This window comes from Chlamydotis macqueenii, chromosome 6, assembly GCF_036417535.1.
Source record: "Chlamydotis macqueenii isolate bChlMac1 chromosome 6, bChlMac1.mat, whole genome shotgun sequence".
NCBI lineage: Eukaryota > Metazoa > Chordata > Aves > Otidiformes > Otididae > Chlamydotis > Chlamydotis macqueenii.
Window position 1 is genome coordinate 40,014,983 of NC_141561.1, and position 131,619 is coordinate 40,146,601.

The following is a 131,619-nucleotide window of genomic DNA, read 5'->3' on the forward strand; positions in this document are numbered from 1 at the left end:
CATCGCTGAAGATCAGTGTCTGTGCAGGTTCTCTGCCATCTCCTGCAGATCTAAAAAACATTCTTTTCCAAGCTCTGCCACTGAAGAGAGGTACAAGACAGAGGGCCGTGTTCCAGAACGTCCCGTGGCTCCCAGATTTTGGACAAAGCGGTCACAAAACCATAGCAGTATCCCTCAGCTGGTTCTCCTTTGCCTGGCCAGCAAGCCCTTGCCAGCCCCGATCGTAATGTAACGGGAACAGTCCTTCGCGGGTTTCCTGCCTCGGGCTGCCCGTACTTTCCGAACCGGAGTTGCGATGAGATTTTTCTGGTTAAGGTCAGCTCCAGAGGAACCACCTGCAGTCCTTGGTCAGCTAAAGGAGAACCTCTGCCCTCGTATGACTCACCTTCCCATGGCAGAAGAGCCTGAGAAGCGTTTAGGGGAAAAGCATTTTGCAGGATGAGGAGCACACCCGTACGCAGACGGACAGGGAACTTCCTGACACACACCCTGTAACTGTCTGTTAGTCACGACGGCCGCCGAGCCCTGACCTCCCTCCAGCCAGCGTGACGCAAAACAAAGCTCCACTTACCGATTTCAACGCTAGCAGCAAATGTCACGCCGCGACGGAAAAATAAGGGTTGGAAAAGACCTTGGGAGGCCACCTAGTCCAGCTCTGCGCCCCGTGGAAGAGTCAGCGCTGTATTATCCCCATCAGGCATGCGTTTAACCTGTTCTGAAAGGCCTCTGGTGATAAAAGGAGCAGATTCAAGGCTTTTGCTGTTTCTATCATGATTTTGAGCACTCCTTGAAGAATGGAGGGCACAGAGGGGAATAGCTGCATAATAGCTGAACGCTGCATTGCAGAAATGTTGCAGGACCTGGGGGGAAGCTGCTGAATAGATAAGCGTATCTCAGCCACGTATCAGCAAAAAATGTTAGGATGGGACCACCAGGAAGATAACAAGGGACAGGAGAGCGGAGTGGCCCAACCGATCCGGCCAGGCCACCTTGCAGGGTTGTGACATCTGGCAGAGGGCGGTGGGGACCGACCCTGCTTCACCGTGAAGCATGAAGGTACAGACCTTGGCGCTGCCTGGGGTCCCGACACCGCTGCCTCCCACAGAAGCTGGTCTGACATCCTTCTCAGGGATTAAAAAAAAACCAGATAAATAAAAAATAAAGCCGTGTTTGCAGCTGCGCAGGAGAGGGTATCTCAGCAAGACGAGGGTCTGGGCATATTTACACAAACACTCAAGAGTGTTGAAAGGAACAGTGGAAACGCTTTGCACAAAATCCCATTAGCAAATAACGGGATTTCTGGGAGCACCATCTGTGCACCACATTGAACACTCGCCCTAGAGCAGGGAGACTAAAGCACGTTGCGTATGGAAACCCAGACAAAAGAATACACAATAACACACAAAGGCGAGGAGAGCACACACAGGAACAGGGAAGAAGCCAGAAGAGACGTTTTCCTCCCTATCCTCACAATTCCCAAGATCCCATTCCCTTCACAGCCTCCCCACAGCGGTTCCTGAGGCATCTCACGACCTTTCTGTACCCACTGTGAGGCCCTGAGATGTTGGCACAGAAGGAGAACAAAAGCTTTGTCATGAATGAGAATCAGCTGGCAAATCAAAACCATTCAACATAAGATGGTGGGAATACTTTTTTTTTTATTTCCTCAGGTGTTTTCCAAGGAGGTCTCCCAGATTTCTAAGCCAAGAGGTTACCTGGAAAAGGCTCTGTCTGCCTTCTTCAGCTCCACCGCAGCAGAAAGGGCCCTGGGAAAAGTCCAGGAGTGGCCACACTGGAGTAACTCTGAAACAAAACAAGAGAGGATTTGGTGTGAGTGGGTTTTGGAGAGCAAAACAAACCCAACTTTACAAATCAGCAGCTTGAATGAGCCATCTCCAGTGACTCCTGAGCACCCCTTCTCCTCCACGCTTCCAAATGTCTCCCTCTTCATCCACCCTCCCAAGGGCTCTTCAACAGCATCCTCCAAAACAGCTATTACAGCAATTACTGCAATTAATTGATTTGCATATCCCCAAAGGCCCATCATTAGTGCAACACAGCCAAGCGTGTTAGTGTTTAATAATATCAATCAAACAATTATTCATAACATCCCGCCCCAGCAGGCCTAAATATAGAGACAAGCATTCATGTGAAAACAAAAAGGAGGCAAAAAAAAAAAAAAAAACCAACAAAAAAAAACCCCAGCAGCTAAACAAAAGAATTAATTTAGAACAGAAATAGGATCATAGAAGCAAGGCAGAGAGGAGAGAAGGTCAGATGTCTCGCTTGCCATTTCTTGTGGCCCCCTCTCCTCTTGTTATGGGATCTCCAGTGCACGGATGAGACAGTCCACAGCCTGTCCACATGCGACACGCGCCCAGGAGCGAGGTACGCTACTGTGGAAGGGTGAAGACCTGGACAAGGAGCCTTGCCAGAAGGTACGCTTCCCAGCTGCAGCCATGCAAGGTGATGCGAGGCCAGTGTGAGGCCACCACCGCTGACGTGACTCCGCACGGATGCCAGGACATCGGAGAGCTGACAGATCTTCACCACATCCCAACCATCAGGCAGCGACCCGGGCCGTGGCTTCAAAGCCATCTTAACCTTCCTTCATCCACACTCGGCGCATGCCCAGGTCCCGCGGACAGCTCTGCCTGCACGACCGCAGGGCAGCAAATGGTCCAGAAAGAGCAGAAGGCAGCAGAAAGGAGGACCTGGCCATCGAGATGAACATCCCGGCGAGTTTGGGCAAGGAGCAGCTCACCCTCCGGCACTGAGACAAGCTCTCCAGCACGCGTTTCCCTCTGCTTTGGCTCCGTCGATCCCAGAGCTGTATCCCAACGCCATGCATCACACCAGCTTGAGAAGGAGGACATCCCACTTCCCACCTTGACATCTCCTATTCCCGTTTCTCTCACACCCCTCCTCTCCCTACACTCATGCCGATGCTGGTGGAGATACTGACCTTGATGGTAGGAAGGAACAAAATGCAGTATCTCATTAGCAGCATTCTAATTAGAAAAAGAAATAAATAAAGGTTTTTAAGCCCCATTGCCTCTTGTTGGCCTTTCAACTTCCCCCGCTGCCTCTGACCACACAAAACACGCCAGGAGGTGCGCTCAAGAAAGCAGAAGCAGGAAGCGAGGCCAACTACAACTGCAAACCACTTCAAAAAGGCTTCAGTTTAGCTCAGAATCGCTTAAAAGGAAACTTGCTGCTCATGGACGTTCACCTTTCATCTCGTACTCATTTTAAAAGAAACACTCATCTCCGTTTTTCTTGGGGAAACGGAGTTTCTGGAAGGCAGGGTCTGAAAGCAAGACAGAAATAGGAAATAGAAACGCTTCCTTAAAACCATATTTGGTTTCTCTGTGGAAATACCTAGCAGCTTTCACTGCCTCCCAACAGCAACCGGTAGGTTTTCGGGGAAAAATAAGGCATTAGCGGCCAAAACGCTGTTTTGCGGAATAACGTGGAAGGGGAAATCCAAACCAACTCTTTAAGTGCACAGTGCTGAAGACCTAAGGAGAGGTTTGCCCCAGGCAAAGCTCTCCTAACCGCTGTAATTACTGCGAAAGGTCGTCAAGGACACCTCCCCGTGCAAGCCAGAAAAATTTCATGTAAGCGTTTCGTGCGGTTAGCACAGCTTTTTGTGTAAACGTAGCAGCGCTCTGACATTGAGCCCCACGAGATGGTATCAGCAGAAGCATTTTTCTCAGAAACCACGTGCCTAAAAGCTGAGGACATCAAGCCCGTGGTGCCTACGGGGTGGCACCCTCCAGAAGCCGGATAGCGACAGGCGCGCTACGTGTCGCTGGCTCCGCAGTCCAGGGACAGCCCGTGCTCTTCTCACACGCTGACGCGCCAACACGCCTCTCCGCGTTCTTTGCGTGTGGCTTAATTAAAGGCAGACGCAAAGGGCGGCTCGCATGAATGTTTACAGAAGTGTTGAGGTTGGAAAAGACCTTTAAGATCATCGAGTCCAATCTTTAACCTAACGCTGCCAAGTCCACCATTAAACCATGTCCCCAAGCACCACATCTACACATCTTTTAAATACCTCCAGGGATGGTGACTCCACCACTTCCCTTGGCAGCCTGTTCCAATGCTTGACAACCCATTCGGTGAAGAAATTTTTCCTAATATCCAATCTAAACGTCCCCTGGTGCAACTTGAGAATGTATTCTCTTGTTCTGTCTTACTTGGGAGAAGAGACCAACACCCACCTCACTACACCCTTCTTTGAGACTGTTGTAGGGATCAACGAGGTCTCCCCTCAGCCTCCTCTTCTCCAGCCTAAACAATCCCAGTTCTCTCAGCCGCGCCTCACAGGACTTGTGCTTCAGACCCCTCACCAGCTTCATTGCCCTTCTCTGGACACGCTCCAGCAACTCAACGTCCTTCTTGTAGTGAGGGGCCCAACACTGCACACAGTATTCAAGGTGTGGCCTCACCAGTGGGCCACGTACAGGGCCACAATCACTGCCCTAATCCTGCTGGCCACGCTGTTCCTGACGCGAGCCAGGATGCTGTTGGCCTTCTTGGCCACCTGGGCACACTGCTGGCTCAGCTGGCTGTCGACCAGCACCCCCAGGTCCCTTTCCACCAGGCAGCTTTCCAGCCACTTTGCCCCATTGGGTTGTTGTGACCCAAGTGCACGATCTGGCACTTGGCCTTGTTAAACCTCACACAACTGACCTCGGCCCATCGCTCCAGCCTGTCCAGGTCCCTCTGCAGAGCCTTCCTGCCCTCCAGTACATCGACACTGCCACCCAGTTTGGTGTCATCTGCAAACTTACTACGGGAGCACTCAATCCCCTCGTCCAGATCATTGATACAGATGTTAAACAAGACTGGTCCCAGTACTGAGTCCTGGGGAACATCACTTGTGACCGGCCGCCAACTGGATTTAAATCCACGCTTTGGGCCTGGCCATACATCCAGTGAAGATGCTGCTCATCCAAGCCATGAGCAGCCAGTTTCTCCAGGAGAACGCTGTGGGAAATCGTGTCAAAGGCTTTACTAAAGTCCAGGTAGACCTCATCCACTAGGTCACCTTGTCATAGAAGAAGATCAGGTCAGCCAAGCAGGACTTGCCTTTCATAAACACGTGCTGACTGGGCCTGATCACCAGGTTGTCCAGTATGTGCGACATGGTTGGCGCTCAGGATGATCTGCTCCATAACCTTCGCCGGCACCAAGGTCAGCCTGACAGGCCTGTAGTTCCCTGGACCCTCCTTCCAGCCCTTCGTGTTGATGGGGATCACAGTTGCTAAACTCCAGGCAACTGGGACCTCCCCAGTTAGCCAGGACTGCTGATAAACAACGGAAAGGGGCTCAGTGAGCACTTCCACCAGCTCCCACAGTACCCTTGGGTGAATCCCATCCAGCCCCATGGAGCTGTGTGTGTCTAAAGTGGTGTAGCTTCATTCTGCTCCTGTCCTAATTCCTACATGACCATTCTCAGGCGCTTCCACGGTTTCTAACACATCAATAACCCTCACATCTTTGCTGCCACATGGATCTCCATCCCCTACCTCCACTGAGACACGGATCTCCATCCCCCATCTCCACTGCTTCCCTCTCTGGGACCCTACTCACCCCAACAGCTTATGGGTCCTTCCAAGGCTTCATCCCACAGGTAGAGCAATGTCCTTTCGCCTAGGACACCCTTAACAGCCCAGAGAGTGCCAGAGGACACGCGGGATGCTCTGAGCAAGGTGTCCTTCAAACCCTGCCCTCCACTCTGGACAACATCTGGGGCTGCCAAGGTGCTGGCCACATCTGTTCAGCAGGATGAAGCCATGGCACATGCAGGTCTGGCCACCTGATATCACCCGTCTGAGACAAAATTATTATTTTGGAGCTGGACTGCTTCGTTTACAGTCCCAGATCTCTTTTTCAGAGGTGGGGGGAGAAAGCCTTTGACCCATTAAGTGCCTTTGTAAAGGACTCGCTGTTGGCATCCAACTCTCAGCAGCAATTTAGGTTGGAAGGGACCTTTGGAGGCCATCTGGTCCTGCTCAAAGCAGCAGTAAATAAATCGCAGCACGGCTCCTCTGCTCGTGCAGCCAAAGGCACAGGTGGGGGACGTATGAGGAGCAGGGAAGGATGCAAGAGACGTCAACACAAGAAAAAAAATCTCTCCTGCTCTGAACAACACCGTGGAAAACAAGTCTCCTGTCCGAGAAGAGGCTGCTAAACCACACGTTGCCCTGAATGCCCACCTCAACTCTGAGGTTTTCACCCTCAGGTCCCAACCAAAGTAACGTTCAGGTGCGTGGAAGGTGCACAACTGACCTGCACCTGCAGCCAGCAGTGTAACTGGTGCCTCTGGTCCAACTTTTACCTCTTTCTTCCAAGGACTGGTGGCGTTATTGTGCACCTTGTAGGGCAGTCCTGTCCCGGCGAGGGCCCACCTGACTCCATCTGCCCAACGTGGGCAACCTGGGAAGAGCTGTAACTGCAGCCTCAAAGGTCTTACACCACCGTGTGCTCGTGTCAGATTAAAAAACACTGCCAAGCCTCGTTTTAACTGAGCAAATTCACCTGTTTGATGCTTTGATCTTGATGCAGGAAGCAGAAGAACCCTGTGTCACCCTTCTCCCACTCAAAACCTTTCCCTGCGCTCGCTCCCAGCTATAGTTACGAGCTCCACTGCAATAGTTACAAGCTGTTGTGTCTCTCTGGCCTCTTTATTTCACCTCATGATACCAAAAGCAGAGCCAGGCCTGGCAACTACATCGCAGCCACCGGTTTCATTCATAAATTTGGTTGTGTCCTCGGCACAGCGAACTCTTGTTATTTCTCACCGTTGACCACCTCCAAGCCAGCAAGCATTGTTTTTATTGCTATTGTGAGAACAAGAGCAGGGGAAAAAAATAATTTTGAGCTTCCCTTCCCTTCTCAATCAAATATAATGGCAGGGAAAAAAAAAAAAAAAACAAACCCAGGGAGGATGTTGGATCCTCAAGGATTTTTTTTTTTTTTTTTTTTTAGCTATCTATGGGAGCTCAGCCTGGCGCTGCAGATTTCTGAGTCTGAATTTTATCAATGGGCTGCACTGGGTCCAATTGAAAGGCTACAGCAGGTGTTTGAACAATGAACCCAGGCTGCCTCTACATCTGGTCTACAAAAGCCATCGCTGTGTTTACAAGAAACAGGATAAGCAAGAAAACATCCTGCCACAGGCACCTAAAAAACTACAGCCCCTTGTTATTCATTTTTTTCTCTCACACTGCGCCGTGTATTTATAGCGCAAGAAGTTGAACCGGGAGGGGAAAAAAAAAAAAAAAAAAAAAGAAGTTTCACACTCATTTCCACGCAGAAGTGACGCACGTGCAACGTGGAAGGGGCTGAGGGCCAGCGTTTGGCTTGCATTGTTCCTTCAGCTCTAGGTGGAACATCATTAACCCTTCAGCTCTTGCTGGAACTTATTAATAAGCGAGGCCTAAGTTGTTAGTTTTGCTTCATTTGTGCAAGCACATCAGTGGAACCTACCTCATCCTGGGACGCTCCAGGTGGAAACTGAGCCCTCACCTACTGGATATAACGTCCCCAGAGCCTAAACGCAAAGAGATGGACAATTATGGGGGAGGGATCACGGATATTGCTCTTCCACCTTAACCTTCAACATTTAAGGTTGGATCCTGATGGGCAGCAGAGTAAGAGAGGCTTTTCCAGAGCTCAGAGAGGACACAGAGGGTCTCCACCTAAGATACACTCTGGAGGAACCTCCTTCCCTCCACAGGCAGCACTGGTTGCTCAGCCTTCAGGGTCAGAAGACTGAATACGAAATGCATCTAGCATGTCTGCAGAGCCAAAGGTTGCCACCAAATTTCAGCTGCTGATGCTCCCTACAAAATCACTGCATTTTGGAGCTACTTTCTCCTGATGTTTTGCTCTGCTTTCTTCTAACTTTTCAGCACTAATGAAGCAGGATGCATCCAATTCAGTAAGAGGTTTTGTTTTGTTTTTTTTAAATCTAATTCGTTTTCACTGAAGATGCACCAAAATGGAACCTCTAGAACATTTCTCATCATCCTCAAGAACAACTTGGGAAGCTCCACGGTATCTCCCCCTTCCAGACTAATGTTTCATGACTCAGGTCCAGCAAAATTAAATATTCCCTCTCCTTGTTATCCTCCCTTCCCTGCTTTAATAGTTTCACTTCTGGAAGCCTTCAAAACACACCAGCCAGAGCCCCCGCGCAGAAATCAGGGGAAATGAGAGCTGAGCTGCCCAGCCTCTCAAGGAGTTTGACTTCCTTGCTTTCGAGTTGAATCAAAGAGGATTAACTCAGCAATGCTTTACTGGAGAGTGGGAGGGAAAACAAAACAGAACACAATGAAAGAACAGCCTACGTGCAAGAACAGCAGATGAATTCTTCCTCTTCTGGGCGATGAACTGCTTAAGCAGATGGCTAACATCCCCTTCTCCTTTAGACCCAAGTCATCCTCAGCTGCTGGCTTTGAAGACATCAAGTCCCAGAGTTTAAAGGGATCTTGCTGAGCCAGACTCAATCCCTGAAGGGTTGAGCTGCCTCCCCTGCCCCTTAAGCCCTGGTCTTCTCATCCTGGACATCATCAGAAATACCAGCTGGAGAGCAAAGGACTTTCCAACAGCCTCTCCATCTCGTGGTTCTCACCAACCCACAGCTCCCCGGCGGGCTGGTCCCACCAAACCTCCTGCATGAGACACGGGGCCTCAGGTGGGCTGAATTCCCACTCCAATCGAACGGAGCAGGTAGCAGCTTGCGTTGTGTAGCGCTTCCTCCTCGTTTGCTCAAAAACATGAGAATTGTTGAAGTTTTCAGTGATTAACGTGCACGTACAGCCAGCATCAACAAACTTTTTTGTCATTTTTCCATCAAAGTCATAAAAGAGAAATCCACACAACATTTTAAATCGCTGAGCCTGTGAAGTGACTAAAGGGTTAGAGGATCTGCGTATCCAAAAAGAACGGAAACGGGTCTGTCCAGAAGTGCGATTCCACACGCGATATCGAATACATCTTCGCATTACACAGCCCAGAGAAATGCTACTCATTTCCAATATTTGTTTCGCCGAATAATATAGAAGCGACCTTCGCCCTCCTAAGCGACTAAAGCTTGACACAGTGTTTGTGTTAATTGCTTAAAAATTTTCCAGCTACAGCCAAATGTCCAAGCCAACCAGTCTGCTAAAACCTCCGCTAACAAATCACTTGGGTAACTGCCAGAATCCCGAGCCCTATCCCTTTTTCTCTTTCTTTCTCACCAAAAAACCCACATCTGGTGTGCGTTAATTGTCAATCTGTATCGATGCCGGTAGGCATCTTTAAGAAGAATATCCTAGGTAATTAAATAGCCGAACGCTGACAAACAATTGTCAACAAAGAATAAAACCAACGCGCTCCCCGATGTTTCCTAATGAAATCACTGACGGGATTTGAATCGGCTCCTTTTTAAAGCTTTAATATTATCGGACAACATCATTTCAGGAGAGATGATTTGGGGTTTTGCTTTTTAACAAAGAGAGAAGTGGAGCGTGGCATGGCGTTTAATACCTGGCTGAGATTTAAAACGCAGGCTCCTTATGAAGTATGACATTTTATACCTGAAACCGCAGGAACGTTTCCCACATTTAAGTGACAGAGGGAAGATTCTTCAAATTAGATTTGAACTTTATACCTTCTAATTCTGCTCCAATCCTCCTCCTCCATGTTCCGCGCTCGGGCCTGATGAACATGCTGGTGCTGTATCAAAGTCTAACAGACCTGACTGCCGACAAATCCCCTTCGCTTAAGCCTTGAAGTAAGCAGCAAAGCTCCTGTCGATCCGGTAGTTAACGTTAACTGGCAAAATAGCTCAGCAACCGATCGCAAGGCTAAACGAACCGGTCAGCGCAGCCCAGCTGGCAAAGCCATCCCTCCCGGGTGTCAGCGTGAGCTGGAAGCCGGCACCAAAGCCACAAGGCAGACCTAAGTCCGCAAGCTTGCAGCAAAAAGCCACCCCGAGCTCCTTTACACACTTTAATCCAAGCTTAAAGGAAAACCAAACGCCCATCTGCAAGCAAGCCCTGAGCAACATCTCCCCAAGCTTGCCCATCCTACTTCTCACTTCCCTGGACTCACAGATCTGCTGTGCAACTCAGCTGCAACCAGGTCCCCGTTTGGGAAGAGCTGCTCTGCTCTAAGTGCTGTCACAGCCACTGTCCCTTGCAGGAGAGCTCCTCCGTCACTCTCTCCAGGATGAGAGGGACACCAACACTCTGGGGTCAGGCTACAGAGCAAGGTGGTCTTTCAGTGTGAGACATCCAGCAAAACCCACCCTCCTGGCACTTTGTACAACCCCAGCTTCCTCCAGCTCATTAGCAGCATGCAAACAGACCCCTTAAACGACCCCCCACGTCAGCAAGAGATGCCAGGTAGAGCACATCACATCCCACAGCCCAGAGAGGTGCAGCACAGGGATCTCACGCCTGACCCCAAACAAGCAACAGGATCCTTGACTTCCAAGCGGTGGCCCAAAGCCTCAGCTCATCCATCCCGCGTGACGGAGAAAGCTCTGACCTACAGCCTCTCCCTCTGCACGCTCTTCGGGCCAGCAACACGCCAAAAAAAAAAACCCACTCCACTTTCCATCCCGGGCCTTGAGGGGCAATCCAGACCTTTAAGTGCTTTGAAATACGAGTTGCAAAGGCAGAACATTTTTCCTATTATGTTCCTCGCCTCACTTAAGCCCCTACTCAATAAGAGACAGGTGCAGCAAGCTCTTTGCCAAGGACCTGCATTTAGAGGAACAAGGCCCTCCAGTTTTATACGTTATCCTCTCGTAAGCTTACTAGTTGCCTCTTTAGCTCATAATAAAAGACTTTTTTTGAAAAATGATGGCACCTAGTTTCCAAGGCAGCAGAAGTTTTGGAAGAGCCTAAGGAATTACAGACGCCAAAAGGAACACGTTGTATAAAACCCATCACCTATTCCTGCTGGATAGATTAAATAACACCGTATTATTTCTTAACGCAACGTGAGCTGGATGAGGAAGTCACTAATCGATGCTATACAAAAAAATATACAAGGTGTGCGATAACAGCTACAAATCCCTTTAATCTCTGGTGGTACCGAGAGATCTCAGATGGTTTGGTGCCTGTAGGGATTATCGGAGACGTGTGACTGAGATACTTCTGCAGCATTGACTGACCATCAACGTTCCGCTGGACCTCGGTTGCTATTCAGGCTGTGGTGCTCCACGGGAAGAGACGAGAAGGAAGATAAAGGAAAGAAAAGGAGAAAAAAGCTGGAAACGAGGATAGAGAGCAGGTGTGACGAACCCACAGCATAGATGCAGCCGCAGCGGAAAATATATCACAGGGCAGTCCTCTGAGGATAGTGCTGTCTGAACAGCCCGGGCAAACCTGCATCCTCTCACTTCAAAATACCTGAAAGCTCAAGGATTCAACTGGAGACCTGCAGCAAACCAGAACATCTCACACTCCCCAGATTCTGTTCATAAATGTCTATTTTCTTAGGCTAAATCAATTACTTATTCTCAGTTGTACGCTACTCCCATTTCAGCTACAATAGGCCCCTTTCCCACGAAAAAAAAAAAAAAACCCCAAACCAAAACTCTGATTATTTCATAATTAATTTTACTGCATGACTTTTCCCAGCCACACAACTCATTTCTTTTTTTCCAAGTTCCCTACAAACTGATGAAAATAAAAAGCCCCTCAGCTCGTACACAGGCTCCCTGCACGCTCTCACGCACATCACTTTTTCGTGGTTTAATTTCCCATTTTTAAAAGGAAGACGTTTGCCTTCCTCCAAATTGTTTGGGGGGAAGTAGAGGATGAGGAGAAGCCAGCAACGGGCATTACTTACTCTTCAATACAGTTTCCAGCGCCATAAAGACAATCCTTTGCACCGCGGCACTGATGTGCTAGCAGAGGGCAATAATTTCAGATTAATAATTAACGTCGCTATCCCATCAAGCAATCTCATTTTAATTGTTTCAGAAAGCTTCCTACTTTTTCACCGCAAACACATGCTATTCATTTTAAAGGCTTTTTTTTTTTTTTGAGCAATGCTTTGCAGAACAAAAGAACTAAAGGCATTTTCTATTCCGCCCCCAACTTCTGATTTTACTTATTGAATTGCAAGCGTTCCTCCCTTTCTCTTGGAGATTTGGGAATGGAATCGCGAGGTCTGTGGGAAAAGGTATATTGCTTAGGGGTTACGGCCAAATCGGTCCTTAGAACCACACGCACGGATGAAGACAACACCGCTGGGACTCTGCAGGTAAAACTCTCAGCTGAAAAAATATATTTCGGCAAAAAAACGCGACGTACAAATGCCTGCCTTAACAGAAATAAAAACATGAGGGTCCCATCCAGGTTGTGAAAACTCAGTTAACGTATTAAATAAGAACAAAACACAAGTTACTTACTGCTTCTGAGACCTCCTCTGACCCGCAGAGGGATGAGAATCAGGCACTGAAAGGAAGGAGAAATTTCTGACGTAAGCCACAGCAGCACGAAGAACCACTTTCGCATTAACGCAGCTAATTACAAGCTGATTTTCTGTAATTTTCCAACAGCCTCTCCAAGAAAAAGCAACAGGTACTCAAGCTTGTTTACTCCTAAAAAAAAACCCCTACCAATCCCATACACCAAAAGAAATCACCCAATGGGCGATTTTTGGGTTTGGTTTTTAATTCAACTCACGGTTCAGCTCAAAAAGTAACGCTTTTGGTTACTGTCTTGATCCTTCAAGGTTCACATTTTTAAGCTTTTCCTCCAAAACCACGGGGGCTAGGAACTTTATTTGAAAAACTCGATAGCCAAGAGTCTCACCTAATTATATGACCAGGGGAAAGAAAAAAGCAAAGGAACGCAGAGGTTTATGGCAAAAAAAAAAAAAAAAACCAAAAAAACCTACGATCACTGGCAAAACATTCATTGTCCCAAAATTCTTGCTTTTTCCCTTCCTCGCCCGCTCTGCGGAAGAGTGCGTTTTTTCCCTCCCAAAAAAGCAATGTGCTGTAATCCTGTCTCGCTAGCTTTGATTTTTTCCCCTTTTAAAAAAAAGGAACCTTTTCATGTTCTGCAATGGATGCTTCTCGCTCTGCGTGCAGGCAACGAATTAGAACAATTATTTTTAAAAACTCCGGCTTTGCTGCCAGCTAGATTTCATTTAGAAGGAGGCGAAACAGCTGTATCGCTGTCGGAGTCAGCCTTCTAGCAAACCAGGGCTCAGAAATTATCGGTGATTTTACAGCCCACGTCGCAACACGCTCCCGTTTCCCCCATTGCTGGTTTGTTCCCCCATTGCTGGTTTGTTCCTCCATTGCTGGTTTGGTTTTTAATTAAAAAAAAAAAAAGCAAATCCTGCGATGAAGTGCCCAGAGGTAAGATGGAGACGTGTCCCCAGCCGCCCTTGGCGTACATGTGCTTGGTTTGGGGAATTGATGGAGGAAATACAACGCAGGGAGGCAGGTTTCCACCTGTTACAAGGGGGGGGAAAGAAAGAAAAAAAAAAAAGAAAAATAAAATGGTTTTGAAGTGGTAAGGCCGAGGAGGGGGTGGTAGGCCGAAGAGGGGGTAGTGGGAGGCCGAGGAGGAGGTGGTGGGAGGTTGATGGGTGGGTGGGAGGCCGAGGAGGGGCTGGTAAGGGAATGGAAAACCACTGAAATTTCCCTGGATAGGTACTTGGGGAAAGAAAGAAAGGGGAAAAAAAAAAAAAAAAAAAGGCAATGCAACTGGGACAATCCCTTAGGAGGAAAATAAAGAGGAAAAAAAAATGAGAAATAAAGAAAAAAAAAAAAAGGGAAAAAAGGAAAAATATTAAAGATTAAATTAAATAAATTATTTTAAAAGAAAAAATAGAGGAAAAATTTTAAAAAAAGAGAAAAAAGGGAAAAGGGCAAAAATAAAGGAAAAAAAAGGAAAAAATAAAGGAAAAAAAGGAAAAAATAAAGGAAAAAAAGGAAAAAAATAAAGGAAAAAAAGGAAAAAACAAAGGAAAAAAAGGAAAAAATAAAGGAAAAAAAGGAAAAAATAAAGGAAAAAATAAAGGGATTTTTTAAAAAGGGAAAAAAATAAAGGAAAAAAAGGAAAAAATAAAGGAAAAAGGAAAAAATAAAGGGATTTTTTTAAAGGGAAAAAAATAACGGAAAAAATAAAAGGGGAAAAAAAAAAAGGAAAAAAAAAAAAAAGAAAAGGAAAATAACTCACTTTTTTCGCAGGCCAGGTCCTGAGGCAGCACCGGGGAGGGGCTCCCCCCCACCCCCACCCCCACCCCGCGCCATCTCCACGGTAGCGGCGTCGCCGTCGCCAGGCAGCCGGTTGCCCGGGCCGCGGAGAAGCCGCCAGCAGCCGGGGCCGGGCCGGGGCAGCTCGGCGGCGGCCCGGGGCTGGGTGTCGGTGTGGGCCAGCCCGGCGGCGGAGGAGCAGCCCCGCAGCACCTCGGCATGGCTCAGGCGTAAGTAGTGCGGGGCCAGGCGGGAGAGAAACCTCGTTTAAGGGGGTAAAAAAACCCCTAAATTATATAAAAATACACCCCCCCCGCCCCCCGCATACCCCGCGCCGGAGGAGGAACCGGTACAAACGCGGCAGAACCGGATCCGCCCGGCCTAGGCCGCTGTGCCAGGCCCGGGCGCCTTTTCCCGCCAAACCAGGCCGCACCGGTCTCCCGAGGGGGGGGGGGGGGGGGGGGGGGGGTAAGGAGGGCGGGATTCAGCCCCCAAATTAATAAATTAATCAGAGCACCTCAGCAGTTTTTAGGCCAATATTAATATTATTCATACTCAGACGCTAGGCCCCTTTTTCTGCCTGCAAAAAATACTTTTCCCTCTCTCACAGACCAAGATTTGCACATACTGTTTTTTGGGTTTGTTTCCTCCCCCACCCCCTTAATGAACTCCTCATGCTCTCGGCACAATACAAAGCTTTAAAAGTTTATTTGCAATAACCAGACACTGATGATGGCATTGGATCAAAGTCCCTGCAAGGAACCGTACTAATTTCTCCAGAAACATTACGAAGATACCGAGCCCTCATATTAAAACAGCATTATTATTAATGCGCTGCAAAGTTGGGAAGCTAACTGCGAGCGTCTTTTGGGGCACCATCCCTCAGGATTTTGCTGTTTGCTGCCTCCAGGCCCAGCAGTACAAACCCCTGGGCACAGCCCAGTTTGGGGCAGCTCTTGTTCCCAGTTCTGAGCTGGATGGGGCTTGCTGAAGTTCGCGGAAATAATAGGAGACAGGAAAAAAAAAAAAAAAAAAAAAGAAAAGGAAAAAAAATATATAGCACCTCGCTCCTGCTCTGACCTGGTCAAACCTGACCGTGTCGAAACTGCTGCCCCAGCAGATTGTGAGCACAGCCTCTGCTGCCTTCTTCTTACCCACGGTCTTCTCCTCCAGCATCAGCCTCCAAGCCTCCTGTCGCTTATTCCTCAGTGTCCTCTTTCCAAACTCCAACTCTTTGCCAGGTAAAACCCCTCAAGACTCTAAAACACCCTTCCAAGCCTCAGCGCTAGAGCAGCTCTCCTTGTCATCTCCACGTTGGGTCTGCTCCAGCCACCTACCTCAACCCATCTGCGGTCCCAGCCAGATTGCCAATGCCACCGCTTTCCAGCCAGGAAAGCTTCCTTTTCCTTGCTCCTTGGCTTCAGAGAGAAGGGTGAGCTGACAGAGAGAAAGAAAATCATCAGCACAAGGGCACAGCAGAGACTGTCTCAGGGCTCTGTCCAAGGACACAGACCCAGCACAGCTTCCAGCAGCTGTAAGCACCTCAAAACCGCAAAAGTAGTGTTTGACCTCTTCCTGAGAGTCTTCTCTCAGAATCTGTCGTTCCTACTGCCTGCCTGAATCATGGCTGCGCTTTTTGAGCTAGATTAACACAAAAGGAATTGAGTATAGTTGGAAAATACTTGCGCTTCAACTGTGTGGCTTAAGTCAGTTAGACGAGGCTCTTTAGCGTTTCCTGTAGCATTGCCAGCCTTGAACACCAAACAGGACACACATCTCCACACCGCGTGACAAAAATACCTACAAGTTCTGCTTCCAAACGAGGAACCGGTGCTGGTGAGGGACCCCAGTCTGGCGTGGATGCTACTTGGCTCACTTCAATGTAATCGCTCCATAGCTGCCTGCAACACGGCATTTATAGCTGGGCTAATCCTTCGTAAATACGAGTCTGAATACACACCAGTTCCTCCACCACCGCATCTGTACAGCTTGGGTTAAGCAACGGGCTGGATGGTTTTCTTTACTGTATTCTGCAGCTCCGGCAGCGTACTAAGGTTTCTGAACAGTTTGTGCTTTTTTTTTTTTTTTTTAATTGCCCCAGAAATTGGTTTCAGGTTGTCACGGGAGAATCTCAGCATAGAAATAACTAATTTTTTTAAAAACCCTGAAAAAATATGAATCAAAAATGCTCTCAAACCATCAGGAAAATGAAAAGTACTAAATTCTTACCTCAATATGCATGGCCTTAAAGGTTTATTTTCATTATCTCTGAATGGTTGGGGCTGACAGTGCCGGCAAATCCGTAAAAATTTTATCTTAATGTTTACTGTCCACAACCTTGTGCACTCCTCCCCGGCACAGAGCTGAGCTGCAGTCAGTGCCAGGAGTTACGAAACAGGAGCCTGCTTTCCTTTTGTCCTAGGAACATCTTGTTTTGCAAGGTACTGCTGAGCTGGTTCTCGAGTAAATTATCAAGGCTACCGTTACGTGATGGTATGTAGTGAGATTATTCTGGCTGCGTACCATCAATAGCGCTAAATTGAAAGGATTTTAAAAGCCACGTGACAAAAATGTTTTATAACAGACACAGGGCAGTGAAGCGAAGAGCTAATAATCCATAGGGCTTAGGAGAATGAAATTTGGGCAAAAATATTTTAGGGGACACCACCTTATTTGGCTGGGGATGGGGACGGCTGCTCCTCTTGCCGTGTCACATGGAGGACAGACTCCATCCTACAAGGAGGCAGGCACATCAGTAAGTCACAGCCAAGTCTAAAATACTGATTTTTTTTTTTTTTCCCAATACTGTACAGTCACATCCTGTGTTCTGCATAGAAATGCTACACAGCACATAGCTTTTTCTTTTTTTTTTTTTGAGGTTGAGGTAAACAGCTGCTTTTTCGACATCTGGAAGAACAGCTGCTACACACAGAGAGAGAAATCGCATGCCGCTCATGCAGCCAGTTGGACGTGCTAGATTTACTAAGCGAGCGCGCGGGGCAGTTGTCTCGCGTGCGCCGCAAGTCGGAGCGGTCAGACTGGCAACTTCTGCAGCACGGAGTCACGCTGCACACGATTTACGCGGCCAGGATTTCAGTCTTTCCAGTCAGTGTTCCCCATCCTCAAGGCCCTGTGATTTGAACAGAGGTGTGGTCTAAAGCTCACGGAGGCGTGTTATTCCACGGCTTATGGGAAGCTTTGTATCCGGGTAGAGACAGGATGCTCAGGAAGCACTCAACTGTGTTCTCTTAGGGTCAGGAAGCTCCACCAGCCAGCCAAAAAAACAGTCAGCACATCCAGACGTGCTCGACGTTTTCTAAGGACAGTTGAGGTGCTCATGAGAGAGCATACCCATTAAATTTGCCGTTGGGTTGATTAAGAAGTGCTGGACGTACAGCACTTCCTAAAGTACTCAAACCCCAGGATTTGCATACAGATGTACCTTTTGTTCCAGACATTAAACAGGAGATTAGAGAGATGCTTTTGCATTTATATTTTCCTGCTGTGTTTCCTCCTCTTTCATGAATTCATTTACCATTTATTCGACCTGTAGGATCTCAACCGGTAATGTCTTAACTTCCCCTGGCAGCCCTAGTCCAGACACACTCAAAGCTCGGTCTTGGCACTGCTGCGGTTTGTACCAGGTTTTAATCAGCTACAAGACATTTGCCACTGCCACCAAGGAGCTTTAAACAATCAAAAAGCTTTAAAATTTAATCTCATGTCACAAATAGAACTGGCATGAAGTCAGTGGTTAAATATTAATCTAACACAAGATCTTCAGGATCTCCCCTTCTGCTTCTGACAGATACAACCAAAGGAGAGCTATGTATTTTATATTACATCCCCAAAGCCCAATTAAGGAAAATTAAGGTTGCAAAACCAAAATGTAAGAAAATGTCAGTGCAACTTTTAATCCTCTCTTCTCTCCCCTACTTTACGTGGCTGCATGACCGTGCAGTTTCTTACGCTGTGATCACAGCCTATTTTTTTCCCCATGGGGCTCCAGCCTCATTTAGCGATTGGCCTGTTGTTGAATATTTCTTCTTATCCCCTCATTCAGCATGTGGCCCCGGGCCATATTCCTCAAATTCCATCCAAACACCACAATTATTAGCTTCCTCCTGGGCATTCCTATCATGTTCTCTCTCATACATCTCCCAAGCATTCACAGATTCATCGTTGCCTCTCTTTCTACCTCCAGTGAGCATTAGCATGTCCTCCTGTTTACGTTAAAGCAGGAGAGCAGAGACAAAATCCAAATCGCAACCGAGACTCAAAGCTGCGCCTCCCTCCCGTGCCACCCTTCATCCTTCACGAGCAGGTAGGGAAAGATCTCGCACACTACTCATACGTGGTCTCCTTTGGGGAAAAACATTGTCAGTGGAAATATTCCAGCAGCACTTGTGATAGAAAACAGGGAAAGAAGAGGCTACGGTTTTCAAGAAACTGAGTTGACAGTGTTAACTTTGAGCTTAAAGCTTCCTGATCCTAGCAGAGGTAGAGCAGCACCCAGGCACAGCATTTGCCCTTCATGCATGCAACTGTAGGGAGCTGGATGGGCTATTGCTCTTTCCTTTTCTAAGGAAGGGAAAAAAAAAAATAAAATTGTGGACATAGGATGGTTAACGCTGAAATAAACTTCATTACTACACCCAGTAAAGAGTGTCGGCAAACACTACTGGAGCTTCAGTAGGTAGGGTCTTCTTGGCTCTGGCCTATTTCTGGCTATTCATCTCTCAACGAAGAGCTCAGTACAGTACCTGCTGCAGCAATTGCTGCACAGTAGTGGGATATAACTTCCCAAAGCTCTCCTTCCCCATCCCTTCATGCTTCCCTGCCCAGGAGGAATACTGCTTGCAAAGGAGAGGAGGCTGCTCTTCTGCTTACCTCAAAGCAAAGGGCAGCCTCCGGCCCAGACAGGAGCTGCAGCCTGACAGACAGCAGGATGGCCCTTGGAGCGTGCTACACCCAACTTCAGCCTAGAATTATGTCTGCCCCACCTTCATCGCTTCCCAATGTCCACCTCTAAGAAAACAGACATCTTTCCATCTTTCCCTTGGGAGTTTGGCTAGAGCAGGTGCTCAAGACCTGCTGAGGTGCAGTGTCGCTGCTGCTGCTTAGTGCTTTCCTTACCTGCTGTTTCTCATCACCTTTATGCCACAAAAAAAAAAAAAAAAATCTTTTATCCCCTATCCACATTCTGCTGCAGTACCAAAGGCTGAAATTGGAGGTGAGAGAAGCATAGAGCTGTTCACGTTAACGATGCCAGCGGGCTGGATGTTTCCTTCCCCAGTCAACCAAAGCCTGCTGAGGTTTATCCCTTATTTTCCCCCAAATGCTTCAAAACGTCCTGGCCAGAGCGAGCATGCTTAAGGGAAGTCATCTGGCAGCATTACATTCACCACCAGCTAAGAAGCTTGGCCTAACTGTAAGACTAATCTTATTTCAGGAGCAAGGCAAGCCTAACCAAGCTCAGACCTGCAAGCCAGCGCTGCTCCAGCCCGCAGGCTAAAGGCTTTGAAAACAGGAATCGATGCAGACAACCTTTCAGTCAATGTGGTCGTGTCATAAGGCCACACTGATCTCTGTTTCTGTCTGCACCTCTCAACCCCTAAAAACATTTTGTCTATAATAAAAGAAAAAAAAAAAAAAAAGAAAAAAAGGAGAGGGCTGCTTATGTAATATATTTAGCCCAGCGATCACCATGCAGTACCTGAGCACATTGTACAGGGGGAACAGGTAACTGCTGACCTGAATAAGCCAGCAGTCATTTTAAGTCTGGTCATTTTTAGAAAGAGAGAAGGAAAAAAAAAAAAAACCAAAAACCAAAGCAGCAGCATTTGTGCGAGCCCCTTTTCCTCCGGGGCCTCACTTTCCCCTCCCAACCTTTGTCTCTGGTTTCTTTATTTTACAGAGGCTGCAGGGCAGGGTTTCCCTCCCCCGTGTTTGCCCAGGGCTTAGCACAATGGCTGACCTGTCAAACCCCAAGTATCTAGAGGAGACCCTGAGGACTGGCCCCTGCACATACTTCCTTGTCGCTGGACCCCGAGTCTCAGCCTCCTCTCGCCTGCTCTGTGTGGTGGTGAATACGTGCTGGGCTTCTTGTGCGTAAAGGAGCCCTGCTCCAGCACAGCTCCACGTCCCCTTGCTCTCACAGCCCTGCTGGTGCTTTCTCCAGTCCCTGTCAGATGGCCCAACACAGCCCGATCTCATTTTCTGAGAAAGAAGAAATGCAGGTAGTTTGCAGTGGGAGGGACTCAAATGTTTTCTTTCCTTCCATCTCTTTACATGTGCCCATCTGTCAGAAAAAATAGTACTGCACTCCGCATTTACATGGTTGGCGTGAGGAAGCGCGAGATGTTTCTGTCCTCAGAGGACAGTCCAGAAAAACCAGGCATCAAAGCAGCCTGGCTTCAGCCTGCATACAAATCCAGAGACAGCTTAGAGCGCAAACCTGGAATAACAGAAATAGTGTTCCCTGCGGCAGCTAAGTGAAAACACCGAGACACTTTGGGGGGGGAAGAAAAAAAAAAAAAAAAAGAAAAGAAAAACCATACACACACAAAGGTAACCCCACTGCTGCCAGATTCCACTGCTGGCTTGAGAGCGGTCTGAGGGACAGTTTGCACGCTCAGCACAAATTCTGCCAAGAAGGGCATTGCTTAAGTCTCAAAACCAGTTCAGCACAAATAACCAAGCTCACCTTAGCTGCACTCAAAACTGACGGATTTTTTTTAAAGTGTAAGAAGAAATGGGTCAAGCAAACATGCAGAGTTAGAGGGCCCTAGGCAGGATTTTAAACATCTCTGACTTGAGCAGAAAAACATATTTCTAAGCTTCGCTCTAAATAAGCAGATCAGAACGGAGAGAAAAGAAGGGACATTGGTTAGGAGGTAATGCTTTGACCTTCCCTCCCAGCTGTAAGCTGCCAGAAAGCACTCTGGGGGCTCTGGAGTTAAGTCACTTGAGGTGTTTTTTCCTCATCCCATTACAGTATTGCTCATTTTCCCTGCACCACTCCTGTTTGGTAGTTGCTGTGACAATTTGCAGCATTACTTACGCTGCTACACCCATGCAGAGATCAAGAGACAGAATTCTTTCCTTTCCAGGATTTAATAATTTATGCCTTGAGGAGGAAAATTACGCGTAGTCCTGCTGCTTACCTGCACTAGTAGGCTAGTGAGATGCTCTCATCCAATCTAATTCCGATGCAGCAGCATTCCCGGGCACGGATACGGCTCACAACCTGCCCATTACAGAACACGAACAAACCTACGAGGTGAACCAGTACCAGTAAATAAAAAAAGCCAGCGCACTCAAGGCTGTGCTGTCCTTCCCCTTCGGTGCCTGGAAACAGTTTTGAGTTTACAACTTAATGCAGAGAGAGACTGAGCAAAGAGGTTAAAATTCAAATGAGATTTTAGGAGTTGCGTGCTGTCTGATTAAGAGGCAAGGAGGGTCAGTCCTAGTCCTGTCCTTCGCTTTTCACGCGTAATCTTGAGGACATGCGTTACTCTTTCTGCCTAGCCGTGAACACGTTTGTCCCCAAAGCTGAAGGGCTCCTCAGGAAAACAGCAGCTCTGCCAGGTCCCCCACAAAGGGCTTGTGAACACCAAGCACATCTGATCCTTCAGACCAGTCCAGAAGTTCTCCCATTTGGACATCAGTAAAACCTGACATAATTATTTTAATCCTCTTTTGGGGAGGGGAAACAAATGGCTGTGCATGTGTCCTCTAGTTTTTCATCAGGGTGAACCAAAGGAGCACTCAAGTCACGTTTCTGTCTAATCATCAAGTATTTGCTGTTCCCTGTCACGTGCCTCAGGAACTGAAGCGCTAGGGCCGTGTCCCCCCAAGGTGTCAGTCACCTCGACCGCAGCAGGGACACAGGAGCTAGGAACTTACCACAGCTGAAAATTCAGCAGTTCTACATCAATCCATGGATGCTCCACCCCTGGAAACGTTCCAGGCCAGGTTGGACGGGGCTCTGAGCAACCTGATGTCCCTGCTTCTGGCAGGGGGGTTGGACTGGATGGGCTTTAAAGGTCCCTTCCAACCCTAAACATTCTGTGATTCTAATCCTTTCCTTCAATACTTCATTTTCCATGGGTCTGTCCCTTCTTTTGCCCTCGTTTACACAGGGCATCACTGCTGCAAAAGCTACAGACAGACCGTAGTACCCCTGGTCTTAACATCCGACCCACAGCAACGTGCTTGCAATCATCTTAATGCTTGTCTGATAAATTAATGCTTTATGGAAGCAATTATTCCCCCTCTATATTGCTTTACGTTAATGTCCTCTGAAGGGCTAGAGCACTGCCTCTCCCTCCTCCCTCAAAAAGTCATTCCAAATCTAAAAAGAAACTGGATATTAGCTGGCTCAGCAGGAGGAACCACTTGACATTCCTCAGTCCGAGGAGGCAGAAAGGGAGGTTATTGTAAATTGGAGCGGACAATCAGCAGAGTCGGTTCTCCTTGCGGTACAATCTGTTGTCTCCACGCAATAACCCACATTCGAAACGCTCTGGCCCGAGGACACCCAGTGTTCATAAATCAGCGGTGTGGTTGTGGGGACAACCTCCAGGGCCAGGCTTCCTCTAAGATTTATAACCTCCCCGCCATCGAACGGTCTGTGAGTAGGCACGGCTAAGTGAGTACAATTACCGCGTTGTTTCCTTCTGGGCTGGAAAACCCCATGAACCTCACACCAGTATACGTTCTTCCGCGTCCTGGCTTCAGAGGAAGCGTACAAAACTCCCATTGATCAACTGGCAGAGCTGTTAGGGGTCAAAACTAATGCTGGTCTTGTTTGTGCCAATCTTTTGCAGGCTGCTGGTTTTATTTTGTTTATCTCCTGCACCTGGGTTAATTGCTGCAATTGAGTGATTGGGGCGGTGCCATGGGATGTAAATGAAGTAGGAAAAAAGGAAGGGGAATGACCTGGGTGGGCTGCAGAGGCATTAGGAAAAGCAAGACCAGCTGCATCCTGCAGGAACCCAGGTCAGCTGAAAAGTATCATATCCACTTTAAAAAGTTAACGGTGCAAATTCAACAGCAAGGTTGAGATGGTTGGGTGTTTCTGCTGACTGCTGCCGGGGAGTCCCAGCAGCCCTGTCAGCATCCCGGACGTGCAGCACGTACCCTGCACGCGCGGGCTGGAGTTTGTCCTGTCCGCCCCACCGGTCCCCCCCGCAGCGCAAGCCTCGGGTCGTTCTGTACTCCGAGAGTGGCAACGATAAGATCAGCTGACAGAGCTCCAGCTTAGGCATTTATTACGAAGCTCAAGCAATGTTAACAGCTGCCCGGCTTTCTTCTCAGAATTAATACCAAAGCACTCCCTCAGTGCTGCTCAGAACAGCGAGAGGTCTGCTCTGAAAGCTCATCCGATGGAGGCAGGGCCTTTTCCCATCCTCATCCTGCTTTGAGAGGCTCTAGGAACAGCGAGCAGTAGCTGGATGAAGCACATGGATGGGTCTACATTGCACCATTGAGACGAATCGCCTTTGTTTCTAGGTCTAAGAAACAAAAAAGTCGGTTTTCCCTGTTACCTTAGCCCAGTTTTCCCTCCTCCTGCAAACCCAGCAATGTGAATCATCTGTTTTTCTCCCGACATAACTGCATCTCAGTGCAGAAGAAATTTCTTAGCTGCTGGTAGAGAGGCATTTTCAAAAACGTCAGATTTTTTTGACACTTGTCGCTCCCAAGAGAGCCCTACACTTGGCAGAGAGAGGTTACAAACCAGAACAGGACCTAAAAGGGTCTTTCTCTACCACAGATATTTGCACTTTCAGTGAAAAACCTGCTGTTTGAACTTTTCTCGGAATGAAAAGAGTCCAATGATTCCCCACAATATTCTGCACTCATCTTTTACCATGAAAAGCCACTGACAGCCAGCCCGTCCTCACATGAGAGCTCCACCTGTTCCTATGAAAACTTCCAAGTAAACAGCCTTATCACTTCTGGAAACACGTAGCTGGCCTGAGGTGACATCTTCCACGTCACATAATCCCCTAGCCGCTGAACCAAGCATTTAGCAATCGCTTGGAGTGCAACACTTGCTGCCGTGGAAATTCTTTTCCTCATTTCACATGGGAAGCGGCGCCCACGGCTACGCTCTGGCGTTGGCACCGATACAACCCTCCCCCTACAATTAGCTCTGAGCAGCCACTTCAGAAAGGCAGAAAAGCAACGCATTCTTGAGAAACATCAGTTGGCCCTCATCCCAAACACGGAGAGATCTAAACTAGACCCTCGGCCAACTTAAGGGCTTTGGGAGGAGACACCTTTTCTCTTAAACCATCTTCTCAAATAGCACAATTAATCCTGGCACTACTGGGGACTGTAGCCTCAAGCATTTCAAGGATGCGTCAGGCATGTTAAGGATGAAGTTGAAAAGTTTTTAACTTTTAATCTTTTAACTTTTTAACTTTTAACCTTAATAAAACAACATTTTAACATTCCTATTTTTACAGCAATCCAAGAGAGAAACTTTTGCTAATGGTTTTCAAAATACATTGCAGTTAAAATCTCTTTTATACCTACAACGGCTCACATTTCCAGGCTTGCTTTTTTGAGAAATCCACACACAGAGAGCCCTGACATCACTGTGCGCTAACTCTCGCTTTCACGTCAGGCTAACAGAGTCTCCTCTTTTCAATCAGCACTTACAATAAGGTGTGGACAGATGCCCAGAAAGCCCTCGACGTCCAGCTCCAGAGAGAAAGAGAAGAGTTCCTCCAGCCAAAGAAGGACCGCGTGGAAGCATTCAAGATGCTAGCCACTTCCTACCTCAAATACATGCAAATCTTCCGTAACTTGGAGACGGCCCACGACCAACTCCTTCACCGGCAGAAACGGGCAGTGATTCAGACAGTGCTAGATGGGGTGATTGGCCGGATCCTGGAGATAAAAAAAGAGATGGTGGAGTTGGAGAACTCCGAGTTTCATTACATTGATGATATCATGGCAGATCTACGGCTTCTCCCGGTAGGTCCACCTCTGTGACGAGCAAATTCCTAGGAATGTTGCTTATCCTGTATTTTAAGGACAGTCACATTTACTTGTAGTCTGTGAAGTTCCACCAAGTGATTTAGCTTCCTGCACGTTGACTAGCCTACTGGGTGGTCAGTAATTATGGCATTTTTATTAAAGATTAGGGTATGTTTGATCTGTGATCAGCATTAAATGTCAGAGCTGAGTTTTAAAAGCTGATCTGCTTGATCAGTTTGTTGCATTTCCACTTCTCTGTAGCAGCACGGGCTCTGTGGATGTTTCACTCGCGCTTGTCCTAACGTGAAGTCGTACTAGCTTAGCCAGCTCCACTATTAATGTCAGCAGCTTGATTTTAGGACATAAAAATAGATGTGGGATAAAATAGAAGATGGGCAAGTGATAACTGAGGTACAATCCGCTTCAGTCTGCCCTCCGCATCACTGTGCGTCAACCTGCCCTCAGGCCTCTTCCAGAGATTACAGGTAATGCTAAAAATTGCTAAAAGTTGCAGAATCTGGTCTGCTAGTTCATAGTAGAACAAACTACTAAAAAGAGAAATCTGACATAAATCTCTTCTTGTAAAGGAGGCAGGGGCTGAGACCACATTCAACACCCAGGGCTCAGAACTGCCCGGGGGTAAAGCAGCCCCCTCACAGGCAGGACAGTAAGGCAAATCTTGAAGCTGTGCTCTCAAAGCAGCGTGAAAAATTAGCTGAAAAAAAAAAAAAAAAAAGTTGTTACTTCTCTCGCAGACAGCTCCACCTATTGTCAAATTTAGGTAACAGCTTTTCTAAAGAAAAAGAGTTGGAGCTTGAATTACTGCTGTTTTCGGGATCCCGGTTATAACGGGAGATAAACTGCTTAATATCATTACAACATTATTTTGATATTTGTAAACATGTTTCTGGTTTTTCATTTCACTCGGCAAATTTAGGATAGCAATTGCCGTGAGTTTTCACCAGCTCTTTGCCTTCTACGTCAACCGCAGTGGAGAACTATTTTAAACTAAGAGGAGGCATAAACACATCTCCAGGGAACCTGATCCTTCAACTCCTATTCTGAAAGCATTCAGTGCTGCTGTTTGCACGACTTACCGGGAAATCCACCTGCAGCAAAAAGCTGGCAAGTCTGAAAAGTCACGCTTGACATCTATTAAAAAGCAAGCATAAATTTAAATTCCTGTGCCACGCCTTAATTTTAGGAAGGCATGACATACCTACTATCAAAAAAAAAATATAAGGCACTGAAGAGATTTCAGGCTTTATCAGAGAACACATTTTCCACAGTAGATAAGAATACAGATTTATGGCTTTTATATAAAATAATCACGTATTCTTAGTTCCAAAACTTGACAAATAACTGCTGTCCCTTAAAGAATCTGCCCACAAAGGATATCTCTAGCCTTTCCTTTCACTGTATTATCGTGGGCTAAAATCCAGCGTGATTGTAGACAGAGAACACAACAGAATAATTTCATTTTTATCTTATGCAATAATATTGCATATTTTTTACAATGTCATTGTAAAGCCAAGTTTCGTCTTTTTTTTTAGTTCTGTGCCTCATGTTTTTGTACGGGTGCCTTCCAACACTCCATCACTCCGTTTCCTGGGGTAACTGTAAAGGTATTTGGACACACAAATCCCATGTGGAGCCGGGAGTGGCTAAAAAGCTGCAAATTTGACTTGAGGATAAATATCACAAGCCTAACTTTTCAACGCTGGGCCCCAGAAAGAGATTATTTAGAGAAAAAGGCTCCCTACTCCCCAGCTCTTCCAGCTCCAGCGTTAGGGCTTTGATCTCATCTTTACAATCAGTAAAGGTCACAGTCCAGAATCACTTGTAATTAGAGCTCAGGTTAGATATCAGGGATACTTCTCACCCTTACCCTGACTGACTCACGCTATTTGACAGCATAAAAACCCTCTCATTCTATGCGAGGATGTCCTGACAAACCGCTTGATTTCCCATTCCTAAAACCAGCCAGATTTGTAACCCGTCCTAGAGCCATCTGCCCTCCTGAAGTACAACGTATCGTCATCGCCGTCAACAGTCTAGGGTGTTGGAAGGTGCAAAGAGGGAGCTTAACAAGACAAATATTTAGAAACTTCAGCAGGCCAGACCTTGGCATTGATAAAAATCAATGGGGATAAACGCAGCTCTGCTTGGAAGCTTTCTTACGCTGCTGTAATAGGGATGGCCCAGTCTGCACAGTGTGCAGCTGAGGGACTTTATAATGAAATCTTTAAATTGTCAGTTCAGAGGCTGTTTGTGTTGGCCACAGCCTTCTGCGCACATTCTTGCTCTTGGAATTGGATGTTCTTACAGCTCACAAGCCGCACATTCACCGTGTGCCTGCGTCAAGGCGGGAGCAGCGCTTGTTCTTTCCAGCCAGCGCTTTTCTCCTCCATATCTGCCCACGCCGGAGCTGGCACTGAGGCTGCAAAGGATCAAGTCAAAGGTCTCCTTGAGCAGGTCCAAGCCCACCAGTTTCGCAGCAGACATCAACCTGGCTTCAGATCCTTGGACAAAAGGACCAAGGACATAGGATCCCTATGTATTCATGTATACGTGGGGACAAATTATCTTGTAACTTGACTGTGCACCTCCTCGTGAGGAGCATGACAGGGTAACGACTACCTGTCATCCCTCCTTCTGGGTAAATCATTTGAGGAGATATTCCAGATGTTCCTGAAACAGTGTAGAGGGAACATGGCACCAGTATGAACCAGACCTATAAAGAAAAAAACAACCTACGTCCGCTCCCCCAAAAGAAAATAAACTTGCCAGTATTATTGGAGAATTGTGTTCAGTCTTCAATAGATACCAAGAACAGGTTATGCCACTCCACAGCATCTTAAATTCAGGGTTTGTTTTTTTTTTTAATCTGCCTGTCTGTGCCTCTATTTCTCAGCTAGCGCGAAATTCTACGGGAGAAGAATGGGTAGAAATGTGAATCAGTTACATCTTTTTAATGGTGGAAACAAGAAAAAGACTCCTAATCAAGCCTGATTCTGAGAAGTGACTGAGATGTCACAGTCACAGACAGTTTGTCTACAGGTGGAAATAGCTGTAGATGAACAGAATTGCGCTTTGGTTCCCTGTAATGGTTAAAAAAAATACAAGAGAATAGATCTATTTTTCATGTTGACTTAAAAAAAAAAAAAAAATGAAGTGGGATGATCAGACAACCAGAGGTGAGTATTCAATTCAGTGGAAATCATGTTTAAACTTCTGGCAACCCTGCCAGATATTTTAACAGTTTGATAATATAATTGAGCCATTATAAAAAAAAAAAAGATTTCTGGTCTGCCGTGGCTCAGAAACTGGGTTGATTATTTGTTTTTGTTGAATTAGGCCTTAAGTAATTGCAAAGTAACAGCTCAGCAGCTGTTCCAGAGGTCAAATTCCCCAACACTCCAAAATATTCAACGATCTCAGCCCAACTTAATTGCTTTGTAAAGGTGTTCAATTAATAAGCCATGTGATTTTAATGCAATTCTAAAAAGCATCGCATGACTCTTTCTTCCTCTAGGAAGACCTGGAAGTACCTATCCCAAGGTATTTCATTAAAGAAAAGCTGGAAGTCCTGCAGCAGAGGGAGAAAATGCTCGATGAGATTTTGCTTAATGCTGAATTGCAAACGCAGGTAAACTTATCACATACCTACATAACAACGCGCTTAACTTCTTCAGTTTGTAACCACGCGTGTCTGAACACGAGCCACTGAAGTGAAAAGTATTTTTACAGCGGTTAGGAAGCAAAAGTCTGTTTATAGATAAGGCACAAAGAGAAAGTCATGTTAAGTTTTCCCGCGTAACGAAGCCCAGTCACATCTTGAGCCTGGTTAAGACTGAAATGAACTGACTCTGCTTTATGTGTGTGAGCGTCAGAGCGAGGGCAGCGCTTGGCCGAGTTTAGTACGTGCTTCATTTGTCTAGCTCACTCTCATCACGCAATTAGTCCTACTGAAATCAAGTTGGACTTCGGTTTTACTGAACCAGGATTCCTAACCGGAACAGGCAGAGCTCAGAGTTCAGGTCAGCACAACTGTTAGCATTCAGTTGTTTATAACCTCTGAACAATGACTGCAGTCTCCTCTGTACAGCTACAGAGCCGCAGCTGCTGGGAGGAGTAGAAAATTGAGTTTTGGCAGAGCAAAAGTCATTACAGAGATGTACACGAGCGCTCCAGTGAAGTGTTCTGGATTTGATATACTTTTGACCTTTTGGAAATGGCGCTTTGCCTACCAGCAGTCGTGGCTAACCTCCTGAAATAAACAACCGTGCCTACATGTCTGGACAACTTCGATTCATCGATGTTACAGCCCTAAGAGACAGTCCTGATCAGAGCACTTAGTCAAACAGCCGCGCTGCCCCAACCCTTGGATTCTCCACCAGCAACTGTGCTGGTGGGAGAGGTCTGCGTATTGATCCCATAAAGCCACGGAGGGAAGGTTCCCAGGGAAAGCAACAGCCCCAGACAGAGGCAGCCTGCAGAGACAGAGCACAGGCTCTCTGCTACATTACTTTAACGGGCAGCTGCAGTCCTCTCAGCCTCCACAGTAAATCTCTGGGTAAATTCTCTGCTTTTTTAGTAGCCTGATGTTGGTCTGTGGAGATCCTCTGTTTCGGCACATTATACCTTGAAGCTTTTTTTTGTTTCCCACAGTTCTGCTCTCACCCCTTTTCAACATGGCATCCGTAACAGATGAGACTATCTGGTGTGCAGCCGGCTCGCTTGGGAGCACGAGGGCTTTGCACTTTGGACACTGGCATGGTGCAGGTCTCCCTTGCCAGGATGCCACAGGAGAGGCACAAGATTCAATAAACATGAATAAAAAAGTCTCACACAGTACAAGTCCAGCGCCCTGTGCTGCACTTCCAGTTCAATCACTGCTAGGATTGCTGGAGGTTTGTCAGCACTTCCACACGCGTCGTACCAAGCCACGTACACTCAGGAAATCCTAACTGCTGTGTAACAGACCCCTGTATTCTTCAGCGTCCATAGCAGCGCTGTTGCACACAGTCTAACGTGAACTGTCTCCAATCAGGGGATTAAAGTCAAGAAAGGACAATAATTCAGCTTTTCCATGGGGAGCATGAGGGGTTAACAAGAGTTCTCAGGAGTCCCTCTCTCTCCAGCTGCACTGTTCTGATTTGTTTTTCCCCAAGCCTCTTCTGCTTGGGCTGGCTGAGAACAGTCTGTCCTTCCGTTCAGCAAGAGATCTGGGGTCCCAGCAGCACATGCAGAAACTCATCCCTTCAGAAAAGTAAAAGGCAGATATTCCACAGCCTAAGAAATTCTCCTTTTAATAGGACAAAGCCCTGTGGTTCTTTTTGTCTTTTTTCCAAATGGATGACATTCAGCAGGGTGCATAAGCTATATAAAGCTGTTCTTATTTCCCACTATAGCATCAAGCTTTCCTTGGCACACGTCAGGTTCGCTTTCTCCTGAAGGTCCTCACAAAAACACATCTCAAGATGCCAGACTTCCAAGATAGTGCAAGATAGCACTGAAGTAGGAGTCTCCTCTGTTTGTGACAGGGAATTTTTGTCTTAGAAAGTTTCCACAAGTTCATTGCTTGTTTAGTTTGCTAACTGGGGTAAGCAATTAACAAAACACATAATTAATACTGTGGTTTGTCCATTCCTTTTTGGCTGTACTGTTGAAGAAACCTCTGGAGGCCCAGACATTTGCAGAAGCCGTTCGAGTGATCCAGGTTGCAGAACGGGCTCGCCAAGGCCGTCGTCGAGCGGCATTCATGAAGCAAGCTTACTTCAAAGAGAAGAGACAAAGACAGACTCGACTTCGGGTCCAGATTAGTCCCAACCCAGATGATGCTGCCACTTGCATTCAAAAGGTAAAATCTCTGGTTTAACAACAGTTCTGGCAGAACCTAGTAACAATGGTTTGTTCGGAAGAACAGTAGGCAGAAACACAGCTCATAGGATGAGAATTCTGAAATGATAGCTTTCAGGGTGTCTAGCAAGGTGAAATACATCAAACTATTCTAAGATTTTGTGATTTAAACCACTTAAAATGTGGCAGGACCCCGTGCTGGCAATGCAGGATGACTTTGTAATGCACATACTGTTTTTCCAATCTGATTTTTATGACCTCAGTTGCTCTTTCTGGCATGCCGTTGGAATCCAGGGCATCTCAGGGAATTTGTGCCTTCTCCTGTGATCTCCAGGGAAAGAGTTCATTCCATGGCTTGAAAAGATGGGAAAGGGAGATCACTGATAATTCCACAACAGGTCCTTACACATAATTCAGACAATTCAGCCTGATGAAAACAGGAGCTCAGTCTAATCTTAGGTCTAAACACTTTTTGAACCCTGATGATGTGTTTAGAAGCTGGATATACCAGTGTGAGGGGGTAACAAACCTCAGAATTTCTTTCATTAAAAAAAAAAAAAAAAAGAATAGCAGATGGCAACCTGTTACAGAGTAATAGTTTCAATTGTATATTGTACCTTTCCTTCCTCTATTTGTTTTTTCCTGTGTCTGCCACAGTAAAGGAAGCTGTAACAAGGCCCATTTATCTCATTAGAGTTTTGTTTACAATCCAGGTTTGGCGTGGATATATCCAGCGCAAGAAAACAGAGAAAATGAGAGAAGAGGAAATGATATTTCTGGGGATGGTAAGTACTGCTGCCTAAAGAATATGAAATGCCACACTCTGTTTGTTCTTCAGATTTTTGTCATTTAGCAGAAGATGAGAAATTAATTTCTAAGATTCTTCCTATTTTAAAAGGAGTCTCTAAGGAATACAGCACTAAACTGAAATAATAGATGGCACAAAAGTAACAATTTGTCTTACGCTGCATGCTTTTGTGATACATACACACAGTCCAATGTATATGGCCGATGTGGAAACTAGTGGTGTAGAATTTGCTGCAGGCACAATAGAGCAAGGAAATTTTATTAATCAATTTTTAATTCAGAATTCCAAGACACTTGAGCTGCCTTATTCCTGAAATAGAATTAAAGCAGCAAAGTCTTGTTCTCCTGCCTTTTGCAAGCCAGTATATATGTATGTAAGGGTAGGGAAAAGGGACATTAAAACTGCCGTATTAATACATCAATATTTCCATAAGTCCGTACAAAAATAAGCAAAATATCCCTCATCATACTGCAGAAGTGCAGAGAAACGAATAGCTGTCCATGGTCAGTTAGATTACGTGGCTTGAAAGAAAGAAAATATTAAAACAACTCCTTCCAGAAGATGGAACCTCTTCCTCCCACAATCAGAGGTCAATCTCCTCCTCTCACCAGCATCTTCCGCCCTAGCAAGTACCTGAAAAAGAGTATAAACTTCAAACACCAATTCTTTGGGTGTCTTCATTAGGCACTAACGAGTTTCAAGCCTCACAGCGCTCTCTAACTCCAGCTACAGCCCTCGTACCAAGTTCTGGTAAAACTGCTTCGTACACCACGTTACAGAACCATTCATCACTGCTCTATGTTTGGCAGGTTTGTTTACACCTCCGCGTTCTACAGTTCTTAAAGGATAGTTTATAAACCAGTCATTTAATTTTGAATTAAAACATGCTTTCTGCTTCTCCCAGACAATCTGGATGATTTTCTCACCCTGCAATGGAATTGCCCTTTGCTACATTACAGGTTTATGAAAACTAATTGTGCCTATAGCATACATCTGGCAAACATGTATCATCAGTTAAGAACAACCTTAAAATCTTATGTTCAGGATATAAAATGTACATTTACCTAAGTTTTGTGGTGTTAAATACAGATAGCACCTTATGGATTATTGTCTTTAATATCTGCTGGTCATGAGCAGTAAACGTGGCCAGCATAGCTAAACAGAGCTGTGGGTGCTGATTCTGCCTCTGGTTAAGACAAAGAAAATTCCCAGAGATTTTAACTAGCGTGGACTTAAAATGGTGAATATTTGGGATGTACTGAATCATAGAATGGTTAGGGTGGGAAGGGACCTTCAAAGGTCATCCAGTCCAACTGCCTTGCAAGGAGCAGGGACATCTCCAACCACATCAGGTTGCTCAGAAAATTAATTAGAAATTATACCTTTTGCAAAACAAGGCATCGTTTCCTATCAAACCTCACGACAGTTTCTGTCGAGTCTTAAAACCAGAGTCTTAGGAAAGAAATCCAAGTCTGGTGTCAGTTATTGGAGGGTTCACAGCCAAGCACTCCTTTCGTGGTGGCCAGTGGTAGGAGTAACTGATAACTAGGATGTAAATAGCCTAGTTTATGGAAAGGAAAATTCATATGATCATAGAAATGAAGGGAATTAAAACCAAACACATATGATGTATTCATTTAGGAGCAAGAGAATTGATGTTTGCAACTCTGCACTCAGACACCTTACTCTTTATCAAGTATATAATCAAAGGACGTAGGGAAAAAAAATTGATACCTCTAAATAAAAAAAAAAAATTGTTCGTCTTTCCAGTGTTTTTATATTCCCCATTTGTGTTTCCCTTGTTCTTTTCGTGCTGCATTCCCTTCCACCATCTCCAAAGGAAGCGAGTGGCACGCAGGCATTGGCTCACCCTGATAGATAGGCAGTGAGCTCCAAAGGTCAAGTCCCTTTGATGTACGATCACATCAGCCCTCTAAAAAAATGACCACACATCTCCATGTGTAAATATGTTGAATTTGCTTTTCTAATGCTGCACGGCTTAGATAAATTAGAAGACCTAGCCATCCATTACTCCAAGTCCATCCCAAAGGAGACTTGACTTTTACCGCAATAAATATAATTTCTCTTATAGCTATTTTTAAAATGTCTCTTATTTTCATGTAAAGGCTGCTTTGCAAAAAGAGCTAGTCCATTTGTAGTTCTGAATAATGATTTTTTTGAAAAAAAAATCAGTTGTGTTGGCCTAAGAAATATGAAAATATGTGCAACAAAAGCCAGGAATTATCCAGTCTTTTACTAAATTCAGTATTATTTTCTTTACTGTCTACTTCAGAAAAATTTATGTCTCTTTTCTGGAATTTGATTCTGTTTCATCTTTTGCTTGATGACAGAGTAGAAGCCTCTGTTCCAGAGATTTTTCTTGGCTCAAAAGTAAAGTCTCATTATTATTATTATTATTATTTATTAAAGCTTAATTGCAGAAACAGCATGATTTCCTCAGCACATGTTTTTCTAAACCTCCGATAAATCCCAACTGGCAATACCGGCTTAATTTGTAAAGAGAAGCAAGCCTCAAAGAGCACATCTATCTTGATAACTGTATCCTGACCTGTTTCCTGATCTTCCTCACGGTGCTGTTTGCTCCCAGCTCCAGCACGACCACCGCAACCAGCGCTCCAGGCACAGGTCTGTGTTTAAGCCGCACGAACCACACTGATGTTGCAAAAACAGGCATTAAATTATCTTGAAAACACAACACGTGCTGTCCAAACAAACCTGTATTTCCTTGCTCTGTTTACAGTTGCATCCCAGTTATAACGTGCCATTTTTTTCCAGTTTTTAAACTGGTGCCTAATTCCACTTGTCTGTTTCTGGCATTTCTAAGTTCCCTGTCATTAAATGCCACGGTTAGAGATCACTGTGACTGTTTCATTTTGCTGTAGTGCAAGCTAGCTATCAGCCTGGTGTAACTGGACGTGTGAACTGGTTTTTGGCAACGGCTTTGCCTCAGGGTGGTACAAAACAGCCGGGGCCTAATAATGGATCTACACTCAGCGCTCTGGCTAACAGACTCACGAGACAGCGCAGGCCCTGCAAGGAAGTTATACTGACAATCTCAGAACGCAGGCTACTGGAAAGAGGAAAAGCTGGTTTTAAACATAAAACGTTAGTTAGGATAAACAGTTTGCAATCAAAATGATTTATGGAAAGGTAGGAACAAGGAACACAAGAAGTCAAGACAAAAATCCATCCCAATTTAGGGGCTTAGCCTACTATTGCAACTTTGAAGCAGGAGCACTCCGAAAACCTGGGCATCCCCTTGCTCGCCTTTTCACTTCAATCCCGTTGAAGCCGAGTGCTCTACGTGCCTAAACAATTTACAGGGCTGAGCCCTGCGTGCTTTGGACGTGCACACATGCAAACACCTTCTTGTCTCACAGATGCATCTATGGATTTACAGTTACACAGCTCTCACACCGCTCTCTTCCACAATTTCAGCCCTTAACCAAAGATTTAGTGGCACAATACACGCTGATCTATCCTTTTCTCACAGTTTTTCCACCATTCTTCCTTCTTGGATATCCTTTTCACATGAAAGGATCTATGTGGTCTTAAATAAAAAACTGTTCTCTCCTCCTTACCTTTTTTAAAAATACCCTAATTTAGGCATGTTGTCTTGGGTAACGCTTTTATTTATATCTGAGAAAACAGTCTGCCAAACATTCCTCCTCCTTTGAATTCCTGATAAATATAATTCATTTCATCCAGTCTGAAAACAAAATTAACATTTCCCAGAATAGCCTTCTGTGTAAACATCATAGGCTATGGCTAAATAAATATTATATGGGGGTTTAAACTGCAAACTCCGTACGTGAAATTTAAAATATTCCTTCAGCTCATGAAAGCGCGCAGTTACCACAGAGGTACACACCAGGCTTGTTTTTATCAGGCAGAAGATTAAAATGACTTTTGTTTTACTTGCAGCCTAAATGACGTTTTGATGTCAGCACAAAGTTATTTCTCTAGGCATCCGTATACATCTGAACGGCGATAACTAATCTGCCCTGTTTTCAATAGAAATGTTAAACCTGCTTATTTTTTAAATAGAAAGGCGCTGGGGAGCAAGAAGCCCGCTGAATAATTTAGCTTTGAGTCACACTAATGATGAAATCACTGCCTTTGAGAGTCCAAAATATACTCGCCATTTCCAGTAGAAATTTGACAGCATGCTCAGGTGTAATATCAGAAATAAACATAACCAAAATTATATAAATGAACATAAATATTTTCTCCACTTTAAATTTTCTTTTATCTCAGCAAGAAGTGATACATGTCAAACTTATATATATATATATATATAATAGAAATCTATAAAACAGCCATTTTCAATATTTTTCTAACAAGGCCTCTTACTACAAATGCTTTGTTTGAATGCAGATGACAATTACTTTAATTGGCAAAGCCATTGAAGTGAATCACATTGTAGGGAAGCTTTAATGAATGCAATAGATTTTGCTTAGTTGTTCCTTTTTTGTGCCTAATTTAGGAATTCAGCCATATAATTGATGTGGCTATCACCATTTGTGTACCATGGAGCCTATATGAATAACATTTTTGTAAGAAGAGAGACCTCTCTAAAATACACTCTTCCCGAAGCCAGACAAAACAGATTGAGGAAATGAGAAGCAGGAACGTAGCTAACTGTAATATCAAATTTTTTAGATGAGGAATTTAACATGAGCTGGCAATGCTCCCTTGTGGCCCAGAAAGCCAGCCGCATCCTGGGCTGCATCAAGAGGAGCGTGGCCAGCAGGTCAAGGGAGGGGATTCTGCCCCTCTGCTCCGCTCTGGTGAGATCCCACCTGCAGCACTGCGTCCAGCTCTGGAGCCCCCAACATCAGAAGGATGTGGACCAGTTGGAGAGGGTCCAGAGGAGGTCACAAAGATGATCAAAGGGCTGGAGCAGCTCTGCTGTGAGGCCAGGCTGAGAGAGCTGGGGCTGTGCAGACCTTTGAGCAGTCTTCCAGTACCTCAAGGGGGCTACAGGAAAGATGGGGAGAAACTCGTCAGCAGGGCCTGGTGTAATAGGATGAGGGGTAAAGGTTTGAAAATAGAGGGAGGTAGATTTAGATCAGATATTAGGAAAAATTTTTTTACAATGAGATTTGTAGAACACTGGCCCAGGTTGCCCAGAGAGGTGGTGGATGCCCCATCCCTGGAAACACTCCAGGCCAGGTTGGACAGGGCTCTGAGCAACCTGATCTGGTTGAAGATGTCCCTGCTCCTGGCAGGGGAGTTGGACTGGATGGGCTTTGAAGGTCCCTTCCAACCCAAACCATTCTATGGTTCTAATTTGCATCACTATTTAAAATTCAGGAGAATACCAGTCATGAGTAAAGTACAGGACCTCAGCTGCTTGGGTGGTAAATTCCTTTAGTCTACTAGTACAGGCGTTACTTGTCTGTGTAGTCAAAACTTAAAAAAAACCCTTAACTTTTACTAGTGATGGAAACAAATGACCATTAAAAATACTCAATTTGCTTAGGAAATAAAGCCTACGTCTGAAAATGAGCAGTCTCCAGCAGAACACTACACCACTAACTACATCTATCTGAAGATTACAATTACAGACAATGCTGTCCGCAGCAGAACATTTACCAAAGAAGTGCCATAAAACCACGCAGCGTATGCTTCAGCCGTGCCGTTTCAGGTCTAAGAAAAGAAGCCATCCTAAATTAAATACCCGGTAATAAAAGCCACAGTCAAGCTACCTTTCCAGCATAATATGAATATTAGCCTTCAAACACGAAGCAAAATGAAATGTATTTATTTTGTCAAAGTGAAGACTATCTTTCCTTCTAAGAGTTGTGGTAATGGAACAGTTGAAGAGCAGTTAGTTCCACAGCATGGGGCCTCCTCTACGGGGAGCTGTAGCCTTGAGCGTGTTCAGCCAGCCTGCGCACCTCTAAGTGTTTTCTAACGAACGATAAAGCAGCCTGGGTTGGAGAGCGCTGTTGAGCTGACTCAGCAGAAAGGCAGGCTTGTCAAGCTAGGAAAGAGTCATCTCTGCAACCTGAAAGGGAGACTTGGAGCCTTCCACCGCATCGGCTTACCTTGGAGGTGTAGGGAACTTCTTCCTTCCTTCTGCTGGTGGGCCTTCCACTTTCATAAAACCTAAATTCTCCTTGGGGAGGACAGAGGAAGGAGGAGTAAAGAGGAGAAGAATCAAACAGCGCTCTCATCAGCGTACTTCTGACTGATGAGTTGGAATAAAAATCTCTTTTAGACAAATGTCCATTTTGCCTTATTAATTTAAACAAGGATTTTAAAGACAAAGCCCATCAAACATTAGATAAGCATTTTAAGTTAATGGACCATGTAGTCCTATTTTCCCACAAACTCCGGAATCTTCGTATTATGTCCTATTTTTACAGCAACATCAATTATTAATATGTATACTTTTGCTGACAGAGGACCACACTAAAAATGTGAGTTTCGTTATCCAGTTCTGGGTCATTAACTGTGAAAAGCTTGTAAATATAATGGTTTATTCACATGGGAAGCCTTCATTAAGATGCATTATTCTACGACTGATGTGGCAGCATTGCATTATCAAGTTCACTGTCTCCGTCTAATATTTGTAATTTGTTTCTAAATGAGTTGCTCTTTGTAGGGCAAGTTAACAAATTTGAATTTCACATGGCCAAAGAGATTTCTTAAAGATGGGAAAATGCTTCTTCCCCCAAGGAAAAGCTATTTATTAGTGTCTTCCCCTAGAATGCCTCCCTTCGGTTCAGAAGCAGGAACATTAGAGGCGCTGAGAGAAGCCATGTTAGAAATAAATTGCCTTTTGTCTTCCTTAACGTGCACATTAAGCATAGAGGGCTATAAAAGCAGCACTCATCATTTTGTCTCAGTATAACTCTTTAGAGCTCCGGAACAAGCACACAGGCACCAGAAAGTCGATCTGCAGTACTGGAAGGCGCAGGTCAAAGGCTGGCCAGCGGGGAGGCATTCCTGCTGGAGCTGTTTGAAAGCGTCCTCTCACGCTGACCATCTATCTCGGCACTCTTTCTGCCATTTCACTGTCTATTTTCTCCTCCATCGTCAGATGGCCAAAGCTTTTTCAGACATACTTTCTTCTGCAGTCTGCTCCTTGACAGGAGAACACAAACTCCACCAGGACTGTCCCATAAACTCTGTCTCCATTTGGAGACTCAAGAGTGCTTGAAGATGAATACAAGGTCGAAGGTTTTGCAGTTGCCTCCTCACTGCAAGGGCAGGGTTAGGAGTGGCTTGAACTCTGAAGCTGGTGAGGTTTGGGACGAGATATACTTTTGTCATTTGGACAAGAGCATGGTGGTCAAAAGAAAGCAAGCTTAACATGGGGGTGTCCCTGCTCCTCGCAGGGGGGTTGGACTGGATGACCTTTGAAGGTCCCTTCCAACCCTAACCATTCTATGATTCTATGGTGGCTTTCCTCAAGTGCAAATCAAGAAAATAGAAGCACTGTTCTCTAATTCAGATTACTCATAACATTCAAAGCCTCTTATTATTTTTTTAAAGTGTCACAATAGTCTAAAAAAGTTTGTGCCTGAGGACTCAGTTTTCTTTCCTCAGCTTGAGTCTTTTTTTGTCTTTTTTTTTTTTTGCAAAAGAAAAGCATTTTGTATGAAAATGCATCACAAATGCACAGCGAATGGTAGAGAACCAACAGCTAGAACAAAGGTACAAGTACAACGTCTGGCCCTTTTGTTATATCTCCTCAGCACCTGCTGCTGCTGAAGTGTCTATTTTTAGGGCAAGTTGCTTGATTCATCTCCACAGTCAACTTTTATGTAGTTCATTTTCTCATTCCCTACTTGTACTTTACCAACCAATTCCTTCCCTTGATCGTTCACACCCTCAAGTACACTTGCATCAGCTCTTATAGGCCAGGGAAGAAAGGTTTTAAGATAATCTCCATCTTATTTAGCCCATGTACACATATGTTCTTCTGATGTTTCCTCACCCTTGTTCTCCTCAAGTCCAATTCAGATTTTGTTGGCATAACTGCATTGATTTCAAAGTAACAGAACGGAATGTCAGGCCAGTTGTATAATCACCTATACTGTTTTACTTAAAAAAAAAAAATAAAAATAAAAATAACCATGCATAATTTCCTCACTGTCATTCAGTGCTTGCTTCCTCCTCCTCCTCCCCCAGAACAGAAGCCAGCCTTCCGTTCCTGACATGTGTCAGCCTCCTGGTCTTTCCTCATAAACAGGGCGCACCGCGTATGTTCCACATTAGTCGGCCACGAATCCTTCAGGACTCATTTATCACAGCCAGCTCTGCTCTTCCTTTCCCGCTCTCCCTCACCCGTCGGAGCTGGAGCGTGTTATTGCCAAAGCTTTTGCGCTACAGCAGGAGCCCCTGGTTTGGCAACTGTCTGTTCACCCCTAAGCCAACTTCAAAAGCATGTCGTTTGTTATTAACGTCTCTCCTTGCTACCCATCCCAACAGCTTGCTTGGCAGCACCGACTCCCGCTCAGATCGAGCGTCTTTTTGTACCTGCCGTGTCATCCTTTCTTGGTGGCTCCTCACCAACAGCTACTCTCCTCCTCGGCTTATCTGGTCGTCTAGGTCTGAGCCAGCTCTGCTTTCCCAGCCATGGAAGCAATCAAGCAACAGCACATCTCACATCAACAATGGTCTTTTCCTCCATGTAAATAAACCCTCTTCCACATACCTTAATTCAGAAAGTGTTAATAACAAGGAATCGATAGGATTGAAAAAAAAAATTTAAAAAATCAGTCAAATGAGCATACAGTGTTACCAACTTTCCCTTTCCTTCTTTCTTTTAGTGCATTATCAAAGGTGGCTAGCTGCACTCTTACTGGTAGAAGTGGTTCCTCATTCTTTTGTTTCCTTGTAGTAAAACATTCTTTGGAGCAGAAAATGAAAAAAAAAAAAAAAGCAAAGGACAAATACAACAGAGCTTTTCTTAAGCTGTTCTACAAGGTTATGTCTGTACTTCAGCTTTGAGTGCAGCTCAAAGTAGAATCACCAAATGTATCGATAACAGCATGGCGCTCAGGTAGCTGCACAAATATTTACTCAAGGTTTGGCTGAGTTTTGCAGACCAGAGTGTGTTCTGTAGCCCTGTTGCTATCAGCATCCAAACTGCCTGGAGTGTGTTCACAGCAGCCTCATGACTCTGGACTCGAGCGTAGATATGGTCTGTGTTAGTTCACTCAGAGATAAGAACCTCCTACTTCTGGTCTGGCTCACGTGGGCATGTTCGTGCCAGTTCAAACAGCTCTTACCTTGTCTGGCTTCGGTACTGGTGAAAGATATGCTGACAGTAAATTTGCAGCTGGTCACAGGCTCCCTCAGGACTCAGTGGAAACCAGTTCAGAGGAGGAGAGGTTCAGAGATGGCAAAGAGGAGCTCTCCTATCTGTCCTGCTGCATGGGCCATCCTGTTCTCCACAGTGTTCTGGTCCCACGCTCACCCACCACTTCCACTTCCCTTGCTGTGGCTCTGACCCACAGCTGCCTCCTTGGCTGGCTGATTGACCTCGTTATACCAGGAGACAGTTAACCTGAGGAGGTGGAAGGGGAGCAGAAAAGACAAGAGGGATTATTTTCCCCTACTCGGAGAGCTGAACTGGTTCACCACAGGTTTGGGTGAGTGCCAGAGCTTGTGCAGGAAAAGGGAGGGACCACGCATCCAGCAATGAGGGTGGAGGGGGAACTGCCCCTTCCCAGCACCGATAAGCCATTCATAGAATCACAGGATGATTTGGGTGGGAAGGGACCTTCAAAGCCCCTCCAGTCCAACCCCCCTGCAAGGAGCAGGGACATCTCCAACCAGATCAGGTTGCTCAGAGCCCCGGCCAACCTGGCCTTGAACGTTTCCAGGGATGGGGCATCCACCGCCTCTCTGGGCAACCTGGGACAGTGCTCCACCACCCTCAGTGTAAAAAATTTCTTCCTTATGTCTAATCTAAATCTACCCTCTTTTGGTTTAAAACCATTACCTGTTGTCCTGTCACACCAGGCCCTGCTGAAGAGTCTCTCCCCATCTTTCCTGCAGCCCCCTTTAGGCACTGGAAGGCCGCTCAAAGGTCTCCCCAGAGCCTCCTCTTCTCCAGGCTGAACAGCCCCAGCTCAGCCTGACAAGAGAGACATGTTCTGACATCATCTGGTGAGCCGTCTCACAACAGTTCACCCTTAAACGTCCTCCTGTAGAGGAACCTGTCTTTCTGCATCGGCTGCAGATCAGCCTCGCTAAAGCTGGAGATACCCTTGTGCCCCTCGCACCGAGTTGCCTAGGCTTGAGTATGGATTCTGTCGCTTGCCAATGGAGACAGAAGGGGAAGCCCACCCAGCAGAACATCTTCAACCTTCACCACAACTACCTTTGCTCATGGAAACACTCCTTTAGTGCCTTGTGCTCCCAAGTTTCTTTCCCTTATCCCTTTTCTTCTCACTTATCTTCTTCAAGAAGTGGTGGAAAACATTTTGGGGAATAAAACAGCCCTTCCCCAGCTTCTCCTGGTGAGAATCCAGTTAAGAAATCTATACAGCAGCATACAGAGACATGAAAGAGTCAGGCTGGATCATCTCCTCGCTAGCAGCCCTGCTACCAGTACCTCGACAGGCAGCAGCACTCTGATGGGAACTTCTCAGACAAGCAATCCCTTGAGTATTAACTGTAGCGAAACGAAAGTTGAGTGGGAAACTGCCGGAGGGAAGCGAATCTTGTTTCTAGGTCTCAATCTGGGAAGCGAGCCTCGTGGGTCCTCCTCTGGTTTCTGAGGAAAACTTGTATGGAAACTGAGACATGAGCGAAGGTAACATCTCGGGGTGAAAGGCAACGTTTTGGACCATATGCTCAGAAAGACAGCGTGCTGCTCTTCTTGCTTCCTGCTGAAGATTTTCTCACCGGTGGCCTTGACCGATTCGTTTTTGCATAGCACGGGTCGCACATCACAGATGCAGAGGAGGCAGTCAATCGCTTTCCTGATGGGGCCTCTGCGCTTACTTTGGACCACGTGCAATCCCTGCTGCGTACTTTCCGAAACCAAATTTGCTTGGCGCTTGTGAGTGATTTTTGGAACCTGGTGGAAGCACGGAAAAACACCGAATAACAGATCTTAAATAGAAGCTGGCCAAACCTTGGAGAGAAGCTTTTTTTTGTCTTTGCAGGAGACCTCTGGACTTAGGACTTGGAGCACGCTAGAACATACATCAGCGGAGCAAGGAGAATGTGTTACTAAACTAGGCTGAGATGTGCTGATTTAAGGACAATTTCTACATATTCTGAAGGTGGAAGGGCAGAACAGAATAGTAAAGGTTTTTTTTTTCATGCAAGCCAACAGTCCTAAGCTTTTGCTCACACATGCTGCCACCTATATGTCAGACAGTCACTAACTCTGAAAAATATTACAAAAACCAGATTTTCCTCTTTTCCGTTCTTAAATTTGACCTGTGCTGTCAAAACAGTACGATTACTACTTCCCAAATACGTGGAAAATATTTTTTTCAAAAATTGCACAAACCCAAAGCTACTTTGCAAGTGAATTTTTAAAATAAATGATAAATAAATAAATTTTTCTCTACGCTTACAAGGTAGGAGTAGCTCATAAAAGACTGAGAACATCTTAACTTTATCAACCATTGCAACTAAAAAATGCAAAAGCTCCAGACCACCCACACAGATGGTATTTTTCATGCTTCTGTATTTGCATACCAGCAAGACTTTCATTTTTCCCCTTCTCAAAGTACACATGTAAAATCGATCACAAAGCTGAAATTATTGTAAGGCTTTAAACTGGCTTAGAAGTCCTCCTTGCCAAGGTTATCAACTCATGGGAAACTCGGGGAGCTCTGATTTTTTATTACAGTGTTTGGGGGGGGAGGAGGGTTGTTTGTTCTTTGTTGTTGTTGTTCCTCAAGGGAAGTTGATTTCCGAAAGGAATATGCCCAGCTGCAACAAAATACCAGGAAGCCACTGACCAAGCAGCGCGTATAAAAATTGAAGTGAACAAATTAAAAACAATACTGGCTAATTAAAAAGTACCAATGGGAAGTCCAAACATTTGAAAACTCAATTAAAAAAATCTCTGGCACCCTTCTGACATGGATAAAGTTGGCATTTGCAGAACAGCGGCTTTCTCACCTGTCTCATTGAGATCCCGGGATCCCACGCTGGAAGGGTTGTTTTTGTTCATTGCAATGTTGTTAATTAATGCTGAAACACTAACAATAGACCATTGTGTGCATGCAGGCACTTTTTATGAGCACAAGGTTGTTTTTTTTTTTTTCCTGGGTTCCTGCAAATAAATTAGGGCTTAAGCTCAGATTCACTGTCAACCTGGCATTCCAGTTAATATTAAGTTTATTTTAATTTGTACCTTTTGTTTTCTCCTCTTGTCATTTTCAGAATCTACCTCCTCACGTAAAGGCAACGAGTATTTCTGAGGTGCATGCTGGACAAATAAACTCCCTGCAAGGTGAGGCTCAGGAGAGACAGGAGGAGGCATTCATCAAGGACAAGCTGAGAGAAACAGAGGGGCTCGACATCAAGATAGCTATCCAGGATCAGATCGGCCAGTGTTTCATCGAGTGCCGGTAAGCAGAGAAGCACTTGCCCCTTCATAAGTCCATTTGCCCCAAGGAGCCTGGTTTTGCAGTTCCTACAAATTGCAAAATGTGTTTTACAGCCGTGATCCTAACTAGGAAAACCAGAATAGGGCATCGCTGCTTGCGCAGTCCAGCAGGGATCAGAGGTGCACCTTGAGAGACTGACTGCAGAATCAGGTCCACAGCGATTAAAACGGGGACACATTCACATTGTACATTAGGTTGGGCTCCAGCTCTGTCATTACAAAAAGCGTTCTTAAACTTCAGGCACGCTGCCTTTCTTCCCCTGTCTGAGTACGTAAGGTTTAAGAGAGAGAACGCAGTCTTCCGTGCGACAGAAGTATAATTATTTGCTATAGCAAACCACATCACGTCACCGGTGCCGCAATCCGGGTGCCCGCCGCTGGCGTTATCCAGCCGCCAGCGCGAATCTGAAGTGGGTTTGTACTTGAGGCCTGACCTTCGAGACACTCCCCCGAACGTAACCTGACTGAAGTAGTGCTGCTGATCTCAGGGAAACTTCACGTCTCAGTAGCGTTAAGCACATACTTACGCCTTTTAAAACCTAGTGCTGACACCTATAGTTCTCTCAGGAAGTTTACTTCAGCTGAAGGAGTTTTGAGCCTGGCGATTTTAATATGGCAATCAATCCTGGAAAGCCTTATACTAAGGAATATAGGCTGGTTTTTGGATAAAGATAATTTTTTCCAGGATTTACCCAATCCAATGGCTTAGTATGTAAAAGTAAATTGGGAAGAAGCACCCAGAAGTTCCAGATTTAGCAGCAAGCTTTCAGCTGCTCTGCAAAAATACTTTCAGTGTTTTTGTGTCCTGAAATGCTTGGTGATGTTACAGGGCTCATATTTGCCTTGTGACCTGGTGTCACGTCCGTTAATCATTCAGCATTTTCTCAGTGTACCAGGCCTGCCTTCAGCATGCAGTTTCCCATTGGAAACACAAATGCATTCTGATGAAATCCTGCTCTATTTATTCCTTGACTACTTGAATCAGGTTTTGGGAGCTATATGACACTGCAGTGTTTGCTAAAAAAAAAAGTCACAGAAATAGCGCTCTCACAGGTCTGTCACAATCCATTTCTCTTCTTTCCTGTACTTTTTCCTCTTACAGACATTCAAGACTCTAGTATAATACTTTCCCCCATCTAGCTCTCCTATAGAAAGAACTGCTGGTCTTACAAACCTCAGTTATTACAAAGCACTTCCCTGTTCCCTAAATCAACCCTGTTCCTCGGGCCCGGGCCGCACACTTCTTGAGCTGCCGTTTCCTGCCGCTCCCCGCAACTCCCAGCGTGTTCCGAGGTACAGAAAGATTTTGTTTCCGTAGCTTAGTATTACTCATCTAATAGTAATTCCCTAACATGGGTCAATCGTGTCCAATTAACTTGACTCTGGAGCTTGAGGAGAACTAAGTGAAATACCGTGTAAACCAACAGCAACATTTCTACAGGAGATTAGCAGAGAACAGTCAGTCTTCCCAGAGAATAAGGCTGAGCCATAAACCTCTTTAAAAGCCAGTTATGAGACGTTATTAAAAGTAAAATCTGTTCCCGCGGAGGCACTTAACAGCAGAGCCAACCAAGAGCTCTAACCAATCCAAAGGATCGTTTGGAGGAAGCCAAAGCCATCCTTCCACCGAGGGAGGAGGGAAGGAACGGCTGAATGAGCAGTTCATCAAAACCCTTGCTACCTAAAGTGTCAGTGATCGCAGTCTCGCGTATCTATGAAATACTCTGAAGATGTCAGGCGGAGCGTAAATGCTGAGCTTTCTTATTCAGCAGCCCTTACAAGTGAAATGGGACCTCGTCGCTGCGTTTATATCCCTGATGTGCCCAGGGGCCCAACTTCAGGTGAGACTTCAAGGCTGTAGGCAGACATAGCATATAAATACGTGATTAAACAAGTTGTAAGGAGTTCTTTAGCTAACCTCTAAGTTGTCTGGTCCAGTCAGGCTCAGTAGGCTTGCATCTCATCTAGACTTGAAAATTAACAAAGATTAAAGCAGATGTTTGAATATAAGCGCCACGTTAGCCTATCTTGGAGAGCTTTATGGATATGCTTTCCTTGAGCAAGTGATTATATTAAATGGGACTAAGATGTACCCACACACAGAGTTAATCAATGACATCGCTGCTTATAGATAATCCTATAGTCAGACATGTTCTGCTGCAGCTGAAAGAGAAAACAGCTCCCTTCTCCAACCTTGCAGAATAATCAGAGCTGCTTCTCTGCCCATCCATCTGAAACAATCCAATATTAAAGAAAATTCACCAAAAAGCAGTTTTAACCTAAGTCAGGCCATTTTGATAGAGAACAGTTAAAATGCTGCGTGTGGGGTTACGTTTTGTGCCTGCACGCAGGGTCACGATGGCCAGAATGGCACTGACGGACTCGGTGGAGGCAGAGCAGCGCGTTTGCTCATACTCCTCGTTCCTCTCTTCTTTTACATTAACTCCTCAGCATCGTCTCTAAAAAAAAAAAATCAGTAAGGCACACTTCAGCCGAGACTAGACAGATCCCAGTGATAAAAAGCTATTCTGATGATTTAACAGTACGGCAGGATAAAATTCTACCCCCAGCAAAGCCGGTGGGAGAGCTGCCATCGGCTCCAGCAAAGGCTGGACATCACCCAATATTTCAGTTCATTGGAATCCGGCTGAGCGATGCAGGGATTTACGGGACTGAGAGGAGTCAGAGCGAGCTGCCTGCCATCCCGCTCTTCACAGGAGGCCTCTGTTTAAGTGACCAAACTAATTTTCCCGGCAGACACGTTCACTTGCATCCAAAATAGGTTAAAAAAAAAAAAAAAAAAATCAGCAAATTTCTACACATGGGGAGCATGTGTGTCACACAGAGCCAGGCTTTCCAGAGACACTGCGGAACGAGCAGGAGTTGTGTCCTGCTTCTGCCAAGCCTCCTGAACAGTGGCCAGATCCAAAGTGTCCAGATTTACATTAATTATTACCTGCCAGGATATATTTTGGCTCTCCGCTAAGCCAGTCTACGAGATCAACAGCTAAGTGTAGCTTATAAATTGTTCTTTAACTAGGCTTTTTGACAGAGTTTACCATTTTCCATAGTCTATTAAATAAACAGATAGCTAAAGGGGAACAAAGATTCTTTTGAATAAATTTTGCTGCATGTACTAAAAAAAAAAATAAACCCAAACTTCCATATTTTCTCTAAAAAAGCAAAGTGAAGCAAAACTCAAAGGAATAGATTAAACGAGAACATTCCAGTTGGTTCTAATGATCCCATTGCAGAGAAGACAAAATATTTTTGATATGACACTGTGCATTTTCCAGCCTCCCTACCCATCACTGTTTATCTGCGTTGACTTCTGCGGAGCTGTTCTTGTTTGGCTTATAAATGATTCACATAAAGCTTTCTAGATTTCTGTTTGTCCCTGTGCACCATCCTAGAAAAGAAAGATTTTTTTTTTTTTTTTTTTTAAAGCATGCAGTATACCTAAAGGCCTCTTTTTTCAGGATAGCTATACTATTCGTAGAGCAGGAGTACAAATGTTCCCAAAATAGCAGTGGCCATGGCTATATACATCTGAGTCTGGATTTTAATCGCTTCACTCCCACAGATTCCATGAGTTACATTAACAACAGAGTTTCATATTAAAATACAGCAATTACATAGCTGGGGTTTTAGTTTCCATTTCCTCTACTATCGCAAACCAGAAACATTTTTCTCCCATTTCACATTTAGGGTTTTGCAGTGCATATGCAAAAACTGTCATCCTCTTCCCTGCTCTTTGCCTACTGTACATACCCACAGTTCCCAAATTACAAATCTTCCTTGGAGTCATCCCTGGAAAAAAAAAAAAATTAAAATAAAAAGAAAAGAAAAAACAAGTGAGGAGAAGAGGGGAGAAGGATCTCATTATACAGAGAAATATAGTCGTATCTTTATCTACAAAAAGTCTTCTCTGACAGGAATCAATAGGAAGGATAAGAAATCAAGATGAGGTTTTTATTACCAGCGATAGCCTCAAGAATCGCAGGGGAGAGCCTCGTACACAGGCTGGGCTGTAATGGATCTCCTGCCCTCTAGCTGTAACAAATTACGCTCCGAATTTCTCAGAGGATTTATACGCCGCTGCTCAGCGCTCCGGGGAGCGTTTCATCAGCGGCGTCGCTGACCTAATAACGGGAGATCTAAGTAATAGCAACTTTTATGTACGTTCTGTGTTATTCCCACAGATTGGGGGATTGCTTTTCTGGAGGAAGGAGGCGGCGAGGGGGAAATGTGCTTTCATAATAGGTTTACACTTTACTGATTAGCTTTGAATGATCTTCTTGCTCTGCCTGCTGACTCGAGGGCTGTCAGAAAAAAAAGCATTGGCCAAGCTTCATGGTGAGTGAATGAGACTCCTTGTGAAGCAGGGGGGGTTCCTATGCTTTATTTATTCTTTTTGAACATTCCTGACAACCAGCCCAGACTTTGATGCCGAGGAAAGGAGGAAGAAATAGGAAGTGATCGTGTTATATTTCCCTTTTTCACAAGGCTGTTTTGTGGAGCTGAGCTTACTGCCAATACGCCTGTTCTCTGGGCTCCCTAGGTAGCAGGGGGCAGGGAAGGAGGACACAGGAGGAAGATGAATGGAGAGAGAGAGACTTTGCACTGAAACTCCACGGAATAGGGAAAGTATTCATTTGTGTCAGGCGCTGCCCGGATCGCGTTTCACACTCTGTACACACTGCTTTTTATGAAGTTCACGTTAACGCGCGTGAAAGCTGCCAGGCAATCCATCAGCAGCTGAAGCCTCGCCAACAGGACAGAGACGGATGACACCTCGGCAGCACCAAGCAGTGGCACCCCCTCCCCGCACCCCCTCAGCTCTGGTTCGGAGGAAACCTTGCTTTAAGTCCACCCAGACTTTTTCAGTCCCATCTGGCTCATCGTACGTGCCCTCAGCCTGCCAGAAGTGCTTTCCAAGCAACCAAGAAGTATGGAGTGCGGTCTCTACACGCTGTGGCAACAGCTTAGGAAACAGCTGATGGGAAAATTGCTTAATAACCAGTTTTAGTGCACTGAACCTCTATTGCAGACGGTTCTCTTGAAGAGCAAGCTCCAGTCTGGAAATCCTTGGAACACAACCAGAGACATCACCAGCTCTTTAATCACAGCCCTGTTTCCATACAACGCCTTGTTATTCTGGAAAATTCATTCCCTTCTTCTCTGACACCCCTACAAGGGCATTTCTCCTGCAGGAACCTACCAAAAAATACTTCTCTGGTACTTTATATTCCGCACAGGCAGGAGTTACTGCCCACAGGAGCCATTTTTAGATGGGTGATGAACTGCTCTCTTTCACCTAATTCATATTGTCATTACTTGTTTCCCCCGTCATCGTTAAAGGATCATCACACACTCACAAGCCACTCGTATGCGACATTCCACACAGGAGCAAAAATTACCAGCCAGAAGCGGCAGTGAGCTCAACGGAAAAAATCAGGATATTCTCCAGATGGGGATAAATGAGTGGTTGTCTGCTAATTCCACCAGATGAGGATGGCTGAACTGAATTAGAAAGAGGTCTGTCTCTGCACCACAGTTTTCTCCTGTCCTTACCTCTTCAGTGGTGTTGACTGTATCTTCTCCTGCTTTCTTGTAGTTTGGACACTGAAAGCCTACACAAACCAAATTCTTGAGAGAATAGCACAAAACAAACAAAAGCTCCTTCTGAATCACTCTGCAGCCAGTCTGGGTTGTGTCTCTTCTCTGAGTCTTCTCGTTTTCCTCAGGAGAATCATAGAATTGTTAAGGTTGGAAAAGACCTCCAAGCTCATCAAGTCCAACCATCAACCTTCCACCACCATACTAAAGAGAGAGAAGACAAGCTCTGAATTGTGGAAATGAAGCCCTGAAAGATGACACAGGCTTGGGTTTCCTCCTCTACCCAGAAAGTGCGTCTTCCTGCAAAACTACAGAAACATTAATAGAAGAGACAACATCCACTTGACATTAGTTTCACCTCTGTTTTCTGACAGAGCTAGCAACTTTAGATTTTTGCAAAGATACAAAGTGCTCTCTGAATGCCGTTCTGCAGGAACAGCTTACATTTATAGAATCACAGGATGGTTTGTGTTGGAAGGGACTTTCAAAGCCCATCCAGTCCAACCCCCCTGCAAGGAGCAGGGACATCTTCAACCGGATCAGGTTGCTCAGAGCCTCATCCAACCTGGCACTGAACATTTACCATCAATCTTCCTGAACACGGCTCGGCCTGCTCCCAGATCTTGGCCTGTACCTCGTGTAGACAGTCAAATCTACCTTCAAAATCCAACGGGAACACCACAGCCATGACAGCACGTAGCTCTGGCTGCAAAACCTGCCCAGGACCCTGCGTAAATATTCTGGCAGCCAAACCGTGCTGAGCTCCTCGCTGCAAGCGGCCGTGCCCCCGAGCCTGAGCCGGTTAGTTTAACGTGCATCTGTGGGAACTGAAATCCTGCCTTTGGGCTCCCGGGTGAGACAACCTCTAAGACTGATTAATTAACATAATTAGGAGCTGTAAACATTAATGGGTAATGTTCAAGCCTTTCCTAACACATTCTTAAAGCTTGCACTGAGTAGTTATGTATTGCCTCATTTTGGCAGACATCTTTAGGGCTGGAGGGAGCGAGGGAATGTAAATGCATCACTGGCTTACCGGAGGAGTACCAGAGCAAACAGCCCGCTGGGTTTCTTTGAACAGAAGGAAAATAGGTTATCATAAACAAGAGGATTGTTTGTGTACGGCAGGGGGGAGCGGAGCCCACGGTTGTGCAACCTGTTTTCCCGTTGATCGGCATCACCTACCTACATTTGACAGCCGTTAAAAAAAAAAAAAAATCCCTTCAGTCTTTCTTTTTTTTGCTTATGGAAACACCACATTGTCCTGTTTTAAAAAGTGTGAACCCCTCTAATTCCAACGGGGGGGACAACAGTTATTAAACCCACCTGCAGTTAATCGACGTTATTGGGTGTCTGTGGATTTACAGGAGGCAGGGGACACCTCTGGAAGCTTCTGTGCGGTGGCAGAAGTTGCCTGCTTTGGTGCGTGCTAACAATTTACGAGCGCGCTGACATTAATGGAGGCGGCTTGATGGCTTTTGGGGGGATCAACCGGAAGCCCCCGCATTCATATACTTCTCATGCTTGGCAAAACACAGATAAATCTTGGTGGCAGGTATCTGAAACAGAAAGGCCAGTTGAACCCTGGTGTCAGGTCTCCAGAGAAACATTGATAACAGCACTAGTTCTGCTTTCTAAATCACCGCAAACTCTGAAATGCGTTGCCTTTCCAGCTTTGTAAAGCTCCTTGAATTTACACTTCAGTTTATGATTGCCGCCTCTATACGGTGATTAAAAACACATGCAAAGAACTCTGCTGCTGATCCTTAATTTTGCTCACTATCAAAATTATCAAAAGTTTGACATAATGAAGGAACAAAAAGAAGATTCTTAAAATATCACAGGTGCAAATCAAGATTCCCAAGGGGTTTTCAACATAATGGTTTTAAAATAGAGGGAGGAAGATTCAGATCAGATATTAGGAAGAAATTTTTTACACTGAGGGTGGTGGAACACTGGCTCAGGTTGCCCAGAGAGGCGGTGGATGCCCCATCCCTGGAAACGTTCCAGGCCAGGTTGGATGAGGCTCTGAGCAACCTGATCTGGTTGGAGATGTCCCTGCTCCTTGCAGGGGGGTTGGACTGGGTGGGCTTTGAAGGTCCCTTCCCACCCAAACCATCCTGTGATTCTATAACAAGTCACCCTCATGAACGATGATTTCATCACCAAGTGCACCAATGCTGCACCTAAGCGCATCTTCACCAGCTTTCCAAACTATTCCCTTCCACATAGACATAGATACCTCTAATCACAAAGTCATCAGTGATCTTTTCCCTGAACAACATCTCCTGTCCCTGATAGTTTGCTTACTGACTTCGTTACTGAAATCTAGGGTCAGGTCCTGGTATTATTTAAAAGAGCCAAGTCCTTTCTAAGGAGACCCCCATTGACTTCCAGGGGGATTCATAGAATAAGACACTTGTTTCTCCGCAAGCTGATCAGTATCAGGGCTTTCTCAAGGGTGTTGCAGACAGGGAGAAGCACATACTCTTACTCCCCAAGCAGTTCACCCATCAGTGGAAGATCAGGGAAGACTATCGCAGTGCCGTGGCACTTGGTGCTTTTCTGCTGAAAAGCCCAGTTGTAGGCTTTCTGCCTGCCATGGGGCTCTTCCTCAGCATCTCGCAGGAACACTCAGAAGTTCAAGCATCTGCAAGCACATATTCACCTCCTCATCAGGCAAGATTTGCATTGCACACCTCTTGCCATGCTTGCATATAAATTATGCATTAGCAACATTAAAAGCTCATTCAGAGCTGAACAGTCACACATTAACAAAGCCATAACGAGCAGGGTTCTTCAGACCAGTCTCTCCTCCTCCACTTTTCTCCTCAACCTGCTTTCTTCTCAATCACTTTGCCCAGAAAAGACTTCACCTTTTCCCCACTCCATTTCAATCCCAGTTTGTCTCTGCAGTTTTCAGCTGTAAAGCTCTAAACATTCTGGTGAGCGTAGACCAAAGGCAAAATTGGCCAGAGCCTACTAGCTCAGCCTGTGGAGACAGGATCTTTTTACAGTGTTGGATGAAGCTCTGAGCAACCTGATCAGGTTGGAGATGTCCCTGCTCCTTGCAGGGGGGTTGGACTGGGTGGGCTTTAAAGGTCCCTTCCAACCCAAACCATTCTATGATTTGGCCTTCCAAGTCCCATTTTTGGTGCCTAACATTTCCAGGTGTTTTGTAGGGATCCGTAGCCTCCCCGTTACAAGCCCAGTTCCAGCAAGTTGGGCAGTGTGTGTGGAGATAGCCCTAGGTGTAGTTCTGCCCATACAAACAGGACACCTCTTCATTCTCGCTCTCTCATTCCTAAGACCGCAGTGTGGGATGTGGGAGTAAAATGGATGCAACCAGTAAGGCCAAAGCAACAAGCCTCAGCGTGTGTATTTGGTGGTATATCTGCTGTTTGGCAAGAATCATAGAATGGTTTGGGTGGGAAGGAACCTTCAAAGCCTACCCAGTCCAACCCTGGCCCCTGCCAGGAGCAGGGACATCTCCAACCAGATCAGGTTGCTCAGAGCCTCATTCAACCTGGCCTTGAACGTTTCCAGGGATGGGGCATCCACCACCTCTCTGGGCAGCCTGGGACAGTGCTCCACCACCCTCAGCGTAAAAAAATCTCTTTCTGATGTCCAGTCTGAATCTACCTCCCTCTATTTTAAAGAAATTAGAGGGCCAAAACCACAGTTTTAGTACAAGGGCAAGTTGCTCTGTCCTGTCCTGCTGGTCACTTCTAGCCCTGTTCTTCCAGACATGGCCATCCTGAGCACTCTTCTGTGTTCCTGGCTTCATTTGCTTCCTTTTTTTTTTTTTAATTTGTAGCACTACAGAAGCAACACTGACTATTGCAAGAAATTCAGGTTAGATTTCCTTTGCTACCTTCTTCAAATGGCTGAACGTGATCCACAGACACCCGCAGTCCAGTGACCTTGAGTCTAAGCCTCCTGCTTAGCATTAAAGCTCCTAAAAATACTCACTGCTTTCTGTGTCTAAAAATCTGGGTCTGGAATCAGCTAAAATAAATAGCATTACTCCGAGTTGGTCCCATTTGCAAACAAGAAGAAAAAATCCTGTAACTAATTAGTTCATTTTCCTAAAGCCCTCGTACCCATGTATAGTAATACTTCGGAATTAAAAGGCTGAAAATGCTGAGTGTTACCAACCTAATGGAACAAACCCCCCACTGATACTCTCAAGGACACCTCCCAAACATTACATTTGTTTGTTGTCATAGAGACTCACACAGACACAAACATCAGTTACGTTCGGGGACTCACACTTGCCAGAAATTTAGAATTAAACAGCTCTACGTGTTTTAAAGACTGGGCTTTTTCTGGAAAGTGCCGCTGTCGCTTGCCCTGCTCAGCGGATGGGTTAGGTCGCAGTTCTCCCACACTGCACTTTCTTTACTCCCTTCTCAAGCAGAGTCCTATCAGAGCAGAAACAGACAGATGGAGGAGTTAACACTCATAACTGGGACCTGATTTTCACCTCAGAGTTGGTTTCTGTTCCAGTAAGCCAGTTAGATACCTACTACGCTTGGCCCAGAGGGGCCTGCTCCACCATCTGATCTATTCTTGGTTTGACCGGCACAGCACAGTCCTAATCAATGAGAAAAGAAGAAGGGAACGAATCCCAAGGGGAACAGGATGAGACCCAGCCCAGCTTTTTTTTTTTTTTTTTTTTCACTCCACTGTGGTAGGGAGAGGTTTCTTCTCCAGCAATTTAATACAGAGCAGGTGGAAGAACCATTTCCAACGAGCAAAGCGAATGGAGATCTGCTGGAATACAGAAATGAGAAACAGGCAGAGAAAAAAAAATAAAAAAAGAAAAAAAAAATGAGGAGTCCCACTGGTGCCTAGTGGAAGGACACAGGCACTGAAGAGCCAGTGGCTGGCAGAAGAGAGGTGTTTGAGGGATATTCTGGGAAGAGAAAGACTAAGGAAAAGCTTAGAAGTAAGGAGAATAAAAATGAACAGGAAGCACAGAGCAGTGGCTCCGAAGCTACAGCCCTTGCTCCGCAGAGCGATCTCTTTGGAGAAGCAAGCAGAGGAGGTAGAAAATACATTTTTTCAGCCTTGGCTCTGTAGAATGCAAAGAAGAAAGGAGGCAAGTGGGGAAAAAAAAAAAAAAAAAAAGAAACGTGGCATGGGCTGACACAAGCAGAGCAAAGGGGTAGCAGAAACAGTCACAAGGAGCCAGAGAGGCAGAATCAGAAGAGGAGGGATGAAAGATGACTATAACTAAAAGAAAAAACTCTATAAGATACTCATTTGAAAAATAGGGACAGTTAGAACCAAAGACTGATAGAAAATATTAAGTGTGGCCAAGGCAAAGACAAAAATATTGTGTCCAAGGCAAAGGCAAAAGAGCAGTCCCCAAATACCTATGCCAGCAAACAACCTTGGCTGGATATATTTAAAAAAAAAATAAAGAAAGGAAAAAGATGACTTGTCAGAGTCAGATTTGACTATGGAGGAATGAAGGGCGTGCAAGTCATGGCTGGGATGTGGCTGTGAATGACAGCCTCTTGTTCTTTCTCGCAAGATAAGAGGGGTATATTTAATTCTGAAATAGTTGTTCCACTGGTTTCACTGGCAGTAGGTTTTTCAGGGGTTTCATACTGGGGACCGTAGCAGCAGAGTGATGGAATACAAGGGTGATTCAAGGCATTGTGGCTTCAGTATGCCAACACGCTTCTTGAACAAACTGTTGACAAGTTACTTAAGTCCTGAATTTCAAGTGGATTCCACACCCAGGAAGCTTGTATTATCCAGCACAGAAAATCCAGCCTTACAGTGGAAATCGTAGAATGGTTTGGGTGGGAAGGGACCTTCAAAGGGACATCTCCAACCAGATCAGGTTGCTCAGAGCCTCATCCAACCTGGCCTGGAATGTTTCCAGGGATGGGGCACCCACCACCTCTCTGGGAAAACTCAGCCAGAGTTCCACCACCTTCACTGGAAAAATTTTTTTCCTAACATCTAATCTGAATCTACCTCCCTCTGTTTTGAAACTGTTACCCCTCATCCTATGACAACAGGCCCTGCTGAAGAGTTCCTCCCTGACTTTCCTGCAGATCCCCTTTGGGTACTGGAAGGCTGCTCTAAGGTCTCCCCGGAGCCTCCTCTTCTCCAGGCTGCACAGCCCCAGCTCTCTCAGCCTGGCCTCACAGCAGAGCTGCTCCAGCCCTCTCATCATCTGCGTGGCCTCCTCTGGACCCTCTCCAACTGGTCCATGTCCTTCTGATGTTGGGGGCTCCAGAGCTGGACGCAGTGCTGCAGGTGGGGTCTCACCAGAGTGGAGCAGAGGGGCAGAATCCCCTCCCTCGACCTGCTGGCCACGCTGCTTTTGATGCAGCCCAGGATGCAGTCGGCCTTCTGGGCCACAGGGGCGGCAAATGGGTAACATCTACCACACCGCTGAGAGCGCTTCCCCTCCAGTCTCATTTCCCCTTGCCTGTACCTTGGACCAAACAGCTCATCTCTTTCTGAATCAAATATCAAACAGCGTGCCGTGGGGTTTGGTAAACATCTAGGTAAACTCTTCCCACTACAAAGTTAGGATTAAAGTTGGTCCATCCAAATCCTGTACTTGGATTGAATCTCCACTTAACGCTGAAAAGGTTTGAAGCTAGTATTTGTGTGGGCAGAACAAGAACTTGCCTGAAACCTGAGTCTCATCCGCTCCTTCCAGAGTCAATATGTTTCAGTTTTACTGAGAATTTCAGCGCGGGGGAGATTAGGCAGACTCCATCAAGCAGGTTGTTTCTATTATCCAGGTCAGAGTCCAGGGCTTTTCAGTCATGCTGCAGATACGACAGCAAATCTAATTATTTATAGTCATTTATTTTAAACATACCCAGCTATTGGCATCACAAGCTAGCTATGTTTTGTCTGCTCTACTTGTACAAAATAACCATACCAACATCATACCATTCGGTAAGATCCCGTACCAAATACAAGATTGATTGACTTGAGCGTAGCACTGTAGAAGAACTGGTTCAGTATTTACCCAGATATTTATGTTATACCAGGAAAAACAGCATTACCCTTAACTAAAATCTGTTCAAACACTCCCCTCTCTCTTCTTCGAGCATCTTACTGACTCCGTAATCCTTTGGTGGCTTGGGAAGGAATCTTACTCTCTTGTTTTGTATCCCCATCGCACAAGGAGATTGGCTTTTTCCTCCAGATTTTTCTGGAAAGCATCTAATCCAGCAACCAATTTTGAAGATATTGGTTTAAAGCATGGCTGGAAGTTAAAGGCTACAGTCTATATAGCTGCAGGAGTCCTTGAAGTATTCCAAGTCAAAATACAATTGCTCCAAGGGAGCAAATTCCAGAGCCGGAGCTCTGCCATCTTTCCTGTTGCGTACATGTGCTTCCCATCATTGGCTCAGCTCTCGTAGCTGCTACAGAGGGGGTAACGCTATGCCCAAAATATCGCTTCACCTTCATCCTCTTCTGGGAAATGACATATAATACACATACTAAATTTACGTATTGCAAGGTTTGCGACTGCAGGAGGCCTGGGAACTAGCGGGAGCAAAGGTGGGAGCAGCTGATCGTAGCCTCTCCCACGTACGCGCCTGTATTTCATTCCTGTCCAAACCTAATCTTTACATCCTTTGCCCGGGGGAGCTCTGCTATCCTATAATAAGGCCATTCCAGACAACTGATCCTCTACATAGGCCCATGAAGCAATACATTTAGATCACCAGTACTGAAAAAAAAAAAATACAGAAGAGCCTTAAAATTTAACAAACGAGTCAATCCGCCCTTCAAATTGCGCTTTCCACGCCAATTTACCTCTTACGCCACTTTGGTAGAAGGAAATTACTGGTGCTTGGGCACTTTGCTCCTACCAAGAGTGGGCTGCAGGTCCAGTTCCATATTCCCAGAGGATATCCACACGCCTGGCCCTGGGTCTCCAGTCAGGTATCTGCATCTTCTGCCACACGTACAGCAACTCACCGCAGCACCGGTGGTCTCATCTACCAAAGAGGTGCTCAAAAAAAGCACTCCAATTATTCTTTCACAAAACTAAAAGGTGAGGGTTAATGAACGTGGCATCTCAGGGCGTTCCGGTGTGTGTCTTGGATTGCAGAGCTGGCTGGGTTTTCAATTAACACCGTTGATAGATGGATGCTCTTAATACCAGCTTGAGACTGGCCTCTAATTAAGCTCATCTGGAATATTTCTCCTCGTTTTTTCTCACACTTTTTAAAATCGCCAAAGCAGAGATTCTAAATTATTTTTCTTGCTGCTGAGCTGTTTGGTTATCAGTGTTGACCAGGAGTCTGTAAACAGCTCTTAACTTTATGTACGGATTCTCTACGCTTTTCTTCAACATCAGTCTCAGTTTTTTCCTGGTTTTACACCGTGTACACCCAATTGTGATTTATTCAGACAAGGCTGAGCAAGCCAATTGGGATGAGCACTGAGAAAATCAAGCACTGTGACTGCTTTCATATGCATGAAATTGCCTCGGATGTATCATTAAAGAGTTCATTTAAACACTCAGGCAAGCCACAGAGAACTGGACCTCTTGAAGAGGACAAGAACATTAGCAGTGAACTACAGAGCAGCATATTTGGTTGCCTTCTTTAAAATTTAGGAAGGTACTAAGTGCCATTTTCAGTTTCTCATTGAAGTTTTTCTTCCACATCACAAGTGCTTTTTCAAGAAAGCACGGTCTTCGCTCTTAAATGAAGTAGCAAGCCGCTCTCCCGAGCAGCAGTGCGATGCCTGACAGATGCTGATTCCGCATTGTCCTTTACCAACACTTAAAGTCAAATCGTGGGCAGGCAGCAGGTCAGAGGTGCAGTGATCCGTGAACGGTTGGAGAGGACAGTGCGCACATTTTAATCCAGGGAGGCAAAAAAATGAGGCAATTGAAGTTATGCCAGCCTGGAGTTATTTCTGCCTTATGTCTGTGGTCTCAATGCAGACTTGGAGATCTAGCTACCAAAATGTCTGAGGCCACCTTCACTATCACCTCAGACTTACGCGTCTTCATCACATTCTGAAAGAACGCAAGCGGCTGCGAACCAGAATCGCATCATTTTACCACGCTGGCATCAGGTAGGCTAGGTTGTTTTAACCACTGACACTAAAGGCTGTGCGTTACTCCTGCACACCGTGCCGTATTTATTCCAGTATTTAAATAAAGGGAGCTTGGGTGCAAGTGGCACTTCTCCAGGTGGGCAACCTATCCAGAGGACCATTTCTCAATCCTTCCCAAATGATTATCTTCAGTGGGCCGTGGCACAACAATTTAAAGCAGCCTCGCCCAGTTTACAGCCTGCTTTTCCTTCCAGAGGGATGCATTTTCTTTCGGTAACACCTTGACTCCTAGAAGCAAAAGCCATCGCTCAAATTTCTCATCAACAAATCCAATGAGACAAAATGCTCTTTATACTCCATTTCGCTCCAAATCCCCAAGAAACTTGTGATGTTGGAGGGCAAGTTATTTCTTTTGGCTGGCCTTGCTACAAAAATTGCATGCTTTGTTTTCCTCTTTACAGAATTCATATTGTGTTAATAAAGTACCGTTGATTCCCTCTGGCTGACTCTGCAGGAAAGCTGTTCTCACAGAGCTGCTAGTTTAAATTAAAGTAATCTTACTTAAAACTGGCCATAATTGTTTCAGTCTCTTAAGTTTAATACTGAGCACAGGAAATATTGCCAGTTGGAGTCAGGATTCAGCATTCTGTGACGGCAGGATAAGCTGACCAAAGGTAAGGAATTCAGTAAATGCAAGGGGAATTTGACCTGGCGTTTCTTTGAGCCAGCTTCTGTATTTTTGACCTTGCCCTAAAAAGAATGGAAAGATAGAAGGAAAATCAAAACAGATGAGAGTTTAACAAGAGTTGTGCACTCCAGAGTACTCATTACTCCATCAGCCAAGTCCCCCAGACGCGGTGCTGGGCCCAGAGGGGAGGTCTTCCTTCGCAGGAAGGATTGCTCAACCCACTCTCCTTCCAGCCCGGTTGACTGGATCGCATTCCTCCAAAGGCTGTAGACAGTCAACAGGAAGCTGACACTGGAAATCAGCCTGGGGACAGTCTGACTGTGGAAAAAAGGGAGCAGCCCCTCACCTTTTGAGATAGCGCCTTGAGGAAAATTGCCTGCTTCACGGCTCGGGTAAACAGGATGATGGAAAGTCCAAAAAAGAAGGACAGGCACTAAAAGAAGACTAGGCCTAGAAAACAGGCCTGTTTCTAATGAACAAGATTTTACCCCAACCCATGTACCTACAGTTAATTTTATGAATTCCTCACTAACGAGGCAGTTTCTAGTAGACCTGGCAAGGCCAACAGCAGAAATACTGTGCGACACCACAACCAGCCCGGCTCCTTGCTCAAAACTATTCACTCCAAGGGCAGGAAGTGACATCCAGATGTCCTCGTGTCCACCAGGAGATGCCTTCGCTGTTGCTGCAGACAGCCTCACACCAGGCTTTCCAGCAGGTCTGCCCAAGACTTTTCTGCGTCATAGAAGTCGGGCCAAAAAAACCCACATAACCTTGTAGGAATCTTCTTTCCAGGCCTTTTAATCTTACTTCCATTTCCGTGCCACAGTGGGACAGTTTAATGCTCATCTTCTCTAGGTTTGTTTAAACTTTCAGTATGGGTTGGATGTAATTAACTTCTGCGAAAGAGTTCATTACTTAGGTCAGGATGTGACTTCTCCCAGTCCTGAGTTAATTCAGATTTGAGCTCAGAGAAAGCTTTTTGCAAGCTTTTCTTAGGGGCAGAGAGGGATAGCAAAACCAGTAGTACCAGAACACTTTGTGAGCATTGATGTTGCCAAATTTTTATTCTGATTTTACTTTTTTCTTTTTTTTTTTTTTTAACTTAAGCTAATACAGGAACTGTAAAATAAACCTTTTTATTTCTCCTTGCCATTATTCATACCCATATTGCCTTTCATTTCTATTTTAAAACTTAGCAGTAATTTGCAGTGCTACCTTTCCCATGTCTCCGATTCATTTCAAGGAGAAAAGCTATTGCCAATTTAAACCAGGAATAATTTTTGTCAGAATTCTGAAGCAAGCAATAGGTCAAAAAAAACCCTTTTTCCCCTGTAGTTTACAGCAGGAGGCAGGGTAACCAGGAGTCCTAGCCGAGAAAGCTCATGCCCAGGTCTGTCTGAAGGGGAACAGAGATTCCGTTTTTTCCAGTGCGCTAATTACCTATTGCTATTTTTAAAAGATCAGGAGGATCCCCGAAGAGGTAAAATAACTTTATGACAAAGCAGAACAGACTGTTTCGCTGTAAGAACTCAAGGCGCTTAAGAACTGTACTGGGTCAGCCAAAGGTCTACCTTTCCTGGCCAATACTACTACACGTAATAAAACTATCGGAGAGAATTACCACATTCCACATTTCGGTCTGTCCCCTCCAACGACTGTTCCCAGCTCTTACTTGGCTTTGAAGCTCCAGTCTTCCATTTCAGATCTAAAGCAGGCACTGGGAACCTAAAGACCATCTATTGTTTTTAATTATGGTCGTTACTCTAATAAAGGCTATCACCTTTCCCCACAAACCTTCCATACTCATTCCTCCACGGCAATGTTTCTTCTTGCACATTGATGGTCTCGCAACACTTGATCTTAAAACTTTTAAAGATAAATTTTCATTCAGAACAATAGAGTTTCCAATCCTCCAAACACTTCTCCCTACAAGTCACTCCACTCAATTACTTCCGTGCATAACGATCACACATACAAGCAAACATGTAGAGGACCAGGACCTTAGCTAGAACCTAAGTTGTAATATGCCTATGTCCAAACCCATTAAAGGTGACAAGAAGCTTATGGAAATCAATCTTTCTTTATAAGTAATTCTATATCTGCACAAGTTGTTTTTTTTTCTGAAAGTGATTTTCAAAGAGCCAAAGAAAGCGCACACAAAAGGAAAGAAAATGCCGCAACACAGACACATAAAATAAACCAACTATTTAAGTAGCTTGAGAGAACCCGTATCGGGTGGGATTACGGAAACAGGCAAGAAGTACAAAACAGCGAGGGGTTTCTTTCTTTAAAGTGTTCTCTCCCTTTGTTTTTGTTCCTTCTCTTTGCAGAATGCTCTTGCTGCGCCCCCCCTGCCATCATTCATGCCTTTTCTTCTGCACACAGCCCACATCCTTTCTTACCCTGAAAAAGAAGAGTTAAACCCTCCTTTTCCTCCAAAGAACCATTTTTTATTTCTCCCGACAAGGCCTTTTATGCAATTAGCTGGAGAAGCCGTGGCCAAAAAGAAAGAATAACACACGTAAAGTCATGCCAGAGAGCAGAGTAGGTAGTAACTTGTTGAGTCTATTACCAGAGAAAATGTTTAAAATCGATGGTGTGTGCTCATAATTCAACAGCCATATTTAGCCTTAACTATAAGCATCCCTAAGCAATGTGGAGTAAAGGAAAACCGGTGAAACGAGGAGGGGAGGAAGCAGCAGATGAGACAGCACCGTGTAGGGTCATCTCCCAGGCAAGGAATTTATTTTGTGGGTCAGAAATTGAGGTGCTGGAGCATTTGGTGCTCAGCAAACTGCCAATCACATTGGCTCATGCCAAGTCTGGTGGGGATTTGGAGATGTTAAAGAACCATTCGAACCTCGTTAAGAGCTGGACATTTACGTGGGTTGTGCGCTAAAGTAAAATTGAGCCCAGAAGAGCCAGAACTCTGTGCTACAGGATCGGAGACAAAGGAGTTTGCACTGCAGCCCATAAAAGATCATTCTTTTTCAATTACACTTGACAGATCTAAGTTATTATGAGAGGAATAAGTTTGGAAAGAGGGAGAGCTGTAACAGTGAACCAGAGAACAGAAAGTAACAGCACAAGAGCCTTATTAGATCCTTTTCTTACTTTGCTGGGAGTGGAAGAACATCTCTTTTCACTCCTCCGTTGTTCTTCATCCCCTTACTCTTCCGGTCAAGCTGGTCTGATTCAGATTTAGGGCCCCCATTCATTCCAGTTAGATGGCTTTTCTGTAAAGCTGTTTACCAAAACCATGCGATGTTCCCAGTGACGGGGTTTCACTGCTTTCCAGAAAAGTAAGGGGATTCTCACATACCACACTTTCTAAAGGTCTTTTCTTCAAACAGAAACATTTAGTAGTTCCGTTAAAGCAGTGGCTCTGACCCAAAGGAAGATATTTTGCCTACTCTGAGCTCTGGTTGGCAGCCATCAGTTTGATTTGCAGCGGTGCAAGCAAGGCTCCCCAACACTTTTCTGTTCAGCGGCCTGTCAGTACACAACGGGGAGCAGGTCACCCGCAAGAACCATCTTCAGCTCCTTGCCTGCAGACTGGGAAGCAGCAGGCTTTGGGGTCTTGAGTCTACAAGGGCTTCCCTAGGGCACTGCTGAAGTTTCTCACAAGGTGGAGGTTTCTTCCTAGCCCTGCCCTTCCATCTCACCTTATTTCATGTCTATGTCACCACCAATTCTAGTCCTACCGAGCAACCAGACTTTGCCTAAATGAATAAATGAAATTTGTAAGGAGAGTTTTACTAGAACTGCATCCTCCATCTGAAATCCGACAGTTACGATAGAATTTCCTTCTGCTTTTGCTTGCAGCCCTTAACACATTGTCAACACTCCCACTGAGGCAATTGTGTTGAAAAAAAGAGTTTCTTCTTCCAGTTCTGACATTTGCACATTTTTATGAGATGCTGGAAAAGCACAACTGGATTTCCACACAGCTCCCCGCTCCCCCCCCCTGCGCAAAAGTTAAGACAATAATAAGTAACAGATTCCTTACCTTGGAACCAGGTGTTTCTGACATAGAATCATAGAATGGTTTGGGTTGGAAGGGACCTTCGAAGCCCATCCAGTCCAACCCCCCTGCAAGGAGCAGGGACATCTCCAACCAGATCAGGTTGCTCAGAGCCCCGGCCAACCTGGCCTTGAACGTTTCCAGGGATGGGGCATCCACCACCTCTGGGCAACCTGGGCCAGTGTTCTACAACCCTCAGTGTAAAAAATTTCTTCCTAATATCCAATCTAAATCTACCTCCCTCTATTTTGAAACTGTTACCCCTTGTCCTGTCACACCAGGCCCCGCTGAAGAGTTTCTCCCCATCTTTCCTGCAGCCCCCTTTAGGCACTGGAAGGCCGCTTTAAGGTCTCCTTGGAGCCTCCTCTTCACCAGACAGATACCACGTCTCTCAAATACATTACATGCTCCAATACTGTTCATATCAAGAGCTTGAGCTTTTTACAGTCTCTTCTCCCCATCAACACGCAAGAAGACTTTCAGACTTCCCCGACCACCAGTTTAGTTTTTGCGTAGCACTGCCTTTTCAGTGACATGCAGCATCAAGGGGTGTGAACTTTGTGGGTCATCTACCAGCTAGATATAGTGACTGACATGCAAAGAGAGCGCTGAAGCACTATGGATATCTAAAATCAATGCTGGGTGGATTATCTTCTGCTCCTCAGTTTGATTTTCAGCCTGGTTGCTGACTATTGGAACCTCTGCAGCTCCACCTTCTTTAAGTCTTGTTTTACAGCGTGGTTGTGCCACATAGGTGGAACCAAGGAGGATTTCTACCGTAAAGCTCTCCAGCAAAACAAAACGGTATGGTAGGCTCCAGTTTGCAGCAAGTTCTTACATCATCTGAAATAGTTTTCTTTCAGTATCATTGCCTTAGAACTGGCTCTAATAATAAATACTTCACTGTTTCGAAGAAGTTTCAAAAGGGGAGGGCGGTTTAAAGTTATTGGAACAATTCTTATTGTAAAGCAAGCTCAAAATCATTCTACACATTTGGAAGATCCTCCTAATTCAAGAGCTGCTCACTAGTCAACATGAGACACATGTGGTGGGATCCTCTTGATCCACAGAACAAAAATGTGGGAACATGCTCGGCTTGTTTGTGGAGTACAGGCTGCTGTTGGCTTTATCCTGGTGCTTTGTTAGTTAGGTCCAGTTGAATCCAAATTAGCATCTTATGATAAATGCATGAGACAACCCATTGTGATGGTTCTGAGTAGAACGCTGCCGAAAACTGAACAGAGTGTGAAAATTGAGATTCATTATTGACTTTGACCAGGAAGATCAACGCCTGCATTTTTCTGGGCAGACTTACAGGCCAAGTGAATCCCTGGTTTAACCTCTGAACTCAGAGGGTTTCATAAAGAGAGGAATTTGTCTAGAAGGGTCATGCATGTGCATGCTTTCCAGGCATCACAAGATTGAAGCTAGAGTCATTTAAACCTAGAAGACGAAGAGGAAAACCCACAAGAGGTCAGATAGGGAAGCGAGACTTAGTACTGCTCCCTGTCCATTGGACAGCAACTAATATGCTAAATGGGAGTGCACAGGAAGGGATGAAGTCCAGAAAGAGGAAAAAAAAATATGTCCTTGAAGAATTAGCGCGACCAAAACATGGGGTAGATGCCTGCTTTCAGGTCGCTGATGACCATGGGAACTTCCATTCTGCATTGCCCGCAACCCAAGACCCAGTCCCCAGACAGCTAACTGGTTCTAAATGGCTGACCCTTCTCTCCCACTAGTGTGAGAAGTTTGGCATTACCTTCTCCTCACCTCAAGTTCTTTTTGAGCAGAAGCGCTTGCCGGAGCTGCTACAAAAAGATGAGATGAGCCACGTCATCCCAAACAGCTCCACCAGCTGTGAGCAGAAGAATCACACAAAATAACAAATTACAAACTGGAACCCACTTCCAAATTTGAGAATTTGACAGAATTTCCACAGCACTCACATACCCACTCATCGTACACTTCCAAAGGGTAAATATTTCCATCTCCGAGAGCTGCAAGTGATTTAAAAGTGAAAAGCTAATACAAATACCAAACGTAACACTAATAAATATCGAAGGCTGGCACTGATACCACGGTGGGTCGGCAGCAGACTCCAAACTGAGTCTTCACCCCCGTGCATATTGCCTTTCCTTCCTCCCAGCTGGCATTGGTAACATATTAGTATTATGAGGAATATCAGATTTTGGGGAAATTTCTGGCTGTGAGCCAGACTTGCAGCAGCATTTAAAACAAGATTGCATTTAACATAAAAATCGAGCTGTTTTCTGGCTGTTTGTAAAAAATGAAATGCGATCTAACATTAAATCAACTAGATGATGCAGGTTTTTGCAGCTGAAATCTCATTCTTACTGATTTTTTTTTTTTTTTAAACACACTAACAATAGCATCCCTTCATTCATGCCAATTGGATTCTGGGAACGCAGTGACCAAAATTTTGCATTTGTTTGCTTATAGAACTAGTAATTGTTGAAGCAGCAAGCCACAGCTTGCAACCACAGATAAATTTGTGTTTATTCTGTTGCAATTTGTATTACATTGATAGTATCTAGGCATCCAAGCCGTATACATGGTACTACAGAGACAGAACTGATGCTCTGTTCCAAGGACCTCAGTTGAAAATTGAGTCTACTGCGTAACAGTAGACTAAGAAAATCCCTTAAGGTACCAGTTCTAAAAAAATGAAAGCGATTTTTATGAATTGCATTGACCTTTCTGAGCTATTTTCTCCTCAAGGGAAATTTAATTTCATTTAGAGGAAACATTACCGTTCTGTTTGGGAGTAGCACCAGTATTTTCCCCGAAGTGTCAGAATTTTTTTGAAACAGAAACCCTTCCTGATATGACCAAACAGAAAACCTTACTGGTATAACACAAAAAAACTACAAAAGTGAAAGAAATTAAAGACTCTTATTAATATAAATGGCCTTTGGACTGTAGTGAGTGATATCTTTTAATCTCTTTCAGAAAAGTTCTGGATAACCCTATGTTATCCATGCCATCCATGATACCTTAATTCCCCGCTCCTCAGCCTCTATCGCCACCCAGTTGTGCAAGTACACTGGAAATTTTTGAGAAAACAGGTTCAAACAGAAATACAATCTGGAATTCGTGCATCAAAAACTGATTTAAATAACTTTTTTTAAAAAAAGAAGTTGGATGTTGAAAGCAGAGAGCATAGCTATCAACATAAACACCTTAAGCTAAGTCCCTCAGCTATGAAGCAATGTGCAGTCTTAAGAAATTCCTTAAAAAACTTTCAATGTTTGATGGGCCACGGGACAAGACACATAGGCTGCTCACTGCTTTGGTGAATTTCCTGGGCAAAAAGCCACGGTCACAGGAAGCAACCCAGCTCTCTCTTCTTGAGCAGGGAGGTGAAGGAGAGTACGCTTCCCCACCATCTAACATCTTTGACAGCTAAATGAAAAATTATGGATTTTAATTCCTTTTTCACTTTTGTTTCTCACGCAGGCACATCGCAGGCAAGTTTCCTGACTATCCTACTGAAGAGGCAGGAGGTTCAATGGCTCTTCTTTCCCAAAAAACTCCAGAGCAGGTACTGTCAATGCCTCTGATGCAAGAGGTTAATGGGAGTGGGGAAGGAACTGCCACAAAACACGTCTGTTTATTTAAGCAGCAACTCTTCACAACAATGGCCTCTAGCACTCTAGGAACCTTATTTTCGCTGCAAGTGAAAGGGTTGTTTTCCTTCCAGGGTAAACCAAAGTCACATATCAAAATGTATTCCCTTTCAGGATGTGCGGCCACTTAGTCATGGCAGAAGCTGCTCAGGTATGCATGTTCAACAGATAAATGTCTCGGGGAGCTGAGAGGAAAGGGCTCAGCTACAAAGAGTTGCTCTCCTCTTACAAAATCCATGTAGTCAGACTGGTCCTACCCACTACTAAAAATAGATATTAAACAGTTTAAAGAGCCTTAGTTTAAAAAAGGCACCCAAAGATACCCTAGAGGCTGAAATTGGTTCCAGTGGCTTACATCCTGTATCAGCATGGTCTAGCAATAGCTAGTTTAGTTTAAGTAGAGAAGAGTTTCTTATGCAGGCAGGCATAAGTCTTGACTTACTGCCAAAGATCCATTAAGCGAGCTCGAACAAGGGGAACCTTCAAGTGAAAGAAGTATCTTGGTTTACTTCACGCATCTTTGTGATTAATGCAGTTGTTTTTCCTGGTAAAAAACCCTCTCCTTGTTTCTCTGGCTAATAATCTCTTCCTCTGATCTGGGTGTCACACGGAAAAAGGGATTAAGCCCAGTTGAAGCAGTGAAGGCAGCGGTTGGCACTCGAAGCCGTTTCCACCCACCACAATGATCTTGGCAGGATGAGGACTCCTGTTGAGGGAAATCATAAACAGGACGCCCTGCACGCAGGAGCAGGGCTTGGCCCCAGAGTGAACCAGGTGTGGTGGCTACCAGTGAGCTAGGAAAACTGTCAAAAAACTGACATCTGTGTTCCCTAAAGTTCCCCTGTTGAGGCAGAGCTGCCTGCAATGGATAATCCAACACAGGTATGGTAAAACAGTGTTTTGAATTCAGACCTTCCTCGAGTCACAGGGGAAAGCCTGGGGCACGCTAGCAGCATCTTCATGGTTTGAGGGGATGTCAATCCAGACCAGTCCGGCATCAAGCCCAGCACTCTAACCATTAGCTACTCCGTTTCCAAAAATATGCAAGAAAACCACTACAAACAACTCTCTATGCCTCACTAAGACAGAGGTCCAGGCATGCTCCTGGTTTTAGCCAAGTCCAGAGTACGCTAAGGTCAACCCCGCTGGCCTCTGTACCTCAGCCACACTGTTCCTCAGTCTCAGAGAGTGAAGGAGACCTGTCGGTTAAGTTTTCAGCTTCTAAAGTAGAAAGAAACACGTGTCAGAGTCACCAAGGCTTTATTGCCTGCTCCAAGGAGCAGGGGAGTCACCCAGCAAGCACGGCTTATTGCTGGAGGGGACTTGAGGTTAGGCTTGCTACCAACAAGGATACACAATTCAGAAGGAAGACATTACAAAAAATTATACCAAGCAAAACTTGATATAGTAGTAGATTCTGGAGAAATAAGTTCTTCATGTCCCACTCCCGGCTTGGAATTCCCACCTTCAGCTACTTTGCTGTCTTTCCTAGGCATCTGCTTTCTCTTTGCATTAAAAAAAAAAAAAAAAAAAAAAAGCCAAAAGTCTAGAGAGATTGTTTTTCTACTTGTTTTTTGCTGCATAAAAAAAATACCTGGAAGAAAAAGAAAATGCAACTGTTTTCCCAACAAGTTTTCACTAGCAATTATCTGATTTTTCAATTATTTTCTGGCCCATTTTTTCCTCCCATTTTAGCCAGCACAACCAAGAGCAGAAGGTGTTTCAGATAACCTCAACAGATACAGTTGGCAAAAGAAAGTTCAGTGTGGTTTGTGATTTTACCCGAATGTCAGAGAAGTAAAATATTTTTTGTTCCTCTGAGTCAGCCTGCATATTAAAAATCCCTAAGGCAACTGGTTTTGTTCCACACTGGTCTACTGGGCAACATCGTAAGCGAAATCCCGGCCCCATTGAAGCTGATGGGAGTTTTGTCCTTGACTTCAGGGGAGACAAAATTCCACCTCTTGTATCTATTACCGTCTTTGAATGGGTTGGTTACTCCCAAGTTAAACTCCATGAAAAATCAAGACCGAACTGTATTTAAAAAGCGAGCATTTTATAAGACTTGGGTAAAGACACTTTGGGGAAAATAAAATACAAATTAATCACGTCACGAACCATTGCTGCATTATTATACATTCTATATTTCTTTATCCTTTGACAACTCTGACCTTACTTGCCTTTGCAATGTGGCTGGCCTGCCGCACAAACTGCTGCCCTGACTTTTTACAAATTCCTTTCAAAAAGGTGTGCCAACGGGATCTCGAATGCAAAGCACGTGGTGAAGATGAAGATCTCTTGCCTGAAGAGAAGCTTTTCTCTAACCTTACACATTCTTCAAGAGAAATTTAAGATTCTGAGGCAGCGTACTCTCCCTGCAGCTGTTCCAGATGCCTATCCCTAATTTTTTATGTTTTGCTCCAAAGATAATCATCAGATGTGACAATTTTTAGCTTTGCCCTTATACTGCTGCCAACAAAATTATGATCTCTTCCTGTAGTTGATTAAGTCTCGCCACCGTGAAAATAAGCCAAGAGATTTGCCATTTAGCAGACGCGTCCCCCCTCTCCCAACTCCCCTTCATCTCCAATACTAAATAACTTAGCAGAAAGATGCTTGCTTACCAAGATTTTGGTGGTACATTTGACCACGGCATGGAGGACAAAGTCACTTCTACATTACTGGAATTGCAGTGTCTGATCCAGCACCACCAGTTACCACCACCAGCTAACGATCCCCACATATCCCAGTAATCTGTTTGATTGCGAACGGCAGTAACGGAGATCTCCGGTGGTTTGTTAATATTTAATTAATATCCCTGATTCCCAAGTAAAGGCAGTAAAATGCTATTATGCAATCAAGTACTGCAATATTCGCACACACCCAAATATAACATCTCACTTTTTTTACTTTTTATTCATTTTCATACAAATGAATGACAAGTAGCTTTAAAGTATCAGAGGACTCAGGAGGCTCTGGACTTGTACTTCTTTCTGTATCTAGCATTTTGCAAATATACTATTATCCTGACAGCAAATACCCCAAGCGTACTCTTCAGTAACAGAAGCAGATGCCAACAGTGACGCTCATCTTTATTTTCTGTATTCCACGCTATTCTGGATGCTCGCTTCAGAAACCATCAGGCTGGATTTTCCCAAGTGCTAAACACACAGTGCCATCAGGTGGAGCTGGGCAACTCAAAGCCTTTAAGTATTCTATTGTGACAGGACAAGAGGTAAAGGTTTCAAAATAGAAGGAGGTAGATTTAGATCAGATATTAGGAAAACATTTTTTACAATGAGATTTGTAGTACACTGGAACAGGTTGCCCAGAGAGGTGGTGGATGCCCCATCCCTGGAAACCTTCAAGGCCAGGATAGATGAGGCTCTGAGCAACCTGCTCTGGTTGGAGATGTCCCTGCTCCTTGCAGGGGGGTTGGACTGGATGGCCTTTGAAGGTCCCTTCCAACCCAAACCATTCTATGATTCTGTGATTATTTAAAGTTAACCACGCAGGAGGACAGAAGCGGTACCCAGTCTTCGTTAAGCTACACAACGGGCAGACATATTCACCTCCAGACAACGATTCACTGCAGTGAAGCCATTCAGCAAGTAGACTCTTAGTCCAATGGCTCTCCATCATGACCTCTGTTGGCCAAAGTCAGTAGTCTGGATTGTATGCCTAAAGCCAGGCAGTATTAACAACCCCTTTTCACCTCTACCACACACCTTCTTCCCCAAAAAAACCCCCATACACCGAGCAAAACTAGCAGGTGTTTCATAAACACATTCAATGGAGACTAACATTTTGAAGTGTTCACCAGGAAACGAAGAGAAGAGCGAGAGTAACTGGTGAGCTGAATTACATTTGGGCAACATCTGCCAGGTGGAAGACGACTAGAGCACGTATCCATCATGGACTGAAACGCATGACAGGATTAAAGCCAACTGTAAGGTTTTGCTACAAAGTCCCACCCAACATTTTGGATTCGTTCCTGCAAGAAACGGATCGCTGGGTTTGTTTTTAACAGCTTAAGCTTTGCTTACAGGTGCACACCCAAAAGTAAACAACGCTCAGAAATGCCTTGCCAGGAGAACGCTCCGTGATTAAAAGCTACACAAATGGATTTGCCTCTTAGAGGGAACGAATCCTGAACACCAGCCCTCAGCTAGTTCAATGGGACAGAGCCCACCATGATGAAAATAATATCTCCAAACTGACAAAAAAAAAAAAATAATAATAATAACACTGTCCCAGGTTGCCCAGAGAGGTGGTGGATGCCCCATCCCTGGAAACGTTCCAGGCCAGGTTGGCCGGGGCTCTGAGCAACCTGATCTGGTTGGAGATGTCCCTGCTCCTTGCAGGGGGGTTGGACTGGGTGGGCTTTGAAGGTCCCTTCCAACCCAAACTATTCTATGATTCTAAATATAGTCATTCTCTTCAAAATGGTTTTAGAGCCAGATTTACAAGGCTCTGAGGCTGGCTCTTGCCTGCTGCAGCTAGAGAGCCATAATTCCCAAACTCACTCTATCCCTGCATTTCATTTATGCCCACGATATTAATAAAGACAAGAAGTTCAAGTGAGGTCTTCTTTCAAGGGATGAGAGAAGGGCTTATTCTTGAGGAAGAACATTTACCTCAAGTATCAGCTTGTCTGAGCCAACACCAAGCTTTCTATGGCTGAGGAGCATAAAGAACAGGAGCGAGTCCTACCGGCAGCTGGGGTCTCTCACATACTTGGCTCATAAGCCAACATCAGGCATTTCCATTGCAAGGCTGCACTCTATTTGAGTGCCCCTCTCTTCCCCCCCCCCCCCCCCCCAAAAAAAAAAAAAGGGATTTGCACTTTGGAAACACACTTTTACAGACATAGAATAGAAAAGGCAATTTGGCTTTTGTGGGATATCACTTTAGAGGAAAATGTCTTTTCAGCCTCAGAAGAAAACGTTACTGGAGAAGAGTCATCACTAACATGACAGGAGTCCTACAGCAAAACGAGAGGGGAAAAAAAAAAGAAAGGAGACTAAAATTCGTCTATTCTTACTGATGCACAATCTCTTCCCCAATATTGAGAGTTTTCCAAGTGCTTTCAGCATCATTTCAAAAAGAGGCAACCTAGTAAAGAAAAGGGCAATCTAAAATAATTTAGGAAGACATCCACTTTTATTTCCACTATGAAGTTTTCTCCAGGGGACAAAGCTGTATTATAATGTGGGTGAATTGCTTAGTATCTCAAACTAACCTTTGGTTGCCCTTCCCTTTCTTTCCTCTTCTTTTGTCAGATTCTTCAGGCATCTTCTGGTAGCTAGCGGGGAAATTGTTCTGTATAGAAGAGTACAAACCATTCGAGGTTAGATCCACAGCCAGCTTCGCCCTGGCTCCCAGCCCTCTGCAATTACAGAGCTGCTGAGAGCAGAGGTGAAAGCAGAGCTGGAGAAGCTGAATGAAGGAGTACAGAAGAGGTGTATCTAACACAGAAAAGGAAAAGTTGTATTTTGCTCTGTCGTTCCCTTTTGGGAAGCGGAGAAGCGCTTCGGAAAAGTCGTCGTGCTGACGGCATCGCTGGCTGCATGGCTTTGGAGCATTTCACCTAAACTACTCGGCCTCTGAGGCTACGTATGTCTTGCCAAGGCATTCAAGAGAAAGACCGTACGAGTGTAATTTGGATGCAACTGCTGCCCACAGTCACCGTACATGGCTTCTTGTGTTACCGTACCTTTCACTCAATGCTAACTGCAAGAACAACTTTTCTCTGTTCCCTGTATGACTACAGAATTATAGTGTCACAGGACGGTTTGGGTGGGAAGGGACCTTCAAAGCCCATCCAGTCCAATCCCCCTGCCAGGAGCAGGGACATCTCCAACCAGATCAGGTTGCTCAGAGCCCTGTCCAACCTGGCCTGGAACGTTTCCAGGGATGGGGCATCCACCACCTCTCTGGGCAACCTGGGCCAGTGTTCTACAAATCTCACTGTAAAAATTTTTTTCCTAATATCTAATCTAAATCTACGTCCCTCTATTTTAAAACCATTACCCCTCATCCTATCACACCAGGCCCTGCTGATGAGTTTCTCCCCATCTTCCTGCAGCCCCCTTTAGGCACTGGGAGGCCGCTCTAAGGTCTCCCCGGAGCCTCCTCTTCTCAGGCTGAACAGCCCCAGCTCTCTCAGCCTGGCCTCACAGCAGAGGTGCTCCAGCCCTCTGATCATCTTCATGGCCTCCTCTGGACCCTCTCCAACTGGTCCACGTCCTTCTGATGTTGAGGGCTCCAGAGCTGGACACAGCAATGCAGGTAGGGTCTCACCAGAGCAGAGTAAAGGGGCAGAATCCCCTCCCTCGACCTGCTGGCCATGCTCCTCTGGATTTATCCTGCTGGATAAACCCACCCCTGAGATGCTGGAAGCAGTTGCAGTGACCCCTTAGTAGGCAGTCAGAGCAGGGGGTGGAGGTGACAAGGTTGGATTTGGGGCAGGGTGCTAAGCACAGAGGATACGCTTTGAGTAGCGCTGTTGGTTTTGGATACAACAGGACTGCTGGGACTCTCCAAACCGATTTTGAACTCCAGTCAATCTGTTAATCTGTCCTATGGAATGAAATGCTTCACTGCTTATCACTGCAAGATATGACTGAGCAGTGCTTGGGGGTTAAATTACCATATTTAATTAAATGTAAGATACTGAAATGCTCAGGGACATCTACTAATGAAATTTCACTGGCTGCAAAGTATAGCCCTCATGCTCGTTTCCCTTCCACTGTCCAATCCTCACTGCGTTAAAAGGCATTATTTAGAAAACACATTTTTACTGTTACAGCAAGCATGTCTTGCCATTGGGAACTTTTCATTTTCTCCTCTTTTGTGGTACTGTCAATATTAACAGCCTATTAATAAACTTCAGCAGACACAGATTTCCTGATTTACACTCATTAGCAGATGATCTTACAAAAAAACTACAACAAAAGGCACCTGGGAACAAGAGAAGGGTAGAAGCAGCAAATTACACCCTCCACCTTTTTCACATGATAAACAGCCAGGAACTAAAGTTACGGAAATTAGTGTAGCTGTACCCAGTTACCAGCTGCTACTGGCTTGCAGGGATAAAGATTCAAATTCAGAATCCGAGTCCACGACGAGAGGGAACTGTAAGTTGTACGTCATTAGGATATTGGGCACCTACGTGGTTTCAGAAATTGCTCTTAATGCATAAGAGCCCTAGCAGTTTGGAACAGAAATCACTTGTTTTCCAGTAATATACTGGGAGCGTCAGCACCTATGTTAATATTTGCAGGTGGGAGTGCTCTCAGCATAAAAGTTAAAAAGAGTTCTCTGTAACTGTCAGCCACTCTGGAATTCAGAGGGCTACCAAGCAATGTGCGTTGGATATTGTATTTCTCCCGTATTGGAAAGCTAAAAGCCAGGGAGGAAAAATACACACTGGTTCCTAAGTCTCACAGCACATGTCTACCACACATTGCACGTGAAAATACTTGACCAACTCTTCACATTCCCTTCCATCTCTTTCAGGTTGCGGAAGAACTGGCTGCCAAAAAGAAGGCTTTGGAGGAGAAAGCCCAAAAAGGGGAAAAAGAAAAAGAGAAGGAAAAAATGAAAGGAAAAAACCCAAAGAAAGAAAGTAAAACTGTAAAGAAAGTAAGTCACCCTGCAGTAACAAGTTAATGAGAACAGAGTCGAAGTCCAGCTATCTACCCAAGCATTTCCACTTTTAGCGTTGGGTAGAGATGTTCGTTACTGCTCCCCCTTCACACAAGAACCTTAGTCTCAGTCAGAGACCACCGTCAGAGCTCGCGTGCATTCCAAACTCATTTATAAGTGCAGTTCCATATAGGCCAGCGGCATCTTTTGTACTGCAAGGCAATATTTTGTAAGCCTCTAAATAGCTGTCATACATTTTCAGTCCGCATTCTTAGGGTATGAACTCTTTTATTCTTCAAGTCACAGTGGACACTGCTTAATGTTTGATATATTCCCCAAAATCTTTGATATGCTAAGGTCTGCTTTCACAGAAGGTATGCTTCCAAATTATTTTAGGAGCAACTTCACTGAGGAAAACACCTGTGAAAGTGCACAGGGACCAAAAGGCATATTTAAAGGCAACAAAAATTCTAGGCTTTTGCTGAAGCAGCAACTTTTGTTTCTCATTTACTTCATAGTATAAACAAAGTTGAAAAAATATGTATTTTTTTTAATAAGGGTCATTAATCTCTCACCAAGTATGTGGAGGAGAAGGGTGAGTTTTCTGGGGCAAAGCCTATGCCTGACAACAAGTTTTACACAAATTAAAATTAATTCCTAGCTCTAAAACAGCCACATAACAAAAAAAGGTGCTTGTCTTGGACAACATCCACCCATCTGGCCAAAAGCTCTCAAAACAGCTAAGCCAAGAACCTAAACTAGATGGACTTCAGAAGCATCAGTCTAAATAATATGGAGGTAGATATCTACATGTATGAAGGCAATAGTTTAGAAAAGCTTTTGAAATTAGAGGCTTTAAAGACCGTTGTCAATCGGAGTAATAGAACCCTGTAGCACCTCAGACAGCCCGGTTCCCTTGGGGAGCGTTCACAAGGGTGTCCTCTAATGGCTTCACCCTTGTCCTCGCTCCTTCCCAACTCAGCTAGCCCAAAATAAAGACCTGTGATGCCTCCGATCTCACACAGGCAATGGAAAAGACTGTTCCAGACACCTCAGTTTAAGTCAAAGTGAGATACTGAAGTTCACGCACACTAAAAATGCCAAACCCAACCCAAGCTTCTGAAACCAGATAGCAACTTGTCCATCTGCTTAAAAACCTGGATACATTTGATTCCTTGTTGGTTTTGCACTAGATAAGAACCAACAATACCAAAAATTAATCCCAATCCCCTCACAGCCTCTACAAGGTTGTTTTGAAATGGGGTGAAAAAACAATAGAAAGCTCTCAGGCTTTGTAACTTCAACGCTGTTCTCGTCTCTTCAAGCCATCACAAGTCCTGTCAAGTAAAACTTGGAGCCATTATATCAGGTTCTTTATGGTTCATTGAGAAAGAACAAAGGGAACATTCTCTCCAAGGTTATAATACTGACAGGGGGAAAAAATAGTATCTAAGACCAGTTGAGAAGTATTTGGAAGAGTTCTAACAGCAGGGCTCTTATTAAAATAAGAACAGACCATAAGTCATAGTGATGCAGGCAGAAAAAAAGCCCTGCTCCCAACTTCAGTTCTTAAAGAAAACAAAAGTTGGATCCCAGAAGGAAATTTAAATATTTCTGAAAAGCCTGATAGCAATCTTTAAAAAGGCGTATTTGATATCAAAGCAACTTCGTTTTCTTTTCTCTGTAAGGTGCTGATTTGATTTCCCATTGGGCACCTAAGGCAAAAAAAAAAAAAAAAAAACCAACCCACACAACTTCAGCACCATAGGATCCCTCTTTTCATAGAATCATAGAATGGTTAGGGTTGGAAGGGACCTTCAGAGGTCATCTAGTCCAACCCCCCTGCAAGCAGCAGGGACATCTCCAACCAGATCAGGTTGCTCAGAGCCCCGGCCAACCTGGCCTTGAACGTTTCCAGGGATGGGGCATCCACCACCTCTCTGGGCAACCTGTTCCAGTGTTCTACCACCCTCAGCGTAAAAATCTTTTCCCTAATATCTGATCTAAATCTGCCTCCCTCTATTTACCCCTTGTTCTGTCTCAACAGGCCCTGCTGAACAGTCTCTCCCCATCTTTCCTGCAGCCCCCTTTAGGCACTGGGAGGCCGCTCTAACGCCTCCCTGGAGCCTCCTCTTCTCCAGGCTGAGCAGCCCCAGCTCTCTCAGCCTGGCCTCACAGGAGAGTAACTCCAGCCCTCTGATCATCTTTGTGGCCTCCTCTGGGCCCTCTCCAACTGCTCCATGTCCTTCTGATGTTGGGGGCTCCAGAACTGGATGTGGTACTCCAGGTGGGGGTCTCACGAGAGCAGAGACCCCACCATAGCAGAACGTGTTAGACTGGCCTGAACTGCTTCACCCAGCACGTGCGAGCTGCAACCAGTGTCACCCAACATGGGCAAGGTTGTCCATACCTAGATTTCACCCAGAAATGTTTCACAGCGAGAAGTATTTTGTCCTCAGTGAAACCCATTAGCAAAAGCACACAATGGAGTCAGTTCAAGATTTTCCTTGCTGTTGAACGGGAATCACCTAGTGTGAGCTAGGCTTTGGAAAGCTTCAGAAATATATTCAATATTTCCATATCTCTGCTTAGATTGAAGCGTATATTGTTAATTCAGAATGCCTTAGCACACTTAGCACGGAACAAGTGTGGAATCAATCAACTGAACATGGAAAAATACCTCAACTGACTTCAAAGGAAAATAAGTTCTTTATTTTACACTTTTAGTAGAGGCAAGAGGGTGTCCAGAGTAGCATTCCACAACTGTCCCTTAGGCAGTGGGGTTGATTCAAATCAAACTGACACAATGATGTTATTTACATCGGTGTATAAAATCGTTGAAGCTAGTAATTAAAGTGATTTATTGGCTTATTTGTAACAATAAAAGAAACGTTAGTGTGCCCTATGCTGTTAAGAGGCTAAAAATTAATAACTCATTTTTAGGCTATTCTGAGGTGGGGATTTCTTTTGCTTTTAGGGGAGCTGCACTTTCTATCTTACTGATAACCAGTGGCTTACAGGCTACGCACTGGTTAGCAAAGCCTGTCTCACATACATCCCCATTCACCTCCTCCCCAGACAGTGACCTCACTTTCCACTAATAACTATTACCTTACGACATTTTGAAAACTTATGCTGATACAACATGACCCTGGAAACGTTCCAGGCCAGGTTGGATGAGGCTCTGGGCAACCTGATCTGGTTGGAGATGTCCCTGCTCCTTGCAGGGGGGTTGCACTGGATGGGCTTTGAAGGTCCCTTCCAATCCAAACCATCCTATGATTCTGTGAAGAAGCTTCAATAATTTATAACAAGCTTTCCTGTCAGAAATACTGGTTCAACTAAAACTATTTCAGGAACATATCCATGTCATTTACTTTAGACAGGAATACATCAAAACCTTTTCATAAAGTTGAAACAAAATATTTTGGGTTTGCAAGATACACTAAGTGTACTATTTTTCTTTCTGATTACAGGGTAAAACAAGGTTCCAACGTTTCATTTTGCAAGCCTCCCACCTATCTTACATGTTCAAACAAGCCTAAGTTTAATTCGTGTAACCGCAGTAGGTCAACTGATGACCTGACACTCCCTCTCTTCTCTCAAGGGGATAAAACTTCCCTATAAACTGCTGGGAAGATTTTAGTTGGTCAGACAACAGCATCTTATTCCTCAAATTAAATCAAATAGTTAAAAACCAATAAAATTTGACATTTTCCATAACTGCAAAGCTTTTATGTATTAATATCCTGATTTTCTTTTCACCACCACCCCCCACCCCACATCTAGGAAGAAGACGAAGGCTGGAAAATGGCTCCCAGTAATTTCCTTTCGATGCTGGAGGAAGGAAACAGTCAATGCAAAGGTCAGTAGAAAAAGATAACAATTACAGCTGGAATGTTGTTCTAATTCAGCTTAACCTGAATGTCATTCCTGGAAGGTCAAACAGTGCAGCTGCCCAAACTCTGGAACATTATAGAAACGAGAAAGTTTGATGGAAGTGGTGTTTAGGAAGGGAGGCTTTCAGTACCTTAAATCTTATTAGACGTCTCAAAATCATTGAGCTAATCACACAGGAAGGTACATTTCTATAGGAGTGAGAGTGGCCAAACTAGAACCAAAGTGTATGTGCAGGGACTTTCTTGGATTTTCCGAGAGCAGCAAAATGTCATCGGAATAGCAAATAATTCAAAAGCACTATACTGAACCATCAAGCTTCAACATCAATGTTTTCACACTCCTATAACTCCTTCTCCTGTCTTCATAGAATCATGGAATGGTTTGGGTTGGACGGGACCTTCAAAGGTCATCTAGTCCAACCCCTCTGCAAGGAGCAGGGACATCTTTGACTAGATCAGGTTGCTCAGAGCCTTATCCAGCCTAGCCTTGAACACTTCCAAAGTGTCCATGGATTCATTCACCTACAGTCTATACAACTACTCAATTACTTCTGATTAATATGTTTTAATAGGATGATCATCTTTTCAAACAGAGATATGAGAAATGCTGCTGGACAGTGAATAGACCTGCTTCATGCAAAGTATATGCAACATGGCAAACGTAACTCAGACTTACAGCTAGGAGACTGACCATTTGGGTGGTTTTTTCCACACTTTCCTAAATTATCCTAAAATAGAGTGTTTTCAATTAAAAAAAAAAAGTTTTCCACAAAAGAACATCTTGCTCTTTCTCCAATCTCTTCTACTCTCTCATCTACACTCTATGCCTTCGTTTATCTCCTGATACCCAAGTGTGAGTTAGCAATCACTTGCGCTGGACCTAGAAGTGAGCGTGGAAGTCCTGCACTTGTCTGAAGTGGAAAGGAGTACTGGCCCACGAGCTATGAGTGACCAGCACAATAGGACTCTGAGGGTCAGACAAGCCAAACTCACGTCCTCCATTGCCGAAGCGTGCCTCAAAGCTTTCAGGGGTTATCTTTATATTTCATGCAGACTCTATTCTCAAACAATTATTGAGAAAATATCTTTTCTCCCCACTCCACCGTTAGTGGCTTGCTACAATTCCTTGTATAATACAACTCTATTATTCCGTCCCACTGATAAATCGCTAGTATCAAGTTTTCTGCCTAATTTGGGTTGGCCAAAGAGAAATAAGTGTACAACTTTCTTTGCCTGACCTCTGACTTCTAACAAGTGGGATTTTCTTACACATTATGAATCATAAAGCACTTTTATGGCTAAAGAGAAGTTCTTTCATCCCAGACCCCGCTCTCTAGTGCCACATCAGAACCCCACTGAGGTCAGCAGGAGTTTTAGATGAGGATCAAATTCATCTATGCTTCTTTCCTTAACTGGCCGAGAACATTACTTGTGCTTTTCCATGCACTCAGGATGAAACGGTGCCTTGCAACCCGAGACCAGCAATAGCAGACCAGTTCCCTTCCAGCAAGTCCCAAGAGCAACAAAGGAGCAGTGTAGAGGTCCTACCTGTTGGCCAAATAGCAAAAAGCGGGCAGGAGGGTTTTTGCATTGCTATGTAGGGCTTGGCAACCTGCGTATCCAACACTCTGCTAATGAGTAGGTGATACAGCAGCTACACTTTCCAGTGCTCCCACCATGCTTCTTGGATCTCCTGCTAAGGCTTCGCAGTCTAACAACGCTGGACTGCAACTTTGGTGACTCCTTGTATTTACACAAATAGCTCTTCTCCTCCAGGCTGTAGAAAACATATTTGGATGTAACCTCACACAGAGGCTTCCTTTCTCAAGTAATAACAAGTCAGGGGGTTTATGAGAGGATAAGGGACATGTGAGTCACCCAAACTGCATCTAAACACCCATACTGCTGTTCCTAACAAGATACCCCAAAAAAGTTATGTACTTGCAGAGCTCAAAACAGGTATCTCATGCTAACTTTGTACATGAAGGTGAGCCCTGAATTGGGGTGACATGTTCCTGTGTATCTCACAAGGCCTCCAAGGGCAGCTCAGCAGTCTATGGAGCCTGTGTTCCTGTTCAGGCACCTGATGGATGCCTGCAGCCAGTGAGTACCTCCATCTTCCCATTACATACTGGCAGCACTTGCAGGTACGCTGCAGTAACGCGCTCAGGTAGGTCAGGCACAGGCAGCATCCTTTTGTGGCAGATAAAGACTCCAGCCCGGCATTCCCAGCGCTCATCTCCAACCCATCCCTCCCCGAGCTCTCAAGGCACACAAGAAGGAACCATTTTCTGCACAGAGCATAACCAGAAAGCCTCGGAGTGAAAAAAAGAGCTCTCTTGCAAGCTTCAGAGAGTAGCTGGAGTTCTGTCTGGTGCACAGTAAGAGTCCATAGCTGTTCAGTTCAACTTCAGGTGAGGTTTTTTTTCCTCCTAGTGAACCAAGTCTATTCAACAACATTTATTTTTAGTAAACAGCTGTTAATTCCTCCGTGCAGCACAGTCCCTGCCTCATTCGCAAGCACTTAGTGCTTTTTATTGCAGCATAATCTATCACAACACTACCTGGTGGTTGCTCACAATAATTCTACTTTTAATCTGGCTGTGGATAAGGTTCCTTTTTTCAGAATCATATCTAAAATGACTTAGGACAGAACAGTGTAGGCAATTTCTTGTATTTTTAATTTTAGCCTGCTTTCATTTAAGTAGCAGATTTTTTTTTTAAAAAAAAAAGGAATTTAGGAATAGCTCAGTTACCATCACAATTTGCCCAGAAGTTCAAGTTTATTAGTGCATAAATCTTGAAAACATCATTGAAATAAGGGAGCTTGGTTAAGAAAGGTTTATATCAGGTGCCTACAACTGAATCATTGAAGGACCCTTATGAACGTGTCCAAAAGTTTACATAAATGATAGCTGACCAAAGCACAAACGTTTTTAGTTTGTCACCCACACACCAGCCCAACACTTGCAATTAAGAAACTCTTCCCATGCGCTGAAACTGGTTGGTTTATTCTTCGGTTCCTTAAGTATTTAAAAAGATGCAGATCAGTTTTCACAGGAATCTAAGCATTTCAGTTACAGATTTTTCCACCCCAATTCCCCCCCCCTCCTCTCTACCAAGCTAGAACTACTACCTCAGCTTCACTGGAATTAATCTAGACTCTTATTCTCTTGAGATTGTGGTAGTTTTGCTAGTTGCTAAACTACGTTTAACCAAACTCTATGTAAAATAAGTATTTGAGATAACGTTGCTGGAAACAGCCAGCTTCTGTGTGACATCTTTCACCCTGGAACAGCAAGACTTTATGTGGAGCACACGTGAGCAGTCTCAATCATCACCTCCACGTTCCTGGGTGTTATTTTTTGCAGCACCCTGTGCTGTGAGGCTGCAATGTGTTATTTCCCCTGTTATACACATGGCCAGATGATATTTGATGCGCGCCGTGTTGTGGAGGATATTTGAGTTCAACCCAAATACCCTGTGGCCCAAGCTTTAAGGTGTGGGAATGCTCTTTTTTTTTTAACTAGGCATCGAAAGAGGCAAATCTTTTTTACCAGGAGGTTGAAAATAGTCATTTTAAGAAAAGCTTCATGCTCCAGATAAATATATTTTGATTAATAGGCACAAGTTCTCTGAAATTCAGGGATATTGGAATTGCTACTGTGAAAACTAATATTGCTGAGATGGTGATGTTACCAGTCATGTTCTGGTATCAGACTGGGCTGTCTTCCGAGTCCTGAGCTGGGAGGTATGCATATAAAATAATCCAAAGATAAGCATGCGCTATTTCAGAAGAGGTGATATAAATTGCACGGCGCACACACGCAAAAATAGCTCCCGTAGCTGGATGAGCTTGTCTGTAACCAAATACCAGGCTCTTCTGACCAGCCAGTAAAAACATCACATCCTTAGCCTCCTGACCTGACTTTTAAAATAACTCTGAAACATTTTGTTGATCTATAAAAGCGTCTAACACCTCAGAGTTGATCTCTCTTCTAAAATTAGGGACCTCTAACCTAGCACCTAACAGAGCGCCCGGAAAACTCGTTGCCAGGTAATATCAAAGGCAGCTGCCTCAGCTGTGGGGACTGGCATATTAACCACTAATCCATTTATAAAATGACAATAAACAATTACAAAAAAAAAAACCCAACACAATAAAAGTCTATAGATCCCTCTATGAAAAATAAATACCTAAAACCTAGTAACTGCTGTGAAAACATAGCACTTGCAACCTGCTGACCCAGTCGGGAAAGCGTGTTTAAAAATTTCACCTAACTCCCACGTAATATTGCCTTTTCCCCAGGGCTGAAATTCCAGGCTGGGAACCCTGGAGGAGTTACCCTGGGCAAATCAGCTTTCCCTCTTGAAATATTACCTGACATCTGTCACGCCATCTGATAACTCACGAGTAATTTAACGAAATTAATGTCTGTACCTTTGAGTTTCTTTCCTCGTTACCAAAAAATCTGCTGTCCTTCTCCATCTCTACCATGTTCAGTTATGAAATTAAGACTACTCACCTGCAAAAACTACTCCCTGTGTGGGAAGCCACAAATACTCAGCACATAGTTGGACTCTGCAAATTTGTAGGGGATGGAAATAGCAGCCGGGGTTATATTAACTGGCCTCAAACGTGAACGGTCTCCTATGGGTACTGTGAAAACCTTCCTGAATTTATAGTGCCTTAGAAATGGCCGTGGGTACAGGAAAGAGCAACTGCACGAAACACAGTCTATGTCTTCGGGTGGAAAGCTGTCATTTTAAATCATCTGGCAATTGAATTAGCACATACTGCTGGAGATTAGCTGTCATTTATGAAAATACTATTGGGGCTGAAAATGCAAGGAAATGAAAGATATTAATTGTCCTCCTTAAATTAACTTCAAAAAAACGTAGAAAGAAGAGAGGTGTTTTCATTTCAAAAAGCTGCTGTTTGCTAGTAGCGAAGAATTCTGATACGCACCGAGCTTGCCAGACTTCATTTATTTTTCTTTCTAAAGAAAAATTGCAGTTTGCCTCAAGAAAAACCAAGAGCCACACCTCGGGATCCTTAGCTCCTTATCACAAGCAGGGAGGGGTTTGATCATTGGTTTGCACAAGCTTGCGTTGTTCCTGGGATTAGCTTTTTCTTTGCACAGCGCTAAAATAGAGGTGCTCTGTCAGGCTGAAAACTCCCCAGACAAAGGTAAAACTCTGTGCGGCCATGCATCGCTCGCGGGTTGGATGCAGGTTGTTGCTCCGTCAGACTCCTTGTCCCCTCGCGCTCACATTTCCACCTTCTCTGTGCCGGCTTTAATGCCTGTTCCCGTGCTCCTGGCCCATATTTCAGCCTCATGTGAAGTACTACCAAGGCCAACTCGTAAAGTCGCAGCGGCTTTAACTTAGCATGAGATAACTGAGCAGGAAAGAACAAGGAAACATCCTGGTTTTAAACAAACACCTTCCTTTTATCCCCAAGCCTGTGTTGTGCCAGCCAGGAGACATGCGTAGAGAGCACACTCCTCAGGACAGGAGTCATCTTTGATTTCTTCATGGTAAAGATTTAAGCACAACGCTGTTAAGCGGAGAGGAAAAAAAAAAAAAATGCCAACATCAGGCATGATATGGATTGCCTCGTACTGTACTACCTGTTCTTGAAGGTGGGAACCACTCCAGGCATTCATCTTTCCAACCAGAAAACGACAACCTCCATATCCCATTATCCTCCCGAAACCTGCTACAAATTCACAGCCTAAGACAAAAAAGTTAACCTCAAGGCTTACAGATCCGAGCACAACTGAGCTCTGAACTTGGTCAGGGTCCCTAGAGCCTGCTACTTTCATACAGCTCATAATTTAATAAAAGCTCCCTACAACTACTTATTTTTTGCCTCCAGAAGCAGTTGGAGAAGCCAATAGCTTCTGTAACTTTCTCCCCCCCCCCCTCTTTTTTTCTTTCTTTCGGATAACAGTCGTTTGTCAGAACAGAGACAAGGGATGGGATGTTCTCTGGGATCACGACCTGGAGCTGATCAAAGAAGAGAAACGGGAAGAAGTGGAGGAAGAGATCAGAGTGCAGGTGAGCTTACAATAGTAAGAGGACACTAATAACGCACATTGCCAGTGTGTATTTCTCTACAGCGGTAAGAACTGGCCCTGCCATAGACCTTCTGGAGTCCCTACTGTCTGTTCTTTGCTTTAACACTTGTTTAGCTGAACGTTTGGCTGAGGTGTGGTGGCAGAACAGAAGGCTTAGGAAAATTCAACTGTCTGTGTCTGGGCAGGTTGATGAACTGATGCGACGGGAACTGGAGAATCTCAGACTGGCTGTGGATGGAGACAAGAGTGACCAACAGAAAAAAGGGAAGCGCGAAAAGGTAAGAGCAGCAAGTTGAGAGAATTCAGGGTAAATATCAGTTCTTTGCCCAGATGTGGTGGTATTCAGTGCAAACCCTAGCCTCGCAGATACCGGTATCAAGAAGTCCACCCTAAACAATTATTGAATCTCAAGTCAGAAGCATTTACAAATCTGTTCACCTATGGCTTTTCCTTTATCTATTGTTATTCCTCAACCTTTACAAGCATTGCTTAGGACAAGTTGAACTATTCCAGAGACAAATCATTACAAGATAAATCAGAATTTCAAGAGGGATACACGCCCTCTTAAAATCCTCCGATCCAGTCCAAAAGAGATGGACTGCTTGGAGTTTCCTAAGATGATGGGTTCAGGTTAACAGAGTCTTCCAAGGAAGGCACGGGTCTGGGTGCTGGTAAGTTTTCCAGCTGCTGTTTTCCTTTACTTAAAAGGAACTGGTTAATGAGTTTCTAAACTGTACAGCAGAAAAAAAAAAATCACTTTGAATTTCTTGGTGTAACCTTTCATTTATCTGTGACACGTAGATCACCCACAGCCAGGTACACATTGTTTAACTATGCTGCTACTTACTGCTCAAGGGTTTGGGAACTTGTACTTAATCCAAATTTACTGAAACCTATAAAATAGGTTAAAGACACGCATTCTTTTAACATGCTACCCACTGAAACACAGCACGCTTCATGTTCACATCTAGTTTCACAGCATTACCATACGCGGTGTTCCACAGCCCGTGATTCCCCGAATTCCTTACCCAGGCATTTAAACCATAGATCATGTCAGCGCAAAATAACTCAAAGCTTACAGACCTTACCACTCCATCAGCAGATTCTCTTCAAATCCTCAGGGCAAATAGCCAACCCTAGCCTCATGTTGTATTTCATTCCTACAATCCTTTTAGCGTGCAAATACTTGCTGTCGCCGTACTTCTACACAAATTATCTTTAAAAACGTTCTTTCACCTGACAAAGGTGGAGGAGCGATTTAATAACGCAGGACCGGAGCAGCTCTGAAAAGCTGATGCCGGTTGGATTGCTAACTCCGTTTCAAAAATAGCAAGGCTTAAGATACACAGACAAAATATTGCAACTGCCTTCCCAAAGTTGCCATAGGCACATGCCTTCAGATCAACTGGGCAAAACACTGCTGCAAAATGTCGCACTGGAATTAGAAAGCTTATGTTAGGGTTAGTTTTGGGGTTTTTTTTTTTTTCCTTCAATATAGTATTGGAATCGGTGGAGGGAGATTATTTAACTTTTTTTATTTTCCCAGGTTGTGCCAGTAGCCTGAGAGAATGAGGGAGGGGAAAAGAGGGAAAAGAAGTACAATTAAATAATACAAGTTCCCTAAAGACTTTCTCTGAAAAAAAAAAAAATTAAAAAAAAAAATCAGTTCTATTGTAGAGGTGAGGAAAGGAAGGAGATATCCACTTCTAGTCAAAACACATCTTTCCCTGTGCAAGGCTGTTTAAAATGTCCAGTCAGCATCATGAAAAAGGCTTTTTCTAATTAGTATTTACATAAATATCTCAGCCCCTAAACCAACACAGTGCAGGCAGTCTTCAGATCCACTTTGTGAAAACCTAGCCTGGACAAAAAGGATAAGATGGTCCGGAAAGCTCTGGAAGCAGCTTATTAATTTGTTACTCAGCAAAATTCCTTTAGTTTTTCAAGGCTTTGGGTTACCACATCCTGGGTCCCATCCATCCACCCTCTGAACTGTGAAATAATGGTGGGCTTGGGTTATCTTTGTGCCCATGAACACATCTGGAGCACCGTCTAAAACACTTCTTTTCCTCCCAAAAGGGATATTCTGCAAGGACAAGCATTCTCAGGAGGATTCAGTGTTCTTCAGAGAATACAAGCCTTTTTCTGCACTCTGTCAGTGGGGAAGGGGCAGCGGGGGGTAATTTCTTTAAGTGAACTCTTTAAAGTGGAGTTTCCTGTCCAGGGGCATTTACCCCAGTTTGTGATGCCACATTTGGCCATCCCATCTGTTGTAAGAACATACTTCTACTTTCTTTGGAGGAAGGCATCACAGGAAAACCAGGGCTTTTTTTGTTGTCAGGGAATAGTCACTGTCCAGGTGTAGATGTCCTCTGCCTTCTCAAGTGCACCTTAAGATGAGTAGTTTACAACTAAAAAATTCTGTCAAGTCCATATTTTTTAAAATCTGCCTGACCCACAGGAAATAATTTGAGTTTGAAATCCTTTTGCCAGTCCTTTTGTGGGGAATTCAGTGAGGACACTTTGGAACTTTCCCTCTAAAGGGAAAGCATAAAGGAAGCTAATTGCTCCCTCCCATTCCGTTTTTCAGATGGCTCAGGTCTTAAATAAACAAAATTTAACAGCTCCAAGCATACCAGCAGGCCACTCCTTTATTTCCATGCACTGTACTTCCTAGGCTGACCTTTGTCACTGACTCCCAAACCTTCAAATACCGCTTTAACACTAAAAGCTGACACTTAACCCTACCAAGAATTGCTCTTAGTGCCCCTGAAGATAAAAACCCCATTTGCCACCTTCGTGGAAGAGTCATTTTGGGTGGAAAGGCAAGTTGCTCTTCTCATTTCAAATGGATCTCCAGAACAGTAGGCTGATCTGGAAATACCTAAACTAGATTGCACCTAATACGCAACAAGTCACTCAGCTATCATTTGAAGCATGGATCCTGTTGGATCCTATCCGTGTTGGAAGCATCCCACCCCACAGACCGTCCCACTATTATTTATCCTTATGGTCCAGCACTGATAGAGTATAGAGGAGAAGTGTTCTCCTTAAGATGCACACTGTGCTGGACTCCAGAGAGCTCCTGATCTGATGGCTGTCACAAGAGAGGAGATGAGGATACAACAGAAACAAAGAAGTGTGGGTCAGCTCCACTGCAAATTGCATTTTTCTTCGCTACGCACTGTGTCATCTGCCCCGCCATGGTTCAGGCTGAGAAAAGATTTGACAGGAGATTGCCTCCTAGTGAGGGATGTCAGAAAGTCTAAGTCCCCACCCAGCCTACAGGAGCCCATTATAAAGCACCTGAAGTGAAAAATAAATTTTCCAAAGTATTTGATTTCTAAAAATTAATGGCATCCCTGTGCCAGCACAAACGTTTAGTCAAGTGTTGTTCCTCTGAGTCCATCCCTTTCTGACAACAGCCCAAGCTTCTGGTTTGGTGGATCAACACAAACCACCAGCTTTACAAATAATTCCTGTAGGTGGATGCCAGGTACATAACCATGGTACCTAGAGGACTTAGCAGCCAAGGATGTTTCTCTTGGGAACCTGCAGCCAAGTAAACCACCACAGACCTGGCTTTCCACCCAACATAAGAACTGGCGCATCAGCTCTCTGCAGTTATTGACCTGGAAGTTCCATTTAAGTGCTTATCAAAGTGCTTTTTCCAAGCCCATTGTGCTGCTTTTCCTGCCCTGCTCCCCTAAGGATTAGTTTCTCATCCAACTACAAGTAAAAGCAGCTCATTGCGAGTTAACGCACTCACACATACACAAAGGTATGGTCAGAATTCAGAAAAAAGGAAAAAAAAACACACAAAAAAAAAACAGAAAAAGGGGACATGGGAACTTAAGTGTGTAAAAATTGCTTCTGGATAGGCAAGAAGAGCAAAGCCATCATGAACGATGCCAGAAGATAGCTGGGTCAGAATGGAGGAAAGGGTGGGTTTGGGGACACTGGTTCACAATTGCAGCTAGACTTTCTGGAGCTGATGGAGATTAGCACCCAGAGCTCTCAGCCAGCTGTGGGGGATGTAACCTCTTTGGATGCTGTAGCTAAATCCAACAGGGATTACAGATCAGAGCAAAGAACTTAATAATCAATGGGATCATCTTTTTCTCAGAACTTTTCAGTACCAGTATCAGAAGCTGCTCCCTGTATCTTGACGCTGCGGAAAAGGACTTGTCAATTTGCACACACGGTGCAAGTATGTGCTTGCTCAGCCTCCCATCCAAGCATCACACATGATCCGAGGGATCCGCTCAAACACTTCCTAGCCTGCTGCTTGTACGCTGCCATTTCCCCTAAACCACAGGAGTACTTCCCCATCCTTACTTTTCCACATACTTGGTGGCAATAGCTGGGGACAGCTGATGGCAGCAGGGCTTCTGTGATCATGGCCAACGGGTGACACAGATCCCACGGTTCCAACAGTTCCCTCAGTGAGACATTTTTGCTACCCCTCTCCCTTCCGGCATCGGAGACACTCAGCTCTGGAATCTGGTCTGAAGTCAGGTCCGTGTTTGCTCGTGACAGCCGCTGAGCTACTCAAAACAATTTCATGAGCCCACGCAGTCAGACGAGATACCACACCAAGCACGGAAGATGGTCTTCTGTCATCTGCCAGCTAACATCTAGTGCAGTTCGCTATGTGTGACTTATCAAATCAGAACATAACCGAGTGAATGGATGGCTACACAGAAGCCAGACTGACATTTCAGAGACAGAAACAAGGAGATTGCCGTTATAAACTATGAGGATGTTCACATTCATTAAACATTATCATTTTCTAAATAAAAGCAGCTCCCAATAAGACCCTTTGGAGGAAAGCCATTGTCTACAATTCATATCTGCCCTTAGCGCATCTCAATGTTTGCCAAATTTCCCATAAATGCTGATGTTAATTAGGAAAACACATTTTTCCCCCTGCATAGTTCAATTTTGTTTTGCTCTTGAGTTACTTTATTAGCGAAGCTGCCTTGAGGACAACACCAGTTGGCCAATAAATTCAGCATATGCTTAGTGTCTTTCCATAGGTAGAAACGAGCTTTTCTCCCCAGTCAGACCCCACGATAAGCAATTTCTAAGCTTGTTGGAAGAAAGGTTAAAGAGACAAAGCTGGAGGAACACCAGAAATAAACCACTGAGTCCCAGGATTTCCTCAGTTGTTAAAACAGCATGGCACAGGCTTTGTTTTTCCCGTTTTTCTTTCGAACTAAACCTCGCTGGCTCATTCTAACGAGCGTTTGCTGCCAAGCTTATTTATGTAAAGAAACCTGAGGTGTAGTTCTGCAGAAACAGAAATGTTTACATTATTCTGCTCCAAAATTTAAAAGCCATCACCTCTTCCCAGTTAGTTTATCCGTATAGTTCCAGGTTTAATTTACATTTTCACCTAGATTATTTTTATTGCATTGTGAACACTAGCAGGTGATTGCATCATAGGTTATTTACATCATGACCATCCCTGAAAAAATTAAAATTTATGAGTTTCTGAATATTGCTGACCAATTCTAGGAAAAACCCAGCATTTTCCAGCTAATTGCTTAGGATTTCTTTTTAACCAAACAGAATAGCCTCTAGAGTTCTGCAGAAGTATTCACTATTAAAAAAAAAACAGGAAAGCCAACATAAATTTTTTGAACCAATAACCTGTCTTGATCAACTAAGCGTTTAAGCACGTGCTTAAGTTTAAGCCCATGCTTAAGTTTAAGCCATTGAAGAAGTCCCATGGTGCAGAAACATTGCTGTGTAAATAGTTGCACTGAAGTAATTCTGAAGTGCTTCGCAGAGCTGCAGTATGGCCTCCGCTGGTGAGCACTAGCATGGATTAACGATGCCCTCTCCACTGCTAATTATCGCTAACCATAGTTAGGCCTTGTGAGCTATAATTAATGGAGGAGTTTGACATCACTTACTCATATCTATATGTTTTCCAAGGGGTTTTTTTGCAGTATGTAAATAAACTAGTCACAGAAGTCAAAGTCTTCCCGTAGTGAAAGCGTGATGAAAACATCAAGAGAAGAGCGGGCCAAGTTTTTCTGACCTCTTCAAGTTTCTTCTCCAAGGCATTAGGAAAGAAAAGGCTATCTGATGGGTAGGAGGTTAGCCAGAGAGTCAGGAAGGTTGGTTTCAGGTCCTGCTTGGACATAGCTCCTCAGCCCAAGGGTGCTTCACCTCTCCCATGCCTTGGTGAGGCACTTGTACATGAGAACACCTCCTGCGCCCTTATAAATGGGGACATGACTTCCTTCCCTCAGGCTGTGCGGGGATGTGAATTTTCCCTTTGGGTTCTTCAGTAACGAGGGCCGTGTTCAGACACTGAAGCATTTGCTGTTCTGGCCCTCGCTTTGCTTCAGTATATTAAGTACTAAGGTCATTAATTCCTGCCTGTTTTTGTGGTCCTTAGAAAAAAAAGGCAGCCAAGAAGAAAAAGGTATCAGAGTTGGAGGAAGATCTAACTCCTGACAGGTAAGGAGAGGACCTGTTTACACGAGATGCAGACAATGAGAGGCTGCATCCTCTTTGCATTAGATATGCTGTCAGCCCTTTTAGTTTTTAATTACCCAAGGAACACCTCAACCTTGCTACACTTGCCAGCATCAGCAGCCCTACAATAAATAAAACCTGTTTATTAACAGCTCTAAACATCCATTAAAAGCCTAAATGATATTAAAACCCTTGCACAAACTTGAAGCACATGAACTTTAGCTAAAAGCTTTTTGTGTTCCCAGTGAACACCACAACCTTCCCAGTAGCCTTCCTCAACTGGGGGCTTCACAGCACAGGACAACAAAGCAGCACAGACCTTGTTTCCGCGCAACCCCCCCCCCCCCCCCCAACAACATGTACAAATTAAATTCTTCATTCTGCAACAAGACACTATTAAAGCCAGTCTCCATTAACTGCGGTCGGGTTCATTCCAGCACACAAAGCTAAGCACACGTCACATTTCGGCAGGATATTGGCCCTGTTTGCCCCTTTCCCATCCCCTCTGCAGGTGCAGAAGCACCTGGCAGTTTTGTTGACTGTCACATTTTCCATCCCAGCTGAAGCTTGGCCCCTGGACTCTGTAAATCACCCTTCACATCTTGGGTAAAATGTACATGTCATATAAATCAGTTTTATTTATCAATAGGAGTTCTGGCACACCTGGCAATTTGCGCATCCTTGCTCTTTTAAGCACCCTTGTTTTATTTGGAGGATTTGAGAGGATTTCTTCTTTTGACATTACATTTTCAATGAGCTTGACACGCGTTCGCTGATAATCCAGCTATTTTTCACCTATACACGTAAGGCAGACACCTACGCGGAGATATCACTGCTGGGACCTGCTGACCCAGCTCCCAAGAGAGCAGCATGAAGACAAACACACTCAATCATTGCAGGAGCACATGGGATTCACCCCACAAATCCATTTGTACAAGACCTGGACTACATCTCCTTTAGGTGCTAGCACTATGCAATCAGTCAATGGTCTCTTTATCTGCTTGAAAATTAAAAAACAACCTCTCCAAGCAAATATTTAAAATAAATGCGTCATGGATTATAGCAGAGCATGACCTCTCTTACAAGAGCAGCACCAAAGTCTAACAAGGATGCATACATGCTGTGCTTAAATTTTTTACACTGAGGGTGGTAGAACACTGGAACAGGTTGCCCAGAGAGGTGTTGGATGCCCCATCCCTGGAAACATTCCAGGCCAGGTTGGCCAGGGCTCTGAGCAACCTGATCTGGTTGGAGATGTCCCTGCTCCTTGCAGGGGGGTTGGACTAGGTGACCTTTGAAGGTCCCTTCCGACCCAAACCATTCTATGACTCTATGATCTCTGCTTTGGTGTGGTGGAGAGGGCACAGAGGGCTTTAGTGAAAGACCGATCACATCACACTCGGAGGAGATTCGGGGCATGCATCATTAGGCTGGCGTAGTAAAAATAGCCAGACAGGAAAAGTAGAAGTCATGCTCCCACCAGAACTGTCAGGTCAGTTCCGTTCTACCTTCTGCTCATTTCATGATGCGTACTCAAGATAAAATCACGAAGAACGAAAGCAAGAGTCAGAGCAGCAAAATTAACCTTGTTTAACCTTAAAATTTTATATTTCCTTACTACTACCCCATATTAATTGTGCCACTAACACTGCATAAACATAAAACTTCCCAGCTGAAATGGAAAAAGGCTGCAGACCTCAAATTATATAGGTGGCTTTATTAGCCAGCTGAGAGTTACTATTTAATATTTTTATTATAGCAATACCAGAATGTCCTAATTAAGATAGGCGACAAAGAAAAAAGCTCAGATGTTGAAGGGAAAAAAAAATGTGAAAAGCGCACAAACAGTGAAAGACCTAGCAAAGATTCAAAATCAATATTGTTTACGCTAACAATATAAGAGGAATTTCCAACAGGCTTATTAATTTTCTGTAATTCTTGAAGCAGTAACAATCTGTAGAAGCCAGTGCCAAAAATGTCATTGAAATTAAGGCCTAGATAGAATTCCAAAAGGGAGAGACTGAGGATAACATCCACACCAATAAAAAAAAAACAGGGTACAAATGTAAGTGTATCAAATCATCCTCAGTTACTGGAAGCTCTTTCCAACCACTAACAGAGACAGGAAGAAATGGTTCTGCTGGAGAACTTATCCCACTGGATGGTTTCCCCCCCAATCCTTCTTTGGCCCGCATTGAGTAGCTGGATCACTGGTTGCTTCAATAGAGTCGTTCCCAGTATGTTCCTGATGAGATGAGACTGTCTATGGCAAACAGAATAAATTCCAGGAAGAATTAATGAATTACTGCTAATTGGAGAGCTAAGCGAATAGGTACAGTAGTGTTAGGATTGCTATTATTATGTAATTTAAAAATAATTTCCAGTAATTGATATTAATGAATGAGGCTATTACACAAGTCATAACTGATCCTGCACCACCTGGAAACGGGTAATGGAATGGGTGGGAGAGGGAGCCATGTGGTGCGGGAGGTAGGAAGAGATTCCTTGCCATCATGCAGAAAATGGTACTCATTGATTTCATATTGATGTTTCATATTTCACATTGAGCTAATCACCTTTACCTCTGAGCTACAAAATACATTTATAAAGCTGAGGAAGCTCTGAAGCTGGCTCAGTTATTGAAGGACTCAGCTTCTGTCTCTTGTTCCTAGGACCATCGATTCTCTGTACAGAGAACTCGTGGAAGAAGGATTACTGATGAAAGCCAAGACCGTGCATCTCTCCGATTATATTGGTAAAGTACGCGTTTTACAGCTCCGACGGTGTTTGAGCTAACCAAACCTCCAGCCCTTCAGTGCTCGCTGACCCCTATTTCCAGTCAAGAGTGAGTTCAGGAGGAATTATGCTTTCAGGACTTTCGAGCTTGAATATTTAAAGCCATGTATGCAAATCACGTCTGTGTCTGCAGGGTGTGCAGTACCTTTCACTTCTGCTGCTGAAACCAGGACCTGCTTGTAGAGCTGGCACCTGGCTCCAAGCACCAACACTTGGAAGCTTGGAATGGTTTTGGGTGTCACAAACTACTCTGAGATGGAAGCAGGACATCCTTTAAGGAGCGCTGGCCAGGCATTAGCAAGACACCGCAAAAAGAACAGATTTGCGGTTGTAATCCATCCAGAACGTCCCAGAGAACAGCAAAAGTCATACCTTCAGCATTCACTCGTTCAGCAGAGGAGGCTTGCCCCCTTACCACCACCTCCCTGGCTGCCCCTGAACTTGGAACAGTGCTTTGAGGCATATCTGGCCCTTGATTTAAAATACATCTCTGCTTAGTTCTGCATTTCATTGTCCTCTTGCCCAGTTCCTGTTACCTGCAGCTGCAGTCAGACATGCTTGCCCATGCTGTACATAGGCATGAACATTTTTCACTAAAAAAAAAAACCCCACTTTGTCTGACACAATCTCCAAAAGCATTTGATGACGTACAGTAAAGTCACCACAACCTTAGTAGCAAAAAACCCAAAATTCACTTGTTTAAAAGCCACCATTAATTGAATTTGCGGACATCCGAAAGCCACAATGCCACTGGCTGTTAGTATCTGAGCCAGGAAAGTTGGATCCTCATACATCACCCCTAAATACCATGTTTATATCAATCCTTGCACCAATTATTGCCCTCAGAGTCTTTGCCCACTCTGCTGAAAGCTGAATTATCAAGTAGCACATCCATTTTGTGCTCATTAAAGATCACAAAGTGATTGAAGTTTTTCATTATTCCTTCTTTCACTCCACCAGTACCATCAAGCTCGCTTCTCTCCAGTAGACATTCCCTACCCTAGATGTTTTGAAAGCACAACTTGGCCAGAGGATAATAATTAACAGCAAACTTGGAAGCAGGCTGAGATGGCTTTGGGACATCTTCTCTTGACCCTGAGGTTTGAAGCCTTGGCTCCTCTGCAACATAAAGCAACTCATGAGTTGCTTCAAGTTGCACCAGCAACATTCACTTCCCACCAGCAGAAGGTACTGGGTACAAAAGTGGACCTCACTTTTTTCCCTTAAATACCAAAAAGCTTCCACCTTTAAGGTTCCAAGGACACAAAGCCTTCAGAAAAATAAGTCCTCATCTGCTCTGCTCTTACCAGGCTGAAGTCTGAGGAAGGTCACCCCCTCCCAATTCTGGGGAAAGGACAAAGCGTGGAACTGCGCTACGTGGCGAGTGAAGGCACTGAAATGTCCCCCCTCTATGACAAACTGACATCACTGAACTAATTTTCTTGGTGACCTTATCTAAATTAGTCAGAGAATATCCACTCTGATTTATGTTCGGTTGCAATTAAACCCTTTGATGCCTTCTAATTAAATCTGTGAAGATTAATTCCTATCCAGTTCTTTTGATTTCTCTTTAAATAAAAGATAAAACCTGAAATGAATTCTGTTCTTCAGAGGGGAGGGGGGCAGTTGCACCGGGGCTCGCCTGCCTCTTTGCCCCCAAATTACAACTCCATTTTCTCTTTTAACCATTGCTAATGTACCTCTACTCCAGAGAGGCCTAGCGCTCTCCCTTTTTATCTCCTATAAAACAGAATATACTATTATTTTTCAGTAATATTCTCCATAATGACATGTAATTTGTGCTAAAAATAATCACTGACTACATCGTCACAACTAATTTTCCTACTTGTGGCCCATCCTTCTGGATCTTTGTTCTCCAACACGCCCGGCTGATGGACTTTGACAGGGCGAGCAACGCGATTATGGCTCCGTAACGAGAGCTGAGGCACGATTAGATCCATTCAGTTCATGTCAGGGATTTTTCCTTTTCTTGGGTTATTTTGTGGAGGTTTTTTTGAACAAAGGGAAAAAAAGTGAACTGCAAAGAGCCCCACCAAATTAGGTGACGCACTGAAATGCCTAACATAGCGAGAAGCTGAGATGCGATGCAGCCAGGGGAAAAGCTTGTTAAAATCTCTTCTCCCCATTTTTGAAACCCTTTCGACAGGGCGCGGTTCACTGGGCTTCCAGCCCTACAAAATCCCAAATCCAGAAATCCTTTGCCAGCAGCGTGATTTATGGTGCTGCTAATGATTCTTCTCCGCAAAGTTTCTTTAAAAGGTTACCGGAGACCGATGGCTCTGCTCAACACCTTCCACAGTCAAGAAGGGAAAGTCCACAGTGCGTTCAACTTCATTTTCCTTCGCCGTTCACCTCTCCAATTTCTCCAGGTCACATTCCACAACAATTCCACAACCCTCTTTGAGTCCCCGTCCCTTGGCGGTGCCGGGTTTGCCGAGAGCACGCGATATCGCTATTCTGCGGTAGTTTTTCGTGACTTGAGTTATGCATTTTCTAACGATGCACTGTCACCTTTATTAAGCCCGTGCTTCCTCCCCACAGGCGAGTTCAACTACGTGGGGGCCGCGCTTCGTCAGCAAGGTGCAGAGCCGCTGCCCTCTCTCGCGGATGTCAGGCAGCTTGTCGCGCTGTACGGAATATTGCCGTTAGGTAAGAGCCCGGCAAAAATTCCTGGGAGGGCAGAACACAATGGCTTTGCTTCCTGTCAGCACCATGCATCTTTACTGGCTGTGACAGGGCTTGATTAATCGGAATCTAAAGCATTTTGCAGTATAATTGTTTTTCAATTAAGCCTTCTGAGTAGAGCGCGTATCGTTTTAATAGCGCGTAAAGGAGCTCACGCATGCTGCTGTCAGGTATTGCCTTTCCACAGCGTCTCCGTTTGCGTGTTAACCACTTGTGAATGGCAGCGCGCTAGAGGAAGTCACTGGGGAAAGATAATAGCTAAAACAAGCTCCAGCGATCAAAATTAATCAAGTTAAGGGAAGGGCTAAGGTTGCAATTTACCTTTTACAAGCTGGCTGATGTTACTCAGTACTAAACAATGCAATTGTTTAAGGAATGAGTGAATACATTTTGTACCGCAGTGAGAACACTTTTTAAATTCCCTTGCAGTTTTATTGCCAGAGCTAGCCGATACCCAACGAGGCTTTGCTGGCTTGGGTTGTTTGCTTTTATCCTAAAATCTATTCCATGTTTTACTTGGGAATGGCATTAAGCCAAATTCTAGCAATTGCAAGAAGTGCCTGTCTCAAGGGCCTCTACTCATACTTCCCTTGCATCCTTTTCCATTCCCGATCGGATTTCAGGGACATTTTAACCAGGCACAACCTCCTCCGGGCTGTGTCGTTGTCTGCTGATCCCATTCCAGCTGATGTCTGCCTGCCTCCCATTCTGGCAAAAAGAGCAAAGCCGACACCAAGCTTCTGCTTTTCCCTCCCAGAAAGACCAGTGCTCAGGCTGTTCTGTATCTGCATGCTCTGCGGCTGTCCCTGTCCCCAAAGCCGGCTCGGTGCGCCGTGGAGAGCTCGGTGCAATAGCGCACGAGTCTTCTTCGCTTGGGTTCGGGGTGGAGAAGAGCGCTCCTCCTGCTCTACAGCTCCATCTGAAGAGTCAGGGTAACACATGGGATGCTAGCAGCATCCCTGCCTCCAACCCAGGTGGGACTTTTCCCATTAAAATGCTCTCACAGCTGGTTTTGGGTGAACCCTCAGGGGTTGGCTGCCAAGTTTGACCACGATCAGCTGAGAGAGCTCAGCAGTTATCCCTGTCTGCACTGACGGCAGCATGGTGTTTCCCGTATCAGATAACTCCTCCAAGGTTATGTTTTAACACCGTCCAATCAAGTGAAATCAAGCCCCAGGACACCCCCCAAGGCAAGAGAAGAGAACCCAATTTTCCTGACATTTACACAACTGGCTAAAAATCTAGGGAGAAGCAACCCTGGACTAGTTAAACAAACAATATATTCGCAATAGCAGTTTGAAAAATGCCTTTGAGTTAAAAAAAAAAAAAACCTCCATGAGCCAAAAAAAGGCACAGGAACGGTTTCACCTTTTGGGGTGATATGTTATGGATGACATTTTACTTAATTGGTCTCAGAACTAGTTAATCATTATGGAATTGTGTATGTGTAGAAGCGAAAGTTCCTCTCCAAATAGTCACCTGATGGCAAGGAAAACTCCGGTTTAAATGGCATTGAGAAAATTATAAGGGGCTGAAAGGAGAAATAATAGTAGAAGATATACTTCATTTTTAACCACAGAGGAGTCAGCTGTTCCCCTCGTAATAAATCTCTGTAATAGTAATAGATTGGTATGGAACGACCAAATATTAATAAAGCCTGGGTGGCTGACAACTTCACTACCTCCTGCACAGTGCTGGAATAATGGCATTCGTCTTCGCACTGGGTTCGTTGTCATTTATTTGGGATGTTAAGCCGTTAGGACACAGAGAGGCAGCCTGGTTGGATTTGGTTTTAAATGGTACCTCGGAGAACTTTTCCAGGCTAAGCCTGTGCAGCCCATCACCTTTGGGGTGAGTTCCCCGCCGTGAGTCCCATAGTTCGATAGACGCCACTCTCAAAAACCTTCAGAAGGAGCGGGTGCTCACACAGGTTTTCAAAATTGACTTTGTACCAACCACCACGACTGACACAGGACATTTTCAGGCATCAAGGTAGTGATGTTACTGGACTATTGGTGGGTACGGATAAAGTATTTGACATTTCCTGCTGCTTCCATCTCTGGAGGTCCTTCTACACCTAATTCACACAGCAAGAGAGGCAAGCTCTATCACCATCAGCCACCTCAATCTCTCTCTGTGGTTCTGTTTTCACAACACAGGCATTTCTGCTAGGTTGGAGTGTGATGGAGCATCTTTCTTACAGCCCAGAATGAATTTACCTGGAGAGGCCGTAGAGACAGATTTAGAAACACTGAGCAGCCGTCACTGCCAGCAGAGCAAGCGAAGCGTAGCAACCCTGGCATTTGCTCACCCAAATAAAATGAAGGGAACAAAAAGGATCCTCCTCCTCCTAGCAGACATATCATACCTGCTCTGTAATGTGCAGCTGCTGTACTCCACACTGAGAAATCTGCTTATGTGCAGATGAGCTAGCACCACACTCAGCGGGCACGCATAGAGGGGGTAAACGGCAGGGAAGGATTTTGGAGCAGACAGTTGGAGTCTCCAGTGCTCGCTGAACAGTAATAACATTTAAGAGGAAAAATGATGGGGAGAAAAAAAAAAAAAGGGAAGTTAAAGGAGAAAACATAAAACAGATGGTAACATCTGGTTTCAAAATCACTGACAAGCGCAGCTCCAGCGGACAGTCCCGTTAGTTTGTTTTCTCTAAAGATGGGGAAGCTGGAAAGTGTCACTCCAGACAGCAGGAGGAGAGAATTCTGCTAGTTCTACGTGCAGCGTGAGTCTGCCATTGTCTTGTTGCAGAAAGCGAGGATCTTCCCAACAACAAATGCAAAGGTGCCTCTCTGACCCTACCTCTGCCCAGCTGCTGAGGGAGGGAGTCAGCTGTGGGTAAATGAAGGCAAGTGTCCCCAGGCAGGGCACCAGGCTCGTCTCTACTCATAGCAGTTCCATTTCAGTGCTCTTGTCCTTTGTCCATCCTCAAAAACTTACCAGTGACCTTACTTTCAGCTCAGATTTAGAGCTGAGGTTTGCCAATCAGAAGGAACAAGTAAGGGTGGTTGAGTTTTGCTACAAGCAGGGACGTTCACTCAGATGTGCCACAGCCCTGGTTGTACAGAACTGAACTCAACAGCACTTACGCCGTATTAAAGAAACAATGAACTCACATTATAAATTATTTACGATGAAGAAAAAGAAGGGAGAATCATTCTTATTGCCTTTACAGCAGACTTAAATGAAAGCAATAATATTCCCTTCTGACTTTTTACAGGCTCCCAAACAGTCCATGAGAAGGCTCCTGTGGCAAAAGCCTTGTTACTAGCTGGACCCGCCGGCGTTGGAAAGAAAATGCTGGTCCACGCCATCTGCACAGAAACAGGAGCCAACCTCTTCAATTTATCCGCTTCCAACATCGTCGGGAAATACCCGGGCAAGAGCGGCCTGCAAATGATACTTCACATGATTCTCAAGGTACCGAGTTGTGTGTTCTCTACAAAGCTGGTTCAGTTCATCACATCTTTTGTGGAACAGCGACTGGAATTGTGGTTTCTCCACATCGAGGAACGTACACACCAGTCATATGAGGGCAAAGCAGCCCAAGGTCCAAAGGACTGCCAACCCAGTTTGAAATTCCCTCCCTGCTTTCAAATTTTCAAAACCACTTGCTGACAAGCCAGTTTATGTGCCACTGCAGAGGATTTAAGTGCCCCTTGAGAAAATCACTGGAAGTAGCCATATTTTTCACATTAACCTGCAAGCTTTGTGTTACCTCGAATATGAAAAGCGTCATCGATAAAGAAAATTCTGTTCTCTGTTTATAGGCATGTCAGTCAGGAATGCTTGCCGTGCGGCGTTTAATCACATACTAGACTGGGGGTGGTCAAACATTTCCTCTCTGGGAGTGTTGCTGTAAAACAGCTCTCTCCCCTGTACTGCTCTCTGTTTGCCCATCAGCAAGCTTTTCAAACGAGGGAATCCTAGCACAGGATTACATTAACAGAAATGCAGGACAAGTCTGGAAAGGAAGGCAGGCATATGAACTGTGAAGAACATATCCCAAATCCTCTTCGGGAAAAAGACACTATCCTGGCAGGATTTCTTCCACATTCTAAGCATTTCTCCTAAGGAAGGAAGCTGGTAAACATTTCCAGACTAAATACTTGTAGAAAGAACACAGCATATACACTAGAACAAGCCAAATATAATATTTTTCCAGTGCCAGAGGCCTACTAAAAATTGGCTTTCCCTGGGATTTATCAGATGCATTTTATTAAATCCAGTATGAGAGCAGGTTTTGCGACAGGTGCCTCCGATCCCCAGAGAAGACAGGTTCCACAGTTCAATGCAAAGCCATCCCCAGAGATCCCATTTCTCGCTGGTCGGAGCAGCGCCCTAAGGAAAAGCGACGGCGGTGCTGCGATCGTGCACCTTTGACGCCGTAACGCTACCGCCGGCTCTAGCGCTCCCTGACACAAGCTAGTGCCGTTAAACTGAGCTAACGTTCCCTCTCCTCCCTCCACTCTGCGCATTTCACCCTTCTCCACTTCGTTTCTCTGCCCTCATCAGTAGCGAAGGAAAAGTCTAGCTGCAAGCATAGCGCACACGCCGTCCCTCCCGTCATTCAGCCCCTGCTGGAACATATATATAATGTATACAATAACTGGAACATACGTAAAATAAATCTAGATATAGGTATATAAAACCCCTTACATTTTTCCACATTACTCAAGAACAAATGGAAACATCATCCAACACCTCCCCCAAAATTACGGGGAGCGGTCCAAGCTTACTTCTGTACTGTAGCTCTTGCAAAAGAGGCAGTGACACCGTGGTGAACCTCTGTGAGTTACTGGGATGGAAGCTGCTCGCAATCACATGGAATAAGAGTTGTCCAGGCACTTGCTTATCAAAAGGTGACTGGTTCCAACTGCAACAGCAGCACTGCTTCAAACTCTGCTCCTCTAGTAACAGAGCAGACGGCGCAGTGTGTCTCTTTCCGAGGGATACTTCATCTGCATGCTCACTTCTCCGCAAGCTCATTGGCATGGCACCAGCCTGTCTTAGCATCGTTCAAACCAGCTATGTCCCATTTCCATTCCTGATTCCTTCAGCTGATTCACCTCTCTCCATCCCACCTCCTGAACGCGAGTCAACAGCGTGTCCATGCCGCAAAGAGTCAGCCACATACTGGCCTGCATCAGCGAAAACACAGCCAGCCATTAAAGCAATTAATTATTCCCCTCTATTTGGCACTTAGGAGACCACAGCTGGATTCTGTGTCCGGTATGGGACTGCCCTGTTACAAGACTTTTCCCAGAGGAACACAGGGATAGGACAGGAGGCAACAGACACAAGCTGCAACAAGGGAAGTTGTTTCTGTGTTAGGAAAACGGCTTCACAAGGAACAAAAGGATAGGGAATCTTTTCTATCCCAGTTTGCAGGAGCCTACTGGTACCCAAGCTGAGGCAAACACAAGCACAACACACATTGCAAACAAATTCCTTGACAGGAGGAAGCTGAACGCTGGTGTTTTTCCAAAAAAAAAGATATTTTTTTCCACCCTTGTAAAAAAATTCAGCAGAATACAGACCTTCCAACTTATAGTTGGAAATGAGCGACAGGAACCACGACAGTTCTTTCTCTGTTATCTTATGATCCACGTAACCATTGTTAGCACCAAGAGTCAGTAAAGAAGAATTAATGGTGCTGTGTGATAAAGGTGAGGTAACCTTGCACTTTTGATTGCCTATCACATCTGCAAACAACAGAGTTTCTGTCACGAAAGGAAACTCTGGAGAGCATAAAAATGACCGTTCGGAAACTTTCTGTCCGCAACAGAGTGTTGGCTGCTGGCAGTTGTTTCGCTGGAGACACCCTAAACAAGTGAATAGCATTGTGAAGAAATCAAACTTTAACTTGTTTCAGATGCAAGAGCCAAATTCTTTCCCCCCCCGCCCTCCCTTATTTCAAGGAGGAGATTTGCAAGAGACATACCAGCCCTCCTCCAAAAAGGAGAGCCTTGTGTGTTACTCAAAGCGAGCACTTTAAATGCCACGCAGAGGAAATGACTTCTCATACCAGAACAGGAACACACCAACATTTCAATCCGCTTATTCAAAGGAAACGTAAGGAAGATTAATATGGAATAGGAAAACTATTGACAGGAGCTGCAAACACCAAGCCTGAGCACTTCTGTTCTCCATAAAGACGCAGCAAGGCCTGCCAGGTCAGAGTGAAAAAGAAAAAAGAAAAAAGAAAAAAAAAAAAGACAGAAAAATTATCTGTCTGTAATATAGAAGGACTTCCCAGTGGTCCCTAAAACTCATCCTTCATGCGCAAATATTCCAGAATGTGCTGGAATATTTCAATTCAGCCCCATTTTCCACGTGTCGAGGCAGCCTGAACTCAGCAGAGCTCTCTGCCAGCTGGTCCCAACCGATGGCTTGGCTTTCCCGTGTTCCCAAGGTGCAAAACACCACGGCAGCAAGATGCAAAGAAGCATAGTGATGGATGCGTAGAAACAAAAACCAAAACCGGAAAGGATCGAGAGGGCAGAATGCATGACTGTGACACAGAGGTATAAAAGTGCAGGTAGTTCATAAGGCTTAACTCCAAGGCGATAAAAGTGACGAGCGCTGGCCTTCCATTGGCAGCCGTCAGGTTAATCACTACCAGAGCAGGAGAACCCCTCCCGGGTCCTTCGCCGGGACCACAGCAGCACATAGAAAGCTGATTGTACAAAAAAACCACACATGGTGGGGGGGTGGGGAAAATATGTTATTAGTTCAACACTGACCAGGCTAAAAGGTTGGGGAAGAGGTGGCCAGGAGAAAGTGTCTGTGTATTTAGCATTTCCATGCCACACAAGGCTTTTTTTCCCATTACAGTGGAAATTTGGGAACAGTATATTCAGCATTTTTTCCAGACATCCCAGAATAATTCTTTTCCCTTGGTGCAGTGCAGCCTGCTAGAAGGCCAGACCCTTGAAGTGTTAAATATCACCAGTGCTCAAGCACAGCTTTATGTGTTACTCAAATGTCAAAAAAAAAAAAAAAAAAGGAATGTATCCTGTTAGAAGACAGTATTTATAGGGTTTTTTTTCTAAAAGAAAAAAAAAAAAACACAAAAAACCCCAGAATATAGCAGCACCATCACATTTGCCTGGTGAGGTCTAATCTCAGCTTTCAGCATCTTGCTGCTTTGAAGCATTTCTATGAGCAAAGCACAGAGGATTGAGTAGTTTTCAGCAGCTAACTGAGCTTCCAGAAAAATCTGGAAAAAAAAACTCCCACCAAAGCGTTCCAGTTTGGAGGAGCCTTATGCACGTGTCTGCTGCAAGAATCAAGTTTCCGTCTTTCCATAGCAATTTCATGGTTAAACTTTTCAAACCTGAGAGCCAGAGTTTAACCCAAGGCTTTAAAAAAAATAAAATCAAATAAAATAAATAAATGCTTTTTGATCTCTGAGAGATGTTGATAGACAGCAGGACAGGAAATCTTTTTCCATAAGGATTTTCCTGAAGAGCAAATTGAGCCTCCGCACCCCGTCAGCACGGTTCTCAGCACGGGCGCTGCGGTATTAGAAGGGTTAAGGAGCCATCTGCTGGCAGCTCCAACTAATGGTTGGATGCAGCAAAGCTAATAAAATTTCAATTACAAATTAATTATGTACAGTGCATTTAATTATCCGTGGATTCAAACTCTCCGTGGATAATTCAAATGAAGCGCTTTCACGGGGGGATATACGCTCTGCCAACGTTATCTGCCAACAATTTAAATGAGATGCCGATGGATTCTGGGTGTCTGATCTGTCTTTAGAAGAGAAAAGGAGATGGCATCAAATATAATATGTTGAATTTGGTCACGTTAACGTCTACCAACGCCAAAAATCTATGCGCAGGCCACTTTGTACGTTTAGATCATTGCCTCAGAACAGAAAGTCTCTCTAAGAAAGAGCTGGAGCTGAGCTCATTCATTGTATTTCTACTTACTGGGTGGGGAAATAAAGGGGTCAAAAAAAGAACAAGCTACAGGTGTGAAACCAGTGAGCACTCTTCTGTAAGAGTTAACATGAAACCACAGTCTGGTTAAAACCCTAAGGCTCTGTTTTAGAGGGCTGCAAACCGCAGAAGCCATCCCTGAGCCAAATGGGGAAGATCCGCACCTCCACAACTGCAGTGGTCCCAGCGAAGGGACAGCACGGCTCCCTTTGAAGGGCACAAGTAGAGCCTCATCCACTGCCAACAGCTTTTCTAACCTCTAACCTTCCCCACCCTTATTCCCCCCATCACATCACAGTGCAGCATCACACACGCAGGTACGGAGAATATTTTGTGGAACAGCTACGTGGCTCCACAGACTTCATACAGCCACGTTAGCTCGGAAAGCAAAACACCAGAAGACAACTATTCTCCTTAAGAAGCAAACGCACAGCACCTCTTTGGTCATAAACACGAGTGAAGCAGGGAGAAAGCACCACAACAGCAGCAGATCCCACAGTGACAGAGTCTACCAGGGTGGTAAGGCTCGAGCAGATGGCATGCCACCAGCCCAGTCCTCACTGGGGAGAAAGGCAGGCTTCAAGGGGAACCGTCTCCCACTGCCTCATCACCCTCCTGACATCCTCTCCAGGCACACACAGAGCAGGAAAGGAGGAAAAATGGTTGTTATCTTATGTTTCAGAAAGTAAGAGTCACCATCAGAAAGCCCCAGCTGATAATCCATTCGTTAGCGGTGCTGAGATCGGTAAGGGTCTCTGAGTCAGAACTTCCACACGTCACAGCAGACTGCATCGTGGGTGCACCAAATGCAAATCCAGTTCTTCAAGAAGCTGCAGGTTTCTCTCAGCGATTTAAACGATGCCCTACATTTTTCTTTCCAAGTCTTAATTGTACAAACGAACATCAGTTATCCCATCTCTGCTATGTGACCACGCTACCCCATTACTCCTCTTTCACCAAGCCTATTTTACAGGCATCCAGGAGCTAACTGAATTCACCTGCAAGCCTGAATCCCTACGACTGACTCACATTTTCTGCAGGTCTCCACACCCTTGGCTGCCAGGATACTCAGCAGAAAATCCCTGAGCCACAGCTTGTGAAAGCCGCAAGCTCAAATGTACCTTGCAGGCTTAGGAATATTCCAAGCATAGCCCTGAAAATAGATAAATAGGAGATAAATAAAAAAGCATCTGGCTTTAAAATGGCAGATATTCTTTCTGTGCAAGTTTAATCTGTCATAATCTTGTATATTCAGTACGCTGCTGGACTAAGTTACCCCTTAAATTGTACATGCAGATAAACATTTACAGAATTGCCTGTGTCCACACATCAGTTTCCGCAGGATTTTCATGTTATCTTTCAAGATATGACATTTTTATTTTTTAAATCCTCATTATTAATGCTAAACATTTGAGTTCCTGCCTTCCAAAGGAAAAAAAAAAAAGAAGCTCAGTTTTCCTCAATTAGCTTGTTCTGAGCTTGGAGGTCCCACTTGACATATTCTAGGACTGACGAGTTACCGCAAATCAAATGTCACATGTGCAAGACGGCATTGTTCCCACTTCACCCCATCAGCAGCACAGCAGAGCAAACATGTTTAACAGCCCTCATCTATTCTTTTCCCCCTCTCTTCCATCCGTTTTCACCGTATGGACACACACACACGGCTGGTGCTTTTGAAATGCATCCATAAAAATGAACTGCGGTGCTTTGAAGAAAGATGTTCATCAGTTAATTCTTCCTACCCTGGCTGTCAATCAGTCACTGGGCTTATGATGTATACAACCAAGAGATTTTTGTAAGCTGCCTTCCCGGAAGCAGCAGTTTCAACTGGGGAAAAAAAAAAAATTAAATTAAATTAAAAAAAAAAAGGACAGAGGAACGCTGTCTCTCCCTCGTTACCCATCGACTCCTCAAGCCGTCACTTTTGTTGCCGAGCAAACTAGCGCAGCTCTGAGAGCTGCTGGAAAGTGATTAAAATTTGGCAGCTGAATGTCTAAACCGCTGGCATTTCTATAGCAATACGGAGAGCGCGAGATGCGAAAAAGCCTGTAGCGTTGCTGCCATCCTGCTGTGAACCAGAGGTATGGTGCTTCCGACTTTGGAGACGGAAAGCCCATTTGGATAGACGTCCCCACCTTGAAATTTAACAGGTTCTGGTTTATTTTTTGGGCTAGCTGCAAGTTAAATGCTGTTTTGTAAGCCAGAAGATTGCACATCAGCCTATTTTACCTAAAGATTAGCACCCTTGCTTCTCATGTGATGCCACATCTTGCCTTGTCTCCCCGTCTTGCCCTCAGAAAAGCAAGAAGGGATCCTACGGTCAGGGCGGCCAGGTCAACTATCATGTGCCATTGAACTGCAAATCCAGGCTTCCTTTTGCAGAACTGCAGCTGAACGTGGGTTGAGAAATGAAAGCTAAGCACGGAGGTCAAAACGATCCCAATTAGGTTGGGTTCTTAATGTTAGATTCCTAACCAGGGACAGTTTGATTTGCCAAGAATGCGGAGCGGAGCTATCCGCGAGCGCTGAACATTTCTGGGAAAAAATACACCAGGCTAATTTTAAAGGATGAAATACGGATTCAAAAGTGTAATTATAGGCACCCAGGTATGAAATTGTAGACGTTTTAATCAACTCCTTGCCTTCTCTCCCCCATTTTCTCCTAGGTGGCCAAGCAATGGCAGCCCTCAGTCGTGTGGATTGGAGAGACCGAAAAAATATTTTTGAAAGCAGTGCCAAAGGCTGAAGAAGAGGTGAGTTGCTCCCTTTTTATTTCAGGGCAGATAATTTCTCCTGTTGCATTACAACTGACACAAAGGAACAAGCGTATTTCTTAGCTTAGCACATACCAGTACGACCAGACCTGCCAAAGCTTGCTTGATAATAGCTTGTCTCACTAACATTTTTTTCCTTTTAAGAGAGTCTTGTGACTTCTTAAGAGCCCAAGAGGTCACTTTTCTCTCCTACACACCTATACTTGCTTTATTTAAAAATAGTCCAGTCACTGCTCGTCAGGGCACCGAAAAGCAGAAGAGAATAACAGAGAATTTCAAAACACGAGGCAAGAAACTAGAAGTTAAGATGAGCTTAAACTGTTCAGCTCTATTAATTTGAGAAATTGGATGGAACCAGAGTGAACAATAAAGTAACAAGGATAAATTTTCACTGTGAAAACAAAGCGCCTATGTTAAATAGTTATGCTTACAAATTATTTTCTTTGGGCTCCCAGGAGTCCTATTGCCATTGCTTCCATTCCTTTCTCCCTTGTGCAGCTTCCCCACTAGAAAGAAAATTAAAACACTGCCCAATAGGCACAGCAACTCAACCACTGCAGCGGGGAGCAATTCACCTGAAATCCTGATTGGATTCATGCTGCTTGCAAAATATTTTACTTTTAGAGCTCCGCGTGAAAAATTAAACCTTTTTTTCTCAAGGTGAGTCCTGTGTGTTTACACTGTGGGATAGACACAAGCCCATGTTTTGGAAGAGTGGTGAAGCATCGCCTGGTATGAGGCCATTAAATTCTGCAAAGGCTGGTCCCCACACCGAAAGGGAACCTTTCTCTTGGGCTCAAACCTTGGCAACAAGCATAGATGAGGATTAAAATGAAGACTAGAGGCCAAAGGTTTCCTGGAGTACTCATGATAGAGTACTGCTCTGCTCTAATGAGACCCCACCTGGAGTACAGTGTGTCCAGCTCTGGAGCCCCCAACATCAGAAGGACATGGACCAGTTGGAGAGGGTCCAGAGGAGGCCACGCAGATGATCAAAGGGCTGGAGCAGCTCTGCTGTGAGGCCAGGCTGAGAGAGCTGGGGCTGTGCAGCCTGGAGAAGAGGAGGCTCCGGGGAGACCTTAGAGTGGTGTTCCAGTACCTCAGTACCTCAAGGGGGTTACAGGCCCTCTTCAGCAGGGCTTGTTGTGACAGGACAAGGGGTGATGGTTTTAAAACAGAGGGGGGTAGATTTAGATTAGATATTAGGAAATTTTTTTTTTTTTTTTTTTTTTTTTTTTTACAATGAGGGTGGTAGAACACTGGCCCAGGTTGCCCAGAGAGGCGGTGGCTGCCCCATCCCTGGAAACATTCAAGGCCATGTTGGATGAGGCTCTGAGCAACCTGATCTGGTTGGAGATGTCCCTGCTCCTTGCCGGGGGTGAGTTGGACTAGGTGACCTTTGAAGGTCCCTTCCAACCCAAACCATTCTATGACTCTATGATCTTTGTCTAGTTTGGTAGCCACCAATAAGGTAAATTTTCTCCCCAGGCCCACCTCAGGATCAAGGGTATCACCTCTGTCCCTGTAATCGCATCTATGGATCTGCAGGTGTTTGACAAAAGGTCTCATTCTTGGTGGGAGTAGATGGCTCCAGGCTTGAAGTCATTGGTGCCCAAGATAGTTCACAGCGTAACCAATATTTGGAGCCAGAGAGCATGAAACGGGAGGGACAGGCAGTGGTAACTGGCAGTCTGGGGAGCCTTCCTTGGTAGCAGTAGAGTTTTTGAGAAGATGAGCGAAGCTCAGCCCTTAGAAGCAGCCAAAGCAAGCAGAAGTCACTTTGCACATCCCAGTGTGGTATTTCTGGGACATAAATGCCAGTCTGGCTTAGTAGGACTAACATGGGAGTGGAGTGTTTAGCTTCATCTCTAATACTAGTACAATCATTTAAATTTTTTAAATTAAGATTCCTGCAAGATGAGAAATGAGTGCTTGTAACCAACTCTAGATCACTAGAAATCCGTGAGTATCATTTGTCAACCAAAAATTTATGTTTTAAGTAGAACTTATTTTCACAAGTAAGAGGTGAAATAGGAGTCAGACAATTGTTTAAAAAAATCTCTGCACCTCCTGATAGAGTCCATTTTTCCAGCAGAAGACATCCTGCAAGCCCAGAAAACACTATGTCTCGCTTGAAGCAGCTATTATCTTCTGTCAGTCATTTCAGTGAGATGGGATTCCTCTACCCGCCACCTCCAAACCTGAAATAATTTGATAATTCTCACTTTTCTAGCAATATTGATGTCTCAAAACACCTTAGAGAACATTTGTACTTCCTTCCAATACACATGAAGGGGAGGAAAGCTTGAAGTCTACGAGTAGCAACAGATCTATAAATCACAGAGTAATTTAGGCAACATAAAACGTGTTAAAACAAAGTAAATCCACGTTTCAGTCGTTGCTGTGACCGTATCTCCCTGACAGAGCAGAGGTGGCAAGGTTGTCTGAAACTTCCAAGGTAGATATGTAACAACAGCTTGTTTAGTCAGAGAAGTCAAGTTCATTACCAAGAGCTTCCCAACAAGGTAATGGCCAAGCCTGGATTTGAAGTCACACCCTCAGACAGCAGACATCCCACTCTCCTGGGAGCGTTGGACGCATAGGCACGGCAAGGAGGAGATGGAAAGATGGCAGCTGGCATTGAGTGATGGCCGCAGGGATGGTTCCTCCAAGAGCAAAAGCACAAGCTGGGTGCATTGTCCTGGCAAGCAAAGTGCCCATGCTCTGAAGTGGGATCTAAGCCCCAGTGCTGACAAGCTCAACTCATTATCATGATTAAGCAGTCAGCAGACTTAGGAAGATGCATGGTATGACCATAAGAATAAAATAATGAGAAAATAAGCATGTTTTAATTAAGACAAGTTTATCTAGAACACAACCGTGGGACTCTACCCCAAGACTTTGAGGATTTCTTATTGATTTCCCAGTTTCCCCTCCTCCGTAGCTTTCACTCCAAGGAAAAGAGCTTTGTCTCCTTTCTATCAGCTCTCTGCTCCTGGAGACAGGAAAATTGGATCACAGAGATTACAGGTGCAATGTAGATTCACAGGTATTTATTATTGCCTTCCAGCTGAGAAGGTTTGCAGGACAGTTTCTTCCTTACTGAGGCTAAGGCAGGCCAATCTGAAATTGAAGCTCAAGTTTTTCAGGGAGCTGCGTATTGTATAGTAAAAAAAAAAATCTACAAGGTAAAGTTTTCAAGTGGGTGTTGTTGACTTGGATGTTAAGTCTCAATCCTTTCTGAAATGATGCTTCCAAGTCATTCGGCTTCTCCAATACACTATCCTAATCCAGTTATTCACTTATAGCTTTATTAACAGAGTGACACCACAGCAATTTGATTAAGCTTCTCCAACCAATATTCACTCAAAATTATCAAACAGAATGCTCTAATAACAGGTTTTGCTCCATACTTGTCTGTTCTCTAAATAGTAATTAACATTTGATATAAAGTCAAATAGCAAACTATTGCAAAGAAATTAATCCTGAGTTCAAAGAGCTTGTGTTCTCAGGTTAGAGCCTCAGCAAGCTAGAAATTGCAGCAAAAATTAGCAAAAATTTCATTTAAACCATGGATAGGAGTTGGTAGACCATAACCTTCAAGAGCTGGGACAAAGACAGGCTTTCTACTTAGGCTGAGCATCTAGTCTGCTTATCCTAAATGCAGCTAGACTACCAAAAAGCCCCAAATCCTGTTATATATAGCATGTCTGCAGCTTCACCTCATTAACTCTTAAACTGCCAGCATCAGTAACAACTCTTTCCTCCTTCTATTTACATGTACACGCTGAAGACGAGCCCAAAGCGACTGGTAAAGATGCTCCCCAAATTCCTCAAGGCTTTGAAGGCACAGGACAGAGTGCTGCTGGTGGGAACCACCAGCCGGCCCTTCGATGCTAACCTCAAGCCTTTCTGCAAAGTCTACCAAAAAATCATTCTGATTCCTAGGCCTGACTACGCTTCAAGATTCGGTAAGTGTTTCAAGTCACCCTGATGATTACTGCTGTTTAAAATCCACGTTTGTTGTCTGGTTATCCTCAGAACTGACTTTAAACTCGGTTTATACCCCAGGTACATCTCCATTCCTGAAAATTTAGGTAATACTGATACAGGCTACCCTAAAAATTTAAATAATAAAAGTGGAATTTGAGAGAAGAGTTTAAGATTCAGCAGTGACTAACATTTTTTCGTGAGTTTTTAGTATACACAAGTTCAGCCCAAGCTGTTTTCCCCCTGTATGAAGGATAAGATTCTATTTCAGCACACATTTTCTATTTGAAGCTTTTATTTTTTACACAAAGATTCTGATTTTCTTATTCCTATCCAATCTCCACACTCTAAGCCGTACACTTCAGGGGCCTCTCCATAAACAGAGCCACGTCAGAGGATTAAGTTCTGTCGCTGTCAAATTCCAGTTTTGTACTTAACAGATCAGGAGAGAAAAACTGTAGAGGCATCCAAGATTTTGCATGTCTAGTCTATCAAATGCTTACAGGCCCTCCCAGAAATCTTATGAATGCATTCAGTATCCCATATCCTGAGAGTCTTGTAAGGAAAACAGCGTCTTTTTTGAGACCAATTGACAGATTTCCAGGAATGCAAGCTTATTTTCAGATTTGAATTGCCTTGAAATTTGTAGTACCTCGGCATTGACTAGGAAGAAATGCTCCAAATTAAGCTTAATAACGTGAATCAATTACTACAAGAAAAATGATCATTCGTGCACATCCTTCAGAATTGGCTGGTAGAAGGGCTTTTGTTCCCAGAAATATAACTTTTTTGGTGGTTTAATCACAGATATCGTGCTTTAATACATTTTTCTGAGTACTAAGGAGTCTGGATGTGGTGACTCACGAGCAGAAGGGCCATTTAGGTTCAGCCTAAAGATAATATGGGCAAAAGGTTTCTGACTAGCACCAAATGCTTCAAGTTAGTATTCCCGTGATGTTCTCCTACCAGCATCTCCTACCTTGAATATCTCCATTGATCACCACATCAAGGAAAACAAACTCCCACCATACCACTGATCCATCACATCCCAGAAGAAACCACATTCAGTTCTGGGACCTCACCTCACAATTGTACCTTGACTACAGTATTGCTCCACACAGTCACCTCGTTACAAAAACTGTGCAACTCCATTGTGAAGTCCAGTTTCCTACTGCCTTTCCCAGAGGCAGCCAAGGTACTGAGATGATGCACGTCTGGGCAAGCTGCAGACAGGTTTTGACTGCCTAGCACATTGTAAATCTCTCCCACGTTCAATAATTTCCATGGTGTGGATGGGAAATAGCCTCTCAGCGAGCTAACATGTGTTTCATGTTACGTTACAGCTCTGATAAATTGCTAGCAGATAAGGGATGTGAATAAGACCTAGAGAAAGGAGGTGATAGCAGCTGAGTTGAGCTGTGTTCACTTCTGGGGATTGAACCAGCACATTCTGGGATTCTCACCACTCATTTGGAGCAAAACAAAAAGGACCAGCCAAAGGGATTTCAACTGCAAAATGCCCCCAAAAGTTAACTTGCAGCGTTTCGAAGCAGATTAAACATTTAAGACAGCGCCTGGCTCATTCTTTAGCTCCAGCCTTCCCTGAAGTTCAATGGAAACGTGATCTTTACAGTACAGAGCACTCACCTTCCCAATCTTGGCAATTTTCAGTGCCTGACATCCAATTTGAGGACTAAAGAAACTTGTTTTGACAGCAAAGCTGTGACATAACAAATACTCATGATGCACAGCTACCCTCCCTCTTGTTACACACCAGAATATTCCAACCTTCGCACAATGGAAGCGGCAAACATACAATGGAAATCGTTAAACTGGGATATTTACAATCCTATACTGGTTTCTCACTATTAATCACCCAGCAAGTCAGTACTTTGTGTTGTGTGCGATCCTCTCACTGTTGTGTGCATCAATCCCTCTTTTATGAATTAGCGAGTCAGCCAATAATTATCGAGCATATATATAATTTCAGTGGAAGATCACAGTTTGCCACGCTGTCAATAGTTATGGGCACGAGTCCATAGCATCGACTTTGCAATCGAAGGCAGATTAAGGCAGGTTTTCTCCGTTACGTGACTGCCCTGACAGCCAGCACCATTAACTTTCCACCCAACATTTTCCTACTACGTAGGAGCATTCAGACATACGATACTCAAATCATCCGCCGTCTCATTAAAGATCCTTTTTAGTCTCTATGCATAATACTGCTTATTTTTTCCAAATATTTTCACATAAGGCTTTAAAATAAAGGCATGGTGTGATCGCATGGAAGTTTTACTAAGTTTCTCTGAGACAAGCTATTACTTTACATAGGATAAAAGAAAATATGTTGTTACTCCTCTTAGTTTATTTTTGGAAGCAAAACCTCAGGCACTTAAACATCAAGAAAACCTTCATGTCACAGAGGTTCACAGCTCAAAGATACAACCAGGTTCCCCGTTTAAATTTTATGATTCTATTAAATTCTATGATTTAAATTCTATGACTCTAAATAACAAGCAAAATGCCAGTCACAGCTATTTCCACCTGGCCTTTCCAACATGTGCCTACATAGCTGGGAGCCTTTGGCTTCCAAACCAGACACCGAGTCCCCGGAGCAGCCCTCAGTTCAGCAGGAGCAGGCTGCGATCAGGGCCACTGAAATAAAACCGGGCTGTTAATACAGGTATTTAACTCCGCACACCCAACTGGGAACATTCTGGACAGGTTCTCGTTCTGTGTCTGCACACAGGCATGTTGAAGTAGTTCTTTCCATTTTTACACGCATAGCCGCCTCACGTTACGTGCCCTGACTTTCTGAAAAGTACCGACTGGTAGCCAACAATTAATTACTAATGGTTTAAGAACAGACATGCTAAAGGCCTCTATGCTATAAAACTGTAGATGAAAAACAGCAAACAAGAAAAATTTGAATCTTGGCTTTCCTGACTGATGTCCCTTGTTTTCCTGTTTTAATTTCAAAACACAAAAATACTTCTCCTGCTTGCCTTAACGCGCGCTTTTGGCATTCTCTCTCTTTTTCCATGTCCTGACAACCAGTGTTATGGAAACACATCATCCTGCAGAACGGAGGAGCTGTCACCGACTCACTGAACGTAAGCTGCCTAGCCAAGTTGTCTGATGGTTTCACCCAGGGACACATCATCCAGGCGGTGCAAGCTGTCCTGAGCAAGCTACGCCTCCAGCAGATGCCCATAAAGCCACTGAGGACTGCCGAGTTCATTACTTATTTGGCCAGACGGGACCCAGTGTACAAAGAGGAGGAAGAAACATTTAAGGTGATACATTAACTGGCTGTCTTTCATCGTCCCCTGCCACGTCCTTGTCCAGGCACATTTGATCTGGAGACCTGCTAATTCTGCTGATGGGTTGGCACATCGCTATTTGAAGGATGATGTATGGCTCAATGGCACCCAACACCCGTCTCCTCCGTTTTGGGATGTTTGGCAGCTGGACGTGCCAGGCAAGCAAGCAACTCCGCATGGGCAACGTGCCTGGCACGCTGCTTTGCTGAACCTACTGCCTGCACCCAGCTTGTCGTGAGCGGGGTGGCCTCGACGTGCACAGATGATGCACATGCCATTAGTACAATGCCTCGGTCCTCTTCCTTTCGGAGCTGATGTGTCTGGAAAGCCTGGCTGTATTTTCTTGGGAAGGCAGAAAACTTGGACTTGTGGGGTTTGCAGGGCACTCCACGTAGGGATCAGGTTTTAAATCCTTGTTTTAAATTATTTCAAACAAGAATTTTCTTCATTGTTAGGGCTTTTTAAAAAAAAAATTCATTTCTGCCTCAGACTCCATCGCTCTCCCCACCCTCAGGGCCACAAAATCCCTAAGGCAAAACCACGCTGGCTTGAACCAGCTTGTTCAGTCCAGCACTACATCTTAGCAGCACTGACACACCAGAAAAAAAAAAAAAAAAGCACGATGCTTGACAGAGCCACTTCAAGCCTCCTAAACGCTACCAAAAGCCGTGGCCACCAAACAGGCCAGCCCTGCTACGTACCAAGGAGAAACGCAGGCAGGAGCTGCAAGTGGGATGGGCCAAGAGGCTCCAAAAGAGCTTTCCCAGCTCTCCCCCAACTTCTACACAGACACGCTTAGAAACCGTCAAGTTCTCCTGGCTAAAAGGTTTCCTCTTCGTTCTGCTCTTTGAGTCCCTCTGGTTTTGAATCCCCGCAGCCCCTCACACACTAAGCGGGATGCAGTTGCTAACCGCTTTCTCCAAGTCTTCTTCCACCGCTAACCTCACAATAGTGCATATTTCTCCCAGACCTGTTGAATACTTTCCAATTTCCATTTAGAGCCGTTTGGCTCACTCAACACAGGCAGCATTTGTGATATTTAGCAAATTACTCTTTTTTTTTTTCTCCCCCTCATGCTTCCTATCTAAACCAATACCATTCCTCAGGGAAAGGCTAATGGTTTAGTGTTGAAGAAAAAAAAAATCCTATCATTCCCAGCTCCAAGCAGTAATCCATTTGTACCCTGAAACACGAGAACCAGTATTTCATGCGAGTTTAACTTGAAAATATTATTGCACTTACTGTAAGCGCGCCTGGTTCGTCCAGCACTTCATTTTGAGCACGGCTGAAACGATACCGTCCTCAGCGTCCCATGGCAATCGTTTCCTTGCATTAATTACAGCCCTTAAGAAAGTCTTTCCTTTTATCTGTTTTAAATTTGTTTCCCTTAAATGTCACGGAACCTTGCCCCGGCACCTGTAATACGGCACGGGGGAAGAGGATCGTCAAAATGGCCTCATGCGTTAATTAACTCCGGTATCTCCGTCTCTTCTCCCGCAGAAGCCCCTCATCATCACTGTCGCTGGCCCTTTTCTGTTGCTTTGCTTCGTCCTTTTTGAAGAGGGGCAGCTAAAACGCAGCGTTCAAAGTGAAGATTAGCGCCGTGATGAATCTTTGATTTCTGTTCACTGGAAACATGAATCTCCCCTGTTTGACATTTATATTCTGCCAGTGTTCCAAAGTGAATATAAATAATGCAAAATTTGCAATAATGTGATTCCTTCCTTCAATTTTCTCAAATTTCTGCCTCAATTATGCAGCCACATCTTGGAAATTATGAATTTTAGCACCAGTGTGATTGATACCAGTCCTGACACAGAAATAACAGTAGTCCTGGAGGAGCACAGGGCAGTCCAACACCAGTTCTGCCTGGCAGAATACTGGTACTAAGTACTTCTAATGTCAGACCACCGACTGTGGACATCATTCCTCCAACAAGCAACCGTTTTAGCTCCCATCAGTCACTGATTGTTAAGAACTTGCATCCCCAGTCTCACAGGGCAGCGAGGTAACCTCTCTAGTCTGCACCCAAACAAAACCTTCCCTTTTACCAAGCTCCCAGTAAGGTGTTGGCAAGGGTTTGTTGTTCTTCCCATCTCCCACTTAAGGTCTGGAGAACATCATACCCAGGACAACCTGGAGGAGAACAGGATTTCTATGGAGAAATTCTCACGGCAAGCCAGAGACATTGCTTGATTGCCAGCTACTGCTGGGGAAAGTTGGCAACGGCCATCTCCAGGCCTCTGCCTGCCCCATTCTCCCCAACACAAGAGTGGTTGGCCCACAACCATCTTTGGGACAGCAAAATTCAGTTGTCCAAGCCACTGCATTGAAAGCTCAGGGGTTCCTCCCCGTGACACCATCTACATGTGGACACCAAGATGCCCACGATGGTTTAATCAGTGGAGCTAGGGGTTCTTGGAGGAGGGAAGCTCAGCCAATTTGGGCCATTAGAGGAGAGATCACAGTGGTAGGGCTGCTCAGCAACCAGCTGGACCTTTGACAGCTGTCAGACTTTTTATCTGCTGACAATACCTAATGTGCAAGACAAGAGATCCCAGTAGGGTGGCTGTCATCAAAGCCTTTAAGGAGCATGATGCCAAGAAGGACCATCTGGGATGGGATAGGAACAGCAGGAGTTTCTCTTTGCTCTAAATTTCCGACACATATCGGGAAACTGGGCAAGGCAAATTCCTAGGGGTGGCCTTACCAGGCTCAAGCTGGAGGGAACACTTTGGATGAAAAAGGCAGACTTTACAGGATGCCACACTGGTAGGAAGCGTGAAGACAACAGGAGCTCAAGTGAAGGGCAGAGGAGAGACAGTTGTGGCATTAAATAGCAGCCTGCGGTCAGAGCGAAGACATGCATTCCTGGGGGAGCACACGGATTAATACGGTCAAGAGGGAAGGCGTTTTGTCAATCATGTCAACACTTAGAGGGGTTCTAGTCTCTGGCGTAGGCAGGACTTCGTTAATAAAGGTTCCTGTACATACATATGGGGAAAGACTAATTCCTACCCACTCCTAACAACCCTCTCCTTCTTTTTACACTATTTTATTATTTTCACATGGCCTACAACTGCCTTGTTGACGTTACAGTCCAGGAGCTCGGCCAGTTTGCAGAGCGACTATACCCAAAAAACCCTTTACAAGTCACAGGGCCGTGAACAGGCATCTGAAAGCAATAAACAGGTTTTTGTGTTCGGGGGTTGTTTTGCTTCTTAAGCTCTCTCGTTGAAATTAAAAAATCTGTCTGGATTGGCTCGCAGAGCCGTGAGAAGCATACGCGTTGCCTGTTGCCAAGTTTCAGAGCAGAGGGAGTTTTGAGGAGAGCTATATACCTCGGAAATAGGGTTGATGGTAGAACTTCTAACATTTCCATAGCTATAGCAACACAAATGGCCCAGCTAAGTATTCCTGTTAACGAGACACACTTCGAGCAAGTGATTGCTGTACTTATTGTAATAACGTACTCAAGAGGATTTCATTTCTGCTTCTGCACAAGTCACCCAGGACTTGAAAATTTTTTATTTTTTTTAAGAAATGCTCCGACGTACTAGTAAAAAGTTTCTTAAGTATTCTTTTTTTTTTCCCCTTTAGTTTTAAATTTTAATAAAACTTACCCATGCTTTTTGATTCTGCAGGCTTGGTACGCCAAGACACCTCTGGGTAAAGCGCGGAGCAGAGCGCTGGCAGGCGATGAGAAAGCAGGAAAAGGAAAACCAAAAGAAGGAAATAAAGGAAAAAGGAAAAACTAACTTTGCTCCAGAAAAGGAGATGTCAGAATAAAGCTATACCTATTCCAGGAAAGAGAATTCCTTTCTGAATGAATTTTTTTCAAGTTAAAAAAAAAATCAGGTGAGACACCAGTGTGACACGTAGCTCTCAGAGGATGAAGAGTTAACGGCCACTGGCTCGCTCAAGCATTATTTATTCTACCAGGTTTTAGGGGGCAGAGAGGTTCATTACTCAGGCCTGTAACATGCCATCAACTTTTCAGCTGTACTCATTTATTTCAGCAAGTAATTCTCCTTAAAAATTGATGTCACATTAATGTCTTTCATTACTTTAATACCCTATATGCTTTATAAAACTAACTGCTTTATATATCTGTGGGTCTAACGTCTTACAGTTCTCCATAAAACTATTACAGCCGTAAAGACTGCTTTTTAATTGGGATGGATTAGGGGACACTTCATGCGCTCTTACCACAAGCGGAATATTTACGTAGCCACGTGAGGACCAGTCGGAGCCTCACCACAGACAAATCTATATGTGGATGTCAGCAGAAAACATTAGTAATCAGAACAAAAGCAAAGCAGTCAGGCAGGGTTCGTTGTGGTGAATGTCCTGAGAATCTATTTTGCAATAGAAAACGAGGCCCGATTACCTCGTTTGCACAAGTAACAATATACCCGTTGCTTTAAAAACCCACATGCAGCAAAGCAGCAGCTGTGGTGGCAACCTGGAGTAGGCCTGCTGAGCTTTCCAAGAGCTTGTTTCGTGCTGTGTTAAACCCAATCCACCTAGACCTGCTTCGGCTTCTTCTAAACCCAGCCCTGCAAGCTAAGTAGCCCACTGGTGAGCATCTGTCCCGTCACATTCAGACCCCACACGTGAAGCCGTGTCCAGATGTAGCCTGTGGGATCGCAGTGGCTGTTTCTGTGTGCTTGAGCAGCAAAATGTGAAGCTCTGCAGTAGGAACATCTCTGCACGGAAGGACTCAAGACACCTGGAGGTAGCGATTTCCCAGTCTCACGCTTTGATGTAGCATCTGCTACTCCATAGAGCACTTTAGGCCTAGTACCCAAATATCACAAACAGTAAATGCAGACAACCAAACCTCCCCAGAAATTCAGTGTGCCAAGTAGTCAATTATAACATTTCATGTTGTTTCAGTTGATAAGCAATCTTGTTGGCTCACAAATCAGCCATTTGCAGGGCAAGGTCTTTATAATCAGTGGTTAGAACACCCTAAAGCTTTGGGACATCCTATGTGACACCAACAGAGCCAGCACCACCTTGACGTCAAGTAGAGGATCTCACTCATTGAGACTTTCTACAAATAAGAGCCACACGTACGTGCTCTACGTGCAGGGTATCTGTGTTTACTTGATGACCAGTAACTTCCAGTGCCTGTCTAAGTGGAAACGCAAGGCACACGGTCCCTAGGGAGTTGAAGGGAGGTGCAGAGGAGACCTGCGTTGCTGCAGGGACCTGCTCAGGTTTCCTCCAGTGCAGACCAGGCCAACGTACCCACCCTTGGGGAAAGGCAGCACCTCACACATACTTTGCCAGTTCACCCAGTATGGCATTGGTCACTAAGATCTTTTTGATGTCTTCTACATAAAAGGGAACAATCACAGAAAACGTGCTCTTACCCAGACAGCCAGTACACACCACATTTTCAGACAGAAACCCTGCAGAAAGACAAAAGCCTACCCAAAAACCTACTTGAGAAGCTGCTGGAACAAAACCTGCGGGCAAGGGGATAGTATGGGCCCTCTCCTGCTCCCAGGAAGAAATCCACTGGAAAAGGCTGCTGGCTTGGCAAATTTGGCAGCACATCCCAGTTAAAAAAAAAAAAAGCTCTTCAGCTTCATCCTGGGCGAGGAAAGCCAGGCTCTCCAAAGAGATGGCAGGGCTTGTGTTAAAAACCTCGTCTCCGCTCTCATCTGCAAGAAAACTAATTTGGATAATTCCGTCCTCAATCTTACCGACAGTGGAATACTCCTCTCCACAACACGTTTGACAGCGGAACGTGATGTGATGAAAAGGCCGCGTTTCGGCAGGATGTAAGCAAACCCATCAACTAATATTTCAACCAGTTCGGTGCAATCTCACCAGCCAAGTAACAGGCTGACTGACAACATCCATCTCCAGGGCACGGCTCCGACCTCACGCAGAAAGGATGCTTGAGCCTCCATCCCAAGTGTGATTTTTCCCTCCAGTATTCACCAGTTTATGAAAAAAAAAAAAAAAAAAAGCACTGGGGCAAAATTTAACCTCTGGGTATAGCTTGCAATGGTGGCTGCTTTTGGTGTAAATGAAATTTCTTTAATTTTTTTTCCCCCATGAGGATCTGGAAGCCACAGCTGGTGTGTCCACAAACAGCGCAGAGGGTGATGGAGAGGTGATAAAGCAGAGAAACCCTGCCCTGCGTAGCTGCCAAGCCCTCACCATCTTTTTGGAGAGTCCTCATAGGGATGGGGAGGGAAGAACGAGGAGCAATATTAACGCTATTTGTAATTATTATCACAGAAAGTGCAGCTACTTGAAAATGAAGCTGTTGCATCAAGCAGAGCCACCACGCGGTTATTCCGGTGTCTATGGCTGAACTATTCAATGAAGTGGCCCTGGCTGGATCTCCAACGCCCGCCCTGCTGCGAGGCTAACCGTGCGCTCAACAAGGAACGCCGCTAGAGATGCCATCAGGTCTGGATGGAGATGCTCTTTAAAAAAAAAAATTGGGGATTGCCACAACCATCCCAAAATGTGATGAAGGAGGAAAATCCCCCTTGCTACACCCTCTCCCCTACTCCATTTCCAGCAAGAGGGGAGTTTTGGGGGACAGCAAAGAGGGGCACCAGGCTGCTCTGCCTCCTGCTGCAGTGGTGGGAGGCAATCCAGCAGCACCAGCAAAGTTGAGGAAAGAAGCTGTCGTGCTCATTTATATATGGAAGTGATCTAGAGAATTATCGGCTAAATTATTTAAATGTCCCATTACTATTAAATTACTGGGCATTCATTGTAAGAACAGTCATAATACAGTAACTAATTCAGTATTAATGTGAATGTCAGCGTTTCATCGCAGTTATTTTGTACTTCATCATAAGATAATTTACCAATAAATTAATTGGCTTAATTGCTTCCTCCAAACCCAGGAGAACTACATACGACGTGACTTTTTAAAAGCGTTCACGCTCGCTCCCACATCTGGAACTGCACCAAGTGGGAATCCCCCCTTGGAAACTCTTGAAGGAACAGAGGAGAAAGAGGGAGCACGGCACGAGTTTGCTGTCCGAGAGGTGACAAAGCCTTGGCACATCCCTGCCCTGGGGATTTTAACGTGGTTTAAATAAAGACCCCGAGGCCACGCTTGGAGCAGGCCAAAAAAAAGTGCCAGAATCAGGATTTTGGGTGCGTGGTGGATACCCTGCCCAGGATGAGGTGCCTGCCAATGGATTTAAACCCCATCTGTAACTCCGAGAAACACAAGGAGGTTCCCATAGCCCTTGGAACTGGGTGAGCAAGAGACCAAAACCAAGATGGAGCCTTAACTCATGAGGCATCACCTCCACAAGCCACCCAGGCAAGAGCCCACCGCTCTCCTTGGAGACCGCAGGCATCATCCCCTTCAGCATCCACGCAGGAGATGCGTCCAACTCCCAGCAGCAAGCTCTCAGGGACGCAGCCGGCCAAAGGCAGCTCTGGTCCCATGTGCCTCAGTATTTTTGGGCCCCTGCCTTTTGTCGAGCTTTGGCACAGGGTTACACCGCTGTGGCCAAAGCCCTTCAATCAGATGCTGGAACTCCTGTGAAAAGCGGTGCCAGCCCTTGTCTCTGGTCCCTGCCAATTTTGCATGAGCTGTTTCACCTCGCTTAGCCCCTATGGACTGACTTAGAGGCAGGGTTATGAGCGCTGCTGCCTTCCCAAAAGCAGGCTCCTCCAGCACAGGGATTTTTCTTTTTTATTTTATTTTTTTTTTACAACCAGGGCTGAAGCGCTCTGGCAGCCACAAGAAGCCTTCAAGACCTCCCAGCCCCCCGTTCCCCGGGAGCTTAGGAAAACTTTATTGCCCTTTTCTTCTCCATAAGATGGAAAAAAAAGCTCTATATCAAGAGCCTGGTGGGTAAGGACTGCTATTTTCTCCAATTTCTTGGTTTTAAATGGTTTTTAATAAATTAACAGGGCTCTTTTACAAAGTGCTGCGAACAGATTGCACCGGACTCGGCACTTCGGCACACGCTCCTCCACCATCGGGGAGAGATCGGCCCAACAGCAAAACGCTGCTAAATCTATTTTTCTTTAATGATTTACCCTGGTCGTGGGCAGTTCACATCACGCCAGGCTGGCAAATGGCCCAAGGGAACACATCTCCTTCTGGTACGCCCTGGCCAGAGACCAGTCCCAACCCGTGCGGTGCCTGTTGTAGCTTATTGTTTAAATTGCCATTGGAATTAAAAAAAAAAAAAAAAAAAAAAAAAAAAGGACATTTCTCAGCAAAACCCCCCAAATCCGGTAATACAAAGTGAAGCTGACTGTTCTATTAACTCCCATTCTGCATCAGCAGTTTTCTAAAGCATGGAAACGCGATAATTGACTTTTCTGCTAGTAGCAAAATGTCATTTTTCTCTTAATACTTCCCAAACCGGTAACGCATTTCAAAAGCCTTCGATGCCACGACCACAACAGGACTTACAAATTAGCACATTTTTTAGCTTTTCATTAGGCACAATACCAAGGAAAAAAAAAAAAAAAAAAAAAAATAAAAGAAAAGTCTCATCGTATTAAGGTTTCTCTCCTCATTATCGAAAGTACCGCCACTTTGGAACTTCGCGCGGCAAATTATAATGCGCTCAGCCTGGGTCCATTGTAAATCAGGGCTTCAAAACCGGTGTCATATAGTCGGGCCCTCTTTAAGCACTGAAAATGTTGGAGTCCGTTTGAAAACGCCCTGTGCAGTCGCTCACTAGCCTTGCAAATCATCACAGCGCCAGGTAGAGCTTCCTTTTATTTTTCTTTTTGCGCCTCGTGGCATCAAGCCATTTCTATTCCAGCCAGAAAGAGAGGATTACTTCTTGCTGGGATTTAAAAAAAAAAAAGTAATGAAAAAACCTACACCTAAGATAACAAGCTGCATAAAATCCCCCAAATCCTTGTTCGGCTTTGCACGGCACACGCAGGGCTGCCCTTCTCCAAAAACAAGGGGGTTTCTCCAGCGGGACCCCCAGCTCGCTGCCCTGGGATGTCCCCAGCCAATGATGCTTTGCGGAGGCCACCGCTAAAACGCTGCCGTGATGGAACGGAAGGCACGCCGCCTGCGCTGCTCAGCTAATTCCCGAACTCCCCAATGAAAGGCAGCTATCCCAGGAGGATGCTGGGGAAGAAGGGCTAGGTTTTCGGTGGAGCGAACAAGTACCAGCTCATTTTTGCGAGCCGTTGCCTCCTTGCAAAAGCGCCAGACGCGACAGCCTTGGTTGGCCTACGGCGTCATGGCCCACACCTGGAGTCCCCTTTCTTGGTAGGGTGGACAAAATAATAGGGGACATGCCAGCATGGGAGCAAGGGGAGGCTTGCACCCCACTCCCAGACCCCAAACTGGGGTCATCCTAGGGCAGGGCACTGCCAGGCTCTGCTCCCACCTGCCCAGCAGCCTTGAGGCCGAAGGATGGGAAATGCAAATTCCATGCCCTTTCCTGATTTTCTAGTCCTCTGAGAAGAGCCTAAACACATCAAACACCAAAACCAGCAGCACCACGCAGCTTCCCATAGGTGGGACACTCCTCTCCATCAAAGCATTCACACTTCAAGTTGCTCAAACTGGCAAGAAAGTTACCGATTACAAGACAATTACGCGTAGGCAGAAGCAAAGAAGCACGAAATAAGGCTCGTGGCTTCCCAGGAGAGCAGCTACAAGCGAACAACAAGGTCAACAGCAATGCCTAAGGTCCTCTTCCAGCTCCCTTACTTTAGGCTTCTACCCTGCCTCAGTTTCCCCAACCAGGAAGAGCAACAATAGCAGCAACACAATTAACACAAACACTGGGGAGGGGTGAAGGACATCTCGCCACGTGGGCAACAGCCGCACCAAAGCTCAAAACAAACAACAAAGAGCAAGGAACCAGAAAAAGGAGGACCTCCAGAAGACAGCCACAGACCAGAACCATGGGAAAAAAAAAAAAAAACCAAACCACGAAACACAAGGACCTCACCTTCTCTCCCTCGAAGGGTCACAGCTTCTGCACAGCATACTACACGACCACCAGGAAGGGAAAGAACTGCGAGTGCTGCTTTGTCCATCGCTGCCCAAGAAACCAGCCCAAAGCCTACAGCCACACAACAAACCCCAAGGAGCCCATGAAACTAAGAAGCTTACTACCCAGGGCTGAGGCTTTTATCTGGCTGGGTGGATCACCTGCAAATGGGGAACCCAACCCACCTGCTGCCCTCACGCAGGAGAAACTCCTCAGCTGTTGCAACTGGCCCATAATGAAGCCAAGGGGGCAAGCAGGCCTTGAAGTCCTGAGGACCTCAGCTGGTTCTCACCACCAGTTTCTCTAGTAGGTGTCCAGGGTGAGGTCCCAGTACTCACATCGAGCTCTCACAGCACCTCAGCTGGGTCTGATGTTGGGTCGAGCCTTTTCTAGAGGTGTCCTTCCAAAAGTGTGCTTTGGGAGCTGTCGTAGTTCAGCCCCGATCGGACCAGACTACCCAGTCTCTCTCTCACTCTCCCCACCCTCCGACAGAACAGGGAGAGAAAATATAAGGAAAAACAGCTCAAGGTTTGAGATAAGGACAGGGAGAAATCCTTAAAGTTACCGTCACGGGCAAAACAGACTCGACTTGGGGAAAACTATTCATTTATTACTACAAACAGCAGGATAATGAGACAGAGAACAAGATAACCTCCCTCCACCCCTCCCTCTTCCCAAGCTTAACATTATCTCTACTACCTTCCCCTCCCCGAGCGGCACAGGGGGAAAGAGGGAATGGGGGTTGCGGTCAGTTCATCACACGTTGTTTTACACCGCTGCTTCGTGGTCGGGGGAAGAACTCCTCACATTCCTCCCCTGCTCCATCGTGGGGTCCCTCCCACGGGCCACAGTCCTTTGTGAAACTGCTCCGGCGTGGGGCATCTCTTCCATGGGTGCAGTCTCTCCAGAACAGCTGTCCCAGCGGGCCCTCCACGGGCCACAGCTGCCTTCAGGCATCCACCTCCCCCGGTACGGGGTCCTTCACGGGCTCCAGGTGGATCTCTGCTCCTCCGTGGACCTCCATGGGCTGCAGGGGGACAACCTGCTCCACCATGGTCGTCACCACAGGCTGCAGGGGAATCTTGGCCAGGAGCCGCATTACTCCTCCCCCTCCTTCTGAACTGACCTTGGCGTCTGCAGCCGTTCCTCACAACAGGCTGGTAGATGTCTCTCAGGATCTTTTTTACATCTTATTCACTTCTCATCTCCTTTCCACTTCTTGCAGCCAGGCCAGGCTGAGTCGGGCCCAGTCGGCTGCCTGGCGAGAGGCCAGAGGGTGGGGCCTGCAAGGCCCATGAGGCCTGCGCCTCCCCCTCTGCGCCTCTGCCCCCGCTCAGCTTCTTCACATCTTCTCTCCTCTCTCTTTTTTTTTCTGTTTTCCCATTCTTAAATACGTTATCGCAGAGGCGTTATCACGAGACATTCTGCTACCAATCGGCTCGGCCTTGGCCAGCAGTGGGTCCGCCCTAGGCCTGGCCAAGTCCCCTGAACAAAGGGGAGCGACTTCTAGCAGTTTCCTACAGAAGCTACCACCTTAGGCCCCCCCCTCACTAACAAAACCACGACAGGAGCAAAAGTCGTTTCGATGATAGCAGTGATCGGGTGGTTCCAGAGCACGTGGGACAAGGGGGTGCAAGGGTCTCTGCCAGGTCCTCGCTGCCCCGTTGACCCACTCATGAAAAGAAGGAAAGGCCCTCTGATAAACGGCCACACGTGGGGTTGCCAAATGGGGCAGGGAGGGACATGGAGGGGGGTGGGGGTACAGGACCTCCTCCACCTGCAGTCCCTCCTCTGTTTTTCAATTCCAGGCGCCTCATTGTTTGTCCCAGCATCTTGTCTCCTAAGTTATAAGAGGAGAAGTCACCAAGACTGCCCAATCAAGAACTCCTTAATGGAGTGGGACTTGCGCTTTCTAAGTGAAAAATAACTCAAGATCAAACTCCAGGAAGGACAAAAAAAAAAAAAAAGATGGAGGGGAAAGAGAATGGGCTGAAAGGAGAAGAAGGACTATTAAGAGGACAAGGAACATCTAAGCATCAGCCATTCAGATGGAGACAGAGTGACGGGCCAAGCCCTAGTGAAAGCTTGAGGAGAGGTGAAGGGTTGGGTGCAATCCTGTCCTCTCCTTAGGAGTAATTGAAGCAACGAATAGACTGAGGGATTAGTAGGAGGAGATGGAAATCGTGCTAACGAGCCCTTTGGCCAGCTGAGCCAATAGCCTGCTCTCTACACAAAGTTTGGCTAAGTTACACCCGTAATTGCTCTAATTAAGGGTGCACTCAGACGACTCCATCCCAAATGTCCCAGCTCAGCTCCCCCTTCCAGGCGGGGTGATGGGCAAGGAGAAATGCTAAAACACATCAGGCCAGCCCAAAATTCAAGGCCAGGCTGGACTGGCCTCTCAGCAACCTGATCCGGTTGGAGATGTCCCTGCTCCTTGCAGGGGGGTTGGACTGGATGGGCTTTGAAGGTCCCTTCCCACTCAAACCATTCTGTGATTCTATGATTCTAAATTTGAGGTCTTGGCAGCATTGGGGTCATATCAAAGCCCAGTGGAAGCCTGCACTGGCATGGTGGCCCCCATCCCACCACCCATGTTAGCCTAAAACCACCCAGCATGGAGCAACCCCTCCTCTTCTGTTGAGGTGGGTTGGAGGGGCCACGTGTGCGGGCTGTGCCACCTCACGGCCCAAAACCCTTTCCCATCCTTCCGTCATCTTCTCCAAGCCCACCCAGGAGATGTCTCCATCCCCAAACCCCTCCAGCAAGGTCCTGCCCTGAGCCAGTGTTTCATTTTAGGCTTGCAAAACCATCCCAGCTCCATTGCCGGGACAAAGCTCCCAATTCTGGGATGTCCCTGACCCCACTGGTGGCATGCCACCCCCTCAACACACAACCCACCCCCCCCTCCACCCACTAATGAACCCCCTCACAAGGGGATTCAGAGGCAGCGGGACGGGGGCGATGTGTTGACAGCTCGCCCCAGTTGCTGCTGGCGTGACGGATGGTCCAGGTGCCGCAGCCGGGCCCTGAGAACCAGTTGCCTCATCCCACCGCGGCAGCAACCTGTAATTTCCGAGGCGGCGTTTCCAGCCCGTACCCCACCAGTGATGGGAAGGGCGGGGGACAGGAATGAAGGCAGAGCCGAGCAGGCAAACCAGGTGGCTCTCTCCTTAAAACCCAGCTGCGCCAAGGAGAGGTCATAGCCGTAATGAATCGGGCCGAGTCCCCACTAATTAACGCTGACAAGCGGAGTTCGGATGTGTCCACTGGTGAGGAATAAATCACTCCCTTGGAAAGGGATGCGGCCAACGAGGGATAGCCAAGTTCATTCTTCTGCATCCCAGAGGGCAAGCAATTATCTCCCTAACTTTCTAATTAGGGCGCGTTTGCAAAACACATCTTCCGATCCATAAATCCCTTCCTTCCATAAATACATTGCACTTTCAGGTGTCAAAAGCTAATTTTGCTCGGGAGGAACGCAGCACGGGGCGGCACGCAACAGGGCGAAGGGCTTGTTGAAGCTCACGGGGCCATCTGATGCTCCTGGTGGAGATCCAGCTAGGGAATGGGGTGCATCTGCTTGAGTCTGGGGACAAGGGTTGGGGTTTGAGTCCTGACGTACCCCATAACCATTTATAAATCCCTTTTCAGGTGGGATTTTTAGCTAAACCTTCCCCTGCCTCGGCTCACCAACAAAAACACCTGTGTGACCCCAGTAACATGTTTTTGGGGTGCACAGAGCCATTGCCACCTCGTGTCGTCCTTCCATCCCGCGATGTTATTTCACACGTCTCCTTTCCTCTTTTTTTTCCACCAGAGCCAGGCAAACTGAGGATGAAAACGACGCGCTGATGCCATTAAACAGCCAGTGGAGCCCAATGCTCCGCTGAACCCGGAGGTTTGGAATTTTTTTTGTTTTTCCGAGCGCTCGAGCAATGCCTCTTGGGTTTGCGTTCTGAGAGATGGCGTCAAGGTTGGTGGCATCTCTTGGGAGAGTCCCACGGGACGGCTGCTCCCCTGCTCTTTCCCCATCACGCACGACCTTGATGAAATAAAAAGTCCCTGGTTTTCAGGAGAGGGTTTGCGGCGCACGTTTCTTTTTCAGCATCTCCTCCATCACCGGCTGCTTCTCCGCTCCTAAGTCCTCCTGGGTGTCACCGGAGCGGGGCTGGTGGTTTTTACAGCTGCCGTACGTAGATGGTGGCTGAACAACTTGGGGTATCAAAGTTTGAGGTGGGAAAAAATAAAAAATAATTTAAAAAAAAAAAAAGGGATGTTACGTGGCAAAACCAGCACAGGGACCAGCGTTGGGCAACCCTTCAAAGCAAGCGCAACCCTCAAACCATCGCTACCCAGAAATTAAACTGGTCTTGCTGGATGTGTCCAGACGTACACCCTCTTGGAGACAGGGGTAGCAAGAGAAAGAGGAAAAAAAGAAAAATTACCCTAATATTTTAGGGTAAAAGGGGGGAAAAGAAATATAAATAAATCCCACCACTTTGACAGCCCACGAGCCAGCAGCCTGAAGGGTGACTGCTAAAAATAACCCCGTCTCCTCGCTGCCGGGGGGATGAGCGTGCCGGGCCTCGTACTGTACGGGGGGGCCACGTGACGGAGGGGCTGACCGAGGGACATTTCGGGAGCGCGTGACTGAGGGGTTAAATAATTGGCAGGGCTCCCCTTCGCCTTTAGCAGGGGATGCGCCCCGGGATTGAATTCCCAGGGGATAACTCACACAGCTGCAATTCCTCCGCGGGGAGCTGGGGAGGAGAAAAGGAAGCCTGGTATTTTTAGGGAAGCTAAGAGCCATAGTTTTTCTGTTCCTATAATTGATGGGAAAAGCACTGTGCAGTTATAAAAACTGGGTATTTTCTATTATTGACTGGAATTATTTACGTTTGGCGAGGAAGGGCCACCGTAAACCAGCACAGCGCAGCGGACGTGCCGGATTATACAGAGCAGTTAAGGGGAAATATTTCAGCGGCACTTAAATATTATCCCATTTCCCATAAAAACCGGACAAAATCAATGCAGCCTCGGGACAGGCTTGTATTTCATGGGGCAGCAGGTTTTGAAGGAGATCGGCTCGGCTGGCTCCGCTCACGCAATGGCACCTGCAAAATAAATTTTTTTTTTTTTTTTTTTGAAGTGTGACCGTCCCCCCCCGGACACAAAGCCGTGCATCCAGTGCGGGCGTTAATCCTGCGCGCCGACCCCCCTCGCTCAGCACCGCCGGCCGCATAACTGGGCAGCGCTGTCACATGGAGCTGGGGCGGGTGGAGAAGGGGGGGAAGCGCTGGAAATAAAAACGCGGGGAGGTTTCGGCAGCAGGTTGGCTCTTTGCGAGGCGTGGTACCCTAAGAGGACGAGCCAGCGTCGCCCGGGGAGAGCCGCCCTCACACCGCTGTCCCGCCAAGGTAGGCTCGGGCAGGCGCGGGTCATCGCGCGGCGCGGCGGCCTCTCGGTTCCCCGTTGAGGGGACGGCGTCCCTCCGTGGGGGACGCGGCCATCCCATGGAGCTCAGCCACTCAACCAGCTCCTTTCAATTATTTTGGGGGGGTTTAACGGGGGGCGCAAGCTTTAAATCCATCGCGCGTTGCAACCCGCACGCGAGAGTGGGTGGAGGAGGCAGCGCCGCGGGCTGCCAGCCCTCCGGCTCCTTCGCCGCATTGGAAATTTCCCTGGAAAAAAAAAAAATAATAATAATAATAATGCCGTTCCCCGCTGCCAGAGGGCGGCCGTAAATCACGGCGGCCGTGCCAGGAGCTCTCGGCACGGGCACATCTGGACTCGTCGGATTTTTTTAAGGCAGCCTCATGGGGTGTTTTTTTTTTTTTTTTTCACTTTGAACTGGGGCTGACATCTCCCCGGTGTGAGGAGTAGGTTACGCGGCAGCTTAACTCGGGGAACAAGCTGGCGCTGAAGTCATTTTATTTTTGTGTAGCGTGCTCTTTCTTACTCGGAAATGAGTTTTCCTTGCAAGGCGACGCCGGCGCAGACAATTTAAGTCATTATTAATAGATACACTTGATCTGAGGAAGGAAAACGCTTAATGTTTTGTTAAATGAGGTGTACTTCGCAAACCGGCGTATGCGGGGAGAGGGTTAAGATGCTACCCCCCCCCTCACGTTAGAGATTAATGAGCGCCGGGCTACCGCTAACGAAGTGCTCATCTTCGCCAACGTTTGGGGCCCAAGCATGGGTGGGAAAGTCTCCAGTGAGACTTCTGAACCTTAACAGGTTGCAGGATCTGGCGCTGGGATCCTCGGGGTCTTGGATGCTGAGAGGACAGGTGACATGGCCAAGGCCACGCAGCGCGGCAGCGGCAGAGGAAAGGGTAGGGCTGTGGGGTGCCAGCCTTCCTCCACCGCCCAAAATCGCTGCCCAAAGGTGATGGGGAG

General features: G+C 45.3%; 1 protein-coding gene across 1 annotated transcript; it reads left to right on the forward strand.

Moving 5' to 3' along the window:
* Positions 1–14,398: 14,398 nt before the first annotated feature.
* DRC11 (dynein regulatory complex subunit 11) lies at positions 14,399–119,053 on the forward strand. Its single transcript, XM_086750393.1, has 19 exons — positions 14,399–14,460; positions 24,895–25,219; positions 28,758–28,871; positions 30,897–31,085; positions 31,798–31,869; positions 44,286–44,473; positions 67,389–67,473; positions 75,080–75,205; positions 78,998–79,073; positions 85,064–85,170; positions 85,376–85,468; positions 91,603–91,664; positions 94,355–94,437; positions 97,041–97,148; positions 100,420–100,619; positions 107,818–107,904; positions 111,719–111,896; positions 114,973–115,211; positions 118,883–119,053. Exons 1-19 carry the CDS (start codon positions 14,450–14,452, stop codon positions 118,994–118,996), a joined length of 2,457 nt encoding a protein of 818 aa, XP_086606519.1. The 5' UTR covers positions 14,399–14,449; the 3' UTR covers positions 118,997–119,053.
* The last annotated feature ends 12,566 nt before the right edge of the window (positions 119,054–131,619 follow it).

Excerpts from the sequence above, each read along its gene's own strand:
- DRC11 (XM_086750393.1), top strand. Across the intron at positions 85,171-85,375 it reads AGGAAGAGATCAGAGTGCAG|GTTGATGAACTGATGCGACG; the intron begins GTGAGCTTACAA and ends GTGTCTGGGCAG. Across the intron at positions 94,438-97,040 it reads GCATCTCTCCGATTATATTG|GCGAGTTCAACTACGTGGGG; the intron begins GTAAAGTACGCG and ends TCCTCCCCACAG.